This window comes from Limanda limanda, chromosome 20 (assembly GCF_963576545.1).
Source record: "Limanda limanda chromosome 20, fLimLim1.1, whole genome shotgun sequence".
Classification (NCBI taxonomy): domain Eukaryota; kingdom Metazoa; phylum Chordata; class Actinopteri; order Pleuronectiformes; family Pleuronectidae; genus Limanda; species Limanda limanda.
This window is the reverse complement of record NC_083655.1, coordinates 2,027,073-2,170,082: the sequence shown is the minus strand read 5'-3', so window position 1 is coordinate 2,170,082 and position 143,010 is coordinate 2,027,073. Positions and strand designations below refer to the sequence as shown.

At 42.7% G+C, this 143,010-nt stretch overlaps 7 protein-coding genes and 1 long non-coding RNA gene across 9 annotated transcripts; 5 read left to right on the top strand and 3 right to left on the bottom strand.

Annotated features, from left to right (window-relative positions):
- Positions 1-1,748: 1,748 nt before the first annotated feature.
- Positions 1,749-14,897, top strand: LOC133027016 (myosin-IIIa-like). The gene is made up of 6 exons (XM_061094020.1): positions 1,749-1,916; positions 2,586-2,720; positions 8,438-8,542; positions 8,644-8,743; positions 11,842-11,918; positions 14,748-14,897. The coding sequence occupies exons 1-6, from the start codon at positions 1,749-1,751 to the stop codon at positions 14,895-14,897; spliced, it is 735 nt and encodes a 244-aa protein (XP_060950003.1).
- Positions 14,898-19,758: 4,861 nt separating this feature from the next.
- Positions 19,759-42,807, top strand: myo3a (myosin IIIA). Its single transcript, XM_061094257.1, has 29 exons — positions 19,759-19,784; positions 20,241-20,337; positions 20,918-21,034; positions 21,767-21,871; positions 22,025-22,108; positions 22,557-22,759; positions 23,761-23,859; positions 23,963-24,077; positions 25,570-25,696; positions 26,188-26,398; positions 26,771-26,918; positions 27,968-28,121; positions 28,217-28,305; positions 28,390-28,519; positions 29,648-29,727; positions 31,321-31,401; positions 31,490-31,695; positions 31,831-31,942; positions 32,101-32,263; positions 32,349-32,435; positions 32,533-32,656; positions 32,737-32,929; positions 33,092-34,006; positions 35,349-35,493; positions 36,699-36,728; positions 39,014-39,105; positions 39,794-39,834; positions 41,625-41,909; positions 42,693-42,807. The coding sequence occupies exons 1-29, from the start codon at positions 19,759-19,761 to the stop codon at positions 42,805-42,807; spliced, it is 4,374 nt and encodes a 1,457-aa protein (XP_060950240.1).
- A 2,769-nt stretch (positions 42,808-45,576) lies between these two features.
- Positions 45,577-57,181, top strand: gad2 (glutamate decarboxylase 2). The gene is made up of 16 exons (XM_061093890.1): positions 45,577-45,652; positions 45,884-45,946; positions 46,049-46,204; positions 46,866-47,099; positions 48,554-48,644; positions 49,857-49,969; positions 50,455-50,570; positions 50,770-50,849; positions 50,935-50,989; positions 51,095-51,211; positions 52,104-52,168; positions 52,273-52,351; positions 53,334-53,483; positions 54,262-54,369; positions 55,386-55,475; positions 57,008-57,181. Exons 1-16 carry the CDS (start codon positions 45,577-45,579, stop codon positions 57,179-57,181), a joined length of 1,767 nt encoding a protein of 588 aa, XP_060949873.1.
- Positions 57,182-68,286: 11,105 nt separating this feature from the next.
- On the bottom strand, positions 68,287-74,698 carry nell3 (NELL (neural EGFL like) family member 3). The gene is made up of 4 exons (XM_061093900.1): positions 74,553-74,698; positions 72,909-73,468; positions 72,465-72,531; positions 68,287-71,388 (listed from the first exon to the last, which is right to left on the bottom strand). Exons 2-4 carry the CDS (start codon positions 73,371-73,373, stop codon positions 69,857-69,859), a joined length of 2,064 nt encoding a protein of 687 aa, XP_060949883.1. The 5' UTR covers positions 73,374-73,468; positions 74,553-74,698; the 3' UTR covers positions 68,287-69,856.
- Positions 74,699-80,452: 5,754 nt separating this feature from the next.
- On the top strand, positions 80,453-99,477 carry apbb1ip (amyloid beta (A4) precursor protein-binding, family B, member 1 interacting protein). Its single transcript, XM_061093869.1, has 14 exons — positions 80,453-80,856; positions 85,214-85,273; positions 86,217-86,298; positions 87,040-87,314; positions 88,356-88,433; positions 90,101-90,260; positions 93,649-93,770; positions 94,367-94,441; positions 94,548-94,691; positions 95,076-95,186; positions 96,760-96,858; positions 96,955-97,078; positions 97,195-97,256; positions 98,361-99,477. The coding sequence occupies exons 2-14, from the start codon at positions 85,214-85,216 to the stop codon at positions 99,090-99,092; spliced, it is 2,124 nt and encodes a 707-aa protein (XP_060949852.1). The 5' UTR covers positions 80,453-80,856; the 3' UTR covers positions 99,093-99,477.
- A 365-nt stretch (positions 99,478-99,842) lies between these two features.
- LOC133026886 (protein adenylyltransferase SelO-like) lies at positions 99,843-105,294 on the bottom strand. 2 transcript variants are annotated; one of them, XM_061093870.1, is made up of 21 exons: positions 105,150-105,294; positions 104,847-104,908; positions 104,352-104,597; positions 104,145-104,263; positions 103,942-104,070; positions 103,796-103,860; positions 103,650-103,706; positions 103,452-103,550; positions 102,378-102,445; positions 102,199-102,286; positions 102,012-102,081; positions 101,855-101,927; positions 101,694-101,777; positions 101,481-101,610; positions 101,237-101,281; positions 101,051-101,132; positions 100,851-100,943; positions 100,611-100,687; positions 100,471-100,514; positions 100,291-100,370; positions 99,843-100,206 (listed from the first exon to the last, which is right to left on the bottom strand). In XM_061093870.1, the coding sequence occupies exons 3-21, from the start codon at positions 104,581-104,583 to the stop codon at positions 100,084-100,086; spliced, it is 1,758 nt and encodes a 585-aa protein (XP_060949853.1). In that variant the 5' UTR covers positions 104,584-104,597; positions 104,847-104,908; positions 105,150-105,294; the 3' UTR covers positions 99,843-100,083. The 2 variants fall into 2 exon arrangements, with proteins under 2 accessions (XP_060949853.1, XP_060949854.1); XM_061093871.1 differs by lacking the exon at positions 104,847-104,908.
- Positions 105,295-119,285: 13,991 nt separating this feature from the next.
- Positions 119,286-126,430, top strand: LOC133027203 (ICOS ligand-like). The gene is made up of 5 exons (XM_061094236.1): positions 119,286-119,298; positions 119,512-119,640; positions 124,196-124,513; positions 124,901-125,161; positions 125,992-126,430. The coding sequence occupies exons 1-5, from the start codon at positions 119,286-119,288 to the stop codon at positions 126,303-126,305; spliced, it is 1,035 nt and encodes a 344-aa protein (XP_060950219.1). The 3' UTR covers positions 126,306-126,430.
- A 14,489-nt stretch (positions 126,431-140,919) lies between these two features.
- Positions 140,920-141,344, bottom strand: LOC133027124 (uncharacterized). The gene is made up of 2 exons (XR_009683256.1): positions 141,261-141,344; positions 140,920-141,169 (listed from the first exon to the last, which is right to left on the bottom strand). It is a non-coding gene; the product is annotated as an uncharacterized LOC133027124 (long non-coding RNA).
- Positions 141,345-143,010: the final 1,666 nt, after the last annotated feature.

Sequence of the window (143,010 nt, the reverse complement as noted above, 5' to 3'; positions counted from 1 at the left end):
TGGGAAACCCGGTCGCGATCCTCCCTGAGCATAAACAAAGTGACCAGTGATAATAAAAAGAGGAATGTCCCTCTGTAGCTGCTCAGGGCCTCTAACCAGCTTTCCTTTGTGTATGAATTGGCGTCTATATGGGGAAAGGCTCATGCTGCAGCAGTGCCTAATTCCTGCTAATCCCACCGTATGCCCTACCACTTAGCAGTGGGTTCCAATGGCAGCTCTGGTGCAGGGGAATTGCTCGTGAGATTAGCCGGCATTAGCTCCTCCTCTGCGGGTCACTCTCTCGGCCGGGCCGGGCTAACCCTGCCGCTGCCTCCACGCCAACCTTTCGCACAGAAAATGGATTAATCGTTTTTTCAAAAATGTCCCACTCTTGTTTTTAGAGAACAATGTAAGTTTGATTTGATTCATTTTGCTTTGATTGAGGTTTTAAATACAGAACTGTGATGACAATCTATCTACAAGGATTCATCAATGCTGTGTTTGTGTGTTTACTTGAAACAGGAACCATCTATTGGCTCTAACCTCCTTTTGCACATTTCTATGCAAATATATTAATCCTCTCCTTTTTATTCCTGCAGCTGATAATGTGTATTTCTGTATTTCTTTTCTCTTTGGATGTACAGCAGCCTGAAAATTGAGACTCTGCTTTGATTGGCTGTGCAAGTAGGAGACACACACCCCTCTCTGAGGTTAGAGACAGAAACACACATCAATGGGGATTAATACCGATTTTAATAACTCTCAATTTTGCAGTTGACAGTTCTCAGATAGCAATTTTTAGAATTGTATGTAAATGTGATTGAGAATCCGCATTTAGTATCAGTGTTGAAAATAATTTTCTAGTTTTAAATGTCAAACCCTCAACTATGAAATGATGGAAAACCCATCATGATCGACTGCTGTGATCATTACAATAGCCTCAATATAAATGTGTTTTCTATAAATATCATAAATAAGCTGCTTAATTATCCCAAGAAATAAACCTTTTTTCCACCATGATTCAATTCAAGTAAGAAAAACACTTAAATATTTAATGTATATTTTCTGTATCCAGTGTCGAGGTACATTTGATGTTAAATGAAGTTCATTAATCCATCATCAGAGGCACTAATTAATTGATTAATGATTTGAAACTACGTACAAGAGTTAATTGTTTGTAAAGTATCAAATCTGTCAGAACTCTATCACACTTATTGAGCTCAAAGCTGAAATATAATTGACTCTGTCACCGCTGAACGAGATACAGCAAATAAAACTGCAGGTCTCTCAAGAGCAGATGGATAAAAGCAGATGTTTATGTTTATCTCCTGCATTTCTACGCTGACAGAAGCAAAATGGTTTAAGGATTTTAACCACTGACCCTGATTCAACCTTTAATCCAGCTGGTATTTTAATTTGTTCCATATTTTAACACCTCACAGCTGCTGATGTTGTTTTAGCCACAAACTTTGAGCCCCAACTATTCAACTACCACTGAATTATTCTTTGGTTTAGTGTTGATAAGCTTTTACTTAATTTCCAAGACAGTCTAGTGTGTCAGTACTCATTTGTTTACCCTATAACAAGCATGATTTAAGTTCAAATGCACAAAAATGTTTAAAATTAAGGTACCAGTTCAAATAAGAGAGTTGTTGGTTTGAATCCTGTTTTTTTCTGGGGCCTTTCTGTTTTATTCCTGTACAACGTTCTCTCCCCGGCCGACCTCTCGCTCTTTGTGCGTTTCCCTCTGCAGGAGATCTCTCCTGAAGATGTTTCCACAATCAGGGAAATCCATCGTCTTCGACAACTTCCCAGATCCCACTGACACCTGGGAAATCATCGAGACCATCGGGAAGGGGACGTACGGAAAAGTCTACAAGGTTCTCAACAAAAAAGATGGAAGCAAAGCAGCCGTGAAGATACTAGATCCCATCCATGTAAGTTTTATATCTGGATATCCAGTATGAATATATGTTTATGTACTGTATTGCATAGTTCCAGCTTTATGAATTAAAAAATATACCAATAGAAGCCCTACTCGTCCCTTACAAATAAAATCAATCAACCCTAAATGAATAATTGACGAAAATCTCATGTTTTATTGTTGCAACCTGTGATAAAGAACATAGTTCCAAGAGACTCAAATAATAATCCTCTATTATAATGAACCATATCAACTGCAGGATACATTCATTGTCCTGTACATTAAACGCAGCAACACTTCCATGTAGTTTAGTCCTGTTCTAAATACAGTGTGGCTGCAGCAAACTGAGAAAGAGGGACAGATAATTGCAGTAATTAAGACGAGTCTGGATTTGCTCTCATCGCCCACACTGACAAAGAGGGGGGGGTTCTTACTGACCTACTAGCAACAAGAAAACTCTTAATTTATAACACTTATTTGCATTTTGGTAAGAAAACAAATCGGGTAAAATGTTCAATATCGTGTTCAGCTAAGCACAAGGATTCCAAACGTGGAAACAGCTTCCCTGGATTTGCATCTAGCATCTATATTTCCAATCCTTCCTATGAATGAAATGCGATTTCATTTAAAAACCAAGTGTTTGTCTTGTCATTTGAATGGATCTGTGTTTCTTGTTTTGCAGGACATTGATGAGGAGATAGAAGCAGAGTACAACATCCTCAAAGCTTTGTCCGACCACACCAATGTCGTCAAGTTTTTCGGGATGTACTACATGAAGGATAAGAAATGTGGAGACCAGTTGTGGCTCGTGCTGGAGGTGAGAACACTTGTTATAATTCAATAAACACATTTGCTCTGTGTGCTTGTTGAAGCCAATGATGGAAAATAAAGATGGACGACAGAACAGCCGCCCCAAAAGTGACGTTAATCAATATCCAAGATATTATGGCTTCACATTTTTACCGTGGAAGGAAGTGGAGACATGTCGTCCATCTTTATTTAACCTACATCTGTCATTGGTTACAACCCTTTGTACAAAGACTGGGAACTTAAATAGTCTCTTTACCGCGGTGGTGATGTCGTGCAGACACAATCGCAGATTAAAGGTCAGATTGATCTTCACACCTCGTGTCTCGCCAGGTTTATGCAGCGGTGAACAAATCTGGCTCGGGATTATGTTTCACTTTAAGCTGCAATGAGCAGTCTAGGAGTTTATTCACAGGCCATCTGAGGGATTTGGTCACAGCCCAGTTAGCATCTTGGACGTAAATAATCTGAAAGCAAGAGAATATTGTTTAAACCTGGAGGTGCACATGGATTTTTATAACCACTCCATTTGCTATGCTTAAGGTGGAGCTCTGCGTTTGACTGCTGTCTCGAACCTGCTCCCGGAGCCGTGGTGACAGGTGTGGTCGTGTGATACGTAATGTAGAAGTTCAAGGGGACCTTGGTGCAGCTGCGGCTTTCTGTACATCTGAGGGGGAAAAAAGGAAAAGGCCACACGCCTCGAGGTGCCGAGTTCTTCATCTGTAATATTTAATTTCTGCTGTAGCGCTTTTTGAAATGTCAAGTCCCAGAGAAGCATGTAGTGGAGGTCAGTGGAGGTGTTGGTGGGATCCAACCCGATGGAGGCTGGCTGGTAATGTGTGTTCCTGCTCTGATACAGAGAAGCTCAAACCTGGAGCAACTGATAAACATGAAGATATTTGATAAAAATGTGTCCACAAAGTCTTTTGAGTAGTGTAAAAAAACAAAAATGAAATGTGGTGGGGGTTTTTCATGGACTTACGGATGGAACTATTAGTTTCTCAGTTTGTCCACCACTTGAGTCCCGATTGGAATATGATAACATATATTGTTTGGATATTCATGAGGTGTTGTAGACACATGGTCCCCAGAGGATAGATCTCATTGATCTTTCTGATGCTACAACTTCTCCTCAAGGACTTAAGTTAGTCTGGATGTTTTATGGTTCAAAGCAAAATACGATGCTAATGTTAGCATGTAAAAACTCTGCAGCAAAACAGCAACTGTAAGCAGCAAGTTATCATGTAGCTCTCTGCTGTGTCTGTGGAATATGAATTTGCACCGTTGCTTTGGATATTGTGAACATTTCTATTTTCTGCTCGTCCTTTAATCCCACTTCACCATTTAAATATATCCTGTTCTCCAACCTGCAGTGCACTGAGTACGTTTTTGTCTTCGGGTCTCAACAGCACTTCTCTCCACTCGTTCCCTTTTCCACTCTCGGTGCAGCAGAGCTAGAACACAGTGTCCATATTTCTGTAATCCAAGCTCACTGGACTTTGCATCAGCTGCAGCAGTGTTATGTTAACCCACGAGATAGTTTTCAGCTCCGCAGCTTGTGTTTCCTTCACTTTTCATCGCTGCCCTTCCTCCTGACCTTTGCAGAGGACCCTGCAGCGACTTCGCTCGGATATCGAGTGCCGTCTTAGATGCTGAGCAATTAATCTGCTCGCAAGAAAACAGAAACCTTTATGTGGTTCTGATCTCATTTTGCGCCACAGTGACAGACTTTTTTTAGTCATTTTAGCTCTTTTTCGACGTCAGGACTCAAATTCTCAAATTCAAATCTGGACTTTGTGGAGTTTACTCAGCTACTTTGTTCACTCCCTCTTTCCTCCTCTCACAATTTCCCATGCAAAAATATGCAGCCTGCAGTCCAAATCCTGTGGCTAATCCCGAGGCTGGAATCGCCGCCCGACAGTTTAGCGAGTGGCTTTGTGGGGCTGGAGTGTGTGTTTGTGGGGCTGGAGTGTGTGTTTGTGGGGCTGGAGTGTGTGTTTGTGGGGCTGGAGTGTGTGTTTGTGGGGCTGGAGTGTGTGTTTGTGGGGCTGGAGTGTGTGTTTGTGGGGCTGGAGTGTGTGCTTGTGGGGCTGGAGTGTGTGTTTGTGCGGCTCGAAGGTAGATGCACGCTTTAGCAGTGGAGAGACTGGAAAGCTGGAGGACGTGCAAGGAGGCCGTTCACCATGGTTACCGCAATTTTCCATCCCCTAGTTCTGCTGAGAGGAGCCTTTTCCTCTGCCCTCAGTGACTGCAGGAACACAACTCACACAAATTGCATCCTCCACTTTGTTCGCCGCTCATTGGACTCCGCCTGCTTTTGGCTTTGCCTCTGTAGTTCTGCTCCTTCATGATAGCGGATGCTGCCTGAATGAAGCCTTAATATCTCCGCCCAGAGCTTAAATATACTTCAAAGGGAGCGATGATGGGGGGGACTTTTATCCTCTAATTGGAGATGAAAACATTATTTAGATGCAGGTTTCAATTGTGAGCTCCCGTGTTCCAGCCACAGACCCTTGTACTCCTCTCATTTGACATTATGCAAAGATAGAAAGTCAGTATGTCTCAATGCGAAATTCAAATTGCCTTATTTTGTGCTCATATTGCATTTTTACTTTGAATTTAGATTGTTTACTGGTTTTAACTCGCATAGCTTCTACTTCTTATGCAAACATGTGGCACAACAAATACAACTCATAACCCTGAAGTTCTTTGCCTCTGAGAGCAAGTATGGAAGAAACCAAAGTGTGCAAGGCTGCTAAAGAATAATCAATTTGCAAATTTGTACACAGAGATTGACAGATTTCTTTGCATAAATATTTCCATCCAAACCAAGCTTCTTCACTTTCTATCCCTTTGCTTTGTCTTCTCTCTTTGATGGACACAAAAAAGTCAAAAATAAAAAAAACCCGTCCTCGTCTGACCTCTGCAGTCATTAATCCACAATGAGGTTTAAAATGCTATTCCTTGTTCGGACTTTTCAATAAACACACCGACGGAAAGCAGACACCTCGGCTATTATGCTCCTGTAAACGATAAGGCCACAGTCACCATGAGCACTTCTCTCTGGAGACGGGCCAGTATGTCTCACAAACAGTCACACTCACACACACACAGACACACACACACACACACACACACACACACGTTCACTGTTGTGGATGCAACTAATCTGGCAGTAAATAAAAAACTACTTTGCAAGGAAAGATGTACAAAGTCAGCACCTGTGTATTTTAAAGGCCGTCATTGTCGTGTGTGTGTGTGTGTGTGTGTGTGTGTGTTTTGTTTCATCTTTGCATTTGTTTCATCCACTTCTTCTCCTCGTCTTTGATCAACTACTTTCATTTACATGTCTAAACAAGCGCCTGACCTCATTTGTATTGGAGAACATGCCGCTCAGTGTTCCATGTATTCAGCTGGTTCCGTGAAAATGAATAATTCACAATATCCACATGCAAGACGCACTTGTGGATCTTCACATAAATGTTACACTTAAAAGTTATTTCTAGTTATTTTAACTGCTAGATATAAACTATTTTAGTTCTTCTTCCTGTAAAAAGTTCAGAAAATCTGGTTTAATCCATAAAACCTAACCAGGTCTGAAGGTTCATGCATCATCTCCATCCTGCAGAGGTTTGAGTCTTTATCTGAAATAATGAATGTCCATGTCTCTCATCTGTGTCTGGACGTGTGCTCTGCGGCGAAGGTGAGAGCAGCAACGTTTAGCTCAGTTAAATCTAGGCCACGGCACCTCTCATTAATATGGATCTGTCCGTCTGCCCCGTGTAATTTAATGATGACAGGTGATACGGCAGCAGAGACGTGAACTGACGTCAGGCTCGGCTCGCTGTCTGAGGAAACCTCGGTGGGATTCTCTGTCTAACTGCAGTTTGACTGCACGTCTGGTCGCAGAGAGGAGGAGTGATTCAACTCCCCGTGTGGCGGCTGAGATACACGCCATCCATCCTGCAGCAGCGCTCCGGGCTCCTGATGGAGAGGTGGATTGATCGGCAGATAGAAAACAGACACGCGGCTCATGGTGCTGGTGTTTCAAGGTCACAACACTCGCTTCACTCTGAGCATTTAGAGAAGGATGAAGTGAGGAGGCCGTCCAGGCACCGATCCAGGGGCCAAGTGGTCATAGGTCCCCTGGGACAAGGTGTAAAGTGACTTGTTTGTTGTTGGAAACCAAAGAGACGTCAAATGACCAAAGAAATCAAAAACTACGACAGTGAGGATTCGTCCCTTTCTCCAGATCTGATGTCAAATGTATTTGGATCCTTCTTGGCCCAGGTCCCATCCTTCCACCTTAGTCCCGAACATCCACTAACCTCAGTGTCTGGTTCTATCTTTAAGGTCTTAACTGGATCCTTCAGGAAGTTGCTTCTTCCAGCTTCCTGCGTTTAGCTCAGTGTCACAGAAAAAGGGAATACTAGCGTGGTGACAGAATGGCCCCCTGTTTGGTGATTTGAGCTCAAGAGCAAGAATATTCTGTCTGTTTTTATGATGCCAACGTCGCACAACTCACAGCACGTTGAGTCTCGGCTGGATTCCTCGAGGATCCGTCCGTCCTGCACCGAGACAACACTCATCTTCCATCCAGGGCCATTGTGTCGTGTGATTTTTCAAAACCATACAAGCACAGAGTGAGTAAACATCCTGCCTCGGCTAACCACCCTGAGAAGATAAATATCGCGTTATGGCTCCTCGTGCTGCGCTCTGTCATTTTAAACGGGTTGAAAAGTGTAAAACAGTCGTATGAAGTTATTTATTTATGATTCTTTTCTGATATGTGCTGCACATTTTTCCTTAGTAAACTCGCCGCAGGGGAGCGATTCTCATCCTCCACCGCGTGTCTATTGCCTAATTAAGCTTTCATTATACAAGTGTGGGGAATTAGTGTAATTATAGCACATCAGGAGTAATGATGGAAATATTCCTGCCTCGAACAAAATGTTTTTTGATCGCTAAAGATGTTGACATGGAAAAAGATGGATGCATTCGTGTTTACAAACAGCTCAGATGCAGAATCTACGATTCCTGTTCCCTTCCAGCCTTTATTTGGCTGTGACTGGCATCTGAATGGTTTTTCACCCCCTATAGCTGTGGCATCTCCCGAAGAAAGGCCCAAATTACTGGTTATTTGTGTTGCCGTGGTAACCTACTGGGTAATTTTGTGCAATTTTCCAGGAAGGACTGCTATTGATGTCGTTGATGCTGGAGTCCATGTCTAAATACAGTGTGCTGCCAGAAAACACACAGAATGAAATGTTTCTTGCTGTGTGAAGTGGAAATGCAGATTTTTACCTGAAGGTGTTGTGTCTCTGATTTGAAACGTTTGGCTTTAAAACTTGCGTGTAATTTATGGTGCAGACCTGAAAACATAAGAGGATGCAGTTGCTTTGAAGATAGTTTGTGCACCTTAAATATTTACCCTGTCATCACAGATTAAAACCTCCTCACAAACTGTACATTCTCTCCACGGGCACCGTTTCCACCCCCCACTAAGCTGCCGGAGGAAGATAAGCCGCTGAAGATCGACAGAATTACTCTGAGCGTCTCTTTCCTCACTGTGAAATCTCACCATCAATACATCTCCATCCTGTGGAGCTCTGCGGATCTGAGATGTCCCAGATTTCAGCAGATTGTATAAGCTGAGCTATAAGTGCTGAGTCATGCTGAGGTTTTTCGCTCATTGTCCTGCTCTCTTTGTTGTTTTTTTTTTTGCAGCTTTGCAATGGCGGCTCGGTGACGGATCTGGCCAAAGGCATGCTGAGGAGAGGGGACCGGATGGACGAAGCCATTATTGCCTACATCGTGCACGAGGCCCTCATGGTAAATCCCCAGCTGCTTGAATTAATCGCCTCAACAGAGGGAGTGGAAACAGGATCATTTCTGCAGGCAGGTGTTAAGTGTTCCCTCCCTCTGGTCCACAGGGTCTCCAGCACCTGCACGTCAACAAGACCATCCACCGAGACGTCAAGGGAAACAACATCCTGCTGACCACGCACGCAGGCGTCAAACTTGTGGATTTTGGTATGTAACGTGACTCATTCAGAGACAGATGTATAAAGATTTCGCCCCAATTGTGAAGCCAAAGCGTCTAGATTGCCCCCTGGTGGCTGGCTGCAGTATCAGCTGTAAACTCCTCCATGGAACTTGACATCTGTGTTGTTAAAGGCCAAATACGTTCAATGTTAATTAATATTCGCAGCGGTGGAGGCTAATAAAGGGGCGTTGCCGATCGTGACAACATCAATGATTCTCCAGTTCCGGGTTCTGCGTCAAACTCCATCTCACTTTTTGACTTCTTTGAAACTTTTCCACCCACCTCTCGTCTCTTCCCCATTAGCTCGGCCCAACTGGTCGAGGCAGATGGCCGAGGGAGAGAGGGAGAGAGGGAGTGATTTCTCTCCACAGACGCCCGAGTGCTCGTCCGTTGTGGGAACTGTTGGGTTTCTCTCTCTGATTTTACTATGTCTGTTGTGATTTCGCGCTACACAATTTTAATTGAATTGAATCAACAGCTCTTTGTCCAGCAGCAGGTCTTTTCTTTGCCGTAGCTCAGTCACTTTTACAGTTTAAGAGACAAAACAGCAACAGCATCACGACAGGAATCGTTTTGCCAAAGACCAACATGAACCCCCCCGTGGCTTTTGTCGTAGCATCCTCATCCAATCAGTGAAAACCATGTTTGGCTCTATTTAACAGAAGAGGGTCAAACACATTACCTTCAGCCGCTTGCCAAATAAATTGTGCCACTAATTAGTTTCCTTGAGGTCGGGCTACATTTACACAAACCAACAAGGTTATTCTTTTCCATTACACCCCATCTTTTCCATTATGTAGCAAACAGCTTATTGGATATTGTTGCTATTCACTCTGCGTTTGTCCTGATTTGCTTTTGGCTTTTCTTAACCAAATGAAGCTGTCGCAGCGGCACACCATAGTTCCTGGATCGAAGGCAAATTGGTTGTGACTATTTCCAGGGGATGACTCACCCCAGTTTTTCCTCTGGGGCTGAAAAAAAAAAAAGCAGCTGCCTGTTTTCATTACCAATAAAATCCCCACTCAACACGTGCGTAGGTTTGCATTAATTCTGCTAATTGTGGGCTTCTCTTAAAAGCCTTTTACCAACCATGAAGCAGAAAAGTGCACAGCTTTTACAGAGGGAGGAGGAGGAGGAGGAACTAATGGAATCACTTAACATGTGAATGTGAAGTAGCTAATATGGAGAAGGGCCAACCTTTACCTCCAGAGGAGCCTTGTCCTCCTATATTCCACCAGTTATAGAAGAGGTAAAGTGTCGTAGAGCAAAGTTAGAAAACAAATTACATAAACAAAATGCAAAATGGAGATTCTGGCTTCAGTTGTAGGGAGCTGTCATCGCTCCACTCTGTATCTATATGAGAATAACTGAGCAAACTGAGCAGATAAGATGTCGACTCCAGTATTATCGCACGAAAATGACTCTAACATTGAGTTTTTCTTGTCAGCAAGTCTTTATCGTTACTGTCTGTCCACATTTGTACCAGGATGTCATCAAAAAAAAGCAAAGATAGCAGCAATGTAGATATAAATACATGACTAGTACAAGCAATGAAAAATGCGTAAGAGCTTTACAGAATGACGAAGAAGGTCCAGCGCGTCACGCTGACATCAAGGGTTTATCATGCAGAGGGGGGGGGGGGGGGGGGGCGCAGTGACTCATCACCGGCAGAGAAACATAGAAACAGCAAAGAGATGGACCCAAAAGAGAGCAGTGGAAGAATGGGTGGAGGGGTGGGGGTGGGGGGGAGGCTGTTCCCTCACGGGTCCCTCATGAATATTCCAATTGACAGCGTTATCTCTGTGATGATTATGAAGTGTGGCCCACCAGGCTCCACTCGGGGTTAATGCAGCGGAACCAGAGGGACGGAGAGGGCTTTAATAAGCGGCTCTTTATGTTCCTTCATCCCGACATATTGATAAACCTCAAATATGTGAATCATATGTACATTTATTATCCCAGACGTGTGTTTTATATCAGATCAATGTGGGTTTCGTGTTTCTTTGTCGTGCACGTGGCTGCGTCCAAGTAAGACCCCAAGTAAGGGGTTTGTTCTCGCTAATGCCGGTTGATGTGTTACTGTGAAGCCTCTTTGTGTGTGTGTGTGTGTGTGTGTGTGTGTGTGTGTGTGTGTGTGTGTGTGGGTGTGCACATCCCCTCCTGCACATGATGCTAATCCCTTTAGATGTTTGGTCACACAACGGTTTTCCTCTGCATTGCTCATCCTGCTCTCCAGCCCCGACTGTAACCGTCAGAGAAGCATCACGTTATTTACTGTACCGACAAAAACACAAAACAGGAACACAATGAGCTGGTGAGAGAAACAGTTGCTTACGATCTACTGAGACACAATTTAACAAATTGCACAAACTGTACAACCATAACGTGCCAGACAAAGAGCCTCTGCAGCGGCTCGCTGTGCACCAGCCGATCACCTTTTGTCCGGAGGCTCTGCTTCTGCCGTGGTCGGCTGCCTCTACAGAACCCCCCCCAGGTCACATGACCGTGTGGCGTAACACTGATTTGTCTGGACTGGACGGAAGTCACGATTGTGGGTCAGCATATTCCTTGTCAGGGTTTAACTAACACACACACACACTGGAGGACACACTCAATTCCTCTGCAGTCCCATTTATGCTGAATTTATTTAGCTCTGACTCGACTGTCATAACATGACTTCTGTCCCTCTGGTTCTTTATGCAGATAATTCTAATACAAAACAATAAATCACAGGATATCTTGGTCGGAGAGAGAGAGAGAAATGTGGTCTCCAGCCTGTTTATAGTCAAACTGTATTCAAATCTTGTTCTTGAAATGTCTGCATGGTTAAAATCACCTGTGAGTCACACAAGAATTTGTAATTCAAAGCAATCTATCATTTGGATGTCTGTGTTGTGTTTTCTCTCCTGGTCACTATGGCGACAGCTCCATCAGTGCTCATAGGAGACCGTAGAACCCACTGTTTCCCTTTTCACAGATCATCACTTCCACCAGCCAGGCGGATCTTTGAAGAATAACTCGAAATATGTCAATGAATCTATTGAGATTCCAGAGAGAGACTAAAATGTCTCCTCCGTCCCTGCAGGTGTCTCGGCCCAGCTGACCAACGCCCGTCTGAGGAGGAACACCTCGGTTGGAACTCCCTTCTGGATGGCTCCCGAGGTAAAGTCAAGACCGGCCTATAAACTGTTCCCTTTCCACTACAGATCCCTGTGGGGCCACAGTTAATAATCATCTAAGAGATAACACTGTCAAATGCAATTTTGGAGAAAAAAAATGCAATGGGCAGCCTCCGTCATTCATCTGCCATCTAATCACGGCTCGCTGCACTTCCACCCTCTGAAGTCCCATCTCGGTTATTATGGGAGGTTAATGTGACTTTTCACGTGTTGTATAAAGGTGCAGAATGAAGCGAGCTGAGGTTCGAGGGTTATTTCTTTTGATTGTAATTTGGCGAGACTGTTGAAAGTTCAGTCCAGTTCCTGTGAAGGTGTAAAAAAACATTTCACCTCTATTACACCACATCTAAATCCTCTCGATCCAGATATTTATTTGTCTCCGCTACCAAATTGCACACTCATACATATCAGTATATCTACACGTATACAACTGAACCTTTAGTGACACAGACAAATGTGAAGGAGGTTCAACAACAGCTTCTGTAGAAACACATCCACATCATTTCTACTTCATTAAACTCATACCACAACACCTCAGAATAAACCTCAACACGTGGGGACATCCCATAACCGCCCGTCTGCACCTCAGCACTGATCATGATGAACCAGGAGTAAAACCTGAGGAGCCTTGCACTCCTCTTAGGGTTGCAAAATTCCGGGAATATTCAAAGTTGGAAACTTTCCATGGGAATTAACGGGAATTAACGGGAATATATGGGAATTAACGGGAATATACGGGAATTAACGGGAATAAACAGGAATTAACGGGAATAAACTGGAAATGTTGTGGGTAATTTATACTAACTGTATTTACCTTGTCATATACAGACATAAATATAAACATTTTGTTGTGTCATAGGCTGATTTGAGCCCTGAGGAAACTTTGGGCACTTGACTATATGCTTCTGCATCGTTGTGTCATTCTTAACATAGGTCTTTGCACAGTATTTACAAATGTACACAGCCTTTCCTTCTACATTGGATGAGGTGAAATGTCTCCACACATGAGAGAGTGCACGTGGCATTGTTCTGTAGAATAAGATGAGAAAAAAGTTTGTAAAAAAACACTAATGCAATGCCAGAGATATAAATAGTTAGCCAAACAATTGGAATCGTCTGTACAAATATTCTACAATTGATGGATAAATGAATGGAAATAGTCTAGATGAACAGATGAACAATCCTCAATCAGCATGCTAATATATTTCCCCAGTAATATCATGGAAACTTACCTGACTAGTCCTTCACTCTACAGCAGGCCTCAGTAGCCCTGCTGTAGAGTGAAGCATGCTGGGAGTTATCTGTGCATGTGATGGAAGAATGCACAGTGGAGGCTTGAAACTCAACGTTCCATACATCTTTAAAATAGAGTTTTGAATGATGTTTTTATTGCTCAGCGTTTAATTTGCGTAGTGTTTTTTTTTTCAAAATTCCCGAGCTAAACTTCCCATGGAAACTTTCCGGAAACTTTCCGGAAATTTACCGGAAACTTTCCGCCCCTTTGCAACCCTATCCCCTCTACACAACCTCACTTTGGAACCAATGCATCTTTGCTCGTTTCAAATGACGATCACAATCAGAATCAACATTTTTACATGAGGTTTGCATGCTGTGCAAACTGAGTATCAGAACAAACACTGCATGACACGACCTGGATACCAGTATTTTAATCTCATTTGTATAAGATGCTCCTGGGCCGAGCTGTAAGACAGGACGTAGCTTGTTGTGGACAGAGTTCGGTTGCAGGACTTTTTAACGTCAGGGTTGTAAAACCAGGATCTGCAGTATTAGTTAATTAGTTGGATCAAGAAAAGACGTTTTTTCTGACTTTTCAAAGAGATTCTTCAGGACCAGACTTTCTTTGGATTATTAGTTTACTTTCAAAAGGAGATTTGGATATGTAACTTTCAGGTGTGAGGTAAGTTTGCGTCATATATAAGAGCTGTGTATAATGTTTAAACAATGATGATTTGGGCTATAACACTGTCTATACTTGTGTATCTGGTTTAAACAATCACATTTTAAGTCGTCTTGAGGACTGATTTAATTGTTGTGCAGAGATATGACAGAACACAGAAGGACTTTTTGTTTGTCCATGAAATATGTCTGTGTGTATTTCAGGATGTCTTTCTAATTTGATAACGATTTCTCTACATGTCTACACGTTGTACATAACTACATGGCTATTGGGAATTGGTTATACAATTCATATTGATTGAGTCATTTGACAATAACAGTGATTGTGTGTCGCCGTGTGTGTGTGTGTCTGTGTGTGTGTGTGTGTGTGTGTGTGTGTGTGTGTGTGTGTGTGTGTGTGTGTGTGTGTGGTTACGTGTGCACATGCCACCCACTCAGAGATAATTCATGCTGTCGATTGGTACCATTTTGCCCTGAGGACACGGATGATTGATGTGTTTAAGTGTGTGTGTGTGTGTGTGTGTGTGTGTGTGTGTGTGTGCGTGTGTGTGTGAGAGAGTGTGTGTGCACAAAATAACATAATCAATATTAATACATAACAATACACAAATATTGACGCTTTTGCCCCAAACTTCCCAACTTTAGCTCTTGTATCGAACAAATCCTGAACAATTCACTTTGTAATCACAGCTTTGATCTCATGTTCTTAGCTTCCGTTGGCTTTGGGTGAAATGAAATAGACGTTGTGTTAATTCTGTTTGCTCCTAGACAAATGTTAATCCAAGATTTGATGTGATTACTTGTGAAGCCCTTGTGGGCAAACGGGTTGATAGATGTTGTAACACCGAAGATGAGGATGTCTTTGTAATCTTCTGTTGTACGTATGGTGCTCCAGGTGATAGCCTGTGAGCAGCAGCTGGACTCCACCTACGATGCTCGTTGTGATGTTTGGTCGCTGGGCATCACCGCCATCGAGCTGGGAGACGGAGACCCGCCCCTCTCGGAACTCCATCCAATGAGAGCTCTTTTCAAGATACCCAGGTGAGCCTCCATCGCAGCTGTACGTCAATCAATCATCAATCAATTTCTTGTTAAAATACAAAGCTTTAGTGACTTAAAGCTTTCTTCATCAGCAGAGGGGATGTGTGTTCATTACATCCCTCATGTAGAGAGCAATGTAAAAACAGGATAATGCATCGAGCTCCAGAAAAAACATCTCCTGCCCCCAAACCCAGAGATTTGCTTTTCTATATAAACAGAGACAAAGTACAGTCTATTCATTTCAAATAGCTTTTTTCTGCTCATGGAGGCTAATCCCTAAACTACTCCCCTCCTGGCTCTGTTCCCATCCGTCCTGTGTGTGTGTGTGTGTGTGTGTGTGTCGTCTGAGCGTTCTGTGAAGGTGAAACGGTAAATTGTTTATCTTTTCCTGATTCCAGTACGAGAGCCGCACAAGCACTTATACCGACGCTGTCATCTTAACGGCACGGCACTTTGTCCATCACGGCCTCACATGCATCACAAACACAAACACACACCGACAGCTGTGTCATGGCTGTCGTGTGTGTTTGTTCTCGGGGTCGTGCTCCACGGGAGGCGTCACGCCGCCTTCCCAGAATCTATGTGACTGCTGCAGCCGGAGCTGGAGGCCGTCTCTGCTCACGCTCCGGGTTCAGTCGACAGGCGGTCGAGGAAAAAGCATCAGCAGAGAAACGCTGAGAGCATCGAGCGGCCCACAGCTTGTCCGATTTAATTTAGGGTTAGAATAAATAAATAGAAAAAAATCATTAAGGAGAAAAAACACCTCATATTTATGTGTTTTTTATAGGGCTGGGCAAGTTAACTCGTTTCAATCGAGTTAACTCAAGTGATGAGTTAACTCGATTAATTATTTTATCTCGCATTAACTCAGGTTTGATTATTTATTGTTTTATTGTGAAAGTCAGGCTTTTATTTTGTGAAAGTCTGTTGCTGACTGCTGCAGAACAGGAAAAAAGAAAATAATTGACGGATAAACAATCGAGTTAACTCATCACTTGAGTTAACTCGATTAACTGCCCAGCCCTAGTTTTTTACTATTTCAACATCCAGATACAGTCGTTTTAAACCTGAAACAGGATCATATAGAGAAATTCAACCCAGTGTAATATCCTGTTGTTCCTGCAGCACATATGCTCCTCATGGTTCATCGTTTACCACAGTCCTGTTCCTGCCATGGACCCATGAGGATTCTCATATTGAAAAACCGAAACCGTTGTTTTGACCCAGGTCTCTACTTTGTGTTTATTATGTTCTCATGAGATTAAAAACATTCTTGACACGGTGATTTACAATAATCCAACACAGCTCTCTGATCTAGTGCCATAAAAAAATGATCTTTTATTAGCTGGATTAGTGAGTATTAGCATTTTTTGAATAGATGTTTCTGGTGTAATGTCAATCTGAAGCGTAGTGAGGCCGATATGTTGAAACAAGTCAGAGAATCACAATCTCCAGCAGGTTAAAGATTAAAACTGCTCTGATCCTTTATTATGTGCAACAGAGAAGATTTGAAATGGATGACTCATGATTAGACAAAGTGAGTCACAACATTTAAAGAAATATAAGGTTAACTCTCTCAGGTTTGGTGACTCTTTGCCTCAACGCTCTCCTGTTTGTCTTCCAGAATAGAAAAGCGGTGAAACAGCAAACATCTGATCATCCGTCTTTATTTGTTTTGTGATAAAAAGGAGATTTATGGTCTTTTCATTAGAACTATTTACTGCTTTCAGAGCCGACCTGGTTCATTAGCAGGGAGAATTGACTTTCCCGGCCAGAAACCCTAAAAACAAATTAGCTCCGTTGTTCTCAGGCTGTGAGGCCTCGTTACCGGTGACCCCCCCCCCGAACAACACGTCTGTTTGAATCGATGGTGTTTTTACAAACCTTTAAAGTTTTAAGATCTGGTCAAAACTGCTCCTGATCCATTGGTATTGACTTTTCAGCCGTATCGACACCACCCGGCTGCAAACAAAACTAAAATTTCTGTTTGTTATTGCTGCTGGAGAAACATCAGTGGACGTGTGTTTTGGAGACGAATTGTTGCCGTGTTCAGATTTAGATAGATAGATAGATAGATAGATAGATAGATAGATAGATAGATAGATAGATAGATAGATAGATAGATAGATAGATAGATAGATAGATAGATAGATAGATAGATAGATAGATAGATAGATAGATAGATAGATAGATAGATAGATAGATAGATAGATAGATAGATAGATAGATAGATAGATAGATAGATAGATAGATAGATAGATAGATAGATAGATAGATAGATAGATAGATAGATAGATAGATAGATAGATAGATAGATAGATAGATAGATAGATAGATAGATAGATAGATAGATAGATAGATAGATAGATAGATAGATAGATAGATAGATAGATAGATAGATAGATAGATAGATAGATAGATAGATAGATAGATAGATAGATAGATAGATAGATAGATAGATAGATAGATAGATAGATAGATAGATAGATAGATAGATAGATAGATAGATAGATAGATAGATAGATAGATAGATAGATAGATAGATAGATAGATAGATAGATAGATAGATAGATAGATAGATAGATAGATAGATAGAGTACTTTATTCATCCCCGAAGGGAAATTAAGTTGTCATAGCAGCCGGTATATTTGAATACAATAAAATACAATACAATACAATACAATAAAATTAAAAATATTGAGGTAGAAAGAATAAAAAACAGAAGCACAAGATAAAATACAATAAAATAGGTAGATAAGGTGCAGTGGCAAGATGATGATATGATGGTAATGGTATTGTTAGACAGTATATAAGAATAGTACAGTATATATAGTATAAAATATAACATAATATATATCTATATATGATAGTAATTAAATATAAAAGCAGTATATGGTAATAATGGCAGCAACAGTATATATAATAATAATAGTAATAATAGTAATTATAACATGTACACATGTATAAATATGTGTATATAGACTTATGTAAACAAGAATATACAGAGAGTATGATATGATATATAGTAGAAGTATGAATATGAATATAAGTATTTGACTATACAATAGGTAATATAATATACTAAGAGTGTAAGAATATGTAGACAGAGTGTGCAAAAGACAATATTATTGTATAAAATGATATATAATATCAATATGGTTTATATGAACACATATCACATATGATGTGAAGTAAGTGTAAGTGTGTCCTTCCACTCAGCCTTTTGTGTGTCTCTCCCCCCCCCCCGGCCCTCCTCCGCTGAATCCCATCTCATCTTATCATTCAATTTATCTTTTCCATTCCTTCCTTTAAACAGAAATCCTCCGCCTACCCTCCACCAGCCGGAGCTCTGGTCAGACAACTTTAATGACTTCATCTGCAAGTGAGTGCTGGAGCCAGTGGGTTTGTGATGCCTCGGAATAATAAACACAGCTTCTTCCACTGATAATACACAACCACGTGCTTTGAATATGAAAGACGTTCATTGCATTCCTCTCCCGTCTCTTCCTCAGATGTCTGATTAAGGATTTTGAGCTGAGACCAAATGTGCTCGACCTGCTCCAGCACGGGTTCATCAAACAGATTCTGGGCAGAGAGAGAATTCTGCAGAAACAATTGATTGAACTCATTGATCTCAACCAACAAATAGGAAGCATCGAAAAAACAAGGTACAGTTCGTATTTCCTACATGTTTCCTTTTCTGATATCTCACGTTTCTACGATTATCTGTGACGCTGCAGCAGTCGTGCTACTTGTCGAGCAGAACACTCGTGATCCTCGAGTCCTGAAGAGACTCCGCCCACCTCCTCGTCAGTGGCTCTTCTTTCCTAAACTGCGGCTTAACTTTAGCAGGCAGTATAATCCAAATTACCCCCCCTCTGCTCTGCTGGAGACTTTACGAACCCATGCCGCCCTTGACACCAGTTCAAATGTTGGCCCAGCTCATCCAGACAGTCGTGAAATGTTAATCCTATTTCTGTCGTTCAAGCCATCACGGAAAGACAAACAGAAGAGACAGTAATGACAGGTAACACATGCATATATGACCTTCATGCCACGTTAGGAGTAGATGGTGACTCTTGTTGTAGTAGTGATGGCACATCCCAGTTAACTCAGTAGTTAGTTCACTGCTGTTTGCATGCTGCCATTGTTGTAATTGTGTTCTCTCTGCGTCATTTTGTTTGTGTTTTATGTTGTATGGGTTCAACTCTCATGTAGGGGGCGCTCACGAGGTATTCCAGAAGGAATGGGAGTCAAATTTCGATATGAGTAGATGTTATAGACATTCTTCCATCAGATTCAATTTTCACAATCTCCCCACAAGATACTTTTGCAGAATTTTGTTTTCACTCGAGTGTGTAATATATTACTATCAACGCTACCATGGGCAGTGAGCAGGTTTATTTCATGTATCCAGAGGCAAAGAGAGGATGGAGTGACCTTCTTACTGATTTACCATTCATGCTGAAAAGTGTTACATTTACATTTAGATCTTTATATTTAAGTTATTTAGAATTTATTTCAAGAGATGGGTTCAACTCTCATGCTCACGAGGTATTCCAGAAGGAATGGGAGTCAAATTTCGATATGAGTAGATGTTATAGACATTCTTCCATCAGATTCGATTTTCACAATCTCCCCACAAGATAATGTTGCAGCATTTTGTTTTCACTGGAGCCAGTTTTTACTCGAGTGTGTGAATATTACTATCAACGCTACCATGAGCAGTGAGCAGGTTTATTTCATGTATCCAGAGGCAAAGAGAGGATGGAGTGACCTTCTTACTGATTTACCATTCAGACTGTAAAGTGTTACATTTACATTTAGATCTTTATATTTAAGTTATTTAGAATTTATTTCAAGAGATGGGTTCAACTCTCATGCTCACGAGGTATTCCAGAAGGAATGGGAGTCAAATTTCGATATGAATAGATTCAATTTTCTCATGTTCGCAGTGAAACTTGCCACAAGATACTTTTGCAGCATTTTGTTTTCACTGGAGCCAGTTTTTACTCGAGCGTGTGAATATTACTATCAACGCTACCATGAGCAGTGAGCAGGTTTATTTCATGTATCCAGAGGCAAAGAGAGGATGGAGCGCTGAGTGACCTTCTTACTGATTTACCATTCATGCTGAAAAGTGTTATATTTACATTTAGATCTTTATATTTAAGTTATTTAGAATTCATTTGAAGGGATCTGTTCTTTGCCCGAGCAACTAACATTGGCCGGATTGTGAGCTGCACCACTTTGTGCTCTGCATGCACTGAACTTGAAGCAGGATGAATGATCACATTACACACGCTGCTTATGAAGAGGCTTGGTTGTGCGTCCTTGTGAGTTGCAGGCATGAACGCATCCACACTAAGAAAGGAGGCCACATGAAGACGCAGGGTGACCCGGACGAGGTGGAAGACCTGGCCACCTTAGAGGTGCTGGATGAGGTGAGAGAGTATGAAAGCAGAATATAATGTTCATGAGGGAACGAACAAATGCCATGTAGCTTTTCTGGTCACATTATCTTCCTCAGTTTCAAAGTAGAGGTTCAGATATTCTATAATTTTTTTACTCTGGAAACGAAACCGAGACCTTTTTGTAACAATCACATTCACGACACCGAAAGGAACATCCACGGTATCTTGTAGTTATTCGATTGGCCAGTTGGCCGGAGCTGCACAGTGGCACAAATAACGTCGAGAGCAATTTATCAAATGTGACATATTGAACGATACAAACAGTCTCAGTTACCAGCGGATATTTCCACCCATCCGTCAAGATGAGTGTGAGGGAGGCAGCGCTGTCGTGCTGTTGTTGATGCACCTGTCCCGTAAGTATGAAGACGGGAGAATCCATCACCGCGTGACAGGAAGATAAAACTCTGACGTCACAGGCGTCACAGGCCTCGACTCGAGCTAAAGGAGCGTTTGGTTTTAATAATGTTTTTATGCATTTATCTCTTCTAAGTAACTTTACAGGATTGAAGTGATGGAAAATCTGAATAAGTTTGTTGTTTCTTTCTTCCAGAACACGGTCACTGAGCATCTTCAGAGTCGCTATGGAAGAGACCAAATCTACACGTATGTGGGGGACATCCTCATCGCAGTCAACCCTTTCCATAAGATGGAGATATACAACCCTCAGGTCTGTGGATATACAACGTCATGTGTGTGTGTGTGTGTGTGTGTTTTCTTTTACGCTTGTGTACTCGTGCATGTGGTCACTAATGCACCGAATGTAGCCGAGCGTGTTTCATTAGGGCCCGAGCAGCTCCGCAGTCGGCTGCATCCCATTTAGCTTCACCTACACACACACAGACACAGACACACACACACACACACACACACACACACACACACACACACACACACAGTTTCTCTGCCTCTTCCATACCTCACTGATTGTATTTACAATCATTAAGTTTTTCTTTGCCTCTAGTTTGTGGTTGTTTTTCAGTCCTCTCCTCCCAGAGCTAAAATATTGTACAGAGCAAATATTTCTCTTGGTGTTTAGTGCGATATAGCAACACCACTTCCTGATAACAATCTTTTTCTTCTAAACAGTATCTACATTCTGGTATCTGTGACATTCAGGTACCTGTTTAAATCATAGACTGTAAATAGAGGTGGAGGCGTCGTCCCCACTTCCTCCCACCTTCGAGAAATGAAGCCAAAATAATAACAAATAAGAGGATAACTATCTAAAATGAGAGAAACCACCTTTAAGGAAAAATGTATGTTGTGTTTTTCAAATAAATTTTTAGTTTGGTCCATGTCCCAGTATCTAACATGGAGGAGGCAGGGTTTACGGCCTTTACTGCAGCCAGACACCAGGGGGCGCTTGCTTATCTTGCCATCGATCCTCTTCTCTTCCCAGGACACTAAGATGTACATCGGAGCCAAACGCACAGTGAACCCACCGCACATCTTCGCTGTGGCCGATGTCGCCTACCAGTCCATGGTGTCATACAACACAGACCAGGTACAGCACAGACACGTGCTACTTTATCATTTTTCACTTTTACCCCAAAAATGTCTTGGTGCCATTTGTACAAAGAAGATGAACATTGTCTAGAGAGGAGTCAGTGTCATCATCACTAGTCTCACAGGGATGTGTGTGACTTCCTGTGCACAGTGTGTCGTGATCAGTGGAGAGAGCGGAGCAGGGAAAACAGAGAGCGCTCATCTGCTGGTGCAGCAGCTGACTGTTCTCGGGAAGGTGAGTTCTAATTGATCCATAAACACAACATTTATATTATATTTGTATTTATTCTTCACATGGAGCTTTCATAGATATTTTCTTGAGGTACAAATAATGTCAGAGTTTGAAAATCTTAGGTCAAACAACAGAGAAAAGCGTCCCAATAAATATCTGTTTGAAATCTAAAAAGATGTTTATTATTTCAGGAAATCACCATTTAAAATACAATGTCAAGGATTTTGAAACTACTTCCTATGATGAGTTTGAGTGATGCTGCAGCTGGTGCCAGACATGCTTTGCAACTTCCATTTCATTTTGCTTTTTTATAAGTGGAATAATAAAGAAAAACCAATGGCAATGTCACTTTTGATAGGAATAACACTATTAGAAAGGCACAAAGCAGAAAAATATCTGTACCATTCTAACAAAATAGTTATATTGGAAACTGGTTTGATGTTTTCTTCAGGCCAATAACCGGACGCTCCAGGAGAAGATCCTGCTGGTGAACAGCCTGGTGGAGGCTTTTGGAAACGCCTGCACCGTCATCAACGACAACTCCAGCCGCTTCGGCAAATACCTGGAGATGAAGTTCACGTGCGTAGGAACGGTGGTGGGGGCGCAGATCTCCGAGTACCTGCTGGAGAAATCCAGAGTCGTCCACCAGGCCGTGTAAATACCACCTCCTCCTTCCTGTTTGTACTTTTTCTTATGTAAGAAACTTTCCACAAAAGAAACTCAAATTGAATTTGAGTCACGTCTCCTGTCGTTTCCTGAAAGAACATTGCCAAGAAGGTTATTTTGCTCTGCTGGTCTGGGATCAGTGTGTAATGACCTGTCTCCTTCTGGCTCCTCGGCTTCTCCGTATCAAACTGGTGGCATTTACCTTCCAGCTGCACTTCTGTCCATCCATCTTCCCCTGTTATCGTGTGTCTGCGGAACGGAGCGGGTCAAGTGGAGGGACTGGCTTATTCCCTGTTTGATCACAGATTGTGCTCCTGCAGGTGTCCTCAGTGGAAGTTCAGAGACAGACTCAAGTATTTCATTAGAAGACAGACACTCGGGTCAGAGACGGGTTGATTCGGCTCCGTGGACATCCTCACTTTTATTCAGCCGGTTAGATAGTAGATGTTGGGGACAGCAAACAAAGTGGAGCCATGTTTGTTTGTTCAAGATTTAATCCTCCTAAGATTTGTTCATGATTCATTACCTGAGGGATGATGTGTTTTAAGATCTGTGAGGAGGATAGTTAGCAGAATGTGAATCTTAAAAAGATTTATAGGCAAGATTACACAAAAACAACTCAGCAGATTTTCAGGAAACTTGTTGTTAAGATGTGATTCGGATCAGGAGAGAAGAACCCATTAAAGTTGGGGCAGATCTAGATCATGGATTCATTCTTCACTTTGTTTATCATTGGGAAATATGGCATTTTTCAACTTCATGACTATATATGATATTTATAAGTGTGTGCCATGTGGTGCAGATTGATTGAATTTAAGGGAATGAGCTCTTTACCATTCTTAGTTTTGTCAGTTGTTGACCACCATAGAGTCCTACTTGTGTTTCTCTTATATTAGCAAAACAGGAGTCAGGTTTATTTAAGTATAAAGCTCACAAAACCACATTGTTTGTCTTTATAACCTGAATGTTCGAGCTGTGTGTTTCGACAGAGGAGAGAGAAACTTCCACATCTTCTACTACATTTACGCGGGCCTGGCCGACAGGAAGAAGCTCGCCCACTACAAGCTCTCCGACAGCAAAACCCCTAAGTAGGTTGGACGTTTCCTGGCCTCTTCTCCGTGACCCTGTTATTTCCCCTCTCACGCTGCCAGCCCCCCCGGTCCTGATCTCTGCCTCCTCTTTGAACCGCAGGTATCTGTGTAACGAGCACATTAAATTAGGGCCTGACATCGTGAGCAACACCTTCTACAAGGAGCAGTTTGACGCAGTGGAGCAGTGTTTCAAAGTCATCGGATTCACCCTGGAGGTACAGAAGTGCTGCATTGATCAAAGGGAGAGAAGCTGGAATTGGCTTTTCCACGATTATAGTATAACCTTGATTTAACTCCCATAGTGTCTCACACATCTGCAATGCATGAAAATGTGTTTGCAACTGAAAAAAACATGTTTGCATGTAAAAATACATCAAATAAGCTTTAAAACCAGAGTATAGTCAGTGTATAAAGGTGTAGAGTACGGCTTATTATGGGGAATGAAGCCACAGGCACATGGAGGCAGTCAGCTGTTGGCATTGTGAAGACTAATGAGGCCCAAAGAACTGATTGCCTCTGGGATCTGCACGTCAATAGCACTTATCCTGTAATCGCTGCTCGGCTGTGCTGGAGGACGAGCCTGGTTTCTTTGAGGCACTTTTATCTATTTTGAAACTCAAACTGAAACCTTAGAAAAGGTTTTTCTTGCCGGCGCTCGGACTGTCAGACAAACTGAGTCTCACCATTACAGGTGGATTCATTCATTTCTATTACTGATGTTTTTTCACATTACACGCCGCCCCTCCAAAGAAACTACATCCTGTGCACAGGAAGGACATTTAAATGTAATGTTGTTGTTACTGAGAATGAAAGTTGTGCGAAACTTTTAAGGTGAAACATTTATAATACTGAATAGTAATAACAATCAATTACCTATAGGTATTTTTGTGTATAGTTTGGGGATGAAAGCAGTTATTCAGTAGCTTCCAACTAAACTAGAACATATTGTACTTTACACAGCTGAATGTTTTTAATGGTATGGCAGCACTGAGTCGAAATTGTACTTGGAAGGAATTCAAGTACCACTGTCACTGCGGTTACATGTGTCCGATTGAAACCCGATTTCTGGCGTTGTCGGGTTTCAATCGAAGATCCATTTCATGTAACTCCACAAATCTAGATTTCTTGTGTCCGACTGAAGTCGAATAACCACCCCCAGATAAGTATATCGGATTTGGCTGTATATCGGACAACGCGCGCATGTAACTCTGGAAGCTAGACAACAACTGGAGATGACGTCTTTGCGCATGCTTGAGATCCTGCCCCCCCTCACTCCCTCCCTGGCCGTGACCCGGACCATTCTAATCAAATGCGCCGTTCGCATTCGCAGTACTCCTAGAGTAAACATGCACAACATCATGTAGAGGGACGTAGCTTCACCTTGCTCTCCGTTCGTCATCTTTCTCGCATGCTGAGTTGAAGGCTGTTGTTGTTTTTTGTTGGTAGTCACCACTAGCTGTAATGAAAACAGCGCCACCTATCGTAGCGGGGTATGAAATGCTTTCGGACAAGAGTCGGATTTCTCAGTGCCATGTACCCTGAGATAGAGCAGTTAACCCCCCATGGATAGAGAAACCGGGCTTCAGCCGAAATCGGGTTTATGCCATCATGTAAACGTAGAGTGTGTTACATAAAGTCAATAATGCAGATGAAAACATATCAAATGTCTCAGTTCACAAGGTGATTGTGTCTCTGTTGTGTGTGCAGGAGCTGGGCAGTGTGTACAGCACCTTGGCTGCCATCCTGAACTCTGGAGACATCGAGTTCAGCCCGGTCGCCTCGGAGCATCAGACCGACAAGAGCAACATCTCCAACATCTCAGTGCTGGAGAACGGTGAGAGGAGGCGGAGCCTGGCCGATGACGTAAAAAGCAAACATGACTCTGAGCTTCTTCCCCTGCACCCCCCCCAACTCTCCCCCTCCTCCCCCTCCTCTGCTTCTCTCCATTAACTCTGCAGAGAGCTCCAGGTGCAGCTAAATATAGGAAACTATTGTTCTGAAATAAATCATCCATCAGTGCAGGAGTTGCAGAGACGTCATTACCCAGCATACATCTGCACTCGGTAGATTTCACAGGACATGATTTTCCTGCGGCATTATGTTTTCTAAATCTAAACATTTCTTGCGACTGAAGATTTACAAAGCTGCTTAAATGACGTCAATCTATTTCATTTATGTGCACAAACATGAATGTGTTTGGTCGTGAATCCAGGGCATCACCTTCCGAATGAGGACGGATAAAGTTTGCACATCATGCACGTATCACCTGGACGCTTTCCACTCGACTTTCATCCCCATTTCAAACCTTATCTCGTTCCTCCACAGCGGCCTCGCTGCTGCACATCCGCTCAGACGAGCTCCAGGAAGCCTTGACCTCCCACTGTGTGGTTGCCCGGGGAGAGACCATCGTCAGGCCCAACACGGTGGAGAAGGCGGCGGAGGTGAGGGACGCCATGGGCAAGGCTCTCTACGGACGCCTCTTCAGCTGGATCGTCAACCGCATTAACTCGCTGCTGCGGCCCGACAGCCAGCTAGGGTGAGATTACAAGAGAGAGAGAGAGAGTGATGGTGTGTGTGTGTGAACGTAGAATGAGGTCATCTCACCAAGTTTATACTCGTATGTGTGAGAAGCATGAACGAGTATGATTTTAAGTTTTTCTTGGCTCACGTGGAATCTGATATGGATCAACAATTTAATGAGTTCTTCCTTGAACCAAAGCTGCAGCTTCTTTCCTCCGATATTGTTGGTAAACAAAACCTTCTTTGCAGAGGTAAATCAGAGATGTATGAAAAGAGGTGATAACTGGACATTGCTTTATTTATTCTTGAGCAAGGCCACAGAAATGATGCTCCAGATATACTTTATCTGAACTCTGCTGGGATAACACTTCATCCCTCTCACCCACAGAGAAGAGGACAAGGGCCTGAACATCGGCATCTTGGACATCTTCGGTTTCGAGAACTTCAAGAAGAACTCTTTCGAGCAGCTCTGCATCAACATCGCCAACGAGCAGATCCAGTTTTACTTCAACCAGCACATATTCGCCTGGGAACAGGTGAGTCCCTCCGACCCGTCGCTGCAATCAAAGATCAAACATCCTCAGAGCTCGATTCCCTCCTGCAGAGCATCATGGTTTGCATTTCCTCACCTTGGAACTACCTCATTTCCATCTAAATGGAGATAACACGTCATCATTTGTCATCCGCTTGTGTTTTAACCGACGTCAAGGGTAAAATATGCTGCTGTCTTTGTTTACGGGCGAGCCAGGTCCCCTGTTCGCGGCCCTGTGGGTGCGCTGCCTGGGGGGAAAGGAGAGAGAATGGTTTGCTAACGTTAAATGATTTGGTCTCAGCCGTGGAGAGGAGCCATAAATCATCCCAAACGAGGGTCAATTAGGAGTTGAAGACAGTTAGCGTCGGACTTAAACTCACTCTGGGGTATTGTTGGCACCCGGCCTGGAAGTATATTTGTCCTCTACTGCCAACACTATATATATATGTAGCATAAGGGAACTGTAATGTGCCACGAGATTAATAGGCAGTAAAATAAAGCAGTTTTAAAGACTGCACTCCCTCATCTATACGTTTCCATACATGCAGTTATATCCGTAAAGATTTCCTCATGTGGGTCGTTTACTTCACAACGTGCACTTCAATACATACAATACAATAAGCATGGTGATGTGATACCGTTTGTTCTCCTTTTGTCCTTTTTCTTTGTGGGATAGGAAAGTCTCAGGGAGGAAATGTAGCAGCGAGCCCTGAGAGTCAGTCAGCCTGACGTGATCAGGTTAGCTCAACATACAGGAAGGTGGAGGGATTCACTGATTCTGCCCCCTGGACTAGATTCATCTGAATATATAAGCAGCAGTTTATCACTAGAGGCTGTTAAAACACAAGAAGGCAACAAACTATAGAGGTTAGATTAGAAGCTGATTTATGTAGTCAGATGCAAATGCAATTTTTTATTTCAAAGTTTAGTTTTCTTACTATAATGGAATGTGAGAAGAGCACAGCTCGGATGCAAATGGATTTAATGGTATACCAGGTATTTCTGCAAAACATAACGGGTACATTTTCAAAAGTGGCTGTCCTTTCCGTGCAGGATGAATATCTGAATGAGGAGGTGGACGCTCGGATGATCGAGTACGAGGACAACCGGCCTCTCCTGGATCTGTTCCTGCAGAAGCCCATGGGGATGCTGTCGCTCCTGGACGAGGAGAGTCGCTTCCCACAGGCCACCGACCAGACCCTCGTAGGTCAGTGGGAATCGGTTTTCCAACGTAGAGTCTCAATAATGAGGATGGTAAAGTTTTTGAGAGGATAATTAATAAAGTGCATCTTGGAAATGTAGACAAATTTGAAGATAATCTGAAGACCAAAAGCTTCTGGAGACCAAAGAGAGTTGACCTTGGCTTTGGGATCCACCACTATGCTGGAAAGGTATTTAGCATTTGATCATAATACTTTTTTGCATCAGTTTCTTTTTAAAACTGAAACTAATTAACGTGTGTATTTTTCCTCAAGGTCATTTACAACGCCGCCGGCTTCTTGGCCAAGAACAGAGACACGCTCCCAGCCGACATCGTCCTGCTGCTGCGGTCGTCAGAGAACGAGCTGATTCGCAAACTCGTCACCCACCCGCTCACCAAGACAGGTACAGAGGAGGCCGGGGTGTAGTTCTACCTTCAGGACAAAACTGAAGAGAAACAAGACGGAGGTTGTTTACTACAACCGTTCACAGGCAGCACCAGTGGTGTATAAAGTACTTGAAAGCCATACTTGAGTAAAAGTACAGATATCTTACCTGAAAGTGACTTCGGTAAAAGTGAAAGTCACCCGTCAGAAAATGACTTGAGTAAAAGTCTTAAAGTAGCTCATATTAAAAGTACTTAAGTATCAAAAGTATCTGGTGTTGAAATATACTTAAGTATCAAAAGTAAAAGTACAAGTACCAAAATTAAAAATGCAAAGTGCTTTTTATAGTAGGCCTATACAGACATAAAACAACCCAAAATGTTTCTCCTCAAGATTTATCTCAACTGACTGAAAAATTATAACAACAATATGAATATAATGTATGTAATGTATAATTTTACAAATTTTGAACCGTAGATGAGAGAGAGAGAGAGAGAGAGAGAGAGAGAGAGAGAGAGAGAGAGAGAGAGCTGCGTCAACCCTTTGCCGCTCAAGTAACGAGCCAGTTTGAGAATGTAAGAAGTAGAAAGTACACATATTTTTGTTCAAATGTAACAAGTAAAAGTAAAAAGTCGTCAGGAAAATAAATACTCAAGTAAAGTACAGATATGTGAAAAATCTACTTAAGTACAGTAACAAAGTATTTCTACTTCATTACTTCCCACCACTGGGCAGCACTAAATTTGCTCTGCAAGTAAAACAAAAGGCTATTGTTACTCTGCCCTCCGTTCTCTGCAGGACATTTGTAATAAGCAGCTTTCCCGTCCTTTTCTTGGCCGAGCGGCGAGCCAGCTCTGTCAAAATCGACCTGCAAAGCCAATAATCACATTATCGCTCTTTTAAGTAGTAGTGAAGGTTGCGTGACAGTGTGCGGTTGTTTTCAACGACCCGGTCAACTGCAACACAAAGGGAGAAAGTAGTGGACCTTTTTATTTAGGTTCTTAAAGAATCAACTCTTCCTGATGCACATTAGTTCACAGTGAAGAGCTGCTTTGTTTGTGTAGATGATTTCTGGAGGAACGGCCGGGTCTCCCTTGTGGAGGGCACTTTCCCACTGACCCTCATCTTCTCTGTTCTTATTTGACAGGGAACCTCGCCCACACCAAGGGCAAAGTAAACACGATGTGCAACCCGCGGACCCCGACACGCACCATCAACCTCACCAAGGTACTTACAGCTCGGTCTATATTATCACCGCAAGATCTGCTCCTGAGCTCTAATCAGCCTCCTTTCATCTCTCTAGTGTTTTCCATCAAAACCGTAATCTCACCTTACTTTCCTGTCATTTTCTTTTCTTCTGCACTTCTGCCTTAAAAGATGGGAGTGTTAACCCTATACAGTGCTTCTTGTTTCAGTGAGGTAATCAGAAGATGTCCATGTAGTTCGTGCTTCAGTGGTATACACCTTCACTCAGTCTAGATCTCTAGTAGCTGGTGTATCTGGTAGAAGCAGTCACAGCTTTATATCTACACTGTACACAATGAACACCATAGACAATGTGTGTGTCATTTCACATTTCATGATTTCACTGATAAACAAGCTCAAGCGTTTTTATCGCATCGGTTATTCGAGCGACAAATAACTAAAACAAAGCAGGAAAAGAACTATGTGAGGAACAGAAGCCATGTTTGTAGTTTGGTCCATGTCCCATCCACTAACATGAAGGAGGCAAGATTTATGACCCATAGTGCAGCCCACCACCAGGGCTCGATCCAGATGACCTGGTTTCTCTTTTGGGGATCTGTCAGGTCATCCATCTTGGATCCTTGCCACCTGAATGAATAAACATCTTCACATTGGATCTGTATCACGTAGACGATTAAGAAATGATCCAAACTTTACATTTAGCTTTCAAATCATCCCCGATGGCCTAATAAAAACTCCTCCTGGCTAATTAATGGCACAACTTCAGTAACTCCAGTAAATAACTTCACAATGTGGAGGTGCACAATTTGCCGTTTCTTGCCGTTAAGGCCGTGATGTAATTATCTCAGCTAAAAGCACATTGACAGGAGCTACGTTCAAATGAACCGTGTTGGATAAGTTCCTGAATCCATTTCCATTTATCTGCATATGAGACAAAGAGCTCATCAAGATGCGTCGCTCTGAGGATCTGATGAGTTCAAACAACAGCAAGAGGCCGATGATATGTTATATAAAGCTGGTTCTGCTTAGTTTATAGATTTAGAGCCTGTTACCAAATAGATACTTCAAGCAAATAGTTACATGTCTGATTAATTTATAATGTTCATGTTGATTTCTGTGTTGTCTTCTTAGATCAAATACTGTGAATACTTGAAATATTTCTGATATTTAAACGAGTTGCAGACCATAAACTTAATTTGGCACTTTTTTTTTTTTATTGTTTATCCATTTCATGAATCTTTTTTGCAGCCTGCGCGGGAAATAAAGCTCACGCCTGAAAAAATAAGCTTTCTCGCTGCGCCTCTTGATGGCAGAGTGCAAACGGTGATTGGTGATTTTTGAAAGAAAGACTTTTTTTAAAACACCCATTTGCTTTATAGAATTCTAATGGGAATGTGTTTTTCTTCATTATGACTCGACGTCGACAGGTGGGCTGCAGCCACCACCGCTGCTAATGCTTTACATTAACCCTTGCTCAGTGTCTTTATTTTGCCCTCTTACGCTCTAATACCTTGGTAGCTTAAGTGCACCTTGTAAATAAAAGCATTAGTAGAGTAGAGAGTAGAATAATCAGAGCACAGGATGATTTGCTTTGTGACATATTTAATGTTTCAGGCGGGCGAACAAGGAGACGTTCCGTACCACCCGAGAGAAACAACCAACATGAGGACGCAGACCGTGGCCTCCTACTTCAGAGTAAGATGGTGCTCTTTTTAAAATTTGCACATTTCAGAGATGTATTGTCGACTCTGTTCTTCTTTACACTCTTCTCGCCTCTCTGCAGTACTCTCTGATGGACCTGCTATCCAAGATGGTGGCAGGGCATCCTCACTTCGTGCGCTGCATCAAGCCCAACAACGATCGCCAGGCCAACAAGTTCGACCGGGAGAAGGTTCTGGTTCAGCTGCGTTACACCGGGGTCCTGGAGACCGCCAAGATCCGACGGCAGGGCTTCTCCCACCGCATCCTGTTCGCCAACTTCACAAAGAGGTCAGCAGGTCGATTTCAGGGGAGGACACAGCTGATTTAAGGGATTTTAAACAAATACATTTTTTTAAAATACTGAATTACACATTTATAATGTGTAGATAAACTACCCTCTATTGATTGCACCGTTTATTACAGATACTCCATCTTGGCGTTCCATGCTCACGAGGAGCCGGAGGCGACTCCAGAAACCTGCTCAACAATACTGGAGAAGGCGAAGCTGGAGAACTGGGCAATGGGGAAAACCAAAGTAAGAACAGCAGTTATTTTAACTTAATTTCTTTGGTATTTGCTTATGTTTGTGTTTGATCTCTAGGTAAACAAACCAGTACAAACAAAAGTACTTGCACATAAAGTTTGAATTGATTGATAGGATGATCAATAAAGAGGTTGTGTCTCGTCTCTCAGGTTTTCCTGAAGTACTATCACGTGGAACATCTGAATCTGATGGTGCAAGAGGGCATGCAGCGACTGGTTCTGCTCCAGGCTTACATCCGAGGCTGGTTGGGAGCCAAGCGCTACCGGCGGATATTAAAAGAGCGAGAACAGAGCGCTCTGGTGCTGCAGTCAGGTCAGTAATCTGCACCGACTCGTCAGTGTCCTGGAGTATGAATGAGCCACGGAGCAGTCCCGCTAATTCATACTTTAATCTCCAGCTTACAGAGGTCAGAAAGTTCGGAAGAAGGTCACCGATGACAAAAACAAAGCAAAGCTTGAGGCGTTCATTGTTCAGTTTCAGGCTGGTGAGAACAAACTGAGCTCAAGCATTTATCCTTCACAATCCCAGCTTGTTATGAATTATATCAGTTTATGTTTTTCTTGTCTTGTCTTCCACTTCAGTTTGCAGAGGCTATCTCGCAAAAAAGATATACAAGGAGTTGGTAGACGAGAAGAACAAAGCTGCAACCAAGATTCAGGCTCGCTACAGAGGGCATAAAGAAAGGAAAAGCTTCAAGAGAAAACGGTGGGACAAACGCAAAACTCAAAGATGTAAAACTTAAAGATGTCGTGTTTTTGACAAAGATGTAACAATTTTCTTTGTAGGGAAGAGAAAGAGAAAGCGGAGAAGGAACAGGCGTCTGAACCAGAGAAAAGCACCGAAGACTCGAATCCAGAAACTCAAGCAAACAACGAAGAGGAGGAAGCTAAAGCTGCCGTCGTTCTCCAGAGCAACTACAGAGGCTTCAAAGAGAGGAAAAAGTTTAAGGAGAGGAAACAGACGATGGCTGGGCCCGAGGTAGAGTCACCGCCAAACACTGCGGTGGAAGGGGATCAGGAAAGAGATGGGAAAGACGCTACAAGCAAAGAAGGAGAGAGGGAGAAGATAAAAGAGGAGAATGAGGATGATGAGGAGAGTACGTACGAAGCGGAGGAAAACGATGACAGCGATCACACACAGGTGGCAGAAGACGAGGAACATCCAGATATAGCTGACGAGGACGTGATCGAGGACACGCCAGAGGCAGAGCCGGGAAAAGAAGAGAAGGAAGAGGACAAGAGTGGAGAGGAAACTGCAGCAGGGGACGAGGAAGTCAACGTTGAGGAGGAAACCAAGGCGGCGACTGTTCTCCAGAGCAACTTCAGGGGTCACAAAGAGAGGAAGAGGTTGCAAGAAGAAGGTAAAATCCCAGCTAAGAAACAGAAGACAAGCACAACTGGTGAAGAAGCGATCAGCCCTGAAGCTGAGGAGGAGGTGCAGACATCAGAGGACATCTGCAGCGATGGAGCAGAAGAAAACAAGGAAACTCAAGAAGCTTCTTCGGCATCAGGCGACCAGGACGAGACAAAAGCAGCCGTGGTGCTTCAGAGCAACTTCCGAGGCCACAAGGAGCGCAAACGACTCGAGGAGGAAGGAAAGATCCCAAAGAAAAGGAAAAAAGAAGAGATCTCCCCCGAATGTCCAAAAGAAGAAGAGGAGGAAGAGGCGATGCACACAGAGGAACCGGTGCCGGAACCTCAGCTGGACTCATCTGCTGAGAACCTGGAGGATCTGGACGAGGAAAAGGCTGCGACTGTCCTGCAGAGTAACTTCAGAGGCCATCGAGACCGAAAGAAGCTGAAAGCAGAGCAAGACGCACGGAGGAGAGCGACAGAAGGAGAGGAGGAGAAGGAGGAGGAGGTGGTCCTGGACGTTTCTGATGTAGTGATCGAACGTAGAGAGGAGAGCGATGTCGAAAAAGAACGAATGGAGGAAGAACAGGCTGCGGTGAAGATCCAGAGCAACTTCAGAGGATACAAGGACCGAAAGAACCTGAAGACCAACCAGCAAACAGCACAGAGAGAAGCTGAGGAGCTGCAGGACTTCTCCAAACAGGTGCAGTGATTAGGGTTGCAAAGGGGTGGAAAGTTTCCGGTAAATTTCCAGAAACTTTCCGGAAACATTCCATGGGAAGTTTAGCTCGGGAATTTTGGGAATTTTGAAAGAAAAAAAAATACGCAAATTAAACGCTGAGCAATAAAAACATCATTAAAAACTCAATTTTAAAGATGTATGTAACGTTGAGTTTCAACCCTCCACTGTGCATTCTTCCATCACATGCACAGATAACTCCCAGCATGCTTCACTCTACAGCAGGGCTATTGAGGCCTGCTGTAGAGTGCAGGACTAGTCAGGTAAGTTTCCATGATATTACTGGGAAAATATATTAGCATGCTGATTGAGGATTGTTCATCTGTTCATCTAGCCTATTTCCATTCATTTATCCATCCATTGTAAAATATTTTCACAGACGATTCCAATTGTTTGGCTAACTATTTATATCTCTGGCATTGCATTAGCGTTTTTTTACAAACTTTTTTCTCATCTTATTCTACAGAACAATGCCACGTGCACTCTCTCATGTGTGGAGACATTTCACCCCATCCAATGTAGAAGGAAAGGCTGTGTACATTTGCAAATACTGTGCAAAGACCTATGTTAAGAATGACACAACGATGCAGAAGCATATAGTCAAGTGCCCAAAGTTTCCTCAGGGCTAAAATCAGCCTATGACAAAACAAAATGTTTATATTTATGTCTGTATATGACAAGGTAAATACAGTTAGTATAAATTACCCACAACATTTCCAGTTAATTCCCGTTAATTCCCGTTAATTCCCGTTAATTCCCGTATATTCCCGTTAATTCCCATGGAAAGTTTCCCACTTTTAATATTCCCGGAATTTTGCAACCCTAGCAGTGATACCTTCAAAAACAAAGATGGACGATTTGTCTCCACTTCCTCCCGATGTTCAAAAATCAAGCCAAAATATCCCGGATACACGAGTCATGAGGCTTCACCCTGTTTCCAATAGCATCATATAACCAATTAAAATCATGTTAATTTATCACCAGTTACCCGAACACCTACATTATTTAATTTTTTTTACTAAAAATCCAACTAGGATTTGTGAAGCACAAAACAAAGGCAGAAATAGGGTTACCCGTATACATGAGTCATCCATCAGCTGCTCATTGACAAAATATAAGATTGTGATCTCAAATTAATTATCCCCTCATCTCGAGATATTGAGTTTATTATCCCATTATCACGAAATAACAACTAAATTAACTCGTTATCAAGGGAAAACAGGGGATGATAATGTATGATTCCGTACGTTACCATGTCTAACTTCTTATCTTCTCGTGTTATTATTTCCATTCCATCTTTCAACAGATCGCAAAAACGTCTCAGGACTTCCTGGCCCTGCAGGACAAGTTGAACGAGATCATCCAGGCCCATCAATCAAACCCCGCCAACAACGGCATGTTCGTGAGAGGCAAAGCAATCAATGGCTTCCCTCCCCAGGATCACCAATCAAGTAAGATAAGCGAGATTGGCTCGGCAACAAAGATAGATTGTAAAGCAATGAATATAACACAGGATGTGGGCGCGGATTAACCCGAGGTTAATGTGCAGGTTTGGTTCCGCTGTTGAAAAATGGATCATGAGATAATTAAGAAGATTGACTGCCTGTCGGAGGAGGATCGTTCTTCTAGTCTGTGGATCCTCTACGATCACACAGAGTCGTTTCCTTTAAGGCAGGAATCCGTCTATATTCGGTATTATAAGGAAATTCGAAAGGTGAAGTTATTACAATCTTCTCACAATAGAAGTGGATTTTAATCAGAGGATGTTGTCATTCTCTCTCTCCGTCTTAATTAGCTCAGGAAACCCGGGAAAGTCAAGTGCCAAAACTCGAAGGCCAACATCTGATGTGTCATCAAATGTAAAGTTTGATTTGCACGGCTGATAGGTGTAATTGCTTTGTGGAGGACGGGGGAGCAGGAAAGGGGGGGGGGGGCAGGAGAGGGGGAGGGGGAGGACAGACAGTAAATTGAAAGTTCAGCGTCTCAGAGAAAACGAGGACGACGGCTGAAATGTCAACGTTCGAGGAAACAATGAAGAAACTCAATAACACCGATGATTGTGTTCTATTGGATGACATCATGATGAATCTACGATTTCATTTTTAGTGGCTTTGAGTTTTATTACAGAAAGATATTTGTCTAAAGGACATTTTTATATAATTATTACAATAAATACATTTTTGAAGTGCTATTGACGCCTGAATTAAAAACAGATGAAGCAACTTTTGACAAACAGCAGCCCATGTTACAAAAAGGGGAAATTCTTGATTAAATATTCCTTGAATTTCTTTTTCATGTTGCTCGTTATCAGGTGACTTCACTAAGCTAAATTGTTATGTCTTTTTAAAAAATTGTCAATACTTTAAACATATATAATTTTCCATTTTGCCTTTCTTGCTGAGATTAAGATGAATTTATTGATTCAGAGCCAGCCTGTTAGCTTAGCATAAAGAATGGAAACAAAGGGAAACAGCTAGCCTGGCTTAGTGTAAACAAAGTATGTAGTTTAGTGTAATGACCTTTTTATGAATCGACAAGAAAAGCTTTATATAAATTCAATCCATTTTATCATAATTACAAACACATGCATGTATGAAGCACATAGTTCCAGCAGTGAACAGTCCTCTTCTAACTCGACCATGTTTGCCCTTTCCAGTCTTTTCTCGAGCGCAGCACATGGCCCGAGGTAAAGCAGAATAATTTATCTGTGTTATTTCCGAGGGCCGATGCATCTCTGTATAAAATTGTGCTTTTCAGCCCCAGTGGGTCGTTTCTCCATCGACAGTCCGGAGTCGTCCTCGTGATTTTCCACTGACGTAATAAACCTCGTCAGATTCATTTGTGGCCCGGACAGCGACGGCAGAGGAACGCCACTCACAATGTTCTTCATGGACGAAGGTCATCGCATGTTAATCACGTTTTGTGAGCGAGCGCTCTCAAACAATTATGGCGGGAATTAATAAGAGGGTGTGTGAAGGTGGATTTACTCGTTTGAGAAAACGCAGAACGACCTTTGAGTTGCTGGAGAAAACTTTTCACCTCCTCTAGCTCCGGGACATAATGGATTGTTTTTCTACGCGTTTCACCCTTTGCGTGAACAGTGATTAATATCGAGCAACAAGCAAAAGGTCATTGTAATATTCTTCTAATTGCATCATCAAATATGAGAGATATTGTGCGAGTGTGTGAGATCATGACGAATATGAGAGATTGAAATTCATGCAGGGAAAGAAAAAGAAAAGAAGCAAAGCTGATATCTCTCGTTTTACGTAATAGAGGGAACATGGATCATCACAAGGTTACGTCACACTTTGCTCGTGTCAGAGGTTGTTTCACATAATCTCTGTTGGAAAAATTCAAAGCAGCCAAAAGGCCTTAGGGTCAAACTGCAGCCTGTAAGGAGGGCAGCTCAATATGCACAACAAAGTCAAAGGGCAGCGCCGGTTTCGATCTGTGTGGTGACGTGTGACTCTCCAGCCGACTGATCCTGATGGTCACTCAGCTTCCTTCAGTCTGTTCTGCTTGTCTGTGAGCAGTGAAAACCACATCTAGTCTTTCAAAGATCAGCTTCACATCGTCCTGATGGATTAGACGCAGCTTTTTGAAGGTCATCACCACTTTCTTCATCAAATGTCCACTTAAACACCAAGTGGAACATTTTGTTTGTTTTTCCCCTCAAGGCTAAAAGAGCCAAAAATGTTGTGCTGCTCCAACATGTTAGTCAGAGTAAAATCAGCCTTCAGGCTCCTGGTGACCTGACGGATATGAAAAGGTGCCAAACACGTATCACAACATCCTTAATGGAGGCCGACCAGGGACCTTAATTACTCTGTCTACATATTCTTAGACTCATAGTATATTATATTACCTATTGTATAGTCAAATACTTATATTCATATTCATACTTCTACTATATATCATATCATACTCTCTGTATATTCTTGTTTACATAAGTCTATATACACATATTTATACATGTGTACATGTTATAATTACTATTATTATATCACCATTACTATTATTATTATATATACTGTTGCTGCCATTATTACCATATACTGCTTTTATATTGGTATAATTACTATCATATATAAATATATATTATGTTATATTATATACTATATATACTGTACTGTTCTTATATACTGTCTAACAATACCATTACCATCATATCATCAGTACTATTACCATCATCTTGCCACTGCACCTTATCTATTTTATTTTATTTTATCTTGTGCTTCTGTTTTTTATTCTTTCTACCTCAATATTTTTACTTTTATTCTATTGTATTGTATTTTATTGTATTCAAATATACCGGCTGCTATGACAACTTAATTTCCCTTCGGGGATGAATAAAGTAATCTATCTATCTATCTATCTATCTATCTATCTATCTATCTATCTATCTATCTATCTATCTATCTATCTATCTATCTATCTATCTATCTATCTATCTATCTATCTATCTATCTATCTATCTATCTATCTATCTATCTATCTATCTATCTATCTATCTATCTATCTATCTATCTATCTATCTATCTATCTATCTATCTATCTATCTATCTATCTATCTATCTATCTATCTATCTATCTATCTATCTATCTATCTATCTATCTATCTATCTATCTATCTATCTATCTATCTATCTATCTATCTATCTATCTATCTATCTATCTATCTATCTATCTATCTATCTATCTATCTATCTATCTATCTATCTATCTATCTATCTATCTATCTATCTATCTATCTATCTATCTATCTATCTATCTATCTATCTATCTATCTATCTATCTATCTATCTATCTACTGTGGTTCAAATGAAAGAAAAACTAAAACCAACTGAAAGTCTGAATTTAGATTAATCTCCACATATCTTAATTGTAGGCCCTGTGAGGGAACACGTCTCCACACTGGACATTTTACTGTGTCTGATGTTTTTTATAAATGGTCTCTGTTCCCTTCAGCTCAGAAGACGGTGTCGCGGACCCCCCGCAGGACGCAGCAGCCGAAGACCCTGAACACGCCAGAGGACTCCACCTACTACAACCTGATTCACGTGAGTGAGACGCTGAACGGTTTCAGATACTGGTCCCACACGAGGCTGATCACGTGACTCAGTAACTGCTCCACCACCTGTTGGTTTTCAAAATGCTCGATTGATTCTTCCCCTTTTTCTGTCAGACAATGTCATAAAATCTTGCCTTTTGTAAAGTATTCTGAAAAAGTATCTTCAGCAGAGACGTGTGATTCTGAGTCAGTTTCCTTTTTGTTCAGCTTTCTCCTGATGAAAATATTGTGTTTTTCATAATTTCCTTGAACAGCAGCTCAGCACAAAGAGGCTTGTTTATAAAGCTGCAGCACTTTGACCGGTTGACCGAGTTATATTCTGTAGAAATAACACATCTAAATCAATAATTTAATCTTTCAATTTAACACCTGGAAAAGAATAGCAAACCTTTTACAAAAGCTACATCTGTCTTTTTATGAAAACAAATAAATCATCAAAACTGTTTTTAAGTCATGAATTGAGGGATCTATTATAAATTAAACAAGGCAGAAAATATTCAAAGTAATATTTGAAGTCCATTATTATTGACTGAGAGGTGAATAATTGACTAAATAAAACTTTTAAAACAGTGGTGTCTCAAGAGGGGGAGGGGGGGTTGTGACTCATGAACCTCTGTCCTGACACTGAATATAGATTATTGATATTAACAGCCTGTCCTCTGTCTCTCTGCACCCAGCGCTCCGTCCAGGATGACAGACGCAAGCCCAGGAAAGAAGAGTAAGTGTCCGTGTGGAATCCTCATCTTAACGACCCATCACCAGTGCTGTTAAAACACCTGCTGGTCCAGAGCTCCCACTGCTAATAAGACCAATGAAGTTTAACGTTTTGTGTGGTGGTATTCCAGTGTATAGATATAAAGTTTTTAAAAAAGGAGGACATAGAAAGTGTGTGTATGCATGTATACAGTATTTGCCATACAGGCGACAAGGTGAGAATATTCCCCCCCGCGTCGGGCTGATGATGGAGCGATAGGGCTGCCTGAACAAGCACTGTGCTTTATCACAGCGCTCTGAAGAGAGGCACACACACACGTTCATATACACACACACACACACACACACACACAGTCCGACAAAGTGCTGAACATCAAGGGTAATAATTTGTTAGCAGATAAATAAGGCCGGCGATGGACAGGAGCAGTTTACATGCATCATTAAGGACGAGAAGGTCAGCGGGAAAGATGGCATCTCGGGCTGAAGCTGACAGCAGAGGAGGGGTGGCGTGGGCGGTGAGGAGTGAACACCGGAGAGTAGACGGAGGTAATGAGAGTGAAGACGTGCAGAAGGAGGAACGAGGAGGGAGAGAGTGATCGTGCGACATAGACGTCTCCATTTTAGAGCCGATATCAAAAATATCATCGCTTACATGTGGTTTTCTCCACTCGTGGGAACAAGAGAGATTCAGCTCAAGATGCTTTTTGTATTTGACATTTAAAGCAAGGAGAGTAAAAGTAGTTCTGATAAAAAAATTCAACAGGAAGCAAAGTGTGTTATGTTTCCCAGTTTGTTGGAACAATTAGAGGAAAGTAGTTAGCAGGAGCAGTGAACCGAGGATGAACCGGCCCCGGAAACAGATGAAAACTGTTTTCAGCAGCCGAGTCGGGCACGACTCGTCCCCTGGAGCCTGAACCCAGGATAAATAGACAAGAAAATGGAAATGGGCGACTGCAGATTAGAAAATTGAAAGGAAAAAGCCATAAAATCCTGATGATGTTTTCTTACACCTGACATCTATTGCACTTCTGTCCGTCCTGAGAGAGGGATCCCTCACATGTGGCTCTCTCTGAGGTTTCTACATATTTTTACCTGTGAAAAGGGTTTTTAGTAGTTTTTCCTTACTCTTGTTGAGGGTTAAGGACAGAGGATGTCACACAATGTTAAAGCCCCATGAGACGAATTGTTATTTGTGAATGTGGGCTATACAAATAAAACTTGATTGATTGATTGATAAAAGTCCAATTTTATTCACTAAATATTCAGAGAAAATAGACTTAAGCTATGTCTAGAATGACAGTATGTTCATAGTTTACTACTTTAAAAGTCTTTTAGACAACAGGTATGAAATGAAAATGTGTATTTTTGATCGTAGTTTTCATTTTAATAATAAATACTTTTAATTTCTCTCCTGTTTGCGTCACTTGGACTCACCTGTGATCTCACAGTCTTTAAAAAGTAAATTAAGAAGCAAGTAAATGAAATACAAATCTACACAATAACAATGAATATTTAAGTTTTAAAATAAACCTTGTTCTAACTGAGACTGACACAACAACATAATCTAAAAGTAAAGACTTTGTAGAATACTGTAGGTTTCACTCAGGATGGAGGTCGTTGGTTCGATACCCAGCTTCTCTGGATCATCCTGAAATGTCTTTGCACACTGAACCTAATGACTGTTCATCTGTGTTGCTGCTGAATGTGTGAATAAGACTTAAACTGTAGAGTGCTTTGAGTGTTGATAATAGTATCTCCTCTTAAATTGACATCTATCTTCTCTTTGTGCCTCAGTCCAGGGAAGCTTCTGGATGTCGACGACTTCTACTACCGAGGTCTGATCACCAGCAGGTCGGAACCCTCCATCCCCACAGAGGAGACGTCCCAGAGCAGCAGCACGACCGAGAGCAGGCGCTCCTCGGTCAGGAGGCGCTCCTCGGTCAGGAGGCGCTCCTCGGACATGAGACGCTCCTCGGACAGGAGGCCCCCTGCTGAGCAGAGACCAGCCGCTGCCGGGAGACCGACCAGAGAGCGAGCCGTCACTGAACCAGAGCCGCCCAGACCGGCCAAAGACCTCAGGTACAAGCTTCTTCACCTTGTGTAGGAAGGGTTTTTACAGAGAAGTGGTTTATAGCCGGTGGGTCAATAGAGTTTAACCCCTTTGGATTCTCTTCCTGACAACAAATAGGTTCCTGTAAATTAAACAAACCTGTGAATGTGCAGCAAAAAGTGTGGTGCTTCATTTTTGTGAAACTAGGCCTGAATGAAACAAAAAAAACCCCATTATTCATCACAGATTTTTGCCTTTTTTGTGACCACAAGGTCAAACCTGGAACTGACCAAACACACCTGCCCTCTGAAGTCCCAGCACATGACTGTGTGGCACACCGGATATATAAATACAAGCCAGGATACTGAAGGTGTCATGATGTGACAACTGAACTCTAATGGGGAACTAGACTGTCACTCTTTAGAGCGAATAACTGCAGCAATGCCTGAAGGTTCCTTTGGATTCAATTGAGCTGCATCAGAGTGCACATGCTCACAGATAACAGTCCTTAAATATGATTTTTAAACTCTTTGGTGGAAATTGATGAATTCAGTAGATTATCTCTGGCATTTGGACGTAATAAGACCTGGTCAAAGGATAGAAAATGAGAAATCCATGTCCGAATTGAATGTGTTTTCTTGCTCAGGTCTTGTCGTTGCCTCAAACAGCTCAGACACATGATCAATGACGACTGAAGATAATAAACAAGAATATTTTCATCTTCTCTTCTGATTCTTTCTGTTTCCACGCTCTGGTTGTGTTTGTCTCTTCATCCTTGGTTCATTTCCTTCTCTCTCTTGATGTGTCCACAGGCGCTCGGTTCACAGGACGACCTCCACGGAGAGCCGGGTCGAGGACAACCCGTACGACTTCAGACATCTGCTGAGGAAGACCTCGCAGAGACGAAGGCTCATCAAACGCTACTGAACGCAGGACGGAACCTTTTTACCCGATTGTCGCACAAACTGTACAAATGTGAAGCGTCATACAAATATCACAAGTATCTGAGTTTCTCAGTCACCACCAGAGAAACTCAGCATAACAGAGGTTTGAAGGTAAATATACATAATACAATGTTACGCTGTTTAAAACTTGCAGGGAATGAAGCTTTTATTTATGTCATTTGTAAACTGTACTTTTGCTCATTTTTCTTTTATTCATTTTCTTTCTTTGCTTGTCGAATTTGTGTGAGATTGTTTATTTAAACCACAGATGTGATTTTATATAATGTCCATACTGTAGATCATGTAAATATGCAGAAACCTGCTCTTAACACTTTCACCGTTTTTTGATGAATGTATCTTTGGAAAAAAAATCGGCTTCGATGTCGTCGTGTTGTAAGAAATGTAAATTCTTCTGTCGGCTGCAATCATCTGGTTTGTCCATGTAAAAATAAAATATTTTCAAATTCCTTGTGACATTCAATTTATCGTATTCCCCGTGTGAAGTCAGGTTATTTTTTAAAGTAGTAATCTCAGTATTATTACTGTAGTGTCCAAATGTGTTAACATGAGCAGCTGTGTCATGTTTATCAAACCTCGAGTAAAATCCTCTTTTTCATATCGACTTGGACATTTTTCTTTGAGATTCTAACTTTGACCTTTTACGTGACATTTTAAAGGAGAGAACCTCCCTCAGGGGGTGTAAGTGAATCCCCGACAACACACACTGACACAAAAACTACACACACAACCACTGGAAATAACACACAGGCAACCAGAGAACAACTGGGATATGATCCAGTTTTACTATGACCCAGATTAGCTGGAATGAACAGTTTCTGCAGATGATTTCCCTGAGAATTAAAAATAAAAACATCTTCTTATGCACAAAACATTAAGTCTGCAAAACAAATGTTAATCTACAGGGACAATTTGACGCTATTAACCCACTTTAAAGAATCATAGCTGTACTAAGAGATTATCGTGGCGTTGCCAGAGGGGTCACTTTATTGTAATTGTTCTTTTTGGCATTCGATGGTTGTCGGTGATTGCCTCCATGCATCATAACAGATGTGGCTCAGTGTAGTTTGGATGCCTGGAGGCTGCGTTTGCTCTCATTCATGCAGGATATAAAAAACAGTGCAGGAGGTGACAGTGGTGGATTGTTTCTTTCTCTTTCTTTGTTTGCTCCATGCAAAATAAACCAGTGTCCATATCCATAATTTAAATTGTATAACTGGTGCAACAATACAAATCCAGATGTGTATTCTTTCTGCCTGGAGTTGGGCTACAGTGCGTAAAACAAGTCCTGGGTAATCAGATATCAGTGGTGGGCAGTAACGAGGTAGAAATACTTTGTTTCTGTACTTAAGTAGATTTTTCACATATCTGTACTTTACTTGAGTATTTATTTTCCTTACGACTTTTTACTTGTACTCGTTACATTTGAACAAAAATATGTGTACTTTCTACTTCTTACATTCTCAAACTGGCTCGTTACTTGAGCAGCGGAGGTTGGTTCTCTCTCTCTCTCTCTACCTCTCTCTCTCTCTGTCTCTCTCTCTCATCTAGGGTTCAAAATTTTTACATTATATACATTACATTCATATTGTTGTTAAAATGTTTCAGTCAGTTGAAATAAATCTTAAGGAGAAACATTTTGGTTAGTTTTGTGTCTGTATAGGACTACTATAAAAAGCACTTTGCATTTTTTATTTTGGTACTTGTACTTTTACTTTTGATACTTAAGTACATTACAACACCAGATACATTTTTCATTCTTAAGTACTTTTAATATGAGCTACTTTAAGACTTTTACTCAAGTCATTTTCTGACGGGTGACTTCTACTTTTACCGAAGTCACTTTCAGGTAAGATATCTGTACTTTTACTCAAGTATGGCTTTCAAGTACTTTATACACCACTGTCAGATATACTTTTGGAGTGTCTGAGACTTGCAGAGAGGAGGGACCCTGTGTCTTCTCGCCCCCCCACTGCTCCCATCAGCCGGAGGGGGGGGCAGTCCGAGCAGCCGGTGCCTGAGACAGAAGGTGTGCGACCCTCCGGCTGGATGAGTTAGTTGTCATCATGGAGGCTGAGCTCAGGGGACTCGGGGATGGAGCTGCTCTGTGGAGTCACGACGTGCGACGTCACCATGACCTGAGGAGAATCACGATGGGATTTCTATAGTGACGTGAGATTCAGGTTGGGCGCAATTCGACATGCTTCTATAGGCGCTGCGTGTGCACCAGCAGATGGAGAAGAGCGCAGCTTTTTTTTAAATCCACATTTCTGCAGCAGCTCCGGGGTTTTTTTCTGCGCTTTTTTCAATTTTACGCACGATTCCAACCACCGCAGAAATTTCTCTGTCGATTTTTTTTGCACCTTGAACTTACCACATTATTTTTTTTTTCAATTCATATTTTTTATGATTCCATGAAGTGGCTGCGCGGTGCGTGGAGGCGCTGACATTACGCGCCGTTGGAGTCTGAGTGATTTGCGGATTTCTGCAGGAACGCAACGCTTCGTGCTCCGTCGTGCACCTGTGGACCAAACAAATAAAACCTCCAGCTCCAAGATGCTTTTTGTTTTTCACGCATAAGATTTTTTTTTTAATTATTATTTCTAGTGCCTCCTCATCCTCGTTACGCGTGAGTCGGATTCGCGGCGGCACCGTGAGCAGTCGGTGCTGAGAGCAGCTCCTCAGCGAGTGGATGGGCTCGGTCCTCCTCTGCAGATCCTAACCACCGGTCACCATGGCTTCTCACGGTTTCTGGTCTCTCGGAGGAGACAATGCTGGAGCCAACCCCGGGAGTCAGAGCCCCAGTGCAAGTGAGTGGCTCCTTTTTTGTTTTGTCTTCAAACCCAAAAAACCTCTGGATCCAGGCGCATGCTGCAGATTTCATTCCAGGGTTTTTTTTGATCTGTGCCAGTCCTGCAGGCCTGTTGTATCCACACTGGGGGGGTTTGTTCCTAATTGCATGACGCCTTTTGTGCGTTTCATCCATCTTTAAGTTGGACTGAACCTATGCGTATTTAATGTGTCGTCCCCTTATCTTGCAGCCAGGGCTTGGTGCCAGGCGGCGGCCCAGAAATTATCCGGAGGAATTGGATCGAAATTATGTGGTAGGTCGTGCAGTGGAGGTGGATTTGTGCCTCTTATTTCCACCATTACATCCACACGCTGGTTCACAGGGTAATATTAATATTTTTTGTGGTTTGGCAAAGCGCTGCTGAATGTCGGGGAGGTGGAGAAAGCCGCCGAGCCCGGATCCGCGAAGCAGCCCCCGGAGCCGCAGACCACGACCACCGGCGACTGCGGCTGCAACAAATCCTGCAACTGCACCAAAGCTCCCGCGGGCTTCTCCGACCTCTATTCAACAGGTACACAACCACACACACACACACACACACACACACACACACACACACACACACACAAAGCATGCATGGCCCCGCATGGACGAGCTGCATTTATCCAATGTCGCGATAAAACACCAGAAATCTTTTGTTATTGTTATTCTTCTTGAATGAATAAAAAACATCTGGATGAACAGGCATTTTTGCGAATATTCTGTCCCTAAATAAAACAGAATTAAATGTGTTTAAATTGCATTAAAATACGTGTTATAGGCCTGCACGGAAAATTAGATTTAATCAACTGATTGACTGTTTTACGCATGGAATTAAAATGCAGATATCCAGATTTAATATTGTTGAATATGTGCGAGCGGTGGACTAGATTCCAGAGAGGTCACCTTCAGCAGAATCTGATCTGAGCTTCGTTCCAAAGGCAGAACGTGTCCTTAACGTCCTCCATGGCCTGTTTAATATAAAATAAAATGTTTTTTTCTATGGTTGATGGCCTGCGGGAGGATTTCAAAATAAAATTCGACTCGTAGCGCCATTTTAAGGCCTGAACACACACAAGTGCATGACAAATAAAAAACCACCCAGACACATGTGTGATTTGCAGGAGCTGGAATCACAAAATGTCTCCCTTTGCAGATGTTTTATTATTTAATTCGTCTTGTATTCTCTCCAGACCTGTTACCTGCCATGGACGGTGACGCCAAGACGATGACCTTCCTGCAGGAGGTGGTGGATATTTTACTGGCCTACATCGTGGAGTCGTTCGACCGCGAAACGAAAGTGATCGACTTCCATTATCCCAACGAGCTGCTGCAGATGAACAACTGGGAGCTGCAGGGCGAGCCGGCGAATCTGGACGACATCCTGGTCAGCTGCCGGGCCACCCTCAAGTACGCCATCAAGACAGGTAGGACAGCAGCTGGACTACAGGGGACACATCTGGATTATAGTGATCTGCAGAATGCATGATTTATAATACAGGACACACCCTCTTTTTTTTTTCAAAGCTGCATCTTTTTGTCGTTGAGGCGGAACAGGCCTGAAATGTGGCCTGATGTGCAAAACACGTCCAAATTCATATATATAGAAGCTTAACATCTTATTTAATCAAATATATGTATAATATTTAATCATTTTAATCGTAAACAATACAGCAAAAAAACAATTATTATAACACAATAAATCTACTTGTCATGGAAAGATCAATATCAGTTTTTATTGATATTAAATATACGAAAGAGAATAAAACAAAGAAACCAACAGTGAAGGATCAGCTTCATGACCAGGGTGTGGTGGGTGGTAAATAAGGTGTGAGAATAAAAAATCTATACTGGTTTTGTTCCTCCATGAGCCTCAGACCAGTAAGACCAGTGACGCAGTAAATCTGAGACTTATAATAATCATAATAATGATAAGAAGCAGGCCTCAGTCATGGTCTCATGACTGCAGACACACACACACACAGCAGCAGGATGGATTTCACACCACCAGACATACTTTCTTCTTCTTTCTTTATATCACATTTCTTATCTGTTTTAACGTTTTACTCGAACCTGCACAATTTAGCAGATTTAAAAAAACTTTAAACAGTTTACAGCAGATATAAGGAAATTTAAGTCATATCTAAGTGAATAGTATTTATAATAATAATGTTGTTATTGATTGATGCTAATCTATAAAAATACCAATCTTTGATGTTGATCTTTGATATTTATCAGATCTAGAGAATGATCAAAAAACATTTGTGTATCAAAGATCCATGTCTGCTCTATTTTGTGGTTTTATCGCTTCCCCTCAAACCCTCGCAATTAATGAGGTGCTTTTAATATAATTTGAACTAAACAGTTTATAACACATGCAGATATAAGAATAATTATATGTTTATAAGTATGAGGCTATTTATTGTTATGTGTTGCCTCCTATGAAGAAATATGTTTGTTTTATAATATTATTATTAAGTATCTATGTGTGAATAAGCAGCCAATGACAGGAGATGTTGTGCAGTTCTGTTTTATATATATTTACACTTAAATCTGTAAAAAAAAAAAAAAAATACATGTGTTAAGGAAACAGAATTAATTCTAGAAGCTTCTCGGCCTAAAACAAAGGTGGATAAACTCAGATTGTTTCCTACATTCCCCACAATGCACCACGTTTTCCATCATTTCAAGTAGATGATTGTAAACGTCTCTGCTGCTGCTGCACAAACTCAGCATAAACGCACACAGGGGGGGGGGGGAAGCATATTTCAATTGCTGTGTCCTGCCTGCAGATAAGACCCCACACACACACACACACACACACACACACACACAGACACCTCACACCCTCTGCCTCCTCTCTCTCTCTCTCTCCACCCAGCCCACCCCAGGTACTTCAATCAGCTCTCCACAGGATTAGACATGGTGGGCCTGGCAGCTGATTGGCTCACATCCACCGCCAACACCAACATGTGAGTGTGCGCCGCCCGGCTCATCACGATGTTAAATGGTGATAATGACGATGACAATGGATTCCATTTCCTGTGTGTGTGTGTGTGTGTGTGTGTGTGTGTCTGCAGTGGCTGATAGCAGCGTTTTTCTCCCCCCTCCCCTTTTTGTTCACTCAATCATTCCAAATGAAAAGGGTTGAAATGAAAAGGCAGACCCCACCCCCCCTTGCCCTCCCCTCTTTACTCCCCCCCACCTCCCTCCCCTCTTGTCCCTGTGGGGATTCAAGGGGAGAAAATTAGCTCTGAAATTAAATTCAAACTAATCTGGAGCTAATTTCACCGTGCGTGTGTTTTTTGGTGAGATAAAGGCCGGGCGAGCGTCGGCCTCGGCAACCGTGAGACGCTGAAACAGAAACCTCACGTTGACAAGTGGGTTTTTAAAAATGAGAGCAGCTGACACACCGTGGACTCGTAGAGAAATGTGTCAGCAGGAACATACTGGAAATGTACTTTGTGGTAAATGCAGCAGGGATGAAAATGTGCAGCTACTGTACAACATGGAGAATATATGAGTCGGACATGTTGACTTCAGGGTGTAAGGAAAGGAAAAGTAAATCCTATAAACCCTATGACCCAAAGAGTCATTACATGTGTGTGTGCTGCTCAGGTTCCACGTTCTCTGTGCATATTAATGTCAATAATTGCAGTTTGCCAATGTTGTGGTGTTGCACTTTGTTTATTGTGTTATCCGAAACATTAACGAACATATACTTTCACATTCATGTGCGTATTATCGATCAAATCTGGGATTTTTCTAAATTAGGGGCCACAGTTTACATGAAGGTACCAATTATATGTCCAACATCCGTCCTGATTGAGGCCTTGTTTCCTGTTTCGAGCACATTGTGGACTTCAAAACAGCTTAGAAAATACAAATTAACATTTATTAATTTCTTTTTACAAGTACTGCCAGGACAGGGGCCCTCCAGGGGCCGATCAGATATCAGAAGGCGGCCATTTCCTTCCTGCATTCGCCACGTCTGCAAATCGTTTTGCTCTTTTAGAAAAATATTGTGTTTTCATCCTTCCAGACTTTAAAACACTTCCTCCATGTCCTGAAACACACAAACTGCAGAGGGAAAATAACTGAGGAGAATGTTAGTTTTTCTGGGCTGATGAGTCATGGCGTGTTTTGTGTAACCGGCGCCACGTGGCGTCCCTTGTGTGACGCAGGTTCACCTACGAGGTGGCTCCTGTCTTCGTGCTGCTGGAGTACGTCACTCTGAAGAAGATGAGGGAGATCATCGGCTGGACGGACGGACGAGGGGACGGCATCTTCTCTCCTGGTACGTTAGCATGTGTGAGGCGACGCCCCCCCCCCCCAGCACCCCCACTGTTTCATTGCAAATGGAACTGGCTGTGTGTGTGTCTGTGTGTGTGTGTGTGTGTGTGTGTCAGTGCTGCAATGTGTCGATTTGCATTTTGATGATGTGGATGGAACTCATTTCAAAGCCAATTAGCATAGAATAATTCCCCCAACTTCGGCCCCCCCCACCTCGCCAAGGCCCCAGTATTGAATTCCTCCCGTGCGTATTTGTGGTCGTCACATGATGAGGACCAATCACTGCAGAGTTAAATGTCAGGCTGTGATTGGCTGAGGCCCCCGTGGAACGTGCAGCTGTGACGTTGGACGCTGCAAACAAAAGATTTCAGTCTTTGTTGTTGTTTCTTAATTTTAAAGAGAGTCAGGAACCCAGCGTCACTCCCATGAGGCCTTTCTGTGATGTGGGGCCGACGTTGATAAATCACCGAGACCCTCTCTGTCCTCTAGGTGGTGCTATTTCCAACATGTACGCCATGCTGTTGGCCCGCTTCAAGATGTTCCCTGAAGTGAAGGAGAAAGGAATGTCAGCTGTTCCCCGACTGGTGGCGTTCACCTCCGAACACGTAGGAATAAGATCCGCAGATAATCAAAACGTGTCTGATACTGATCACCGATATATTTTAGATGCTTTATGGAATGAGACGTCAAAGAGCTTCTCCAAATCTAGAAAAAGCAGCCGAACCCTTTTTATGATTATGACTGAATCTGTTTAAATCCTCCTGTGATGTGGCGTCACACTGATTTGTCCCTGGTATCTTTCAGAGCCATTTTTCCATCAAGAAAGGAGCAGCGGCTCTCGGCATCGGGACTGAAAGTGTCATCTGCATCAAAGTCGACGAGACGTAAAGTTTTTCCAGCCATAATTTAAATATTCTCAATCAATTAATTTCACAAACAACCCAGTAAACAAGTGTTGTGTTCCCACAGCGGTAAACTGATCCCAGAAGACCTTGAGAGGAAAATACTGGAGGCCAAGCAGAAGGTAACGTGTTCTCCACACACACATTCACACTCCACTGAATCCCCTCAGCCACAGGGACGAGGTGGGGGGGTGCATCGCTTCATGTGTGTGTCTGTGTTCACGCAGGGTTTCGTTCCTTTCTTTGTGAGCGCCACCGCTGGAACCACCGTGTACGGAGCCTTCGACCCGCTCATCCCCATTTCGGACATCTGCAAAAAGCACAACATCTGGATGCATGTGGACGTGAGTAGAATAAGCAGAAATCCACACACACACACACACACGTGAGATCTCAGGACTTCAGTGAAGGAACACACAGAAGACACAGAGCTCACCCGAGAGTCTGACAAATCTATTTGGTCTGTCTGGCCTCTAACTGCCTGCGGTTGACCCAGATAGGAGCCGGCCGTTTCCCATCTAACACTGGAGATTAGAAAAACTGGAGCAGAGGCTGTAAATCATCTCCCTCCCATCATGGCCTCTCTCAGTGAAGCGTCTATTAATGAAGGTGATTTAGCCCTGACGGGGGGGGGGACACATCTATTAGGAGAGGGAGGCGGCCTCGTCCTCCTCCTCTTCCTCTCGCTCAGACGGGGAAAGACCACGTCCTGTTTGTGGCACATGATGATGATGTTGTCTGTAAACATGTGGTGGGTCTTTGTGTGTTTGTGGACGCAGCTCCTACACAAATGTGTGCGTTTTGTGGCCTTTTTAACTGTAAATAGTGAACTTTATGAGGAGATGCTGTTCTCTTTTAACAGTTATGGGACATTAAACATCCACATATTGACATGCAGCTTTTTATGGATTTTTAGATTATGCAAAACTGAAACTTCCTGTGATAAAAAGGAAGACAAACACATTTTTCTTAAACTAGAACAGATACAAGACCCAACATTCCTCTGATATAATAAACTGAATATGTATTTGTATCAGGATCTGCACCAAATGAAACAAGGAAACTGTCAGGAAGTCAGGGGGTCTCCATTACACAGTTTGACCACTAGAGAGCAGTGGCAGGTTTATCTGTGGAGTACAAAACATCTTGTACAGAACATGTTGTGTTCATGTTCATACTTACAGACTCACAACCTTAATGTGTTTTCCCTGTGTCGTGTGTGTGTTTGTGTGTCAGGGTGCATGGGGAGGAAGTCTGCTCATGTCCAGGAAACACAGGTGGAAGCTGGACGGAGTCGACAGGCGAGTTTTTCCTTCTTTCTCTGTGGAAACACAAACATAAGAAGCTGATGAGGGTTTGACATAATGACGCATTATGGTTTGTGTTGTTTTTTTTTTAACTGCAGAGCTAATTCAGTCACATGGAACCCACACAAAATGATGTCGGTCCCTCTGCAGTGTTCGGCCCTGCTGATCCGAGAGGAGGTACGTCCGCTAACACAGCTCACAGGACTAGGGTTGCAAAATTCCAGGAATATTCAAAGTTGGAAACTTTCCATGGGAATTAACGGGAATATACGGGAATTAACGGGAATATACGGGAATTAACGAGAATTATCGGGAATTAACGGGAATTAACGGGAATAAACTGGAAATGTTGTGGGTAATTTATACTAACTGTATTTACCTTGTCATATAGAGACATAAATATAAACATTTTGTTGTGTCATAGGCTGATTTGAGCCCTGAGGAAACTTTGGGCACTTGACTATATGCTTCTGCATCGTTGTGTCATTCTTAACATAGGTCTTTGCTCAGTATTTGCAAATGTACACAGCCTTTCCTTCTACATTGGATGAGGTGAAATGTCTCCACACATGAGAGAGTGCACGTGGCATTGTTCTGTAGAATAAGATGAGAAAAAAGTTTGTAAAAAAACACTAATGCAATGCCAGAGATATAAATAGTTAGCCAAACAATTGGAATAGCCTGTAAACATATTTTACAATTGATGGATAAATGAATGGAAATAGTCTAGATGAACAGATGAACAATCCTCAATCAGCATGCTAATATATTTTCCCAGTAATATCATGGAAACTTACCTGACTAGTCCTGCACTCTACAGCAGGCCTCAGTAGTCCTGCTGTAGAGTGAAGCATGCTGGGAGTTATCTGTGCATGTGATGGAAGAATGCACAGTGGAGGCTTGAAACTCAACGTTCCATACATCTTTAAAATAGAGTTTTGAATGATGTTTTTATTGCTCAGCGTTTAATTTGCGTAGTTTTTTTTTTTTCAAAATTCCCAAAATTCCCGAGCTTAATATTCCCGTGGAAAGTTTCCGGAAACTTTCCGGAAATTTACCGGAAACTTTCCGCCCCTTTGCAACCCTACACAGGACCATTGAGTTTTATTTTGTTGATTCACAACATGTAACCGTGGCCGTGGCTGTGATCCGTCCTCAGGGTTTGATGCAGAACTGCAACCAGATGCACGCCTGCTACCTGTTCCAGCAGGACAAACAGTACGACCTGTCCTACGACACCGGGGACAAGGCGCTGCAGTGTGGACGCCACGTGGACATCTTCAAGCTGTGGCTCATGTGGAGGGCCAAGGTGAGAGGAGCTGCTGTTGAGCTGATAAACATCTTGTCTCAGTTTCTGTAAAACAACAGGAAGCCACAGAGGATTTCAAAAAGCTTAGAGTTTTTGTTTTTGTAAAGACATTTTCAGCAGCTGATATAACTCCCTCCATTTCTTGAGTTCAAACTATTCTGAACCACATTATTTGATTAGCCCGACAATGTCAAATATTCTATCTTCTATCTTAAAATGAATAGAAATTCGTGGAGAAGCTTTTTCTTATTGCGTTCAAGGTCAAATTCACAAATTCAAATTAACCTTTTGACATACATGAAGGTCTTTGTGTCTACGTTAAAACACGTTTCTGGATTTGTGCTTGTTGCCAACTATCTTTTATCTAAATTAATATTCTCATTTTATTTATTTAAAACTAAATCACTTAAAAGACTAAACTGTTTTCTCCTCCAAAACCGATGACCTACTTTTCTGCCCTGGTTAAACAGAGAGAAGCGTAGAACTCAGCCTGCCAGTCAAAATTTGAAAAATGCAATAGAGATTCTCTATCAGTTTATTATTTAAGATGTGAAAAGGTTGAAGCTGAAGTTTTTTAAACCAATCACAATGCAGATAGAACCATATAAGTCCATGTTATTAAATAATATAAACGCAAGGATGTTGTCTTGTAGTAGAAAAATGGAAAAACTCGATAGTGAAAATAAATCCTGGATCCACATCTTGATCTGCAGTAACAATTTTAAGTGAAATCCAGGATTTGAACGGACTGAAGAGATGTGGATCTTCTCCCTCACAGGGCACCATCGGGTTCGAGGCTCAGATTGACAAGTGTCTGGAGCTGTCGGATTATCTGTACAACAAGATCAAGGACCGAGAAGGATACGAGATGATCTTCAACGGGACGGTACGTCAGCAGCTCAGTCCTCACTGCTGCTTCCACCTCTCTCTGTCCAGTTGCATGCTGGGAGACTTGATTGGCACGCAGCGCCGCTCCCGCTTTGTGTCGGCTGAATGCCATTTTTACCTCTGGCTGCCAGTATAATGTGCTGCTATTATGTTTAATGAATAGCATAATGGCCTGTGATTGCTCATCTGCATATGAATGGCACGGAGGCTGAAAGATCGTCCACCAGGCAGAGCTCCACGACACAAACACGTGCGGGTGCGACGGGTTATTAAGCTGAAAAACTCTCCTGCTCGGACACTGGGAGTCGTTTTATGACGAGAGTCTTTATGTCTCAAGTCTGGTTGTTTTTTCTGCTGAGCCACAAAAGGCTTAAAGCATCGTAACCCAGAGGGCTGATGGGAAAACGCCAAGTGCTCCGGGCAGCGGCCCAGGTGCTCACGAGTCTGTGGCTCCCATTAAACCCTGACATCAATCTGCTGCTGAATATACGAGCATCGAACCAGCTCGACCGTAGAAACCAGGACGCTGTGCACGGCTGCTCCTCTGGGGGTGTGAATGATTTCCAGACACGTAGAGAATATCTGAGAAGAGGAGGAGGAGGAGGAGGAGCCTGTGTGAGGCTGGAAACACAGACTGGAAGAAACCTCATCCAATCATTGGTTGGTGCCGTGGGGCCTTGTTACATGTCTCCTAGTCTCTACAGAGCCGTTTATAGAATTTACAGGGGTTCTTAATTGCTGTTAGAGTGAATGAACGTAATCAGCTGTTCTCGGGGGGGCCTCTCTGCTCTGGGCCCGAACCTATCGCCTGCTTTGCCCAGGCAGTTCTCCAGTATGAGTTTTTGTGCTGTACTAATGTTTAAATATTTATTTTAACTGTTTTACCGTGATACTGATCTGCTCTGTTTCCGTGATGATGTGATTGCACGTAACACAAATTGCTTCCCCTGCTGTGCACATGCACGTGTTTGCTCTTGTGTGACTGTGACTCGTGTCGACTGTGCGTCTCCGCAGCCTCAACACACCAACGTCTGCTTCTGGTACCTCCCTCCTGGGATCCGCTACATGGAGGACAAAGAGGAGAGAAAGAAACACTTGCACAAGGTGGGTGAGCGCAGATAAGACGCAGCGTCGACTGAGAAAGAAAAACCCATCTTTCACGTGGCCTACAAACCTTTCTCCCTCACATCCAGCCTGACCGGTACATGTCCTCCTCATTAGGGACGACAAAGACGATCAGTAACACAAAAAACTACTTTTGAAAACGGGTTTAAAAGTGTGACAGAGAGGAGATATCGCACTGCAGACTGGGAGGGAGGGAGGGAGGTTATTCACTTAGCTGAGGTGACGGCCATTCAGAGGGTCCCTCAGCGGCCGGGGTCCACTAATTGACAATTAGGACAAACAGTTGGCCATACAAAAGAGCCCCCCCCCCACTCCTCTCTGCCGGTCACATCTTTCTCATAATCCGCTGCATGGAGAGGTTTGAAAGAGCAGTGTCATCGGGCTTCAGCGGCCGGAGGATCCGACCGGATTCCTCTTCTACTCAGACTCTGACACAAGAGGCCGAGTCGTTTCTGGTCCGAACTGGAAAAGACGGATTAGAGGGAAACCTGCAGCTGCTGACTGGTTATTTTCCAGAGCGGTCGGCTGCAGCGCGACACCTGAAAGACATTAAGCAGAAATGACTGATTCTGTGATGAGGAGGGTCACACGCTGCTATAGGAACCTCTATGTAGGATTAACTTCTCCAGCAGACTGGAATAACACAAGTGAAATTCAAACCAACTCTTAGTCCTTCAGGAACTTCCTATAGCTCCTCAGTTATTACATTTTATTTCCCTCCGGGATCAATAAAGTATCTATAAGTTTATATATATTAAAATTCCTTTTAGATGATGTTGGACCTCCAGGTTATTTGAGTCAAGGCAACTTGTTACTGAATCTTCTGCTAAAGTCACACAGATATTTATAAAAGAAACTGAAAATGATTCCTTAGATGTTAACTTAACGATAAATAATTATTAGGGCTGGGCAAGTTAACTCGTTTCAATCGAGTTAACTCAAGTGATGAGTTAACTCGATTAATTATTTTATCTCGCATTAACTCAGGTTTGATTATTTATTGTTTTATTTAGAAAGTCAGGCTTTTATTTTGTGAAAGTCTGTTGCTGACTGCTGCAGAACAGGAAAAAAGAAAATAATTGGCGGATAAACAATCGAGTTAACTCATCACTTGAGTTAACGCGATTAAAACGAGTTAACTTGCCCAGCCCTAATAATTATCAATCAAAATACAATCAAAAAACAACCAATTGTATAGAGCTTTAATTAAAAATATACAAGTTGTATTGTGGGTTTGTACGAAGGGAAAGTTGTGTTGTTGAAGGCTGCAAAGCAAAGTAAAAGTTTCTATAACTTTATTTAATTTATCACTTCTGTTGCGTTATTAAATTAACTTCAATTCTACTCTCCGACATTTCAAACACTCCAGATTAGTTCTTTCCATCAGCGACCTCATTTAATTTCCACTCGGTAGTTTTGACGTCGTCTCCACAGTTAGAATAAAGATTGTGTTTATTTTTTGTCTGATTGTTTCCTCGTTGGTTCACTCTGGACGTGTGTGGATCTTCCAGGTGGCTCCGGTGATTAAAGCCAGGATGATGGAGTACGGGACGACCATGGTCAGCTACCAGCCACAGGGGGACAAGGTCAACTTTTTCCGCATGGTGATCTCGAACCCGGCCGCCACCTTCGAGGACATCGACTTTCTTATCGAGGAGATCGAGCGCCTGGGCCAAGATCTATAAGACTCGTCTCTCCTCGTCCTCACCTTCTTTTCCCTCTTGACGGATGAATTGTTTGTCGTGAATGTACCGGTAAACTTTTCTTTTTCTCTCTCTCTCTCTCTCTTTCCTCCAAAGTCACATATTTAAGAATATATTTGAGAAAAAACCTACAGATGTATCCATATATTATGTATCGTAGCTTTGCCGTGGACTCACTTGGTCCAAAGCGATGTAAAAGTGCTTCTGTCTGCTTCTCCTGTAGCGTAGATCCCAGAGTAGTGTCAGTTGGTGATGTAACTCTACGTGTAACTTCTTTGTGATTTGAAAGGCTTGTGCAATAGGTCGATGAGGAAGAGTTTATTTTTCAATCATCTCTCATTTGCCCAGTTTGTCGTTTAGGTGCCAAATGTGGTCGTGTTCTATCGTAACTTTAACTTTGAAAACTTTGAAAACTTTGAAAAAAAAAAAAGCACTTCACCTTACCTCAGCTTCTTCAACTGCCTTCACATCTGCACGTCATCCTGCTCGCAGTGATTCTCCTGTAGTGAACCAGCACATGTTCCAAAAATAATCCCAACAAGAGCAGAGGGTTGTTTGGATTCGGAAGGAAAGGAACAGAAAAGGAAATTCAAAGGATGTTGGTCCATCCTGCGTCATCTTTCCAATATATTCAATTTTCTGTCACCAAAATGGTTTCAGATATAATAATGATATAATAATCTAAGGTTAGATTGATCAGCACTTATCAGAGATTCATGTAAAGTTATTATCCTCAAGATTTTCCAGGAGTGGAGCTTGTTATTCTCTGGATCTCCCCTGAAATCATTGTCTATGATGGGAGGAATTGTTTTAGGGCAAATTACATTCACAAAACGAAAACCATAAAACAGAAAAAGTGGAAAGAAAAACTGAAAAAGGCAAAACACATCTCCTTTAAAACATAATTTGCCGTTACCAAAACTAACGGGACTAAATCTTAAGGATGATAACTTTAACTAAACCTGTTACATACGTATATATATTGGAGAGGTTGATCACTAGTTGGGCTTTAGGGTGAAGCACTTAACTGAAAGGTCGAGGATTGAACTGGGGCAATAATCGTTTAAGTTGATGACCTTCACCAGATCCTGCAGCTACTGTCCACCTGACATCACTTGCACTAAGTCACCAGGGGACGAAGAGCATCCCTTAGCATTGCAACTGAGATTTAATCCATTCACAAGCAATATACAGTATATATTCCAGTGTGGGTCCAATCTTATAAAACCCTGCAAACATTCAGAAGAGACGGTGAATTCACGTGTTGACGATAATCAAGTCTCCAGACCAAATGCAGCGTAGCTGGGAAAATAAATAAAATAAATATAACAGAGTTAATTACATGCTTATCGTAGGCGGGTTAGAACCCTGAGGTTCTGTAGCATTTCCATTAGTTAGAAAAGCACAATTTGCTCAACGTGGTCGGTCAGTGTACAATCACTTTTGATCATAGATTGTAAATAGTATTTCAAGATGTCCTGAGTACATATCTTTGTGTATACATATATGTATATAAGACGTATAACCAGAGACTATTTGTGAGGTAAAGTAATTCATATTTTCTCTATCTCCGATATAGATTTACCTGTATTTTCATCCTGTTTGTCCAAAAAGGCTTTTGTGTGTGCGTGTGTGTGCGTGTGTGTGCGCGTGTGTGTGTGTGTGATTATTTGGTGTGTGTGACATGAAACGTGTTTCAGGGAGTGGCTTTAAAGACACCGACAGATTTCACCAGGAAACACCGAACGAGTCGCGGTCGAACGACGAGACTCTGACGTTTGGATTTTACGTGAATATGCAAAGCCACTTAAACTCTGGAGCCCTGTGTTTATTTCTTTATTTTGTGTGTGTGTGTGTGTGTGTGTGTGTGTGTGTGTGCTCACGTGATAATTGACGGTATGTGCCAACGTGTACCTTAGTGTGTTTGTAACTGTGTTGCCTTAGTATACATTTGCCAGTATTGTCTAGTTTTTCCTCCGCAGGGGAGGTCGTGCACTTTACAGTATACACATGACCTAATAACGTGCAATGTCCAATGGTTGTCGATGTTTTAAAGAATTATTATATTCCAGAAAAAATATGTAACTTCAAGCTCTTTGGTCTGAATGTGACGAGAATCAAGGGTCTTTTCCACGAGGGAAACGTTATTTTAAGAAACAATTTGTTCCTATGAAGCTCGTTTAACGTTCGTTAACGAGCCTATAAATATTGATCCTGTTGATTTTTCCTTTTTGAAAACTGAAATTCGGCGTCCACACTGTGACACGGACAACATCGGGTGTGAAACAGCGACAAAGGAATCTCAGCGGTGGTCCTGGAGAACCAGACGCGTTGCACCTCTTGCTGCTGCTGCTCGACTTTGCTTCCTTTGCACGTGCATGCGATGCCTTGCCTATCCAGCTTGTTTGATATACCGTGTCCTCTATATCTCTTTATATATAACATATATATACAAATATACAGTATGTGTAGCACCTGTACTTATAGCTTGAGTGTTTCCGATGTATAGCTTGTAGCCTGTAGATTAGTGCTCTGTCGCTCTGGCCTTTACCTGTGATCTCTCGTGTCTCTGGGCTTCCTATAACGTGTCTCCGTGCCGCCAGCATGCTAACTGCTAACCTCGCTCTGTATACCTCGCCGCGCTTGATACTGACTCTCTCTATCCTCCGTCTCTCTCTTCTGCTTGACAACTGTCGCCGCTTCTGATCGTAGAGTATTATAAATCTATATATATATATATGTGTGTGTGTGTGTGTGTGTGTGTGTGTGTGTGTGTGTGTGTGTGTGTGTGTGTGTAGTCCCTCAGCATGTCTCTCCGAAAGCTCGTCTCCGCTTCCGCACCTGTACGACCTGTTTTTTCTATCTTTCTATCTCTTCCGCTTTCGCCCTCTGGTAGCAGCGAGAATCTTCTCTCCCGCGCTTTTCCTCTCAGCGTTTCCACGGCTCCCCGCTGGCGTTCTGTTTGTCGTGTCCGAGGCGGGGGTGTTGACTCGTGTCACGGTGCCGCAGCGTTTTGTTTTAAGACCCTTGACTCTATGGGATGTATGAGAAAGAGAATTAATAACAGTTTTTTTGGCTTGATTGTCCAAAAACATGTCTTATGCAGGTGTTCTTAGCCTTTAGCACAGAAGCAGAAAACATGAACCCTGGTTTCTTGCTCACAGGGAATATTGTTTGTTTAAGAGAACGATTAAAACCCAGAGTCCTCAGAGCGCAGTTCATTTTCACTGAATATAAATCATATATTCTGCAAACTGCTCTGCTAGCTTCTCTCAAACATTCATGTGTCCTGAACTGATGTTACGCTTGGGAAAATAGAAATAAATATTGTCTAAACAAACATCGTGTTAATGTGTTTTCTTCTTCTTCTTTTTGCTCAGTAACATCTTTATTATGCTTCATAAAGAAGCTCTTCGTACATTTCAGTGTTATGTGAACAGAGAAAAAAGGTTTAAGTTGTTATGCAATGTGGTGCAATTGGTCCTTCAGAAGGAGAAGTGGCTCTTTGAGTCCACTTACGTGGGAAGGACCTGTCAGCAGTGTCACAACAGCACTGTTCATTTTTATATTTTATTTGCTGACCAAAAGAGATTCTCACTTTAGCACCTTTTTAGTTTTAAATGAAAATGTTTTGCTTTATAAAATAACGTCAGAAAGATAAGATGAACTTTATCGATCCCATGCTGCAGAAATTCACTTGTTAGAGCAGCAGACATTTGAAAGTATAAAATAGAATAACATGAATACAATGAGATAAAAGTAGAGTAAATATGTAAATAATATACAACTTTCACTAAAGATTGAGAATTATGGGTCATGAGAAACACAACTTGACTGTTTTTTTGCGTTTTGTATGAGGAGAAATTGAAATTAACATATGTGCATTAGAATCTGTATATTTACAAAATAGGGAAGTAGCATACATATAATAGTATACAATACGATATGTATATAAAAATGATATGTATAGCCTTTATATTTATATATTTGTTGGTGTAGAATAAGATGCTCTCTCAGTACCATAGAAATTAATCCCTTTTCAATGGGAATTTTAAGTATATGCTCATGAACTCCTCTCTAGGTGGCGCTGTTACCTCACAAACAGGGAGATATAAATGATTTTCCATCACTGTCTCAATAAGAAGCTGTTTTACATTTTTCTCTTAATCATGTCTGATTACAAAACATAGGGAACTACACCCCAGCCTGTGAAAACGCTCCCAGCTGGTTTCTCTCACCTCGGACACTGACAGTAGATACAGAGACTGAGAAACACCCCATTAGTTTACTACAGTGACATTAAGGCCCCGATAAGGAGGTGAAAGTGTGATTTACTAACAAACATCTGTGGCCCAGTCGGCCTCAGAGGAAACGGCTGATTTTAACATTATGAATATGTCATGTAATCACGATGACTGTTTCCACTGCAGCAGTTGGACTGTGTTTACACGACGAGCTCCAGAAGCTCCGGCCTTGATCAACCTCCAAAACCTGATCAGAGGAAACCTGGTTCAGCCTCTCGCTGCTGAGGCTCCTGCAGATAACGTGTCAGCATCTGTGGCGCTAGGTGGTAGAGACACAAACGACAACGTGACATCGCAGAATCACCAGAGGACAAAAGAATTAACAAGTTTGAACCACAAAAACAAGGAATAGAAATACACTATAATGATCTCAACGATTGGAAAATAGCTGCAGTGATTTCAATCCCCTGATGTCTATTACGTTGCTTATAAAGACACTTGGTGCACTAACACAAGAGTCTGGACAAAGCCTCAGACTATGTGAGTGATCCTCCTTCACAGGCCCTCGTGGGGGTTTCATGATTCACTGTGCTTCAGCTCATCCTCCATTAATTATCATCAAGGAATTACCTGTGTTCTCTCAACATCACTTTCTAGACTCTTGTGTCACGAGGCCTCTCGGAATTCATTTCAATCCACCTCGCAGGATAAAGAAATAACTCGGAGAATAATAGGAATAATGATTAAATGACCAGGTCTGGAGTTTCTCAGAGAGGTTTCACCCCCTCAGTGATCAGAGCTGTTCCCGTGTGAGCAGTTTATCACGTCAGCGTCTGCAGCAAACCCCCCCACACCCCCACCGGGACCATGTGAAGGACATCTCAGGCCCCGTTCAGGCCCGACGCTCTAAACCTACATGTGATTACACAAAGGGGAACGGAGCTGCTCTGTCCAAACACACAGCGTGAAGTTAGAAGAATTGTAGCAAATACGTCATAAAGTTTAAGACGGAGACTCTCAAACTCGCCGGTGATTTACGTGCAAAACGGCAGATGGTAAAATCAGGGTCGGCCGGAGAGAGGCTCACCAAAGAATTCTGACAGAAAGGCCAAAAGGATTCTCATGGTCATATAAACGACTGAAGTGTGTGTGTGTGTGTGTGTGTGTGTGTGTGTGTGTGGGGGCAGATAAGCCAAGCCAGATGTTGGACTCGGTGGCGTTCACCTCACAGGCCTCCGGGCCGCACTCTGCCTGAACTCCGCCTCTGCCCTCATGCCAACCCAGGAGCTGGTGGGTCACCGGTGAGTGTTTGGTTTCACCGTGACGCTGCTCGGCTCCCACATGAAAGCCGGCTCGCCCTCAGGGGAGAGGTCGCATGCTTGGCTGACAGCAGGAGAAGTCGTTTTCTGTTATTTTGGGGGGGGGGATTTATCAGCTGTGGAGGTTGAGCTTGGATTTGTAGGTCAGAAGACGTTCATGGTGTTTCAGGTTAAAGCAGCACAGATCTATGTGTTTAAACTGACAATGACCAGACGTGACCTGTGGGTGAAGTCCAACAGTTTTCCTTTCTCACTTGCACAGCGGGAGGTTTTCTGCACAGACGCGTTCACAGCAGGAACTCATCCTCCGTGTTCCTCGGGGCAGAGGTGGAGCAGCAGACAGAGACAGGAAGTGACGTCTTCACTCCGCTGCAGAGATCACGTGATCACTCTCTAGACATCTTCGTCATTGTTCAGTGAGCTCATTCCGACGTTATCCACATATTTTACTTGGAGGCTGGCTCTGGATAAAGTCTCAAGACTCCAACTCTTCAGCTCCAGAGTTTATCTGGAGTTCAGTCCACGTCTGAAAGCTTCTATCATCGTCTACGTAACCTCCTGGGTCAACTCTGACTGACATTTTCCATAACTGTAGATATAAAGTATTGACAACATTTCATATGTGCTAAGTTTCAGTTTTACCTCAGAATTCCTTGATTCAGATAATCTGGTTAAACGGAACCTGTGCGTTGGCTTCCCTTCGAAGGAGCCATCTCGTCTACAGTCTTTGCTGTAACTTCATAAACATGCCCAGAGTTATTCAAGCTGGAGCCGCCAATCTTGTTCTTCCTCGCCACACTGAGGTCGATCACTGCAAAAACTTAATCAGACTCAATAAAACGATTTTCAGGAGCGATTTGCTGATGTTAAACGTCCTGAAGAAGTCTCTGATTAGCTGGTTTTTCATTCGGTGATTTTCTTCTCTACGATGTTGCCAAAGTTCCTGTATTGAGGAACTTCCTCCTTAATTATATTTTACTCCATCACGCGTCTGTAAGTACGACGTCACCCAAAGATGTTCATAATCAGTTGTCTTGTTTTCTGTTGATCCCACTCTGTCGTTCTCGTTAGCTCCTCTGACTTCACCCGGCCCGCTACACAAACGTACAACATGTTCTGTCGCACCACACACTCACACACACACACACATCGCTCAGCTCCACTCATCGTGGTATATGCACAGTCATTTGTATGGATGCATTCAGTGAGATAGTTAATCTGTAAGCGCCTGCCGGAGAAAGCAATTAACCTCGCGGACCACCGGGGAGTCGATGTGAGTGAGAGAGCATCGCTCCGCCGTTTAAATATACACCAGAGGGACTCGCTCGCTCACTTTCAGCCAAACGATTATTCATCATCAGCGCTTTCAACGGCCTCTGCATGAAGACAGCTAGACAGCTCTCACTCCCTTTTACATACACACACATACACACACACACACAGGTATTTACTTCCACACCCACACGGACTGATCCCAGGGCTCTGGAGTTTCAGATTGCCCTTGACGCAGAAATGATTAAGGTCAGCTACAGAACAAGAAAATTAAACGCTGCATTCCTGGTGATCAGGGGAATTTACCAGATACTGGAGGGAACTATGCACAACTCCTGCCAAGTCTGGGAAAGCGACACGGAGCATCATGTCCTGCATGAGGATTTTCAACATTAGCTCGGACCAAATATTCCACTGGCAGCGTTTTTTAACTTGTAAACTATGAGATAAACTTTTCTCATCTTCCTGTTCGCTGCCAATACTACAAATTTTAAAAGAGCTTTTGCTGGTAAGCTTATTTTCCGTTTGCTAGACCCCGAGAACTTTTTCACAGGCCGTTCGATATGAATCCCAGTCTGTGTTTGTGTCGACCGACCTGCCAGCTCATTCCCTCATGCACCAGTAACCCCTCTAATGAGGAGAGAAGCACCGGCACAGATGGACAGAGGAGGGGAGGAAGATGAGGGAGGACGATGGAGAGTTTGTGATGGAATGAAGTCAGTTAGAGACGGGAAGCTATAAGGTCCAGACACACCATAGTCTTCTCCACTTCCTCTGGTTGTGCATTAATCAAATCAAAACACCATCATACTGTACTTTTGATGTGATTTGAAGCCAGAATCAAACTCAGCTGTCAATCAATACGTTCCCCATGTTTTTATAGCATTAAGTAACTGTGATTTGATTATAACTAACTTTTTAGTTTTCTCTATGTCCAATCTGCTAACATGGAGGAAGTGTAGCTTATGACGTGTACTGCAGCCTGCCACCAGGGGGCGATCCAAACGATTTGGCTTCACTGTAGAGGAGGTATCATATCGTCCATCGTTTATATTTGTCTAACTTACAAAAGGAACTTTAAACTTGCTCAAACTTCCTGAAATCAAACTGTGAGCAGAACGAACATGTGTTAATGAATCTGCAATGACTTGTAAATCATTAAAGGTCATTAAAGGAAGGCGTCACTCACACAAGCTTCAACGATTACACCGAGTTTGGAAAGTTTAGAAAGCAAAACGTCACCTTTGAGAAGAGGAATAGCCACAGTGCACGTACAAAAAAAGAAAAAATCCCCATTCTGTCAGGTCGGAGCAGACGTCATCTGGAATCTCACCAGCTGGATGACGTAGCCTCATACTTTCGCCTCCAGCACAATTATCTCGTGCTTTCAGACCACAAAAGGAAGGTTTCCTCTCTGCAGCAAAACAAAACACTTGAAGTTATTCATTGGGTTATGGCACAGGACCTCGGTGTTACAGCACGGCAAACACAATATGGCCAAATCTATTAAAAAAACGGGTAAAGTGAGGAAATACACAAAAACCTGAGCCAAAGTTTCACTTAACCGATGCAATAATGAAATGTTGCAGAGAAAAACTTACTAAATATAAGTTTTCCTCCTTCCTCTATGTTTCATGATCTGGTAGTTTACACACAAACCGACCGACCGACACACAGACGGGGGTGAAAACATAACCTCCTTGGTAATAAAGATGTTTCAAACCGTGCGGTGGATTTCATTTCCCTGTTGGGAGTGTTTCATGTGATTTATTCTCATGAGAAAACCAACAATCTGGGTTTTAGAAAAAAAGATCAACATCATAACAAGTTTTCTTCACACCCCATAAATCCAGTGTGGATTCCCACTGTTAAACCCAGCGGCATCGAACCTGAACACATGGTCTAAACATTTCCCTGTAGACAAGAGGCCTCGGCTCTTACAGTAACATCCGCTTCTGATTGAAACAAGCCCGTCTCCGGCTTTGCCCTTTTTTAAATCAACATGTGAGCAGACGGGGGCCAGGTCCGGGTTCAGGGAGGTGCTCACCTCCACCGGGTCGGGCTCAGGGAGCAGATTCAAGGTTAAAACATCATCTGAACATTAAAGATCTAACATCCGACTCACTGGCTGAATCAGCTTTTGGAGACGGTTATGCTTTTGGAGACGTCGGTTGTGTTGGAGGAAACGTCCTCGCGTGCCATCGGCTGTTTGAGTGGTCTCCAAATCCTCAGAAAGCAAATAAACTCACAACAGATGCAGTGCGGTGATGAACGATGTCTCTCTGCTCGGCCACAGGAACTCTGGCGTGCAAGTCGGCGGTCGAGCCGCATGGCACCTTTCTGTTTTTCACATCACGGCATTTCTGCATCGAGTCCCTGAAATTTAAAAAGACGTTCGGTTGCTTGATTAATTTGTGTCGACTGTGGCGTGTGATGTCGGCTTTTATGTGTGTTTATGAAAGATGAACTCACATGTGACCCAGCGTGATAGAATGCAGCGAACGCTCGCTCCCCTTCTGAAGCCGATCACATGAAAGGCTCGACTGTAATGAACCCGAAGGGAATTATGACCCAGCTGCTCTCGCTTCGACGCAGCTCCACAGCGACTGTCAGCTCTTTTGTTTTTGTTTTTCAGGCCCACGACTTCTCTCCTGTTTTATTCTCGTTGCTCTAATAGCGTTGGTTTTTTTTTTGCAGTTGCACAAAGCATCTGTTTTCTTGTGCAGTGAGATAAACAGTATAAAAACCACCTGTACTCGCCCTCCCCAGCTCCAATCCGCAGACGCACAAAGTTAATAGTGGAACATTTGGCAACTAAAGAGCCGCATAGATTCCTGTGGTGGAGACCAAAACCAGATCTAAAGGGCGGGGCTGACATTCCCCAGGTGCTCCGGGACGTGACTACTAATGAAAGATAATGATGCTTCATATTTATTGGCTTCAACTCTACAACTATCTTTTACAATATTTGATTTCGCTTTGGAATATTCACTGTATTTTCCGTGCAGCCAATCTGATGCAACTCCAAACTTACTGTAAAAATTAGCACTCAGTCTTACATCAGTGTGTAATTGATGCTCTACAGAGTTCCAGTTTGTTTGTCTGAGCAGGATTACTCAAAAACTACTGAAGCAATTTCCATAAAATCATATGGATGGATGGTGCAAAGAAAGAATTCATCAAATTTAGCAGTGGATGCAGATATATGGGTGGAACCAGGATTTTTGTTCATTAGATCCTTCATTACTCTTGAGGCGGAGGTTTTCATCCTTCTAGCTTAGTCCCAGGAAAGTACCATGAAGTGAGTTTCTTTTTTTATTCTTGCAGGAAGCAGCTGCTGGAAATGAGGCTGACGACAGTGGAATTTGTCAGAAGTAAACCAAAGCTAAAAGGCGCTGCAGCTTCATCACTACAAGCGAGCCCGTTTGTTTCTGTGTCGCTGGTTTAGAGAATATTGATTCGAGCAGCTTTTAAAGACAAAGTATTCAATCGTCTTTTCTTCCTGCTCCGATTCTCTGTCCCCATTCCTCCGTCTGATGTCTGAACGTCTTCATGTGCTGTGGCTCTCATTTGATCTGAAGCGTCAGACATCTGGAGCACTGCTCCGCCGAGACACCTGTTTCCAATCCGAGCAACCGACAGAAACATTTGATTGTTTCTCACAAGCAGACACTTTTCTTTTTTCTCTCTCTCTCCCTCTCATTGACTGAGTGTATTTTGTAATGTTTGAGCCAGAGAACTTCTCTTCTATAGGTAATAGATGGAAGAACAATTTGAGCATGATTCAGACCGATTGAGAGGAAAATGCAGTGTATTGTTTTCCAGGTATTATGTCGGTATTTGGCATCTTTACTGCTGAATAAGATTGTTTTTAAAATAGGTTCAGTATGTGTGGGATTAAATGGAATGAGGAACGTCTGATTTTTCAACTTTTCCCCCTGATTTAATGGAAAATAATGGACATTCAGTCTGAAATTTAGATTTTACAGTGAACTTATGTAACGTGACAATCACAGGGAATACCAATGAAGCTCAAATGAGAGGATGAATGATGTGGCTTAACAGGAATTCATTATGTGCACATATTGCTCAATAAAAAACAGAAACTCTAATCATTAAATATCAGTTATTGTTGTGGGCGTCCAGTGAAACTTTGAGGTCTTGTGTTTCACGCTATAAGTTGATCGGAATAAAACCAACAAAGGCACTTGAGCTTTTATAAGAGGGAAATTTCTTCTCTGGCAAAAACAAACACAGTATATGTACATTTTATTTGGTGCTGAAGGAGAGAATACATGCTTCGATGTTCCACAAGAAATGTGCAGCGAGCCAGGCAACACAAACAAAGAATTTCATTACACACAATGATGGGAGAATAAAGCACTGCCAACTTCCCGAATCACTTATTTATGCCTAATTGTTTCAGAGGACAGAACACAGACAAAGGCAATTAGGGACGATATGCATGGGCAGCTCTCCACAAACAAAGGATGATGTTTGCACATTCCATAATACTGTTATACTTGTGCAAATCACAGAGGCTATCACTGCAAGTACTTGAACATCAACACTGTCTACTCAGTGCGTTACCATATAAACCAAATATAAGCATTTCATAGTGTAAATACAAAAGTCCTGTTGTAAGAAAGGCAAATAAATATCATCAAAAACATCACAAGTACAAAAACTCTTTCTTATTGAAATTTAACGACATTGCATTCTCTTCAGAGCGCCACATGAATAATTCAACATTGGGGAAATGTGCACATTCTGATGATTGATACCACTCTCTAGCATGTGCGGTAAATAGGAAGCTCAGCCTGGGATTGGCTCAATGGGATGAAGCTGTCAAGAGCAGCGTTTTAGCTTAGCTTAGCACAAATACTGAAAAGAAACGGCCGGCCTGACTCTGTTCCCAAAGTTTTCAAAAAATAGCACCGGTTAGTTTAATCCACACAAAAGAACTCTGTGAAAAAGTGGTTGTGACCCCATCAGAATGGAGTCCGGGAAGTTACTGGTCCCAGCCAAACAACCAGTCTTCACATAAACATCTGCTCAAATGTCAAAACACTTGTCAAAAATGCCATTTCACAGAATTTGTACAGATTAAACAAGTGAAATATGTCAAATATTGCGCATTATTGTTGCAAGAATAGCTGTTTCCCCCCTTCCTGTGTTTATGCTAAGCTAAGCTAATTGACTACTGGGTGTGGTATCGATCCTCTGAGATAGACTTGCTGTTTATTACCCATACGTTTACTCTCGTCAATGAAATGAATAACCATATTTCCCTAAATACCAAACTACTGCTTTTATACGTCTAATGATATAATACAAAAAGGTTTTGTTACATACAGTATGTATGTTAAGTATATGCAGGGATGGAGGGATATACATATCAAAACACTCGTACACACACGCAAAAGTCGGCATGCAAATGTGTCACACACACACACACACACACACATACACACTCTCTATACAAGCACCAGTGCACACAGATGTACACACACACATACATTACACACAGACATTCAATTAAGAATTGGTCACTGCTCAACCAGCCGAAGTACTTCAAGAAAAATCAGTACTTGTTTAAAATCATACACGAAAAATATTTCACAATAAAAATCTATAAAGTGATGAAATACACATTTAAAACAATAATATGACAAAATATGTGGAATACGTTTTTTTTCATCAACCAGCATTTTTCCTGGATTTGGTAACTTGTTGAATCTGCTCTGCGATTCAAAACTGTGCAAAAGTGTCCGTCTGTCTTCTCACAAACTGTTTTAGTGACGTTCAGGCTCCGGGAGGCGTCACAGCGCCACCCAGAGGATCGAGATGTTAGTGCCTCCCTCGTGTGTGATCTGGTTGACACGTCCTCGGATGCAGTCCAGCGTCACGTACACCGCCGTGCCGTTCTGCACCTGGAACGAGGCCCGGAGCCCGATGCTGGCCCAGGTGCTGCCCTCAGGCATGTACCCGGACACCTGCTGAGCCACAGGACCCGCCTGCCCACTCCGACCGGCCACCTTCTGCAACGTGAGTTTTACTATGTTACACGAGTGGATCAGCTTCAGGTTCAGGGCCACGTTCGCTGTCCCTCTCTCGTGGAATATAAAGTTCTTCCGGCTGCTCGGCTCGCCCGACCGGGCCAAGTGGACCTGCGGCGTGTCCGAGCTGATCTGCTGGAACAACAGCGGTTTGTTCCTCACCGCTCCGGTGGGGAGGCCGGTCCTGCACACGGTAGCGGTCAAAGCCGAAGACACGGCCGAAGGAATCCAGATGAGGCTCAGCATGCTGATCCCGGTGCTGTCCCCGAAATAGCGGATGTTGCACTGGGAGGGCGAGGTGATCTCGAAGGTGAGTGTGTCTCGGCTGTCCACGCCCATCGCCCCGGAGAGGGTGATGGACGTGTCCCGGTAGTTGACGCCTGTCTTGAAGGCCTGCGTCGCCTCCACACCCGTCCCGTTACGGTTAGTGAACGCAATCAGGGAGAAACCCTCTCGAATGCAGGTGTGGCCCATGGAGTAGAGCGCCTGCTGGAGGACGAACTTCACCACGCCGCTCTCCGTGAAGCGCACGCCGCGGCTGTCGTGGGTCAGGCTGATCATGTACGGGTCAGACACCGAGGTCATACGGAACGTCGGGCGGTAGCTGGTCTGGTAGTGGACCAACAGGGACATCTGGGCCGTCATGGCGACGGCGCCGGTATCATGAGACAACCAGAGGAGACTCAAAGACGGAGCGGTGACGTCGTACACGTGAAGGTCTTTGCTCTGGTTGCAGTGTTGATTCGGACTCTTCAGCAGCAGCGTGAAGGTGTGATTAGGCTCCACCTCCACTCCGCTGCTGACGCTCACCCCCTGGAAGTACTTCCCATCGGGCTGCTCGATGCGAACGCCGCTGAGATCCCGCCCCTCCTCCTCCTGGCTGTCGTTGAGCCTCATCCCCACCTGGAGGAAGTTCCTGCAGCTGTGTTTTAACGCAAAGTTATGGTCCAGCCACACCAGGCCGTGCTGCAGGAACCTCACCTGCCCGGCTTCGTTGGACAGCAGGTCGCCGCTCTCCTTCTCTCGGATGTTCAGCTGAAGCCCCTGGAAGATGTTGGTGCCGGACCCCCTCGCGGACGGGACCACCACGTTCGCCGCCCAGGACTGAGACAGGCGGCTCTCTGAACTCTGGCTGCACACGGTGTCGCTGACGGCCGAGCACGGGACAGAGACAGACTCTCCGTCACAGTCCGAACACGCCTGGCACTCCTGCAGCTCCGGGTTGAAGAAGTAGTCGTGGCCGCACACGCCCATCTCCACTTCCCTCTCAGAGACCCCCAGACACCTGAAGCCTCCTGAGCCAGGGAGAGAGCGAGAGGATGGAGAAGCCAAAGGTGTAAAGACATGTGATTAGGGTTGCAAAATCCCGGGAATGTTCAAAGTTGGAAGCTTTCCATGGGAATTAACGGGAATTAACGGGAATATACGGGAATTAACGGGAATTAACGGGAAATAATGGGAATAAACTGGAAATGTTGTAGGTAATTTATACTAACTGTATTTACCTTGTCATATACAGACATAAATATTAACATTTTGTTGTGTCATAGGCTGGTTTGAGCCCTGAGGAAACTTTGGGCACTTGACTATATGCTTCTGCATCGTTGTGTCATTCTTAACATAGGTCTTTGCACAGTATTTGCAAATGTACACAGCCTTTCCTTCTACATTGGATGGGGTGAAATGTCTCCACACATGAGAGAGTGCACGTGGCATTGTTCTGTAGAATAAGATGAGAAAAAAGTTTGTAAAAAAACACTAATGCAATGCCAGAGATATAAATAATTAGCCAAACAATTGGAATCGTCTGTAAACATATTTTACAATTGATGGATAAATGAATGGAAATAGTCTAGATGAACAGATGAACAATCCTCAATCAGCATGCTAATATATTTTCCCTAGTAATATCATGGAAACTTACCTGACTAGTCCTTCACTCTACAGCAGGCCTCAATAGCCCTGCTGTAGAGTGAAGCATGCTGGGAGTTATCTGTGCATGTGATGGAAGAATGCACAGTGGAGGGTTGAAAATCAACGTTCCATACATCTTTAAAATAGAGTTTTGAATGATGTTTTTATTGCTCAGCGTTTAATTTGTGTAGTTTGTTTTTTTTTCAAAATCCCTAAAATTCCCGTGCTTAATATTCCCGTGGAAAGTTTCCGGAAAGTTTCCGGAAATTTACCGGAAACTTTCCACCCCTTTGCAACCCTACATGTGATACAGTTTATAATGTCTGTTTTGTGTGGATGAAAAATACTGAGATTCTTTTGGTTATAAAATAAACTGGGGAAAATGGGTTCTAAGGTCAAATCTGTCCAATGATCGTAGAAGAAGTTGTTTATCATCAGCACAATGTTTCAAACTCACCTGGGGTGTTCAGGCACTTCACTCGCTCCCCACAAATGTTTGGTAGCTCAAGGCATTCATCTCTATCCTGTAATTCATAAAGAATCATATTATAATCAGGAAAACATGGGGAATAATTCTGCTTATGCACTGAAGCTGCAAGAAGACATTCTGTGCTCGTGTTTGGAATTAAAGACAAGGATCAAACATTTGTTTATTCTAAAGGTTTGGGGAAGTTCATTGAGATTATTTAGACTTCGGACCAGCTGTGGTTGTGTGGCTCGAAAACCATCGACTGATTTCATCATGTGGAACCACAACTACCAGCTGAAACCCATGCAGACCCATTTTCTGCAGTTGGTTTGACACTGTACAGATACTGGTTGACACTATGGCAACTTGTGGGTGTTTTTAAGATGATAGTGAGTTCCTCAAAATGCCACTCAGTGTTTTGTAGGTCAGTACCTGGCACATGCGGTCTGCGGTGGACGAGCACTGTGAGATGAGGAAGAAGCCAGGCGGACACATGGTGCACTTCTCACACTGAGGCGGGTCCCTCTGAAAATCACAGAACTCGTCGGGGCCGCAGGGCGAAGGGCAGCCCAGCAGAGGTCGAGGGAAGTTCGCCTCCCCGACCGCGTCCATCACCTTCGTGTCGGCGTCCATTTTGTGGACGGCGTAGGACTTCTGCAGGTGGCTGCGGGCCTGGCTCTGCAGACCGGCCAGGTGGCTCTGGAAGTAGCTCTGCAGCTCGCCCTGCAGGCCCTGGAAGGAGACCTGCTTGACGGTGTCCGAGAGGAGGCCGTACTGGTTCTTCACCACGTCCATCTGCTCGTACATGCCCCGCTGCTGCTCCAGGATCTCCCGCTGCTGGGACAGGAGGGCGTCCTGTTGGTCGACCAGCTTCTGCTGCAGGTCGCGGATGATCATCTGCTGGGCGCGCAGGGCCTCCACCAGCTTCTCCTGCCCCTTGGCCAGCTGCAGGTGCAGGATGAGGGCGTCCTCGGAGGGAACTTCATTCTCACCTGCGATAGAAGTAATGCAGAGGGAGAGACGGGAACACACTCGCTGTTAAACTGTGAACTGGAGGAAGTGATTAAGTGAGATTAAGGCTGATGCAGAAGTCTGATTTCCAGCAGTGGTGGAAAGTAACAAAGTATAAATACTTTGTTACTATACTTAAGTAGATTTTTCACATATCTGTACTTTACCTGAGTATTTATTTTCCTGACGACTTTTAACTTTTACTCGCTACATTTGAGCACAAATATCTGTACTTTCTATTTCTTACATTCTCAAACTGGCTCGTTACTTGAGCAGCGGAGGTTGGCGCACCTCTCTCTCTCTCTCTCTCTCACTCTCTCTCTCTCTCTCTTTCATCTAGGGTTCAAAATTTGTAAAATTATACATTATATACATTATATTCATATTGTTGTTATAATTTTTCAGTCAGTTGAGATAAATCTTGAGGAGAAACATTTTGGGTTGTTTTGTGTCTGTATAGACTATAAAAAGCACTTTGCATTTTTAATTTTGGTACTTGTACTTTTACTTTTGATACTTAAGTACATTTCAACACCAGATACTTTTGATACTTAAGTACTTTTAATATGAGCTACTTTAAGACTTTTATTCAAGTCATTTTCTGACGGGTGACTTCTACTTTTACCGAAGTCACTTTCAGGTAAGATATCTGTACTTTTACTCAAGTATGGCTTTCAAGTACTTTATACACAACTGATTTCCAGTGAGGCGCTGGCACGGAGTGTGAACGCCCAGTGACCTCGGGCCAACAGGAGAGAACCAGAGCTTTTCTGGACAATTGACTTTGAGACATTCTTCCAGCTGAGCTGCTCTGCAGATATCATTTAGTGCTAAAGGTCACCAGAGTCTTACTCTGCTCTAAAACCATAATCCACAGCTGACCACAGTTGGAGACAGAGGCTAAAGTCAATGAAGCATTAAGTGCATGAGGAGAATTCAGAGGAAATCCAGTGAAGACAATACTTCTTGGAGCATTGAATCCTTTTTGTCCTCTTTGGACATTTGGAAAAAGAGCCTGAGATGATCTAAACACAGCAGATGATGCAGATGATGGAGATAACAGACCTGGCTTGATGTCACATGTGAGCTGGACTCCCAGGGGCGCGCCGCCAAGTTCCGAGGACGAATATCCAAACTCCGGGAAATCTCCCAGAAACTGCGCGGCTCTGTCGGACAGATGCACGGGGGGTCGCTGGCTGGAGGAGGATGAGGAGGAGGAAGAGTAGGAGGAAGAGGAGGAGAGGCTCTCCTCTGAACCGGACACACAGCCCTCACCCACACAGGACTTGGCCCGGGCTTTGGGCCGGATCCTGGGGGGCAGCCTGCACTCGAGCCCCCTGCAGTCCCGGGTCTCATTTGTGGGTTGAAATAGCTTCACAGCTGCGGTGCATCCCGGGTCCGTGCACCCTGCCGGTCGAGGCAGGACCTCGGGCACCTTCATCCGTGCACCACCTCCTCCTCCTCCTCCTCCTCCTCCTCCTCCGCTGGGGTCTCCGTGCCCCCCGCGGAGAGGCTGCGCTGCGGCTCTCGCAGAGCCCGGGTACGCGTGGTGCTGCCCGGCCACCATCTGCCCGGCTCTCCCCTGTGTGGTGGGGTGGAACTGCCGCGGCTGCCTGGAGGATCTCCCCCCCGGACAGTGGTCTCCGGTGCACGGTCTCGGGTCGCTCCTGTCCCCCCCACCGGAGCAGTGCGACCCCCGGCAGAAGTCCGCTGCAGCCCGGCTGTGCAGCGACACCCAGGAGAGCAGCAGCACCGAGGTCAGTAAAACCATGTTTGCATGAGACGAATCCGTCTTTACCTGCAGGAGCAGAAAATGCACGTTTGAGCTGGTGCATGAACCAAATGGGAAACCTGGAGGAAAAGCAGAAGTTAATCATAGAAAAGAAACTTTGTCCCAGTGGATGAGTCCCGGTACCTTCCGCTGCAGGTTCGGTGAGACTGACTCTGAGTGTCAGTGAGGAACGAGCCCGTCACACATCCCTGCTGCTGCCTCCGGAGCCTCTGAGCTGCTGCTCGGTCGGGATGAGGAATTCCAAAGCTTAATTAGCATCAGGTTTCCCCAGCTCAGAATTAACCCTTCAGCTTCCCTGCCTCTCTCCACAGGACCTCCCCGGTGGAGAGAGAGAAGGGCAGAATACACATCTTCTTCTTATGTATCCTCTGTTTTCATATTAACCCTTTGATACACAAGTAGTTCTGACAAGTGTGGTATGTGAAAAGTTGTCCACAGTAAACATGTTCCTAACTACAAACATTTACAAATCAAAGGTTCCACCAAATTCACACTTGCATACATGGGTCATTTTTGACCCATGTGTGTAAACTTGATGTAGTAATACAAAAACCAATTTAGTTCAAAAATTAAGACAGAGAAAATGAAAATAATGATTTGTGGTAATCAAAAACAAGATATTTTAATTAATACTTTGTTATATTAAATGATTAACTAAATATATTTTAAAAGATATAGCAAAGAAGCACAGCCATGCATGAAATAACATGTGAAATGAATACGGGTCATTTTTGACCCATGTTGTGCATTAGAGGGGTAGTGATACAAAAATGTTTTTTATTAAAAAAGTAAATAAGGAAAAATAAAAATAAGAATGTGTAATGATCAAAAACAAGTTAATTGAGGAATTCCTGGAATTCTGAATGATGAAATACATTTATTGCAAAGATATTTACAATTAAAACTCCATCGGGTCACTTTTGACCCATGTTGTGTATCAAAGGGTTAAAAGGGAAAAAACAATAAAATGTGTTCATGCAATGCCAAGAAGAATGTTGTTCCCCAGTGTTGGCATCGTCCTATAGAAGAGTTTTGGAGTCAGGCTGAGAATAATTGAGGAGGAAGAGCTTATATTTGAAAAGTCGATAAAACCGATTTTTTGTATTTGTAAATAAAGTTGTGATGCCAAGAATAAAGTTTTTTCTAAATTGGAAATGTCAAAGAATAAATTCTGACTGTCAAGAAAAATGTCAAACAAAGTTAGGGAGGATAATTTGTTTGGTGTTTTGTAAAAACAAAAATGAAATGTTGAGAAAAACTATTGAATTATTTTTTTCTAAAAAGTCAAAATGCCATAGAATTCATCCAATACAATGTAAATGAGCCAGAGATATATTTTTAAAGCCAAGAATGAAGTAGAAATGCTGAGAATAACTTTGAAATGTCAACTTTTTCAGTCAAAATGTTGAAGACTAGTGTCAAAGAATTATGTTTGAAATAAACCAGTTTCACTTATTCATACTCAGGGTGTTTTGTAGAGGTCATGTGTGCTAGTGGTAGCAGTTTGATAGATTCTTAAGAATTCAAGTTTGAGCTCTAATGCTCTTCCATACCTTCCTGACTGTCACTGTTCATGTCCCCCACTGTTGACTCTCCTTCCTCCCAATAAGAAAGTGATTGTTGAGACAGCTGCTGGTCCTCACCTCTGTATTCTCCGTGTTATACAGGTCCTGTCAACACCGAGCGGCCCCGGTTAGAGACAAAGCCAACAAAGGTCAAAGGTCAAACTCCTGCTGAAGGGACCTGAGGCAGGAGTCAGGAATGTGAAACCAGCAGCTGCTTTCTCCTCATAACTCTGGTCCCAGGACTTCGACCTCGGGTCCTGCAGTGGGAGGAGATCTGAGGCTGATGTGTGAAGCTGGTTTGGCAGATTATTGTGTAAATGTCTGTTTGATAATGTGGAGGTCAGGTAGGAAGTCGATCACTGCCAAGCACAGAAGGATCTAACATTTAAATGACGACATAAAGATGTAAAATTCTGAGTCAAACTTTAGACTCGTATTATTTGCTCGTAATTTTTAACTCAATTTGTAAAATGTTTGATTTGTCAAATAATCTTTTGCTAATTTGTACTTACTTGTATAATTTTGACCTTTTCTCTCCCACTTACTTTGATTATTTCCTAACTTTTACTACCTTGTTGTTTTGCATCTCAGAGTTTAGACATTTCTCTTTTCATCATTTCCACTCGGACTCATTATTTCTGACGCGGTCTCTCACAAAGTTGACATTTTACCATCTCTCATTATTTCCACTTACCACAAGTTTTTCCCTTTTGGCAGAAATATTTGTTTCCACATTGAGGCAAGTTTCACTCGTATTAATCAGAGCAGAGCTTTCTTGTTTGCTGGAAGCTGTTTGTGTAGCTGCAGCCAGAGAGAGTCTCTGTCGGGATTCAGTTGCATACGAACAAAAACATCCAGTTTATTGGACGTTTTTTTCTTCTGGTTGCAAACCTGCGGCGTGGATTATTATTATTTCACCGCTTAGTAAAGAAAGCAGCCGGTAGCACGAGCTGCTCCACCCCCCCCCCCCCCCACAGAGTTCAGTGGGGTTTGACATGTACATTACAGCCAGAGCTGTCAAGTACCGAAGTACAAATACTTTGTTACCTTACTTAAAGGGACTCTTACCTTTGTTGCATTTGAGAATTACAGCACATTCAAATCATCCCGCCTTCCTCCAATGCCCCACCCCCTCGTTCCCATCCGCGGTGTTTTTTTGAAGAAACTTTATTTACAAGCAGACTTTCAACCTACTGCCTCCGCGCACGCACGTGAGTTTTTGTTTACCAAAGCAATGGATTCGGATTCAGAAGCACCGGTAAGTTATATACATTGATGACGCGGGCCCGAATGCGCCACAAGAAGCAGACGGGCTTCCTGTCTGTTTCCATGCAGCAAACAGACAGGTCTGTCGGCCAATAAGGTCCTTCGGTCCGAAGAATTTTATTGGTTGAAGTTTTCACTAAATATTATGAGAGTGAAATAATTGTTTGTTTTTACTCCTGGTGGGTCTGTCTTGCATTTTAGAGTGTCATTACCTTATTAATACCAATTTAACCTTATCCACAAAAAGTGTACAAATGCAACAAAGGTAAGAGTCCCTTTAAGTAGAAATTTTGGGTATCTATACTTTACTGGAGTATTTATTTTTCAGACGACTTTTTACTTCTACTTCTTACATTTTCACGCAATTATCTGTACTTTCTACTCCTTACATTTTAAAAATAGCCTCGTTACTCCTATTTAATTTTGGCCTGTTTTCATTTCGGTTTGTCATCGTTCAAAAACACAACACAATGTGGCGCGAGCAGCGGATGAGGCGTGCGCCACCGTCCTCGCAGCATCCCACATTTTTCAACATAACATTTTAATATAACATTATAGTCATAATGGCTTTTAGAAAAATGTTTTTTTTGGAGGAGGTGGTGTAGTGCACTATAGGCCCCTGAGACGCGGCTTAAGAGTTTGTCTTTAATGGAAAAAAACCCTTACAATACTTTTACTTTTATACTTTAAGTAGTTTTGAAACCTGTACTTTTACACTTTTACTTAAGTAAAAAGCTTGAGTTGATACTTCAACTTCTACAGAAGTCCTTTTAAACCCTAGTATCTATACTTCTACTTGAGTAATGGATGTGAATACTTTTGACACCTCTGATTACAGCAGAGAACAAACAGAGGGCACTGCAACTCTCCCAGTGAGCGTCACCCTTCACATCATCATCATCATCATCATCATCATCATCATCATCATCATCATCATCATCATCATCATCATCATCATCATCATCATCATCATCATCATCATCATCATCATCATCATCATCATCATCATCATCATCATCATCATCCTCATCATCATCGGGACAGCTTGTCCTCTGCAGTCTTACCTTTCACTGCTCTATGGTTTTGCAAGCTGCCCACTGGTTTCATCATTATCACCCCAGTTTCTTCTGTGAGCCCGAGCCCAGGAGAGGTGTTTAGAGTTTGTGTGGGCGTGACCGGACTCAATAATGATTTAAAAATCCGCCCTCTGATATTTCTCTCACCTTAACATCTGGGGGTTTGGGAATTTCTGTTTGGAATTCCAACAGGCGGCTCTTTGTTCAGAAGGTCTTCGCCTTGCAACCAGCTCCTGCTCTGTTGTTTCAAGGTTGCTATAAATATAACCGCCCGTTTCTTGACTCTGTGCCCCCCCCTCTGGACCACCCTCAGCAGCGGTGGAGCGTGCAGGCCACAGAGACACCCCCCCCCCTCCCGATCCTTTTGGTGACCATGTGTTTGTCAACCCCTGAGAGAGAGAGAGAGAGAGAGAGGGAGGAAATGAGGGCGGTCGGGACACAAGCCCACACCCGGAGTGTTGGTTTAATACATCACGAGTCATGAAAGGCTCTCCAACGCATTCAAGGTTATTTGGTTCCCCCCCCCCCTCCCCCGTGGTTCCTCGACCTCGCCGGACGATGACAGGATCCCACCACAGAGAGGCAGAGAGGGTGGTCTGCCTTTCCCTTCGGAGCTGGGGGGGGGGGGTCTCGAGGGACCACAGGAGACAGAAGTGTTAATAACAGTGAAATAATGCAGACAGACACTATATGTTTTCTCTGGAAAATGAGGGAATCAGCATCGTAATGCGTCATGATGCAGATTTTTCCCTCAGTTTTTTCTAATATTTTGACACATTTTCCGGTTTGAGCTGCCCCCCCCCCCCACCCTAAATTACTAAAAGATGTGAGATCTTGATTCTTGGCCTCCCAGGTTGACTCAAGGAGAAATGCAAATAAATAGAGCTATCTGTGTCTGTGCGGTCAGATAAGAGCCGGAGGCTATTCATACATTGACAGCTTGACTTTCCTTGGTCCGCCCCCCCCCCCCCCCCCCCATGAAGATTAATGACCTTGTTGCACCACACCAGTGTCTCACCATATTCCTTCCTGATTTCAAGCGAAACAGAGGATTGCAAATTAAAAGCTATTTTCTGAATGGCCTGGGAGATGTGTGCTTTCTGCTTGATTCCCGCTCTGGTTTCTGTCGGTGCTGTGACGTGTCCCATGACCACTCCTGTCTAAAGATCTGCAGTCAATCAGTTTCTACCAGGTGAATCATTAACCCAGCTCCGTCACATTTCCTGTGCTGAATCAGCGTTTCCTAGAAATCCCACCAAAGCCTTTTCTTTCCCTCCACACACTCCATCATCTGCTCCAGTGGTTGTCAATCACCGCAGAAGTCTTGATTGAAACTCGTAGCTGGATGGAGGATTTTCTAAGTGTGTTTGAAGCAGTTGCCGTGCAGATAAGCAGCATTGTGAAAAGGGGGGGGGCCAGTGCTGCCCTGACAAGACTGTTGTGAAAGTTCAGAGACTCTGTGCAAGAATGCAGTGACAGGTCTCGACCTGAACTTCCGCATTGAGCAGGAAGAAATCCACAGTCAGAGAGCCAGATGCAATCCCCACCAACACACCCTGCATGCAGCTGCTTTCTACTGCTGTAGCGCTTCATCCGAGGAGAACATTCGGCCCATGAAGCTGTCATCTTGAAACTAAACGGTGGAACAAGGATTAAAAGAATCTGAAAAGGTGAGTCCCCGCTCCGTTAAACCGTACCTTCAGTGAACGGTGAACACCCTGGGCTGCTTTTCTCACTTTGAATCCTCTGTAGGATGTGGTTTTAAGTTGACGTCAAACGCAGAGAATTTGTTTTGCCTGATTCAGTCAGAGCAGACATGACAGTTAATGTTTGGCATCCTGTCAGATTTAGTGATTCTAAAGTTGTCAACCGGGAGCAAAAAACAGCAGAAAACTGTCTTTTATGATATTTTTGTTCCGGTGATATGAATCTAAATTAGGTTGTTGTGCCACGAATAAAAAAGAGATTAGGCGTATTCCAAGATGACAAGCAGGGTGTTAGTTCATCTGTGTTCCTGTCTACAGTACAACAGGGTGGACCCAGCTCTCATGTCAGACTGCTGCATGACTCAATGACCACGAGAAACCGATAGGCTTGGCCTCTGGTTTGTAAAGCTCACAGTGCTGTCAGCTTGTCAGTGATGATTGGAACATTTTGTACATTTGGCTTCTGAGAGGAGATTTAATCAGAGAGGAACAGACTGAATCACTCGAAGGGGGTATCACCGAACATGTCCTCTTCAAAGATGGGGTTAAAACCACTTAGTTGACTGGATTTGTTCCTGTTTAGGATCGTCGTCAAGCAAAGAAAACCCCCGAGATATGTTAAAACACACATTGTCAAATGACTCATTTACTGCAGGTGTTGTGCTTTTAACATCCGAGTTTGATCTCAAGACGAACCCTCTTCGGCAAACACAGATACGATCTTGTGTATTGTTCAATGCCAGTTATGATTTGAGGTTTTTTAATCCCCATTAGCATTTTGAGTTCCTGATTTCTCTCCTTCTCGGTAGCGTTCGACCGGTTCTGTAAACACATCTGCATAAGCCTCGAGTACAGATATTCAATCTGAGTTTCTATACATTATGGCAAACGCTCTTGTGCTTTGTGTTCTTGTCTGGTTTCCATTTTCTTGATTTACACATGTGCAGGCTCATGAAAAAAGCTCGGGACATGTATTTGAGATTATTAAGGAGGGAGGAGGGAAACTGTTTTCTTGGAGGAAAGCATTTGCAGATACTGTATATCCAGTCTTTAATTTCAGCGAATACCAGAAGTATATAGCCTGCAGTGGTGTGTTTTCACAGTGCATTGTGTGAGTCTGGAGCGCTGCCAGGGCTCATGCCTGGGTGTTTCCAATAATATTTACAAATGCTGACAAATCACATATTTTCAGGACAGTTTCTGCAGAGAAAATGGTGCGAAAAGGGCATCGAGACTCTTGTGACTGTGAATCAAAGGTTCAGAGACATTAAACCAGTTGTAAAGTTATTGCACCTGTGTTTAAAAAAGTCTCACAAAGTTTGGTCTCTTATTAGAAACAATTCTGCTTTAAAAAGGAAAGCCGGGCTCCCTTCAGAGAACTGTGTGCATGAACTTAATCATTTCAAATTGCACAAGTCATGCCAGTGTTTCACTTCCAGCGAAGAGTTCTCCAAAATTCCTGATAAGAATCTTTTGAATGATTTTGCAACAGATCCCTATCAAACCCGCCATCTTGAGCCAGAGATAATGAGGTGTTTTACTCATGTATTTACGAACATGGTTGGACATTTGGAGAAGTTCACTTGTTCTCTTTCTCGCGGTGAGTTCCATGACGAGATGAGATGAGACCGTTTTTAGATCTGACCAAATGAAACACTCATCACCTCCGACTTCTCTTTGAGGGTTGAAGGAGGTATTTGGAATCTAAAAGCAGCCGTCGGGTATAAATTGACTGATAAAGGCTTTTTCTTTCCTTCGCTGAAAGTAGAATATGTGTTACCAGCTTAACTTTTACCCTAAAAAATGACAATTATGTAAATATAACTTGTTAACTTTTGGAGTCGGTTCTTTTTCAGCTTTCTGTGTGAACATACCTTTGTGGACATGTGGACCAGAACCACACTCTGGTTGTTAGTGTGGTCGGTTGTTATGAGGTTGTCAACAAACTTTCAATAAAAAGGCTTTGAGACATAAATGACTCAGGGTAAATTATAAAAATTTCAGTTCATGTATTTTATATGTGTAAATTCAAATTTGCATGAGGCTCTGAACCACAATTCAACACATACTAACACCAGTGAAACAGTGAAACAGTGAAACAGTCCCCACCGTTTGCAGGTGGCTCATGTCATCATTTCCTACAAGATTTCAACATTGCAATCGGCAGGAAGTTGACCCTTCACCACTTCCTCCTCTAGGGCGAACCAGTTGTGTGAAACGGTGGAGGCGTAGAGCTAAAGGCGTTAGAGACCCACACATGAACATGTCACATGGAAATTAAGGCTTCGACACCAAGAAGCTCCTACGCATGACAGAGTTGTGAAACAGAGATATCTGTTATCCAAAATCTGCCTGAATCGATCTACAGAGTCAGAAAGTGGGAGTTTCTCAACCCAACATGCAGACGCCATCTGTTCGCTGGAACAATATTGATCCATTTCACATTCAAATGGGAAACATCGTGTCACAACAGCGTATGAGCTGAGGCCTGGAACGGCTTCAGTCACACTCGTCTCCTCTCCACACTGCGACTAAAAGGCTTTGGCCTCGGGAGTCTTTTGATTAAATTCTTCTCAAACGTTTCTCTCTCTGGATCTCACAGTTTGCTACACACGATTCCACACTGTGATGAGCGCAGGCAGCCAGTTGCTCTTTGATAAAGACAATCTTTTCATATCTAAGGGAGCATAGCAGCAAGAAAAAGAAGAAATGTGAAGAGTTATCCAAACATGTCTGAACGAGCAATACCAAAAAGTATATTTCCAACACAACTCTGTTCAATGTCATAAAGCATATCAACACATGTTTAATCAGTGCGCTACAACCCAACCTGACACTTTTACAGAATATGAATTACGTCATTTGTATTGTACTGCATTGACTTACCTTGTTGTTGAGAGGTACTATACAAAAAAAACTATTTGCTAAGTTTTCATCCAGTTATTTCGTTCAGCAATTAAGTCCACATGTTCTCTCAGCTCCAGGTGAGCCAGGCTAACTCACAGCTTGCTAATAAACTGACCTAAAAGTTGTTTATCTGAGATTTTGTTTAGAGTCAGCATCCTAACATTCGGCAAACTTTTAGCCAAAAGGCGGCCAGTGAAGTTCATTAACAGCCACAGAAGAACAAGAAGGATATTTAATGTTCATCAAGCAGTTGTGTTACAGCCACTGATCAGAAAGGTTCAGTTGTCATCAGGTTGATTCCGTACTTTCTGTTCAGAGAAGTGTGTTTACTCAGCATCACAGTCCTACAGGAGGAGGATGAATGAGGAGCTTTAACAGTTGTACCCGAACTTTCCCGTGACTGAGTGAACTCCCGCTCACACCTTAACCTGAAGTCCTGCTCCTGACTTCTACTGCTTATGTTCCACTGTAAGAAAACAGGGACTCTGTTTTCACTGCATATTCTCGCCCATCATAACATTTGCTCTGACAAATGAGGCTTCAAATTATACATGAGAGACAGAAAAGGCACTTAATCTAAGATGGAGACTGTGAGCGAATCTGCAGGAGTTGTTTTCAGGGAAAACACGGCTCCTGTAGTTGTCCCTCAGGGTGTTGTGCCACCAAACTGAAATAATGAACCTTGAGGATGCTGATATTACCCTAAAATATCTGGTTTAAACCTTCAGTGTGTTTCAGGGACCGTTCTTATGATCTTGATTTGAAGAGATGTTTAAGTGTTGTTGCATTAAATGTTTGAAATGAATTCGTTTGTCATCATAAGACTGAATGTGTGGCTCAAAATAACCTGTGACTTTCAGAAGAGGGAAGGTTAGAAAGTATCAGAATTCAATAAGTAAGATGGTTTGATGAATAAAAATACAACACAAAATAAGAAATGTATGGTCTGAAAGGCAGAGATCTAAAAATAACACGGTACATATGTATTCCTGACGGTGTGAAAAAAAATGAAATAATATTCCAAACTCCAGTTCAGCAAACAAGATGTGACAAGTTCCAGCCAAACAGAAAAAAAAAAAGACACGCCTGCAAGTTATGCATTCAAAGTTTGCTCTGCTGGATCTTGGCGGGAGAGGTTTCAGGAAAGCGGCGCCTCGGGGCACAGACGAGAACCGAACACATTTCAAAGTAAAAGCAGCAGTTCTGTGTTTCTACCACAAGCCGTCAGCAGCATCTCTAACATTCCTTATTCACCTCTTCATTCCATACATTCCTCGACCATCATCTGTCACGACAACCACGTCCAATCGATTCAGCCCATTGATCCACATTGTGCTCTAATAGCTTCACAGAACAGAGTTTGGAGTCTGATCCTTTTCTGTGTCTGACTCTCTTCTGTTGTTGCTTTCACCAGATGGACGACATCGACGCCATGTTCAGTGACCTGCTGGGGGAGATGGACCTCCTCACTCAGGTAAACGCAACTTCTCATCACAACTAACACTCAGTAATTTGTGTTTCTCATGACTTACCGTAATGTCAGTCGTTATTCAAATTAAATAATAGAACTCGTTAACTGAAAGTATATATTATAGAACTGGGGGTTTACTTTTGGACAGAAAATGCATTAACTTTTTCTTAGTATCACTTCCTTAGTATCACTTCCTGTCTGAAATATGTTATTCAAATAATTCTGTTCAATTTGAAGAAAGGATTTCTTCTTTTCTTCCGTAAAGTGCAACAAAGATTTCCCCCTTTTATTGCTAAGTGCATCAGAGGCTCTTTGTTTGAACAACTAAAACACCATTTGTGCTTGAAGGGATTACACACAGAGGCCACATCCTAAATGCTGCACACTTTCTCCGGACTTCCCAGAGTTAATTCCACTACCTTAAATAGACTTTTCTCCCTCAAAGACATATGACAACACCACTAAAACCCACCATCGATCACCGAGACACTCTAGACTGGCAAGCACAACAGACACAGCGGGGGGGGGGGGGGACTCTTTGTGGTCATCTAACAACCATAAATTACATTTCCTTTTAGAGGGGGGGGTCAAATGGCAAACGTATGAGCCAGGTCGAGATTGCACAGTTTCTTCTCAGTGAAAAAACCCTGCTGATCACTTTGATGTTGTTTTCCAACCAGTCCTTTTAAAACCACTTCCCCGGGGGGGGGATGAGGGGCAGTTAATAAAACACACAGAAGCCCTGTTAGGTGTCGTACCTGAAAACAGATGGAACATGAAAACCTGTAAAAGTTGTATTTCTTTGCATAATATTCGGGGAGTGTTTATGTTTCCTCAGAATGTGTTGTGCATTAACTCCCTGAGCCTCTCGGGGTCCCGTGCATATTGTACAGATATTATATTCCTACTCCTATAAAAACATGGTCTTGTTCATTGTTTCCCTCAGAGCCTGGAACAGGAGACAAGACCTCCAGAACCTCTCCCGCCCCCTCACCAGGAAGACAACTTCTCTTTCGGCTACACCGACGGTGACTTAACACTTTGTCTGACATGAGTGAAGCAACACCACAAAGAGCAGGGGGTTGAACACCATGTTTGCTATAACACACACTCACTGGGCAAAGATATATCGCATGTTTAATATTAGCAAGCAAATTATCTGTTAAAGCAAGTTGAAAATGAAGGTCACTGTGTCGGCCTCTGGCTCAGGGGCTGTAAAATAAGCCGTAATAATTTTGAAGGCTAGTCACGAAATTTGTCATTGAAGTTTCCTTCCCCTGTATTTTATTTTTTTGGAAGGCACGTCCTAAAACATCAGTTTTATAGGTTTTTGCAGTTCTTGATAACAAATGCCTGTATAAGGACCTATATCACGTCAGCAAGCAACTGGAGCCAAAAGCTAATGTCAGCAATTAGCATGCCAACATCTTCACAATGCTAATATCCTTTTGTCTATGCCGATTTCATGTCCTTTGAGAGGGAAGGTAATGATGTTTGTGTTCACGTCATCAGACATGAAGATGGCAGCAAACACAAAAAGCATTAATAAGGAAAACCCAAGTTATTGCATTACTTCATAAAAACTAAGAAAAAGGAAGTTGTAAATGAAAAAGAAAGTTCTCAGTGTTTGCAAGAAAAACCCAAAGTTATTTCAGAATAGGAACTAATGTTGCACATGACTGTTTCTGTGACAGTAAAAGCATTTTTATCTTGTCTAAAATACCCACTTGAGTTATTTCCTAATACGCTGATTCTGCTTCTGACCCCAGAGTCCCTCCATGAGCTGGAGGACACTGATCTGGATGCTCTGATGGCTGATTTGGTCGCTGACCTAAATGCGACCGAAATGAAACTGGCGGCAGATATAGAAGGTCTGAAGGTTCCATCGCCGCCCCCCCCGGATCTGCCACCGCCACTCCACGGCCTGCACCCCCCCCACGAGTCACCAGCTTCACCAGCATCTCCAGCCAGCAGCACAAGCAGCAACACCCCGGCCACCTCCCCTTTCCCACCTCCGCCCCCCCAGGGTTCGAAGCCTACAAGGGTGGGTGTGACAGTGTGTTCACAGTAACAGTAACATCTCTGCAAATAGATGTTAACCTCAACACAGCCTGTAGCTGGTCCAACATTCGAGAAGTGAGAGTTTTATGAAGGTTTTTCATAATAATAGAAAGTATTTTAATAAAACTTTAACAGTTTGAAGGAAAAAGGCCTGGAGGACAGACAGCAGAGTAAAAAGAACATTGCTGTATGGGGGTTGGGAGAAGCAAAAGTCACAGTCTCTGTTTTATTATGTCTTGGTTTACCGATGACAAAGTGCTTTCCAAGCCATTCGTGACAAGACAGTATTAAAAAAACGACACCAGTTCCCACCGTATATATTTCTGGTCCTTTTCATCTCGGTGCAGTGCTATTGCTCTTATAGCAGTTGGGCGGTGAGCTCATGACGAAGTTGTTCCCGGGCCGAGGCATCTGTTACAGTGAGCATCGGAGGTGAAACAGTCTGGAACAGATCAAACACGTGCAGCCGTGAGGCCGGAAAGGGAAACAGGATCAATACCTCAGGTTGGGATAGGGGGGGGGGTAAGATGTGGCCGTGTTCGGGCGGGTGGAACCAGACGGGAGCTTATTGCTTTAGCAGAGATTTGTTACCTCATCCTCCTGAGGTAGAAGCAGCAGCTGTGCCGAGGCAGTCGATGCGTCATTGTGTGGTCGAGGCGCAGAGCTTCATTAAACCTGCCGCTGTGGGCAGGAATTTAATCACACCTGACTCTGAAAACTGTTTCCTATCCCTGCTAATCCAGTTATTGTAAAGTTACAAATTAAATTCTTGAATGAAGATAATGAGAATGGGAAGCATCTCCCGAGCAGCACTGGAAACGGAGACACTGGATTCTGCTCCTCGTTTATCTGACGCACGTTTTATGAATTCAAAGCCTCAAACTACTGAGAGTCAGATGAGAGGATTGAAACCTCTGTGCAATAGATGTAAAGGTATAAGCAAGCAGAAGAAATGGCAATAGACCATCTGTTCTTCACTGTTACTCATCTGTCTCATTAACATGTTATTGTTTGTCTCATTCAGGAGGAAATCGAGGCGCAGATGAAAGCTGACAAAATCAAACTCGCCCTGGAGAAGCTCAAGGAGGCTAAAGTGAAAAAGGTGAGACGACCAAACTCTGGAGTTTACCTCTGATCTCGCATCCGCTGCCATAAACTATACTTGTGACATTTTGAGTTACGGCTACAAGGACTTTACTGTAAAAGACGTGATGTTCAAACACAGCTCGGCTCTTTGTGCCTTTGAAACAGCCATCGATCAGTAAGGGAGGTCTTCGCTCTGAGGAGCCAATGGGCTGAGCAGCACGGTTTCCTCTGTGGGGGATATGTGGTCAGTCTCACATTTGTAAAGCAGCTCACAAAAGTTGCAGACATGTTTTGAATGCAAAGCTTCAACCTCAGGGTCAGTAGTTTAACCCAAAACCCAACAAGCCTCAGACTGCAGGCCATCACGGGTGTTAGGATGGCTAATGTGATGCTTTAAACTTCCTCTCGTGGTGCAGGTGGAACAGTGGTTTCCTTGGTGAGATATTAATGATCTAAAACCTAAAGGGAAACAGCAGAGAAAACGGCAACTTTCACAGGAACATCTGTCCCAGCTGTTGGACACAGAAGAGAGCAAGGTGCACTCTCTGTGGTTTGGGCAGAATGTGATTCTCGGGTTTCAGAGAAACCACCGGTCGCCTCGCATGAGGAAGTTCAGTAAGAGGAAGAAGAATTTGCCGTCCAGTGGCATCTCATTCAACCAAGCGCCCAAGCCATATCGTGTTCGAGGCCAGGTCCAGACGGAGGAACACGTGGGCTAACGCTCTAAACCCTCCAGCGATAACATCTCTGAAACCCACATTTTTTTTGGCACATCGTGACCGACTGGCTGACCTCGGTTCTGTGAAACTGCTAAGCCTTCCAAAGCTGGATTTGTCTCCAGATGAGAGGAAGTGTGAAGCCATATGAGCCCGGGAGGAAAGCGCTGGTCGGCTCCAGAGCGAAATTCATTTCAGCTTGGGAGGACGAGAAATGCCACCGAGACAGAAGTGGCAGAACTAACATTAACAGGCAGAAGCAGCCATTTAGTGTTTGTATCCTGTAATTTAAATGGAAAATAAAGAAGTTGCATGAGTGTGAACTGGATGCGTCACTGCAGAGAGACCTGCTGCTGCTGCTGCCATCGCTCACACAGACACACAAAACCTCATGTTGTACCTGGAACTCTTATTTCTTACCGGTTACACTTTCTTATTTAATTATCACCGACCCGGCAGGACAGCTCTGACACTCACGTAATAATCAACAGCACATGTTCAACCCCATCCATTACATTCACAGTTGTCCCCCTGTAAACAAGGGCGGGTAGGAACCCAAAGAAAGGGCAATTTAAGATAAGTAAGAAAATACATGATTAATATTGATTGATTGATTTCAGAATCAGAATCAGAATCAGAATCAGAATCAGAATCAGAATCAGAAGGTATTTATTGCCAAGTAGGTTTACACCTACCTGGAATTTACTCTGGTTATTGGTGCATACAATGAACATAGAAACATAAAAGCACAATAAATACAACACACATAAGAAAAACAATAAAAAACAACATATAAAATAAAAAGATATAAAAGATAAAAGATATAAAAAGTAAAGTAAAAAGTGCAAAATGCAAACGATTTGACCTGTTTCAATATGAACATTTGTCGTATTGTTTTGTGAGTTGGAGAAAATACAGCTGAGTAATGCAACATATACAAACTTGTGTTCAATTGTTTTCTGGACAGTTGGTGGTGAAGGTGCTGATGAACGACGGCAGCGCCAAGACCCTGATGGTGGACGAGCGTCAGAACGTCAGGGAGGTTCTGGACAACCTGTTTGAGAAGACCCACTGCGACTGTAACGTGGACTGGAGCTTGTGTGAGACAAACCCAGAACTGCAGCTCGGTGAGTTCCTTCAGTGGAGAAATATAGTGATTGTGTGCTGGGGGACCACTGGGTTTTTAAACCTGGGAGGCAACAACAGCACGAGGCGGCTTTACGACCAATGATAAATCCACGTGCTGCACCAGAGTCATTCTGTGGATAAATATCGTCAGGTGAAGATAGAAAGAGGAACCGAGCGTGATGCAATCCCACCACTAGTTTGGAATGAATCTGCTCAGAGCTACAGACGTTATTTTTACTGGCAAAGAGAGATGTCTTACAAACTGGGGCCACTGCTTTGATGGGAAGTGATTTCTGGGTAATGTAGTGCAGGAGCGCCTCGGCAATAAGCTGGAACTGAGCAGCGAGTATATCAACAAAACAAGAAAAACACGGCAGCGGTAGATTACAGCTTTAACAACGTAAGCCCTCAGTGTGTTTTTATCTGAACTGTCAGCTAAACACACACACAGACACACACACACACACACACACACACACACACACACACACACACACACACACAATGAATGTACAGGCTGGGGTTTTTCCCCCTGGTCCAGATGATGGACTGTGTTTTTATTGGCATGACGGCCACACTGCAGCGAGCTCACAATGAAACACTGATCTTACCCCCATTCATCTCTCTCTCTCCCTCCCTCCTCTTCTCTTTCCTGCAGTCTCTCTCTCCCCCCCCCCCTCGCTCACACAACACACATGCGTACAGTGCAGACAGGTGGGTTTCATTTGTTGCGTCGGACACTGTCAGTCATCCTCCCTGTCATGTGGAAATCGGAGCCTCATGATCTCAATCCTCCGTCTGAGCGCCCGGTGCTATATTTACTTCAGCTGCCGGACTCAGATCCTGCAGCCGTTCATTACCATCTGTTTTCTCTGTTTTCTAACAACTTCATCAGATTGTTACTGAGATGAATTCACTTCTTTCCTCTTAAAGAAACAGTCTTATATGTCACGGACAAGGATTCATTGTGCTCCAAGGTGGAAGGGTTTTAATGAAACACTGGTGGTAAAATCATTAACCTCTGCGAGCAACAGAACATAAGCCAATGTTGTTTTGCTTAGAAATTATATTCAAGTAATTTTATATGCGGCTAGTAAAACTGTGACGCACGAAATTAGAGGATAAGCCAAAAAATACTGTGGTCTTTCTCTTATTTAAACAAAATCTGTCGCAAGGAATGTGTTGATTCATTTAGCAAAACTTCACTGATCTGTCTGGGGAGTGAAAATCTCCCAAAACTCAAAAGAAAGCAGAAATAATTTTAAAGTTATGTGCAGGTATGTGATATAAAATTCAATTTTTCAGTAGCAGATCAATACATTTTTTACATATTTTGTGGCATTTAGAGACAATAACAAATGTATAGAATATCTGTTTGATTAAATATTTTGTCACAGAAAACATTTACAATTTGAAATTGTTGCATCAAAAAGGAAATGGATCGCGTCTGATCTGCTGTATTGAATTCACAAACATTTCCATGAACGCCACCCCCACTAATAAGTCTTTGTTATTATGCAAACATTCGAAAGAGGCCTGGAAGTATTTAAATCACACAAACAAAAACCTTTTGTTTACAGTGTCCAGGTTTATTCCACATTGTGACATCGTTACAAATTGGGAACTGGGATCTTCCAACGAGCGTGTGAATGCTCAATAAAATACAGTACGAGTCCAACCAATGCTGTAGATAGACCTCAATGCTGCCTGTGCAAAAACAAATGAGGAAATGCGAGTTTCCCTTGAGTCAACACTGTTTATTTTTAACCGAATTATATCTGTCTGAGACACGGATATAACTTTAAATCTTCTGTGTGCATATCTTGACTCATGAGCATCATGGTCCGGGTCTTGTCATCTCTGACTAACTGGACGGCTTCACAATGGAAACTGTTCCATTCATCGTCTGGATGTGAGTGAACTCGCTGCGACTGGTCTGGTCACTAAAACATCTCGAGTTTAATCGTTTTAATCAATAAAAAAGGCCTCTGGGAGCGTAGTAAACACCCACAGACCTCCACAGCATCGCCATCTTCAAACAAGTCTCGACTCGGCCACGTGCTCGCCATCCGCTCCGCCACCGCGACACACGATGTGGTTAATGCTCTTCAAAGGGAGTTTTACCCCTAATAACTCACTCCAGCAGAAAAGTCACACCACCCATTTAAGGATTGTAATAGTCAAACTATAAACTGGGACACTGGCAGCGATCTATTTAATGCCTACCTCTGCCTCGGCTGCAAACCTGTAATTGGGGAGCGTGGCTAAACTACAGTGAAATGGCCAGTGCACGATTAAGATCTATGGAACCGGGTGTGTGGGTGGGCAGAGGAGGAGGAGGAGGAGGAGGAGGAGGAGGAGGAGGAGGAGGAGGAGGAGGAGGAGGAGGAGGAGGAGGAGGAGGAGGAGGAGGAGGAGGAGGAGGAGGAGGAGGAGGAGGAGGAGGAGGAGGAGGAGGAGGAGGAGGACATGGAGGAAAGTGCTTTTAATGTGTTGTCGAGCTTTAGTGCCATTTAAAGTTCTTCAAGCGAATGGGGAGGGTTGTGCTTTATCGATCCCTTAATTCGGCCCATTTGAAATGGACAGTTACGCAGCTGTGACTTGGAACCAGGCTCAGCTGAGCTAAAGATTTTGTGGCAGAGTGAACTACAGTCCACACGCTGAGGCGTTTGCTTTGCCGTGTTTTACAGTGCAAAGCTAAAACGCACAGAGAATTTAAAGTGAGATTAAAGACTCGTCGATTCTGGTTTCAACAATGTTGATTCATTCCGAGGCAAACTGGAGGTATTTGTGTATTTCCACTGTAAGGTCCTCGCCATGACTATGACACCGTTGGTCGTTTGTTTTTACAGTGTCTGAAATAACTTTTGGTTGTCATCACTCAAACAAGTGATCATTCATGGTCATGCGAATAAAGACTTGTTCTTTCTCAGGAGAAAAAGCAGAACCAGAGCATGGCTGCAGTTCCCTAACCGCGACCAAGCGGTTTTATTTTCCTGTCGGGCTCAACCTGCTCCCAAAGACGAAATCCTTCGGTCTTGGACATTTTTGGCATCGACCAAAGACCTTTTTTGTCTTGTAGTGATGATGTGACTTGTTGACAGTGTTGGGAAACTGAATATCTCTTTGCAGATAGCAATGTAACACAAAACTTAGACTACATTAATAACAATGACGTAAACACTTGAAGATACATACAAATATTAATATACCCACGACTTCTCCCAACAGGGAAACACTGCAAACATTTCTACTGGGTCATTTCTTTCTGTCAACTCATACTATGCAATATTATCCATGTACGATTTATACAATATGGCTTCAGGGCAATGACATGAATACTGTTATTATGACTTTACTGACGTTCAGTTTGATTTCTGTTTGCAGAACGGACGTTTGAAGACCATGAGATCCTGGTGGAGCCGCTCTTAGGCTGGACGAGGGACACCGAGAACAAAGTCCTCTTCAAGGAGCGTGGGGAAAAACACGAGGTTTTCAAAAACCCACAGGTTCGTCCCCTTATTGTCCATTATCAACACTTTGAGGTCATGACATATTGTAGCTTGCGTACCGAGTGATCGGAGGTGACGCGCGTGTCATATCTCTAAAGTCCAGCTCTGGCTAGTTCATAATTCTTGGCCTTGATTCGTGTGGATCTCTCTCCACGTTGATTCAGCTCAGCGCCGTCTGCTGAATTGTTGTCCATTACGAGATGTGTTTGCTCCACGCGGGATGACCTCTTCCATCCATGTCCTCGCTGTAATATATCAGACAGAACAGCTTCTGGGAAAAGACGGAGAGATCCCGTCATGTTTGTTGATGTAACGGATCCATTTATAATCCCAGGGTATTTAATGGACTCTGTCTGTTGGCGCAGACAAATAACCGGTTTGGAATCCTGGTGAGACATTCTCATTTTATAAAACACTCCGTCATGTCCTCCACGTCCTCCAGCAGGAGACAGATCTGTTTTATACAGAATGTCCCTATCAATTTAAAGCTTCATCTTTGGACAGGCGCTACCAGAATGTTCCCCTTGAGAAGATGGAAAGATTTAGGCCAAAACTGATATGAAATCTAACTAGAATATGTTTTATTCCTGCAGAACTTTTATCTTTGGAAAAAGGACAAGAAAGCTCTCAAGGAAATAAAAGACAAAGACAAGGAGATATTAATCGAGGTAAAGAAACATGCACACAAACTCACAAGTGAAGTATGTTTCCCCAGGGGGCGCTCATCTTCTCATCTTCTCCTCCTCCTCTTTCATCCCTTCTTCACGTCCGCAGGAGAACTTCTGCGGGTCGTCCATCATCGTGCCCGACCTGGAGGGGGTGCTGCACCTCAGAGAAGACGGGAAGAAGTCCTGGAAGCAGCGGCTCTTCCAGCTGAGGGCCTCTGGGATTTATTATGTCCCCAAAGGGAAGACCAAGGTCAGGGGTCAAAAGAGCAAACACCACATGCACAGAGTCTCTGATCTGGGACACACTCGTTCCTGCTGGAGATAAAATCCGGCTCATATGGATGTTTGTTTTCAGTTTCCAATGAGATTCTAATGAAATGGAAGAGGAGTTTCTTCTTTCCTCTCTGGGACTACGAAGATGTAGTGTGTTGTAGTTTATCAAACCCTGCTTCATGCATGAATATCACTACATCTTGTTGCTCACTGTATATCTCACATGTCTACTTCCATACACACCTTCACACAGTGGTTCACTACAGCGTCTGTGGTGCAGATTCAATTCGGTCGACACACAAACCCCAAAGATGCCGCAGATCACAGTTGTAACTTCATCCTCTGTTTGTTTCTTTTTCAGTCGTCCCGTGACCTCGTTTGCTTTCAACAGTTCGACAACGTGAACGTCTACTACGGCAAAGACTTTAAGAACAAATACAAAGCTCCCACCGACTTCTGCTTTGTTCTGAAGGTAAGCTTCAAAGATCCTTCATCAATCATTCAAACTACACTCACCCGTTTCCCTGTGGAGTTAGTTTACAGAGAAGCGGGGACTTCCCTAAACGCTAATATCAAACACATTAAGAGTAACGTGTTTTATTACTGGCTCACTGGTCCATTCTACCAGGGCTGTTTGACACTGTTGATGCTTGCCTTACTGGAAATGTGAAAAGCAATAAATAGTTTAGTTTGGAGAAGTGAAAGGAGCTTCAGCCAGTTCAGTGAAGAAAAGATGAACTAGATGAGATTTTATGCAAAAGAAATGACTGTAAAAGCACTTTGCCTTTAATTAAAAGTACTTCAAAACGGAGAATATTAAGTACGACGGGACGCACAGTGCCCGTTTAAGAGTGAGAAGTGCTGACGTGGAAATAAAGGAAAGAATTAGATGGGTTGGTGGGTCAGTTTTAAAGGGATGTGAAAGTCTGCGTTCTTTCCTTTCCCTCTATCTCATCTGGGAAACACCCGAATCAGCAGATAACCGTTAGACTAGATGGTGAAGGATCAAAGCGAAAAGAGCTTAGAGAGGCAAAGAAAGTGAATTACCCAGCGGTGAGAGACACAGCCCTCAAGGTGCGATCTGTCCAAGGGCAAAGGGGAAACCGGACTGTCAGGATGGACGTGTTGGAGGACGGGATTTCACACCTCGTCCTCACAGTTCAGGCCTCGTACAGAACAAACTGCAGATTGCAACAATATGATATGATGATAACTGCTGTTAAATGAGAGCGTTTACAAGCGGCCAAAACCCGCTGCAGCTCGAGGGACGTTTAGCTTCATCATTTAACAGTTCTTCTGAGATGAGTTGTTGGAGGTGATCCTGGAAACCATCATTATCTCCAACTGATATCATGATGACGATATGTGGAAATTCCACTTTCTCTTCAGGGGAAAGCAATCAACTCTCGGACCCTTTTTTTTTTAAAGTCCACAATGTACAAGAAATACTTCTGTAATCACTTTTCTTGGATAAAACCATCAAAGATGACGTGAGCAGAAAACTCAAAACTCACTGGTCCTTATGCAAACAAGATTAAAGTGCACTTGAAGATAAGACTGTCTGAAATGTAGTTGTCTGCTTCTACGTCTCTGTTTGTCTTCACTAATACCGACTGGATTATAGCAAATAACAGGAAATTAAAATATTAAATCTTTTTAGCAGTCTGATTCTAGAGTCCCTCTGCCCCCTTGTGGCACCTTAACTAGTAATAAATACACTTAATGTATCCTATACTTAACCCTGCTGTGGCTGCAAGAAGTCATTATTTTGAGGATTAATAGTTTCATCCATAAAGTGTCAGTAATTAGAGAAAATCCACCGCCTTACAGACTGTTACATATCCCCACAGGCCAAGGTGACATCTGTAAATTGCTTTTCTTGTCCTGATAACAGTGAAAAAAACAAATATATTCAGTTTACTATCATCAGACTGACAAACGGCAGCAAACAGTTGCAGTCAGACACATAAATATCAAAATGCTGCTGTTTTTAAAATGGTAAAACTAAAACAAACGTGGTTCTTTCCCGTGCTTTGTGTGTGAAGCATCCTCAGATCCAGAAGGACTCTCAGTACATCAAGTACATGTGCTGTGACGACGCCTGGAGCATGCACCTGTGGGTGACCGGGATACGGATCGCAAAGGTAAATATGAACAACCCTGCTTTTTAATATCAAAGAAACAAACTCCAGCAGAAGACACGAGGTCACGATCTGTGCTGCGTTCCCTCACACCTCCAGTACGGCAAGTCTCTGTATGAAAACTACAAAACAGCCGAGAAGAAGGCGGTGGTCAACTCAGCGTGGCTGAACCGCAGCACGCCGTCCAGCTCCAACCCCTCCACGCCCTCGCCCACCATCAAAGGTAGGAGCAGCTCTCTCTGCTGGGTTGCAGTGACATGACACAACCCAGATGTGTCGGTAGAACAAACGTTTTCCCTTTGTACAGTGTGTTCACTCGTGTGATTTCTCTCCTTCCAGCCAAGTCACAGAGTCACGCAAACGGTCACGCTCCCAAACCACAACCAGGACCTGCACCTGAGGTGAGCAGCTCCGTTAACCTACTCAAGGCTCCAGTATGCTTCTACGTATCCGTTTCTCGGAGAGGGTCGCACGGAGAGAGGAGAGTCTTTTTGATTTTTACCTCTCCGACAACTGTACGTTGAAGACAATTCAGTGCCAAACCCATAGGTGGCGCAACGGAAGACGAGCTCAGAGAAGCCTACCCCATTTCTCGGGAAGAAGAAGTCCACGCTTGTTTGTTTACCTCTGTTAGCTTGCGTCCCACACACTGAACCATGGCAACTAACAGAACTAAATAAAGTGACACCCAGCGGGTCAAGATGCTGATGTAATCGTTTCTTAGCGCAGCGGTTCCCCGGTCTTGTTTCCGAACTGTGTTGCTGATTCCACAGCTTGAATCTGCTTGAGGCTACATGTAGCTAGAAGCTACACGGAGCTAGCTCCCCCCAGCTTCCACACACAGTCAGCAGGGACTCCCGACACTAACTACTACTATCCAGTGTTTGCTTCTAACCTGACGGTATTATAGAAACAGTGTCATGATAGAAGTGGAATTAAATTCGTGATGGCGGGTTTTTGCTCTGTTACCACCGCAGTTAGCATGGTGGCTAGCCCGCCTAGCCTTCCCTGTGTCTTTTTTGACACAGGGAAGGAAGCAGGAAGTTTGAGGTCCGGAAATGTGAAATACGGAAATGACGTCATACGGAAATTATGTCGTTCGCGGACCAATCACAGCCAAGGTCTGTCCGTTGGGTCTCCGAAATAAACAAGGACAGTTAGAAAAATCAGAGGTGCACGAAAGGGCGTTCCACGACGGAGAGGGCGGTCTTATCTGTCCGTTTTAGAAAAGACGTAGAGGCCTAAATTGGCCTTTAGAGGATTTCCATGCAAATGGGTGGAAGGATGTGGCAAGAAAGAAAAGTTTAAACATTGGCATTTTTGTTTGGCTTATTTTATTGTTTCAGTAGTTTTTCATATTATAATGTGATATGATATTTTCTGCTTTGCAAATGTATTTGCTGATTTTCTGTCACCATGTCAATTTAGCCTTGAAATCGTTTAAATCGTACATTTGTCCGTCTCCTGAACACGAAGCGTTACTGGTCTATTTTCTGTCTCCTCAGAACTTTGGAAGCATCCCTCCTCCACCTCCTCCTCCTCCACCTCCTCCCTCATCAGGTGGGTTTCTCCCTCCGCCACCTCCGGACTCATCCTTCCCTCCTCCACCACCTCCTTTAGCTGCCAAGAGTTCCCCAAGACCCGGCCTCCCCCCGAGGAACATGCCAACCAACTTCCCTCCACCTCCACCTGCAGTGGACCTCCCTCCTCCACCCCCGCCTCCGCCTGCCGATGACTCCTCTGAGGCCCCACCAGACTTCCTCCCACCTCCTCCTCTGCCAGGGAAAGCCCTCCCATCCCCTCCTTCATCCTTTCGTTCAATGCCACCTCCTCCTCTGCCAGGGAAAACCCTCCCATCCCCTCCTCCATCCTTTCGTTCAATGCCACCTCCTCCACCTCTGTCAGCGAAAGCCCTCCAACCACCGCCTCCTTGTCTCAGGGGCTTGGACCAGTCTCTGCCTCCTCCACCAGCCGACCCAGGCTTTTTACCACCTCCTCCACCTCAGCAGGTGTTCACAGGGGCTGGGGCTCCTCCTCCTCCTCCTCCACCTCCTCCTCCTCCTCCACCCTCTGCTCCTACCCCAACCCCTAGAGCCCCTGGATCGGTGAGGAAGATGCCTCCTCCTCCGCCAAAGAGGACTACACCTTCGCTGCAGGGAGGAGGAGGAGGAGGAGGAGACGGGAACTTAATGTCAGAACTGATGTTAGCCATGCAGAAGAAACGCGGCAATCAATAGTCTGAGCAGCTCATTTGTGGAGAATAAGAACGAACTCTGACAAACGAAGAGTAATTTTCAAACTTAATCCACAGCCGCACTTCTGTCCGACTGGAGATCAACACACACATTGATCCGTTTATCCAGAGCATTGAGCTGATTCATCTGTAGCAAGGCCTTGTAATTGTTTTAAAACTGTGTCACTTAGAAACCAGTGACTGATGTAAGAAAACATGTTTTGCTGTCGTCATAGTTCAAAGAGACATTTTCTTTTTTATAGAATTGTATATATTGTCATGTTTGCCTGAATCCAGTGTGTTGTTGTTTTTCAAATGACTGTCATCTAAATAAAACCTCCTGAATAAATATCTTTTGATTCCTGGCGGCATAAGAACAAGACAAAATAGAACATTTTGTCTAGTCGGATAATGATGCGAGTAGAGTGAATTATAGAAGACAAATGTTGAAAGTCTACATAATCCAGATATGGCTGCGGGTAATGATTTACTTTCATTTTCAGAAATGTGGTGATTATTTCCAGGAGTTATCGTTTCCTCCATAAAATGTCAGTAAATAGAGATAATGTGCCACCTGCCAGACTGTCACAAATTCCCAAACTGACATCTTTAAATTGCCTTTCTTGTCGTGATGACTAAAGTACAGGACATAGTTTCCATGTTGTACCTCTGATGTGTGCAGACTGTCAGTGAACTCGGTGGAACTAAACTGTAGATGAGCCTAGATCCATAAAAAACGCAACAGAACAGCCTCTCAAAGCAGCATCTTTGTCTTTATTTCAGTGTCAAATGGACCAAAAGGATGGAAACAATATCATCAGCTAAATAATCTGATCTTTGTTAGTCACTGTGCCCACGCACAGGGTTTTTTCTTAGCAGAAAATAACAACAAACACCCATGACCTTGACGTTTTGGAGGAAATATGTTCCACTAACGCACGATGACAGCAGGTAAAGTTGAGACGTCTTCATTTGAGTATTTTTGCTGTATCCACTCATGAGGAGCAGCTGACCTTTAACCTCTGAGCCCACGAAGGAGGTCTTGCTGCATAGCCCACCTCCTCTGCAGTCTCTTGTGTAACAAAGGGAAAGGACAGGATGTGGTGCAGCAGCTCCACCTAGTGGGAAGTAAATGTCACAGCCACTTAGAAAAAAAAACAACTGTAGTGACATTTTAAAAGACAAATTATTTATCTTTTTACCTCAGAGAAATCATTCATCTCAGCTTTTCTTATGGCCGACTCCGCCATCCAGTTCCTCAGCACGTATCTGGGATTTACATCTGTTCAAGAGATTGTACAGAACCAGATGAAACTCTTCTAACATGTCAGAAACAGGACATTATCTTCCATCAACATTAATATGAAGATTTAGTGGCTTACTTTTCATTCTGTTTTGACGATTAACATCACCATCATTTTGTTGTCTAAGGAAATAAGGAGAGGGGAAAAAAACAAAGAATTCAGTAAAACCTTTATTTCCAAACTAACACACATTCTGACTTTGACCTCTTTGTTCTCACCTGCTGATGCGGAGTAGGTACATGTTGAGCCAATCAGAGAAGTGCTGATGCCTTGATAAATCATCAAGAGCCCACATCTAATACAAACACACAAATCATTAAAACATGACTACAAATGGAAACATTGGCTTTTTGTGTGATCTCCAAAAGCAGAAATTATAATCAAATCCTAACATTTCAACGTCTGTTATTTGTCACAGACTTTAAAACTAAATCTAAAAGTAGAATTTAAAACTTTACCTGGGTGAAGTTCCTGTTTTGCAGCTGCAGGTGGGACACTTCACTGAGTTGCCTGAAGGTCATGGTGAAGTCTGACTCTGTGTCCTCCATCATCTGGGAAGACAAACACAAATTATACTGGGAGATGAGGGAAGAAAACATTTTTTGCACAGAGCCAGTTAACAAGCAACGAAGATAAATTTACTTTGAAGAAGACTTGCCTGAAGCAGGAAGGGAATAAGGTAACTGTCTCCTTCCTCTTCACTAAGAAGCCCCAGTTTGGCTTTAAATATCTGGTGAATCCTGAGACACATGAATAAATAAGTTTAAACAAATAACATTAATAAAACTGCCATGGGTTGGATGAGGATGAACATGTGGAACCGACAGATTCACATGGAGCTCACCTCATCTGGTAAATATTCACAAATCCTTTTAAGATGATCTTAGCTCTGAAAACAGAAAGAGAAGAAGGTTAGCAATTATATTTTATGAGAGTAACTTGTTCTTTGAAGGAGCAAAACAATGCAGATATGAAAACCTTTATTTTTACTGAAAAGATGTACATATTTGTGTTCTGCAGTTTCTAGGCCACTAGAGGTCGATATAAGTCACATAAAACAATAAACTGCAGATTACAGGTTTTCTTACTCTTCCTGCTGTTGATGTGTAAGCACCGGACTCAGAGCACTGAGGAGCTTCTCCAGGTTGAACAGTCCGACATCAGCCTGAGCTCCTATTCTGTACCTGCCCTCATCATCCGACGTGTTGGGGATGAAATCTGCAACGTTACAGGTCTTTTTAAGTTTTGAGAAACTGGGGCAGTGAGATATTTGATTAAAAACTGAGTTATATCTAACACACTGGGGTTATAGGACTCCATGAAGCCAAAGGGTCCATAGTTGATGGTGATGGACAGGAGACTGAAGTTGTCTGTGTTGCACACACCTGTGAGAAAGGCACATGATGTATATGAGTAAAGGTAAAAACAAACATGGTGGTAAAATGTTCAGCTGGACTCTTACCATGTGCAAACCCAACAGACATCCACTGGCCAATCAGATGTGCTGTTTCATTTACAACCGTGGAATAAAACACCTACAAACACACAGATTTCCACAGTAAGTCATTCTACGTGGACATGGGTGCATTGAGAGAAATACATTTATTAATGTGACTCACCAAATATTTATCAGGGTCATTTGAACTGATAGAAGGAAAATGTTCATCAATCACAAAGTTCAGCAGCTTCCTGAAATCAACAGGACAATAAAACACTGTTATTGATCAGAAAACTCTGTGGAATAGAAAGTGACGTGATGACAAGATAACACTTATAGTTATTTTATGATTATGTGACCAGTATCACCTCAGAAGATCCGTCTCTCCACTTTGAGACAAAATTTCCAACGATCCAATCCGAAACCAGGACTTTGCCAAACGGAGAACAACAGCCCCTGGAGTCAAAAACAAAATGTTGAACTTATAATTCAATGTAATGAGAAATTAAAGGAAGCTAATAATACGTTTTGTGTATCTTGTCTGTACCTCTCTCTGTCTTCACGTTGCCATTGTAGAACTTATCCCTGAACACCGGCTCCTCACTCACAATTAGACTGAAATAAAGCAAGAAATCATCCGAACAGGAACAAAAATCCACTTTGTGAACCGGTTTCATGGATTCTGATTTTTTTCAAAGCATGTCTGCTTTTTCACAGGTATAAATAGGGTTGCAAAGGGGCGGAAAGTTTCCGGTAAATTTCCGGAATTTTGAAAAAAAAAACAACTATGCAAATTAGACGCTGAGCAATAAAAACATCATTCAAAACTCTATTTTAAAGATGTATGGAACATTGAGTTTCAACCCTCCACTGTTCATTCTTCCATCACATGCACAGATAACTCCCAGCATGCTTCACTCTACAGCAGGGCTACTGAGGCCTGCTGTAGTGTGCAGGACTAGTCAGGTAAGTTTCCATGATATTACTGGGAAAATATATTAGCATGCTGATTGAGGATTGTTCATCTGTTCATCTAGCCTATTTCCATTCATTTATCCATCAATTGTAAAATATTTGTACAGACTATTCCAATTGTTTGGCTAACTATTTATATCTCTGGCATTGCATAAGTGTTTTTTTACAAACTTTTTTCTCATCTTATTCTACAGAACAATGCCACGTGCACTCTCTCATGTGTGGAGGCATTTCACCCCATCCAATGTAGAAGGAAAGGCTGTGTACATTTACAAATACTGTGCAAAGACCTATGTTAAGAATGACACAACGATGCAGAAGCATATAGTCAAGTGGCCAAAGTTTCCTCAGGGCTCAAATCAGACTATGACAAAACAAAATGTTTATATTCATGTCTGTATATGACAAGGTAAATACAGTTAGTATAAATTACCCACAACATTTCCAGTTTATTCCTGTTAATTCCCGTTTATTCCCGTTTATTCCCGTTTATTCCCGTATATTCCCGTATATTCCCGTTAATTCCCGTTAATTCCCATGGAAAGTTTCCAACTTTGAATATTCCCGGAATTTTGCAACCCTAGGTATAAAACATAATGAGGCACTGCCTGTGTCTTGTCTTCTCATTCCTCAGTGTTGATCTCACCTGGCAGCTCTGCTGGTGGGAACACCCAGGAAATGCATCGCCTCGCTGCACAGGAACTCCCTGACGGACGAGCGGATCACAGCTCGACCATCTCCGGACCTGGAGAAACATTCAGGAAAGAAATGTCTTATGATAGTTGCACCATTTTTAATTTCTATGTCTGAATTAATATATAATCAAAGGGGGAAAAAAACTTACCTTGAATATGGAGTTTTTCCAGAGCCTTTGAGCTGCAGTTCCCATATTTCTCCCTTCCTATTAAATGGAAAATTTCACATGGTAAATGTTTAAAACGTGTATAAGCTTTAACTGGGAATGCTCCTATAGTTACAAAACCTTCTCACCTGTTGGAATACTGACCAAGGAAATGTGCTCGACCGTCACCCAGCTGACCTGCCCAGTAACCAAACTGGTGGAGAGGAAGAAAAGGGAAAACAGATCATGTACAGCTGCTGACAGACTTCATTCTCAGGGGGAAGCTCATGTTTACCTGGTGACCCCCGTATCTGTGTGCGAGCGGATCAGATCCTGGCAGCAGTCGGCCCCCGCTGGCATAAAGCTGGAAATCATCAGACTGTGTTACAGCCACATCCAGATCTAAGATCCCCTCCATGACTTCCTGTTGAGACAGCGACAGATATAAATTAATTTGCCTTATTTTAGGGTGAAATTTGTGACGCGGCTGATCACCACCTTAGAAACGGCTGCCAGGCTCAGAGGCCCTTTCAGTGGAGTCGGGATGGATTTGGAAAATATGCAGTTCTTCACCGTGTGAACAAAGTTTCCGCTGACCTCATCGATTGGGAACGCTTCTGCAGAGATTCAAATCAAAAACATTATTCCTGTTCGGTGCTTTTTTTGTTGTCCTGACCTACAAAAACAAACCAGAATCAGTTTTACCGAGTAGCTTCTTACAGGACACTCTGAACCGGTCCAGGTCCTGAATGAGCTCTGAACCAGTCCCGTTCCACCTGGATTTGACAGCGTGTCGGGATGATCGACTGGTTGATGCTGGCTCGCCATCGCTGGGACAGTCGGGTCCAGTGCTGGGACAGAACTCCAGGAGATGGACACGAGTGAAAACTGATGCTGCAGCCAGAGCAAAGACTAAGAGTCTGTAGATAGTCCACATGGCCACAGACAGAGCTGATGCACATAACACAGGGAAAGACACGAGTTTTATATATATAAGGTTTTATTAATGAATCAATAGAAATGTTATTACTGATGCGTTGGTGTATGAACAGTATTTTCATGCTGTAGCTAATTGTTCGACATTTATCTGAAGCTGGATAGTTTAATAAACACAAACATCACATTTGTTTGTTTACATTTGATCTTTGTGTCACTAAAGTTGTCAAATACATGTTGTGGAGTAAAAAGTGAAGTACTTGCCAGATTTTAGTGGAGTTTTAGTTGTAGTACTAAATGTCGGTACTCAGGAAAAGTACAAACACCTACAATAGTACTCAAGTACTTTAGTAAACAAACTTATCCAATGTGAACAGATTAACAGGTTAAATATGCTTAGTTTTCATTACCATAACTTCACTTAAGATACAAACTCAACTAAAACACAAAGCTGTTAAAGTCTTTTCTGAGTAAATAAAGTAGTTTTGTATAATTCCAGTCGATTCATTCGTGAAAATGTCCCAATAAATAAAAGTTAGCTAGTAGTTATCTTAAATGTTAGCTAACCAGCTCTTAGCCTGCTCCCAAACACGACCAGCTGAACGTGTTCTGGGGGAAACAACCATTTCTTTAATTTACTGCCGGGTTTCTGATTTCAGATAAATCATCTTTAAGGAAATAAATCATGTGTTTCTGCCATTTTAACCTCTCTGTTGCTCCTTGTGTTGCTAACGAGGCTAACGCTACTTCCGTGTTCCCCTCGCGTCATCAACCGGCGCCCGCTCACAGCTTCCGGTTCCGGTCGTCGGTGTCATCCGAGGTGGACGCGTGCGCTGCGGCAGCGGGCATAGATATCACATATAAACACTAGATGTCTCGGCCGCGTTGCCGGCCGACAGAGTCGAACGTCACCACATGGCGGCCATCTTGCTGAGGGCGGCTCGCTCACCCATAACATTGTGTTGTAGTGGTGCGTACTTTTTAAATGACCATAACTTGCTCAATTTTCAACCGATTTTTAAACTGTTTGGTTTGTTATAAACGTCAGAGATGTAGCTATGACACTACATACTTATGAATAATTATTTTATTTTTCTAAACAATTTAATAATTAATTCAGTGGTTATTTAAAAAGTACGCACCACTACAACACAATGTTATGGGTGAGCGAGCCGCCCTCAGCAAGATGGCCGCGATGTGGTGACGTTCGACTCCATTGGCTGAGGCATCTAGTCTATGGCAGCGGGTGTCATGGCCATAGATTTATATATAAAGGCTAGATGTTTCGTCCGCGTTGCCGGCCAACGGAGCCAGACGTCACCACATGGCGGCCATCTTGCTACGGGGCAGCTCGCTCACCCATAACATTGTGTTGGTAGTGGTAAATAACCATAACTTGCTCAATTTTCAACCGATTTTGAAAGGGTCTGGTTTGTTATAAACGTCAGAGATGTAGATATGACACTGCATACTAATGAATAATTATGTTATTTTCTAAAAAAAATTTAATAATTTATGCAGTGTCATATCTACATCTCTGCCGTTTATAACAAACCAGACCGTTTCAAATTCGGTTGAAAATTGAGCAAGTTATGGTTATTAGTATTTATTTGGGGATGGATGGCAAGGGAAGTTTACAAAACTGGAATTCAGTTCCAGACAGTGGATGCCCTTCGTGAAGCCATCTTCACCACTTGGCGCAACATTCGCACTAGCCTTTTGGAAACACTTGCATCAAGCATGCCAAAACGAATTTTTGAAGTGATCAACAATAATGGTGGAGCTACTCATTACTGAGTCAGTTTTTGACACTTTAATTTCTGTTTTAGGAGGTTTTTGGTTTTATTTTTAGCTATGGTCTTAAACTTTTGATCAGCTGATGAACAGCCTACTTCAGTTAAATTGTTGTTTTCAATAAATTGCCTGCTCACAACTTTTGGGCTCTTGTTCCCATTTCTTCTTTTTGCATTTTGAAACTCTACTTAGAACCTTCCTAAGATTCAACAGTGCAAAATGCAAATTCATGCAATTTTTTAACTGGTCTTAAGATTTTGATCAGGAGTGTATACACACACGCATGTATATACCATGCACACATCCGTACTAACTGTAGTTTTCCAAATTAAAAGGCTAATATTCTCCCTCTTTTTTTACCCATATTGAAGTTCCAGCGGGCTGTGGCTGAAGAGCTCGCCAAGAACTAGTGGAAGAAATTAAGTGTGTGCGTCGTTGTGCTGCTCCGCACTCCTGTCCAGAAGGTGGCGCTGTTGCAGCTTTAAGTTACTTTGCCAATCACCCCAAAAAAAATTGTGGGGATTGAACCGGCAACCTTCTTGTTGGAGACGAGAAACAGATTGTCAGGTGAGTTTCCTCTGTGGAGACTTCAGCTTATAAACCACAGGTCACATGTTCAGATGTTCCGTGTTTGCTCTTTAACATGTAACCCAGGTTAAAAGAAACATGATTTAGTACATAAATAAGTGAATAAATAGTATTAAAAGTTACCTGAGTTAAGTTTATATTAGTTATAAAATCCATGATTTAATCTGATTAAAATGTTTAACAAAGATTAAAATGAATCAAAAGAAATACAATAGTTCTGCATATTATTAGTTTTGAAAGTTATATAAAGTGCACTGTTGCTTTAAGAGAGCACAGTTGCAAGAGCCAATCAGAACCAAGGTAATTCTCCTGCTCAGGTGAACAGCAGGTGGAAGAGAGAGAGAGAAGAAAAGAGTCTCTGGTTGCAAACAGTGGAGCTAAAGTAACTGAAAAGACTGGATTTGTGTTGTGGTAAACTTTTATTTTATTTCTGAAGTGTTTTGAGTTGTGTTCTGTCCACGTCGGTGGACAGATCTACAGACTGTTTCTACCTCAAGTGGAATATACGAACTGCAAAACGTGGTCGTAAGAAAGATCCGTCTGAACTGTTAACAAGTCAGTTACTACACACTGATATGGATTAACACCATTACATTCACAGTTTGTTTAGAATGTGTTCTTTTGACATTTGAACGTTATGCTTGATATTGGTTGTATTGCATTGCATGCATATTATTTTCCCTGTGTATGTTGGTTAAGTGCTAATGCTATCCAGCAACTCATTGGTTTAGCTTAGGTGTGCCATAGGAAAATAAAACTAGATGTTTAAATAGGCCTGATTCAAGATAAATTGAGAACTTAATAGAACTTGTTAGAATTATGTTGTAGTGATATAACAGATAACTCAAATAGAATCTAAACAATAATATTAAGTTACAGTTTAAAAAACAATTTAAACAGAAGTCAAAATAGGATTGATAAAACCAAAAATAGGAAATGGTAAATCTTTTCTTTTGCTAAAAGAAAAGGATTGAACTTGAATTTGATTCATTTGAAGATTTGTATGTAACATGTTTGTTATGTGTTGGTTCCTATTTGTTATTCTATCTAAAACTATTCACTTTTCTATTCTTATATAAAAGAAGCCGGCATTTCAACTAATTCTCTGGTCTGTGGTGTGTTCATATTTCCATTGTTTAACTATTTTACTGCTCCTACGAACCTAGGAACTGGTCCTGTTAACCTACTTAACTGCAAATAGTAGTAAGTGTTACATTCAGTAACATTAGATACTTTCAGTAATATTTCAAGCTATATCAATTTTCCCCAAGCCTAGTACTGTAGCATAGCCATCAGGTGACCCTGGATATGTGACGTGAGTTTGTTGAGAATATACAGTAATAGAGTAAAGTTATTGAGTATATTTGTAATATCTCTGTTCGGTGTTGCACTTTGTTAAGTTCAACCCAGTGAGCTGGTCCATGAATCAGTCAGATTCCTGATCCCAGCTTCGTGCAGATTCTTCCTCAGCATGTGGTGGAAACTTGAGGAGCAGTGAAGGACTTTTCCACTTCAGAAGGCCTGAAACATTACAGACTGACCTCCTGTTTTCTCTCTGTTGCCTTCACTGTCCAGTAAAACCTCCCAGAGGCCAAATTCCCTCTGGATCCTGGAGCCCAGAACAAGAATGTGACTGTAAATTACTGATATTGAACAAAGGTGACTGAGAGAAACCTCCAAACACTGACGTGAAATCTACAGAGACTCAGTCGACCGTTCTCTTCATGAACTGAACCTCTGTATTTAATGTGACGTTATTAAAACAGACTAATCACTGAGCTCTGAGTGTGTTGTTCTTTCTACACATATTAACAATACGAGGTTAACGTCCCTCAGAGATTAGATTTTATTGTAAATTCATAGTCATGTTACACATTAATCTGCTGAAACTACTGACAACTATTTGCAAACAAATCATCATGCAAAGTGTAAAACAGCCTGAAGCCTCCGGAGGTGAAAATTACATTTTCAGAAAAGTTGTGTTTAGATATTTACACATTCAAAGCATCATGGGAACTGTAGGAGTAAAGGTAAGAAAACGATTAGAAGGCAAGAAATCAATAAAATGAACTTTTCTTATGTGGTCCGTGTTCGACAAAATAACAGATGAGGAATCTGTTTATTTTGAGAATGTTGAGTTCTGAACATTTTAAATTACTTTTTCCAGAGATTTTAAAAGTAAATAATGACGAGACAGGAATAAGCCGTCTCCTTGCTTCTACACAGAGCGACGACATTTCTCCAACCGCTGGTCACTGTAGCTTGAATGAAACAATAAGGAAACAGTGAGACAGTTCATGGACTGTTTTAAGATGCTGAGTCATAATAAAGTAACAATGTGTTGTCATGACGATGAAGGAACACGTCCTCGACTGTAAAAACCTTTCAGACACACCTTAATGTTTGGTTTCGGTGTTTTCATTGGAGTTGCTTATAATATAAAAATATTGAATATAACCAGATTAATAGAATTAGAGAGGCAGCTCAGTTACCTAATAAACCAGAACTGGTAGATTCATCTTATTGTTTTATTCTTGAAGTCAGAAAAGGTTCAGTGTGTAGAATGTAGTGATATCTAGTGTTGAATTATCATGATGCAGCTGAACGCCACCCCCACCCCCCCTCACCCTTTACCACATTCAAGGGTAAAGACATAAACAATTCATACAATTTAAATCATTACACACTCGTGAAAACATGATTACTTTATATTCAATTTCTCCCAATAAAGTCTTTCACCTGAATCTTACACACTGAGCCTTCAATGTTTGATAGAGTTGCACTGGAACAACCTGTGACTCAGTTTGAACTTTACACTGAACTTTATCACTCAGTAGATGATTGTAGTTATTTTGATCCTCAGCACCGACTCAGTCTCATGTCCTCAAACCTGCTTATCTGCACATTTCAACTGTCTCTTCTTCCATTGATCCACATTCAGTTCTCACAGGATGAAAGAAAGATGTCTGCGTTCAAGTCTCTGGTTGTGTTGATCCTCAACATCTGGACTCTCACCACAGCAGGTACGTGAAGTCTGATCTTACTCAGAAATCACAGCTTCTGTTTGAACGTAGTACTTTGTACAGGCATGTTGGTTTCCATCAGACGAAGCAGGAAACATGAGAAATGATTGTGAAGGTTTATAACAACACAGAGTAACATGTTCTCACTGAGCTGGAGGTGAAACAGTTCACACCAGATGTTGAGTTCTTTTATTCTTCATTGAAACTTGTGCATCGACAGAACTGAACTTTTAAGTGTGTGTGTGTGTGTGTGTGTGTGTCAATCTCAGCCCTGTGACACTCAAACACTGAAGATGCTGTAACATTATATTTTTAAGAGAAACAAAAATCATCACATTAAGATTAGGTTTCCAAATTCATTATAAATGTAAAAAATGATTCTGTGATGAAGTTGAGAGGAAAAAAGGAAAACTTTTATTGTGAGTCGCTTTGGATAAAAGCGTCAGCTAAATTAAATGTTATGTAATGTGTTGGAATCTTGCCGAACCAGATTGACTACGTTCCACAAACGTTCCAGAGGAAACACGTGATGAAGCTTTAGTTTTTAATTGTCACTGAATAAAACAACACATGCTTTATAAAACCCATTCAGATGATGTTAACTTTTTATTTTATATTTCTATATAGTCTATATCTATATTTGTTATTCCATTTGATAATGACATCATTATGATTTTTTACCATGTGTCGAATGATTGGTTAATGTCAATAAGCTCTAAAATGTAACTCTAATGTTATTAGTTGTGTTGTGCATATGATACATTAAGTGTGACACACTTATGTCACATTAATGAAAAAAAAAAGTCGAAGGTCCCAACAGTTGCAAAAAGGAGTCCCTTACTTAACAATACACACACAAAAATGGGATTCTACAAAAATGTATCTTTCTTTACATCTAAATTTCCAGATCCTAAATTCTTCTCATCACAAAGACTGTTCAGATTTAGCTGAATCTCAAATTCAATTTTCTAAATGAACATTTCTGTGATCAACACACAACTTTTCCAACTTGGTGTGAATCTGAGCCTCTTTTAGTTCATATTTTTGGTTTGACAGTAAATGTACGTTACACATTCAAATGCCTCGTGTGGCAGGAGGTTGTTTCTGTGAAAGCAGCTCAGATAAAACTACTGTGTGTTAACTTTCAACAGCCAAACAGACAGACAGTTCCATCAGGATATTTACATTCACAATCCGTCTGGGAGCAAATGCTCTAATTGCTCTTTAAAAAAGCTTCTATTCACCACAGTTGATCCTGAACTGGTTGTTTTTTTACCCGGTGTCTCACAGATGTTGAGGTCTCCTGCGTTTTAGCAGAGAGCTGCATCTTACCCTGCAGTTTCCAGCCTGGTAGAGACCCAGTCATCCACTGGAAGGTGAAACCAGGAGACACTTATGTCCACTCCTACTACAGAGCCAGCAACCAGCTTGATCACCAGAGCGAGCGCTTCAGAGGCCGGACATCGCTGTTCACAGATCAGATCTCCAGAGGAAACGCCTCCATCAGGCTGATGGGGCTGCAGCTTCAGGACCAGGGCCGATACAAGTGCTACACCAGCATCATCAATGGAGGCAACAAGGAATCATTCATCAACCTGAGAGCTGAAGGTAAAGAAACTCACAGTGAAAACACAACACATATACTAGAAATGATATTTGTCTCTTGTTGCTGTTCCCTTGTTTAACATGTGTACTGTTGGGTTGAGTTGAAGCTGATACTGAAGCATTGGACGTCTCGCTGCTTGCCGGCACCATTACCTCTTTGAAACATGGTTAGTCTCTAAAGTGCAATGCATCCTGGGACAGGTTGGACGGGGACGGATCCACTCGTTGGAGCTCGGTCTTCAAATGCAGACCCTGAGTTGAGACACAGCTGATGTCAGCAGCTGCACATATTGGCTCATATGTGACATGTTAAATAATAAGCACAATATGTCAAATTAATGAAGAGCTCCACAGAGCACGAGGCAAAGATGATCAATGAGTTATAAAAGAGAAATGTTGTCTTGCAGCTCCGGTGCGTCACGTGGACATTGAGCAGGTGGAGGACAGCTTCACCTGCCGCTCAGAGGGGATCTACCCCGAGCCGCAGCTCACCTGGTCCACCAGGCCTCCGTCCACCGTGACCCATCAGAACCAAACCTCAGTGAAGGAGACGCAGCAGCAGCTCTATGAGATCAGCAGCACAGTGACACTGTCAGACAGAGACACTGTTCTGATCTGCAGCATCAGCACTCGCAGTGGCTGGAGGAGCTCGGTGTGGTATCAACCCAGTACGTTGAATCTGCTCTATGGAACTGAACCTTTGCTTGTTTCACCTGCTGCTGCATATTCATATCTGCTCCTACAGATAACTCACATCTGATGATAGAAGATGTTCAGAAAGTCTCATCAGAGCCTGAAACCACATTCTGACAACGATGATATTATTTGATCCCTTTTCTTTTCAGCTCACGTCCATGTGTCACCGAGTGAAACAACAACAACAATCCACTGCACTGCTCCAAACACCAAACCCCCGACACACCGGGTGTGGAAGTTCAACCACAGTCAGATCATTGTGGACCAGACCGGGGTGGACGGCCCCCCCAGGGTCTCAGAGCAGTGGAGGCAGCAGGTGGAGGATGTGTCAGCGTCAGGCAGCCTCAGGCTGCACCACTTATCTTCAGATCACCAGGGAACGTTCACCTGTGAACTCAGTAGTGAAGAGGAGACGCACTTCATCAACCGCTACGTGACGATAGAGGAAGGTAAGATCCCATGAGACGAGAAGTGATGATGAAATCCTCAGAGCGACTGTCAGACCTGAGGCTGGTGCAGTGAGTCCTGGTTCCTCCTGGTGGAGCAGATCCCCCAGGGCTCCGTCCTCCAGCTCATCAGGAGCATCATGTCCACATGTTGTCAGGAGAACAGGAACCAGGACACACACACACACACACACACACACACACACACACACACACACACACACACACACACACACACACACACACACACACACACACACACACACACCTGCACTTTGTTGATGCTACAGTTCTACTCTCTGAATTACAGCTTCTTCAGGTTCAGTTGCAGCAATTGTGGTCGGAGTCCTTGTGTGCTTATTAGGAGCTGGAGCAGGATTCTACTTCTATAAAAGACTAAAGGTAAATATTAATATTTACAATAATTCTGCTGTTAATGTATTATGTGTTGTTTCTTCTAATGATTATTTCTTTTGAACTCAGAGAAAAAAGAACAAACCCAAAACGGACCATCCACCATCAGACGCTACAGAGACGAAACCTTTACAGTAAGTTTACTGTATATTCTGAACTGAGAATTACAATATTCTGCTCTAAAGAATAACCCTGTTGTCATGGAGATGCAGTAAACTACTTTATTCTTGTCACGTTGCTCTAACAGCTTCATCTCAGCTGCATCAGCAGACACATCCTAAAGCATCAGTTTCTGAGAGTTCGTACGAAAACTATATCGATATTAGAATGAAAGAAAATCTGATACCGATAACTCAGCCGATAAATTTACGAAAAATATTTGACAATGATTCTTAAGATGTTGTTATCAAACCCTTACGGCAAAGAAATGTAACTGAGACTTGATATTTTACAGTTTAACCATGAACTGTATTATTAATAACACAAATACAAAGAACTTTAATTAAAAAATGTGTATTTGTGTCAAATGTAACATCTATTAGTAACATTCATTCTGTAAAATGAAAGTTTCTATATCAGCAAACAAGAGGCAGATGTGTCTGTGAACGTCTCAGATAATTTCATCTGTCATTTCCTGGAGGAGATGTTTGTCTCAGGTTCGTGGAGCAAAAGCAAAAGCATAAAGAAATGCAAGATATAAAAAAAGAAGTTCAATGGATTCAATAAGATTAAGAGAGAAAGAAAATGTCCTGATGTTTGATAGTTTCACATCTTCTGCAGGTTGTGTGTATGACTGATGAAGAATAATAATACAGGAGATTAAGATTTCAGCAGCTCTGAATTTTCTTAATTTTGTTTACAGGTCAGACAATGAAGAAAATGATAAGAACACGAAACTTGAAAATGAAGAAATGCTGCCTGTTACAGACAAAGACAAACAAATACCTCAGGATGAAGAAGAGGAGCCGAACAAGTAGAATTTGAAGACGTCAATTGGAAAGACGAGGAGGTTCCAGAGCTTTAGGTGATGAGGCCGACGTTGGTTTCCATGGGAACGAGTCCGACCCGGACAACATCCTGCTGCCTTCTTCTTCTATGAAAGAGCAAACGGCTTCAGTCACTGAACCATCAAACCCATTTGAATCCAGCTGCTGGTTTGAGGTGGAGACATAGTGTTGCTTTAAGTCTGTTTGAACTCTGGACAACATCCGGCAGAGACTTGAAAACCAGCAGCACCTGAATGAAACAGCTGAGAGCAAACTCATCTGACACGTTCAGTGGACTCACAAAACCTGAACCAGCTTAAAGCTGAATTATAATCATTTAAAGCTTTGGAAAGAATGAACAGATTTGTATTTTATATCTGGTACTGTTTTGTATTTATTAAAATGTATTTATATAAGTCTGTGTGGTATCTTTCTGTATTTGACACATTAAGGATTTGACTCCTCAGGGGATGAAAAGCTTAAATACAGAACAGAGGAGGACTGCTCATGACTTTGGTGAACTTGTATCTTGTCCTCTAGCGCCACCTGAAGTTCCAAGCTTCCATTTATCCACTGAAATCTAAATGAATCTCCAGATGTCTTCTCCTCTGGCTTCACCGTGTGGTCACTGGTTGTTCCAACACTTCCTGAGATCTTGTGTTGTTCCTCTATGACAGTGGTTTAAAAAAAAAAGACCGCCGACCTGTCACAGGTTAGTGAAAGCTCTCTCAGTGGCGAAATGCAAGGGGCTTGACTGACATAAAAACAAATCAAATACTGTTTCGTTCCTGATCCACCAATCAAAAGAGGAGTGTTATCATTTGAACGCGAGTTGCACGTACGCTTCCGAGTACAAAAGTAACCACAGGCCTGGTCAGCGCTCGACCTCACTGAGACGACACCCTGCAGAGTTTGTTTCCTCTCTCATTCAGATATTAATTTCTTTATAAATAGTCTCTTAAAAGTCACTCCTTCCTTAGTAAACCCTTCCTCCACGTGCAGTAGGCCTATTCGTAGCCTGATCTAAGGAGTAATTTGCTCCACAGTCTTTTCAGAAAGCTCGTAGCCCCACGAGCTAGCCCTCTAGCTGACTAACTTCTTCCAACTGCAGCTAGCCCCTTTCTCCTTAACACCTACCTTTACATCTTCAATCATCCACCGTGCTGTAACAAATAAAACACCAGCACTTGAATACTGTTCTGTGCTGTCCCTGTCTACATTGTGTACTGTTCGTTTTGTTAGGAACCATTGCCTAGCACAGCCTTATTCATTATTCGTGTGCAAGTCGCTCACAGCCACACATACAAACACACTCACAAGACCACAACGTTGCAATTAGAACTTTATTAACTTCACACACACACAATATGCTATCTATCTCTCTATCTCTCTATCTATCTATCTATCTATGGTGGTGTAGTTGAGGCCGGCGGTGGCAGGCGGCGGGGGGATGGGGGGGCCCCAACTACCCCTAACCAGCTTTGGGGGGGCCCAGCTTGCAAAAGTTTGAGAACCCCTGCTCTATGATCATAAACTTCACCCTCAGTGGAAACACTTGTTTCCTTCAGGAGACAGAATCACTCTTTTCTTTTATCCTCCTTCACTGGATCACTTCCTCCTTGACTTCCAGCCCTCGTCCTCTCACACTGATCATTGGTTCATCTCATCACAGAGAACACGTGACTCTCACTGATCGATGCAATCAGCTGCTTTTACTCACGGTTCCTCTCGTGTCACCGATGTTTCTTCTTTTCTCAGACACTTTTCTTTAAGTCACATTTTCTTTGGACACAATGAACTCACATGGATGTTCACAGTGTTAGTGTCTCCTCCTCTGTCGCTCCATCCCTCCATCATCTCTCTCAGCTGTCATCACTTCCTCATCACACACATGCTGATGACATCATCACGTTTCCTCCCTCATTGTTATTTACTCTTTATTTTAATGTAATTAGTGAAATTAAATCATCACCAGAAATGATATCATGATCAGAGAGAAGAAGAAACACTGAATATACAGGATGTTGCAAACAAAAATATACTCAACACACACACACACACACACACACACACACACACACACACACACACACACACACACACACACACACACACACACATACACACAAATAGTTCACACACACACACACTCTCTTAACATGCTGTAGGATTGTCTGACCTTCCTTGAAAGGAATGAAGTTTACTTTAAAGACTATGATTCTCTAATCTCTTTATTTCAGGAGTCTCACCAGGTCAAATATCCATCACAACATATATGCGGATATATTTATATATATATATTTCCCTGTATGTATATTCACCAGCACACACAGAGTGCAGAGATTCTGCAGGTTAACTTGTGTGTGCTGAGGCAGAAACACATTCATTGTTGCCTGACTGAAATACTTTTCCTTCCAGGGACAAACTCTCCCACCCATGACCTGACTATTAACTTTGACAACTCCGTGCTGACCCCCACTCAGACTGCTAGGAACCTGGGTGTGACACTCGACTGCCAACTCTCCCTTTCTGCCAACATTACTGCAACAACGCGGTCCTGTAGATTCATGCTTTACAACATCCGGAGAATACGCCCCCTTCTCACTCAGAAGGCGGTGCAGGTTCTGGTCCAGGCCCTGGTCATCTCACGCCTCGACTACTGTAACTCCCTCCTGGCAGGTCTACCTGCTACTGCCATCCGACCTTTGCAGCTCATCCAGAATGCAGCAGCTCGACTGGTTTTTAACCAACCTAAATTCACTCGCACTTCCCCGCTCCTCCGCTCCCTACACTGGCTACCAGTGGCTGCCCGCATCCGGTTCAAAACACTAGTACTCGCATACCATGCTGTAAACAGATCAGGTCCAGTTTACATCCAGGACATGGTCAAACACTACACACCAGCACGTTCTCTCCGCTCTGCTTCAGCTAAACGACTCGTTCCTCCTTCACTGCGAGCTAAACACTCATCAAAATCACGACTGTTTGCTGTCCTAGCTCCTAAATGGTGGAATGAGCTCCCACTCGACATCCGGACATCTGAAAGTTTACACATCTTTCGCCGAAAACTAAAAACACACCTCTTCCGACTGTACCTTGAATAAAAAAAAAAAAAAAAAAAAAAAAAAAAACTAACCACTTTTGAAAACTAACACTTTGGTAGCACTAAAATGGCACTTACTTATAGCACTCTGTATTTTTGCTTTATTTCGAAGAAATTTTACTGTCTTGATTCTTGTTGTTCTTGGTTTGTACCCTCAGGGTTGAATGCACTTATTGTAAGTCGCTTTGGATAAAAGCGTCAGCTAAATGAAATGTAATAATGTAATGTAATGTTGTTGTCACTGTGCAAGAGGAAACTTCTTTCTGATGCTGAGCGGTGATTTGCGTTGCCATGGCTCCAGGTCCACTCGGCAGGACTGGTTATGTGACTCTTCCTCATTCTTCTCGTCCCCTGTTCACTACGGCTGCAGAACTCACATTTAGGAATTTACTCATCAGGGGATGAAAGGTTTAAATATAGAACAGAGGATGACTGCTCATGACTTGAACTTCTATCTTGTCCTCTAGCGCCACCTGCAGTTCCAAGCTTCCATTTATCCACTGAAATCTAAATGAATCTCCAGATGTCTTCTCCTCTGGCTCCACCGTGTGGTCATTGGTTGTTGCAACACTTCCTGAGATCTTCTGTTGTTCTTCTTTGGCCGGGGTGTGCAACCTTTACTATCAAAAGAACCATTTCTCCTCTTCCCCCAAATAAAACTTTTGTCTGGAGCCGCAACATATATTTTATAACACAGCTCATGAAGTTATAAGTTTATGATGCTTCTACTGCTTCAGAGTAGAAGCTGCAGCTGGTTTGTACCGAGCTGCAGTTTCTGTGTCCTCCTCCACTCTGCTCTCACTCTAACTAATAAACCCTCATCACTAGTTATCAGGACCTGATCAGTACATGAAGTCACTTAGTGTTTGATTGATTTGCTCCAGAGTTCATGAGGCTGCATTTAAACATCATGAAAAAGGACTCGTCAACATGTTGTGCTCAGTACAATACGAGACGTGACGCTCACAGTCAGGACTACTGCCACCTAAATCATCCAATAAAAAATAATCTTAATTAAAACTCTGAACTTGAACTAGTTCATTTTAAGTGTTAACTGGCTTAACACTGCAAACAGCTACTGGACACAAGTAGTAGGACCGTGACCAATCCTGCATGAGACTGAGGTTAGGCCCTTCTCATCACATTGGGACACAGAAATAAATAAATGTGGTAAAATATTTATTAAGACATTTATTTATACATATCTGTATTTATTTATTTCTGTATTTATTCATTTTTTTCTGTATGCATTTATTTTATTTTTTATTTTTTTATTTATTTATTTATCAATCAATCAATCACATTTTATTTGTATAGCCCATATTCACAAATCACAATTCGTCTCATAGGACTTTTACATGGTGTGACATCCTCTGTCCTTAAACCTCAACAAGAGTCAGGAAAAACTACTAAAAACCCTTTTAACAGGTAAAAATATGTAGAAACCTCAGAGAGACACATGTGAGGATCCGTCTCCCAGGACGGACACAAGTGCAACAGATGTGTAGAGGAGAACATCATCAGGATAAAGGTTTTAGCAGCAATGATGAAGGTAAGCATTTTGAAGGATAACTTCAATACTATATGTCAAGCAGTCCTGCTGCATCACAGTCTCTGGTCAGCAGCAAGATCATGATCCAGCATCAGGATGAGATCCACTATCGTCCACAGTCATTGTCCACTGCCGCCAGTTAGGATCCATCATCAGCTGTAGTTAAGTTATGTTTCGTCCTCCATACACCGGCCTTGGTGTGTTGGTGAATAAATGCAGCAGCTGCTCCAGGAAAGCTGAAGTGTGTTTGTTAGGTTCAAATCAACCTGATATCTGAAACATGTCCTGGATGTGTTGACCTCGAGGTCAAGCTCCTCTTTATTTACACCGTGTTCACTCACTTCTCACGTCCACTGTGATCGTGTCTGGATCAGTCGCTGGAGAAGCTTCTGACTCGTTTACTGTTTGTTTGTCTTCATGACTTTAGCTTCAGTTATTAGGAGTTCACCAGGTTTCAGGCCTGTTCTTCAGGAACAGACATGGAGGAGGCGCAGAGATGCGGTGGTTCGGTGAGTAAACTCTTGTTTTCTTAACGCTCGACAGGTTTTACCTCAACATGTGTGTGTGTGGGGGGGGGGGAGGAACACTTTACAGAGTCACTTTCATTTTGCATTACACACTGTTCACAATGGGACTTAGAGTGTGTGAGTCTACAGTCTGAACTCTGCAGAGATCGGAGCTGCAGAGTCTGAACCTCAGCTGCTCTGACTCGGTGTCATGAGTCCAACCAGCTGTTAACTGGTCTCTTCTTCCATTGATCCACATTCAGTTCTCACAGAATGAAAGAAAGATGTCTGCGTTCAAGTCTCTGGTTGTGTTGATCTTCAACTTCTGGACTCTCACCACAGCAGGTACGTGAAGTCTGATCTTACTCAGAAATCACAGCTTCTGTTTGAACGTAGTACTTTGTACAGGCATGTTGGTTTCCATCAGACGAAGCAGGAAACATGAGAAATGATTGTGAAGGTTTATAACAACAAAGAGAAACATGTTCTCACTGAGCTGGAGGTGAAACAGGTCACACCAGATGTTGGGTTCTATTATTCTTCACTGAAACTTCATCGTCAACAAAACTGAACCGAGTTGTGGTTTTTAAAGGTTTTTAAGTGTGTGTGTGTGTGTGTGTGTGTGTGTGTGTGTGTGTGTGTGTGTGTGTGTGTGTGTGTGTGTGTGTGTGTGTGTGTGTGTGTGTGTGTGTGTGTGTGTGTGTGTGTGTGTGTGTTGAATAATTCTCAGATCTGTGACAATCAAACACTAACGATGATGTAAGATTATATTTTCCAATGTATAAAAAGAAACAAAAATCATCACCAATAAGATTTAGTTACCAAATTAATTTTAATGGTAAACAATTAATCTGTGCTGAAGTCGAGAGGAAACAGCTTCTCTTGTTCCAAGTGTTGGAATCTTGCAGAACCAGATTGACTACGTTCCACAAATGTTCCAGAGGAAACACGTGATGATGCTTTAGTTTTTAATTTGTCACTGAATCAAACAACACATGCTTTACATAACACAATCAGATGATGTTAACTTTGTATTCTATATTTCTATATAATCTATATCTTTATTTGTATTCCACTTGATACTGATGTGTGTGTGTGTGTGTGTGTGTGTGTGTGTGTGTGTGTGTGTGTGCTCTGTAGTTTGATAATGCTGTCATCAAACATGGACGAGGAAATGAAAATCCAGCCGCACCGCGCCCATGTTAACAAACCAGTTCTGTTGAGCCGTGGTTCAGTTCTCTCCGAGTTTCTCTGCGTTCAGCTCGTGGTTCACTGCAGAATATACAGAGAAGATTAACTTTCAACAAAGTTTAAAGATTTATTTTTTAAATGAATGTCATAAACATAAATGATTGCATTGCTGCCTTTGCACACATCAAAATAAAAGCACATCAGCATTTCTGTGTAGACCATAGACTGTACAGTGGATATAAACAGTCTACACACTCCTGTTTAAATGGCAGGTTTTTCTGATTAGAACAAGATAAATCATGTGTTATTTTGTACACACACACACGCACACACAAACACACACACACACACACACACACACACACACACACACACAACCTGGATTAAAAAAAAAAATTAAAAAATTCTTCCAGATCCTAAATTCTTCTCATAACAAAGAATGTTCAGATTTTGCTGAATCTCAAAATCAATTTTCTTAATGAACATTTCTGTGATCAACACACAACTTTTCCAACTTTATGTGAATCTGAACCTCTTTAAGTTCATATTTTTGGTTTGACAGTAAATGTACGTTACACATTCGAATGCCTCGTGTGGCAGGAGGTTGTTTCTGTGAAAGCAGCACGGATCAAACTACTGTATGTTAACTGTCAACAGCCAAACAGACAGACAGTTCCATCAGGATATTTACATTCACAATCCGTCTGGGAGCAAATGCTCTAATTGCTCTTTAAAAAAGAAAAAGAAAAAGAGGAAATAAGGGGAACAATCGTTCATTTTGTGATACAAGCATGAAATTTGGCATAAACATTCTTCTGGGTCATCTCTTTAACTTTAGAATGGGGGCCATCCAAAAATCCAATATGGCGGTCATTTTTCAAGATGGCCGCCAAATCATCAAGTCATAACTATATTTCTTGCATATTTGGGGAAATATTTCACAAATTGTGATAGATAGATGCATATTTTTTGGTTATTTTGACTTTTTAATTTTGTCTTTTTGTTATTTTGTCTTTTATTTTTCATTTATGTTGTTTTTTTATTGATTTTTACAAAAGATTACTTGGCTAGAAGAAGTCTGAAAATGCAATTGTTTCAGTGTCAAGTCAAAAGAACTTCATTGGGCCTCAAACGTCTCAGTGACATTTACAGCCGCACAAGGCTGTACAAGACAGAGTCAGACGAAAACATTTGCACCTGCCATTAGTACAGCTGTTTTTGCATGAGCATTTTGCCAATTCCTGGCAACTTGCAGCAATTGGTGGAAGTGTTTCGCCAGTTCACCAACTACCTTTGTCCTTGCAGTTTACATCCCCATTCTGCAGGACTTGGTAAAACTGGTTGAGTGACAGTTGCTTGGCCCCAGACAGCTCCTGCTTGGTAGGCTGCACGTTTAATGTGTTCCTTGAGGGCTGCACTTATTGGTGGTATGGCCTTTGCTTGCGGCCGAACAGATGCAGTCGTGCATCATTCAATCAATCAATCAATCAAATTTTATTTGTATAGCCCATATTCACAAATCACAATTCGTCTCATAGGGCTTTAACATGGTGTGACATCCTCTGTCCTTAACCCTCAGCAAGAGTAAGGAAAAACTACTAAAAACCCTTTTAACAGGTAAAAATATGTAGAAACCTCAGAGAGACACATGTGAGGATCCCTCTCTCAGGACGGACAGAAGTGCAATAGATGTCAAGTGTAGGAAAACATCATCGGGATTAAAGTTTTTAGCAGCATCGATGAGGGTAAACATTTTGAAGGATAACTGCAATACTATATGTGAAGCTGTCCTGCTGCATCATAGTCTCTGGTCAGCAGCCAGCAAGATCACGATCAAGCATCAAGATGGGATCCACTAGTCCACAGTCATTGTCCACTGCCGCCAGTTAGGATCCATCATCAGCCGCCGCCTCGGTCCTGGTCCACCACCATCCGATGCCAACGTGACAAAGGATCCGCCATTCCCTCTACGATCAGCCGGCACGATACAGAATCCACCAAACTGGATCCATCACCGAGACTCTGACGCGCGATCCACAATCACCATGGGATGATTGTGGATCGCCTGTCGGAGGTGGACAATGACTGTGGACTATAGTGGATCTGATCTTGATGCTGGATCGTGATCTTGCTGGATGCTGACCAGAGACTATGATTGCAGCAGGACTGCTTGACATATTGTATTGAAGTTATCCTTCAAAAATGTTTACCCTCATCGATGCTGCTAAAAAAAACTTTAAATCCCGATGATGTTTTCCTACACTTGACATCTATTGCACTTCTGTCCGTCCTGAGAGACGGATCCTCACATGTGTCTCTCTGAGGTTTCTACATATTTTTACCTGTTAAAAGGGTTTTTAGTAGTTTTTCCTTACTCTTGTTGAGGGTTAAGGACAGAGGATATCACACAATGTTAAAGCCCTATGAGACAAATTGTTATTTGTGAATGTGGGCTATACAAATAAAATTTGATTGATTGATTGATTGACAATCATAATCCATGGTGCGGCCACAGCTGTGGCCCTGCATCTGCGGGCGATAAGGCACAGAAACTCCGGGGACGGGGTCAAGTTAGTAACATGTACTGATGAGATAAGAATTACTTTGATGTGATAGGGATGGAGAAGAGGAAGGAGAAGCTGGAAAGAGAAGCTCCGTGTGTCATGTGTCATGAATTTCCTTTGCATCTTAGCGTCATCAGGGGTTTTTGCCATGTAATCAATGATACAATGATACAGGCCGAACCCGAGGGTGCACTGAGGCTCAAGGTAAATCTGACTGGCTACTGGTTTGTATGGTAGTACGATGAATGCATGTGGCCCACTCAGTAGATCAGACATCAATACCTCTATGCCTTTTTAAACTAAACGCTTCCTATTTTAGATCATAGGACGAGTTACTTTCTGCCGCACTAATTAGCTCTAACTATAAGCTTTGTCAAAAAGATGTGGCTTAACTTGATCGGTCATACATTATGCTGGTCGGATATTGGTATATGCTTCAGGAAGCTCAGGAACACCTTTTGCATTTTTTTGTTCTTAAAGTAGCTTAAAGGTTGGTTTGTATATGGAATGAGAACAGAGGGTAGTGCTACTCCTTGTATAGTACCAGACAGCCAATCAAATTGTTTGTTCATTCTAGTCTTTTTCGATGTCTGAAAAAGCGACTAGCGAACAAATCTAGCGACTATTGGGGTTTGGGTTTGAAATGCAACAGTGCAAAAAAGAAGCAAAAAAAGCAACTAGCCACAAATCTAGCTACTATTTGTACTGTTCTCCTATACTGTATATCCCCCAAATACCTCTATCCCTTTAATTAACCCTAAACTTCACATAGTTTCCCCCGTGACCTATAACACAGTTAGCCTATGACATGTTTTAGAAATGTTTCAGATGGTTATAACTGGTAACTCCTGTTATAAAATGTTCAAAACATACTATGGGAGTCCGATATTATTGACATCTACAAAGTATAGGCAAAGATTATGCTGAAATGTAAAATCAGTCCAACCATGGTTGCCATCTTGAAATAAATGGCGGCCATTTTTGATTTTCGAGTGGCCCCGATTCCTAAATCGAAGAGTGACCTTCAAAGATGATTTGTACCAAATTTCACGCTTGTATCACCATTTGAATGATTTCCCCAAAATATTGCTGTTATTTCCTCCACTAATCCTGAACTGGTTGTTTTTTTACCCGGTGTCTCACAGATGAGGTCTCCTGTGTTTTAGCGGAGAGCTGCATCTTACCCTGCAGTTTCCAGCCTGGTAAAGACCCAGAAATTTACTGGGTGAAGGTGGAACCTGGAAACCCTCGTGTTCACACCTACTACAAAGACAGAGACAAGTTTGATATCCAGAGCGAGCGCTTCAGATGCCGGACATCGCTGTTCACAGATCAGATCTCCAGAGGAAACGCATCCATCAGGCTGACGGGGCTGCAGCTTCAGGACCAGGGCCGATACGAGTGCTATGCCAACATCAAAAATGGAGTCAAGGAGGAGTCATTTATCAACCTGAGGGCAGATGGTAAAGAAACAGTGAAAACACAACACAAATACTAGAAATGATATTTGTCTCTTGTTGCTGTTCCCTTGTTTAACATGTGTACTGTTGGGTTGAGTTGAAGCTGATACTGAAGCATTGGACGTCTCGCTGCTTGCCGGCACCATTACCTCTTTGAAACATGGTTAGTCTCTAAAGTGCAATGCATCCTGGGACAGGTTGGACGGGGACGGATCCACTCGTTGGAGCTCGTCTTCAAATGCAGACCCTGAGTTGAGACACAGCTGATGTCAGCAGCAGCACATATTGGCTCATATGTGACATGTTAAATAATAAGCACAACATGTCAGATTAATGAAGAGCTCCATGTGCACGAGGCAAAGATGATCAATGAGAAATGTTGTCTTGCAGCTCCGGTGCGTCACGTGGACATTGAGCAGGTGGAGGACAGCTTCACCTGCCGCTCAGAGGGGATCTACCCCGAGCCGCAGCTCACCTGGTCCACCAGGCCTCCGTCCATCTTGATCCTTCAGAACCAAACCTCAGTGAAGAAGACGGAGCAGCAGCTCTATGAGATCAGCAGCACAGTGACACTGTCAGACAGAGACACTGTTCTGATCTGCAGCATCAGCACTCGCAGTGGCTGGAGGAGCTCGGTGTGGTATCAACCCAGTACGTTGGATCTGCTCTATGGAACTGAACCTTTGCTTGTTTCACCTACTGCTGCATATTCATATCTGCTCCTACAGATAACTTATATCTTATATCAATGCTGATTTTCAATCTTTACTTTGTTTGTTTCTTTGTCTGCTGAACAGATTTCCACTAAACTAGTTGTGAGGATGGAACGTGGGCCACAGGTCCCTCAGTAGAGCTCAGACCTCCACTAGGCCCAACAGTCTCCTTATGAAACCACATTGACATTCACCAGGACCAAGATCTGCACCAAATTTCACAGACTCATAAATATCAGTTCTCTAAATTTGTCAGATTGTTTTTTCATCTTCATCAGTTATTCGCAGGGAAATCAATGAAAATGTTGAAAAACGTCCTCTCTCACAATATTAATGTGAAAAAACAACAAATCCTGGATCCACACAAACATGTGATGAGTTCTTCTCTGAGCCTGACTCACAACACACCTTCCTGCCAAGGTTCATGGAAATCTGTCCAGTAGTTGTTGTGTAATGTTGCTTGAAGCCCAACAAACAAATGGAACATTGAACAGATCCATTAGTTTTCTTTCTTTAACATTGGACCTTTCTGGACATTTCCCCTGAGAGGACTGATGTGTGTGAGATGTGGAGCAGTTTGAAGTGACTGTTGGTCCTTGGAGGAGATATCAGCTCCACTGAGTGACCTTCTAGTTCAGGTCATCACTCCAAGGCCACACCCTCCTCCACATGAATCATTCTGATGATAGAAGATGTTCAGAAAGTCTCATCAGAGCCTGAAACCACATTCTGACAACGATGACATTATTTGATCTCTTTTCTTTTCAGCTCCCGTCCATGTGTCACCGAGTGAAACAACAACAACAATCCACTGCACTGCTCCAAACACCAAACCCCCGACACACCGGGTGTGGAAGTTCAACCACAGTCAGATCATTGTGGACCAGACCGGGGTGGACGGCCCCCCCAGGGTCTCAGAGCAGTGGAGGCAGCAGGTGGAGGATGTGTCAGCGTCAGGCAGCCTCACGCTGCACCACTTATCTTCAGATCACCAGGGAACGTTCACCTGTGAACTCAGTAGTGAAGAGGAGACGCACTTCATCAACCGCTACGTGACGATAGAGGAAGGTAAGATCCCATGAGACGAGAAGTGATGATGAAATCCTCAGAGCGACTGTCAGACCTGAGGCTGGTGCAGTGAGTCCTGGTTCCTCCTGGTGGAGCAGATCCCCCAGGGCTCCGTCCTCCAGCTCATCAGGAGCATCATGACCACATGTTGTCAGGAGAACAGGAACCAGGAGGACGGACACACACACACACACACACACACACACACACACACACACACACACACACACACACACACACACACACACGCGCGCACACACACACACATACACACACACACACACACACACACACACACACACACACACACACACTACACTTTACACTGAAGACACATCACTGCACTTTGTTGATGCTACAGTTCTACTCTCTGAATTACAGCTTCTTCAGGTTCAGTTGCAGGAATTTTGGTCGGAGTCCTCGTTGTGTGTGCAGCATTAGGAGCTGGAGCAGGATTATACTACTTTAAAATACTAAAGGTAAATATTAATACTTACAATAATTCTGCTATTCATTTATTTTGTGTTTTTTCTTCTAATGATTATTTATTTTGAACTCAGAGAAAAAAGAACAAACCCAAAACGGATCATCCACAACCAGACGCTACAGAGATGAAACCTTTAAAGTAAGTTTACTGTATATTATGAACTGATAATTACAATATTCTGATCTAAAGAATAACCCTGTTGTCATGGAGATGCTGTAAACTACTTTATTCTTGTCACGTTGCTCTAACAGCTTCATCTCAGCTGCATCAGCAGACACATCCTAAAGCATCAGTTTCTGAGAGTTCGTTCAAAAACCATATTGATATTAGAGTGAAAGAAAATAATAGCCAATAAATTTATGAAAAAGATTTGACAATGATTCATAAGATGTCTTTATCAAACCCGTACCGCAATGAAATGTAACTGAGACTTGATATTTTACAGTTTCACCATGAACTGTATTATTAATAACACAAATACAAAGAACTTTTATTAAAATGTCTGCAACTGGCTGAATAATCAAGTGATTGATTGAAATTTGCATCCAAACTACTTGAGGCCTCCTGAGGTCAATTGTCTCACTCCTACACACACAGAGTTCAGTCCTTGCAGCATCCACTCATCTAAAGAAACAACCGTGAATCCCAGTGAGCATAATAACTTCTCCCAGGTTTCTCTGTGAGGATCTTTAACGGACTCCAGTGTGTTTGTGGCTCAGCTCATTAGAATCTGCTCTGTTGAAGGTTCATGACAACATCCTTCTGTCTGTGGCCTCTGGGTCTGGTGCTGTTTGAGTTCTGCTGGACTTTTCCACAGCGTTCCACACAGTCCTGACATGTTTGTAAAACACCTGGAGGTCGAAGATGCTCTTCATCGTCCAGTGTTGAGACGTTTCGCTTCCTAAACGAGAGACGGAACCTTCTTTCATCCTCTGCTCCCATCGATTGTTGTGACCATCAAGGTTCAATTCATGGACCACTTTTATTTTCACTGTTCCTGCGACTTCTCTGCTCGATCCATCAAAAGTACAATCGTCTTTCTAACTTTAATGCAGACGACATAGTTTTATCCTCTAGTTCAGGGGTCTTTAACGTTTTTCAGGCCAAGGACCCCCAAACAGATGGAGAGATGGAGCAGGGACCCCCTACTATATATATTGTATAAAATTGTGTTTTATATTAAATTGGGCCTAGTGCCATGTATAAACATAACTACCCTGATATTGTGCATTCAATACTAAGCTATTCAAATAATACACAGGAACATATATTCATGTTTTTAATTTTAACATGTGCAAGGTACAGGGTCGCCATGCCACTGCCATTTATAAACATACAGTGGGTACGGAAAGTATTCAGACCCCTTTACATTTTTCACTCTGTTTCATTGCAGCCATTTGCTAAAATCAAAAAAGTTCATTTTATTTCTCATCAATGTACACTCAGCACCCCATCTTGACAGAAAAAAACGGGTCATGAGCCATGAGTCTTCTTGGGAATGATGCAACAAGTTTTTCACACCTGGATTTGGGGATCCTCTGCCATTCTTCCTTGCAGATCCTCTCCAGGTCCGTCAGGTTGGATGGTGAACGTTGGTGGACAGCCATTTTCAGGTCTCTCCAGAGATGCTCAATTGGGTTTAGGTCAGGGCTCTGGCTGGGCCAGTCAAGAATGGTCACAGAGTTGTTCCGAAGCCACTTATTTTAGCTGTCTGCTTAGGGTCATTGCCTTGTTGGAAGGTGAACCTTCGGCCCAGTCTGAGGGCCAGAGCACTCTGGAAGAGGTTTTCTTCCAGGATATCTCTGTACTTGGCCTCATTCATCTTTCCTTCAATTGCAACCAGTCTTCCTGTCCCTGCAGCTGAAACCCCCCCCATAGCATGATGCTGCCACCACCATGTTTCACTGTTGGGATTGTATTGGGCAGGTGATGAGCAGTGCCTGGTTTTCTCCACACATACCGCTTAGAATTAACGCCAACAAGTTCAAACTTGGTCTCATCAGACCAGAGAATCTTATTTCTCATAGTCTGGGAGTCCTTCATGTGTTTTTTGGCAAACTCTCTGCGGGCTTTCATATGTCTTGCACTGAGGAGAGGCTTACGTCGGGCCACTCTGCCATAAAGCCCCGACTGGTGGAGGGCTGCAGTGATAGTTGACTTTGTGGAACTTTCTCCCATCTCCCTACTGCATCTCTGGAGCTCAGCCACAGTGATCTTTGGGTTCTTCTTTACCTCTCTCACCAAGGCTCTTCTCCCACGATTGCTCAGTTTGGCTGGACAGCCATGCCTAGGAAGAATTCTGGTCGTCCCAAACTTCTTCCATTTAAGGATTATGTAAGGACTGTACTCTTAGGAACCTTGAGTGCTGCAGAAATTATTTTGTAACCTTGGCCAGATTTGTGCCTTGCCACAATTCTGTCTGTCTCTTTGGGCAGTTCCTTCGACCTCATGATCCTCATTTGCTCTGACATGCACTGTGAGCTGTAAGGTCTTATATAGACAGGTGTGTGCCTTTCCTAATCAAGTCCAATCAGTTTAATTAAACACAGCTGGACTCCAATGAAGGAGTAGAACCATCTCAAGGAGGATCAGAAGAAATGGACAGCATGTGAGTTAAATATGAGTGTCACAGCAAAGGGTCCCAATACTTATGACCATGTGATATTTCAGTTTTTCTTTTTTAATAAATTAGCAAAAATTTCTACTTTTCTGGTTTTTTTCCAGTCAAGATGGGGTGCTGAGTGTACATTATTGAGAAATAAAATGAACTTTTTTGATTTTTGCAAATTGCTGCAATGACACAAAGAGTGAAATATTTAAAGGGGTCTGAATACTTTCCGTTCCCACTGTACATCTTGCATACAACACTGAGCTATTCAAGTAATTCACAGATTCATGTTTTTATTTTTAACATACATGTAGAAGAGACAGTGAATCCTCAAGCTTTCTGTGGATGCCACACATACTCCAACATTAGTGAGATGTCGGACCCTGATGGGTAGCAAACAACTTACCTAATCTTGGATGGATGGAGGTTGTTAGGCAGAGGGTCAAATCAGCCTCACAATATGTTGGATGCATGTTAATGTGTATTGAAAGACATTTAAATTCGTGAAAAAAAAAAAAAAAATTATTAATTTTTAAAAAAATTGTCTAATCAACCAAAGATTTTGCGACCCCCCTGCAGTACCGCTGCGGACCCCCCTAGGGGTCGCGGACCCCCTGTTGAAGACCTCTGCTCTAGTTCCATCTGACGGCTGCAGCTTGCCCCAATACTTTTATTAACTGTCTTTATGATATCAAACCCTGGAGCTTTGTACAAGTCAATGAAAACATGTTACTTATATTTGACCCTCAAAGCACTTGAGACCCTTTACTCTGTGACACCCAGCAGCCAGAAGCCCCTTGTTCTCAGGCTCTGTCCGTCCAGACCTTTCTTGTGAACGGGATATCTCAAGAACGCCCTGAGGGACTTTCTTCAAACTTGCTACAAATGTTCTCTTAGACTCACAGGGTGACTGATTAGATTTGGGAGGTCAAAGGTCACGGTGGCCTCACAAAACATGTTTTGGCCTCTTGAACAGGATGTCCCAAGTCTGTCGTAGGGAAGTTCCTTCACATTTTGTCACTTGGTCTTAAAGATGAACTCTTTAGATTTCAAAGGTCAAAGGTCTCTGACCTCATGAGTCTGGAAACAATTGGCAGTATTTCTAGTTTGAACCTGTTTGTCTTGTGCTTCTCATGCCTCCATTAATAATCAGTTTAAATGTGCTTTATAAAAATATGAGATGCCAACTTGTTACTCTGGAGTCTGTCTGACTTCAGATGCTTAACTGCAGTCATCTTGAAGCTGTCAATCAATCCTGACAAAATGACAACCTGTGACATGTGAGTTATTATGAAATGTCTTCACAGGGAGAGGAAGAGGAGTCATGTTTCTGAGGAGGAGCAGTCGTCCTGCTGTGCTTTGTGTCAGGACGTCCTGAAGGATCCAGTCTCCACCAGCTGTGGACACTGGTTCTGCAGACAGTGCATCACCTCATACTGGGACCAGTCTGGTTCTTCAGGAGACTCCTCCTGTCCCCAGTGTGGACAAAGATCCAGAACAGGAGCTGGAGCTCAGACAGCCGGTCAGAGCAGCACTGTACATGTGTCTGCTGATGTCTTCACTTCTGACAACAGCACATGTGGTTTTATTTTGTTCCTTCATACAGCATCAACATTTAACATCGTTATAAAAGCACAAAGTTAAAAAGCTTTTATTTTCTGTAGCTTTTATGTATCTGATGAAAACAATCAGCAGATTCTCAGATTCTCTGTCTCTGACATTGTTTCTTGTCTTTCAGCAGATCGTGGTCTGCAGGAGGTTTTACATGAACATAAGCTCAGTCTGAGGAGGAGATGTGAACATGTGACTGAAGGAAGTGATGAAACAGGAAGTAGAACTCTCCTCAACAGGATCTACACTGAGCTCTACATCACAGAGGGACAGAGTGAAGAGGTTAATACTCATCATGAGGTGAGGCAGCTTGAGACGGCTTCCAAGATGAAGATCCTCCACTACACTCCCATCAGGTGCCACGACATCTTTAAAGCCTCCACTGACCAGCAGAGCAGCATCAGAGTCGTCCTGACCAACGGCGTCGCTGGAGTTGGAAAAACCTTCTCGGTGCAGAAGTTCACTCTGGACTGGGCAGAGGGTTTAGAGAACCAGGATGTGGGTCTGCTGACTGTGCTTTCCTTCAGGGAGCTGAACCTGGTGAAGGACCAGCAGCACAGTCTCCTCACGCTGCTCCGTGTTTTCCATCCAGCGTTACAGAAGCTCACGGCAGAGACGCTCGCTGTCTGTAAACCTTTGTTCATCTTTGACGGCCTGGATGAAAGCAGACCTTCTCTGGACTTCAACCACAGGGAGCTTGTGTCTGAGGTCACACAGAGGTCATCAGTCAACGTGCTGCTGACAAACCTCATCCGGGGGAATCTGCTTCCCTCTGCTCTCGTCTGGATAACCTCCAGACCTGCGGCGGTCAATCAGATCCCTCCTGCATGTGTTGACAGATTCACAGAAGTACGAGGCTTCACTGAGGCCCAGAAGGTGGAGTACTTCAGGAGGAGATTCAGTGAAGAGCTGTGCAGCAGAATCATCTCACACATCAAGACGTCCAGGAGCCTCCACATCATGTGTCAAATCCCAGTCTTCTGCTGGATCAGTGCTACAGTTCTGGAGCACATGTTGACCACAGACCAGAGAGGAGAGCTGCCCAAGACCCTGACTGACCTGTACTCACACTTCCTGCTGGTTCAGACAAAGAGGAAGAACAACAAGTACGGTGAGGGACATGAGACGACTCCACAGCAGCTGACGGAGGCTGACAGGGACGTTCTCCTGAAGCTGGGGAGGCTGGCACTTAAACATCTGGAGAAAGGAAACATCATGTTCTACCAAGAAGACCTGGAGCGGTGTGGTCTTAATGTCACAGAGGCCTCGGTGTACTCAGGAGTTTGTACTGAGATCTTCAGAAGAGAGTGTGTGATCTTCCAGAAATCAGTCTACTGCTTTGTTCATCTGAGCGTTCAGGAGTTCCTGGCTGCAGTCTACATGTTCCACTGTTTCACACTCCACACAGAAGAACTCAACAACTTCTTGGGAACAGATGGGGACACAGACAGTAACTTCACCATCTGTGACCTCCTGAAGAAAACCATGAAGAAATCCCTCACCAGTAGAAATGGTCATCTGGACCTGTTTGTTCGCTTCCTTCACGGCCTCAGTCTGGAGTCCAACCAGAGAGTCTTAGGAGGCCTGCTGGGTCGGACAGAGAACAATCCAAAGATCAGAAAGAGAGCCATCAACAACCTGAAGACGATGAAGAGTGATGACCTTTCTCCTGACAGAAGCATCAACATCTTCCACTGTCTGACTGAGATGAACGACCACTCAGTTCATCAGCAGATGAAACAGTTCCTGACGTCAGAGAACAGATCAGAGGAGAAACTCTCTGAGATCCACTGCTCAGCTCTGGCCTACATGCTGCAGATGTCAGAGGAGGTTCTGGATGAGTTGGACCTGAAGAAGTTCAACACATCAGACCAGGGTCGATGGAGACTGATCCCAGCTGTGAGGAACTGCAGGAAGGCTGTGTGAGTGTGTGTGTGTGTGTGTGTGTGTGTGTGTGTGTGTGTGTGTGTGTGTGTGTGTGTGTGTGTGTGTGTGTGTGTGTGTGTGTCCTGACATGTTGCATTCACAATAATATGAGGTCACTGTAACCTTTTACCTTTGACCACTGAAATCTAACCAGTTTCTCTTTGAGTCCAACTGTTCAAAATGTGAAGAAATCCCGTAAAGACAGAGTTGAGACTTCAAGAGGCCATGAACATGTTGTGTGACCTTGACCTTTGACATTTGACCTCCTGCATCTAATGAGTTGCTCTGTCAGTCTGAATCAACGCTTGAACCAAATCTGAAAGTATTCTCTTGAGGAGTTTTTAACATGTTCATGAGGCAAAGAGGGGATTTACCAGTGTGAGGGTCACATGATCACCTTTTGTATGAATGTTGTGTTTTCTGATGTTATTCTAACAGATATTTTATTTAATTACAGACTCAGTGGTTGTGAACTCTCAGAGACTCACTGTGAAGTCGTGGCCTCAGCTCTGAAGTCAGACCCCTCACATCTGAGAGAACTGGATCTGAGTGACAACAAGCTGCTTCACTCAGCAGTGCAGCTGCTGTGTTCTGGACTGGAGAGTCCAAATTGTCGACTGGAGACTCTGAGGTCCTTAAATCCTTCTTCACTTTTCAGACTTTCTTTCTTATTGGGTCATTATTTATTTAAATGGTCTCAGTTCTGCTCTGCTCACTGTCCCTCAGTCATCTGTCCCTCACCCAGCCTGTCAGTCACGTCCACCTCATCAACTCCATTCACCTGCACTCACCTAATCCTGATCACTGAGAAAGTGTCAGTAAATAACATGTGGACTGAGGCCGAGCACTCGTCCTCCTCAGGTTTTCAAAATAAGACTCATTCTTATTGAAACACATTGGTCAGTTGATAAGTATAGAAACAAACAGGAAGTGACATCAGGAGCCGTCCCTACGTTAAACAGTGTTTAATTACACAAACCTGCTCAGCGACCAACACAGAGAGAAGAAGCTGATGAATGAAACAATGGTCCAACATGTCTGATCTGATATTTATCTTCAGGTCACAGACTGGACTGAGGTCAGCAGCATGTTGAGAGTCTGTGTTGACATGATGACGATCCACAACAACAGGAGGACACATTCTAATATTCATATTTCTTTATCCAGGTTGGAGAACTGCAGTCTGTCAGAGATCAGCTGTTCTTCTCTGGCTTCAGCTCTGAGGTCAAACCCCTCTCATCTGAGAGAACTGGATCTGAATAACAACGACCTGAAGGACTCAGGAGTGAAGGAGCTGTGTGGTTTTCTACAGAGTCCAACCTGTCGACTGGAGACTCTGAGGTCAGTTCACTGACTGACTTTTGTAGATCTCATATCTATAAAACAGCATTTATACACAATTGATCTTACTTAATTATAATTTAACATAATTCCTCCTCATACATAACATGAATCCATTCAAATCTGTGACATTTTAAATCTTAAGCTACTTGTTAAAACACTGATTCAGTTCTGGATTTCCTAAACTGATCTGCAGGACAGAGACCGGGTCCAAATAATCTATTTGTACTGAATCAGGACTTGTTTTTAGTCCAACATGTCTGATTTCATATTTATCTTCCATGTTATGAGTCTGTGCTGACATGAATATGTGTCTGTTATTTCCACACATGAACACAGTTTAATTTACAGTTAAGTTTTATTCTTTATCCAGGTTGTGGAACTGCAGACTGTCAGAGATCGGCTGTTCTTCTCTGGTTTCAGCTCTGAGGTCAAACCACTCTCATCTGAGATTACTGGATCTGGGTGACAACGACCTGCAGGACTCAGGAGTGAAGGAGCTGTGTGGTTTTCTACAGAGTCCAACCTGTCACCTCGAGATTCTGGGGTCAGGCATCATGTTTTAATGTTAAAGGTTCAGTGTTTAGAATGTAGTGACATCTAGTGGTGAAGTGTCATGTTGCAGCTACCCCCCCCCCCCCATCTAAACATGAAAGAGAACCTGCAGCAGCTTCCCTGATGTAAATATGAAGGATTTATAAATCCATCAATCAAATTATATTCATATAGCCCATGTTCACAAATCAATTTGTCTCATAGGGCTTTAACAATGTGTGATATCCTCTGTTCTTAATCCTCAACAAGAGTAAGGACAAACTACTAAACAAATCTAGGTAAAGATGGTAGAAACCTCGGACAATCTCTCTAGAAAGAGAAATCACAGACTGGACTGAGGTCAGCAGCATGTTGAGAGTCTGTGTTGACATGATGACGATCCACAACAACAGGAGGACACATTCTAATATTCATATTTCTTTATCCAGGTTGTGGGACTGCAGACTGCCAGAGATCGGCTGTTCTTCTCTGGTTTCAGCTCTGAGGTCAAACCCCTCTCATCTGAGAGAACTGGAGCTGAGTGGAAACGACCTGCTGGTCTCAGGAGTGAAGGAGCTGTGTGGTTTTCTACAGAGTCCAACCTGTCACCTGGAGATTCTGGGGTCAGGCATTATGTTTTAATGTTAAAGGTTCAGTGTTTAGAATCTAGTGACATCTAGTGGTGAAGTGTCATGTTGCAGCTACCCCCCCCCATCTAAACATGAAAGAGAACCTGCGGCAGCTTCCCTGATGTAAATATGAAGGATTTATAAATCCATCAATCAAATTATATTTATATAGCCCATGTTCACAAATCAATTTGTCTCATAGGGCTTTAACAATGTGTGATATCCTCTGTTCTTAATCCTCAACAAGAGTAAGGACAAACTACTAAAAAAATCTAGGTAAAGATGGTAGAAACCTCAGAGAGACACATGTGAGGATCCATCTCCCGGGACGGACAGAAGTGCAATAGATGCCAAGTGTAACAGAGAACATCAGAAAGATCAGAGTATTTACACCTTTGAGTAGAATAAACAGTTTGTATCATAATGGAAGGTAAATTAATTGATGGATTATTGTCAGTAATGGTTGAGTATCTGAGGAGAAATACTATCTATCAAGCAGTCTTTTTGCTGTAATAGTCCACGGTCAGCAACCAGCAAGATCATGATCCACCATCAAGATCGGATGCCACTATAGTCCTCAGTCATTGTCCGCTGCAGCCAGTTAGGATCCACCGTCAGCTGCCATCTCGATCGTGGTCCACCACCGTTATCAGATCCCTGCACGATACAGGATCCACCATTAAGATCACGATCTCTGATACACGATCCACCATCATAATCCACAATGTGGCCTGGATCTGCGGACCATAAGGCAAAGGGACTCCGGGGAAGAAGTCGAGTCCGTAATGTATTGATGAGATATTAATTTATTTGATGTGATAACGATTGGGAAGAGGATGAAGAAGCTGGAAAGAGAAGTTCCGTGTGTCATGTGTCCCCCGACCTTCTAGACCTACAGCAGCAGAACTAAGAGCAGGTCTGAGAAAAGCCTGGACCGGCTCTAACTATAAGCTTTATCAAAAAGGAAGGTTTTAAGCCCACTCTTAAACGTGCAGATGGTGTCTGCTTCCCTAACTGAAAGTGAGAGATGATTCCACAGGAGTGGGGCTTGATGGCTGAAAGCTCTGGCTCCTACTCTACTTTTAGAGACTTTAGGGACGACAAGTAGGCCTGAGTTCTGGGATCGGAGCCCTCTAGTGGGTTGATAAGGTACTAACAGCTCTTTAAGGTAAAATGGCGCCATATTATTAAGGGCCTTGAAGGTGAGGAGGAGAATTTTAAATTCTATTCTTGATTTAACAGGAAGCCAGTGTAGCGATGCTAATACTGGAGAAATGTGCTCTCTTTTCTTAGTTCTCGTCAGGACACGTGCTGCGGCATTTTGGACCAGCTGCAGAGTCTTTAACGACTTGCTGCTGGAGCCTGATAATAATGAATTACAATAGTCCAGTCTCGATGTAACAAAGGCGTGGACTAGTTTTTCTGCATCTTTTTGAGAAAGGACATGTCTGATTTTTTTTATATTAAGCAAGTGGTAGAAGGCGGTCCTAGAAATTAGTTTTAAGTGAGAATTAAAGGACAAATCAGGATCGAAGATCACTCCCAAGTTCCTGACTGTGTCATTGGAAGCAAGGGCAATGTCATCTAGCGCAGCTATATCATTAGATAATGTTTCTCTAAGGTGTTTAGGGCCGAGTATTATAATCTCTGTTTTATCTGAGTTTAATAAGAGAAAACTGCGGGTCATCCAGGTTTTTATGTCCTTGAGACATGCTCGAAGTTTAGTTAATTGATTACTTTGCTAAGGTTTTATTGAAAAGTATAACTGGGTGTCATCCGCATAACAGTGAAAATTTACAGAGTGTGTCCTGATAATGTTTCCTAGTTGAAGCATATATAATGAGAATAAAATTGGATCGAGCACAGAGCCCTGTGGAACACCATGGTTAACTTTGGTGCGCACAGATGATTCATCATGAATATGCACGAAATGGAATCGATCTAAAAAATAAGATATTAAAACCAGTTTAGGGCGGTTCCTTAAATACTAATTAACTGTTCTAGTCTCTGTAATAAAATGTGATGGTCAATTGTGTGGAATGCTGCACTGAGATCTAACAGAACGAGGACAGACACAAGTCCCTGGTCTGAAGCTATTAGAAGGTCACTAGTGACTTTTGCCATGGCTGTCTCTGTGCTGTGATTGGCTCTTAACCCAGACAGAGAAACTCACACAGCCATGGCTTCAACCTTCTCAGGATTTTAAACAGGAAAATGAGGTTGGATATCGGTCTGTGGTTTAAAACCTCTGGGTCCAGGGTGGAGTTTTTGAGAAGGGGTTTGATTACAGCTTGTTTAAAGGACTGTGGTACATCCTGATGATAAAGACAGATTGATTGTGTTAAGTAACGAACTATCTATTAGGGGCAGAATTTCTTTAAGTCATTTTATAGGAATAGGATCTAAGATACAGGTTGTTGGTTTAGAACCTGAGATTATTTTGGTAAACTGATCACGGGTGATAAGAGAGAAGCTGTCTAAATAATGGGAAGAATTCTCAGCCGTTTCTGAGATCTCTATTGTTGGGAGGGTATTAGTGCCAATTGAGGGCAGGAGATGGTTGATTTTATTTCTAATAGTTAGAATTTTTTCATTAAAAAAGGTCATAGAGATATTGCTCTTCAGGTATGGAGGAATACTGGGTTTGGTAGAGGTGTGGCTCTGTCAGCCTGGCTACAGTGCTGAAGAGAAACCTTCGATTAGTTTTGAATAATAGGCAGCTCTTGCTTTGTGGAGCCTTCTTATAAACTTTAACACAACTATTTCAGGCTAGGAGATTTTCAACAATGTTGCTGGAGCGCCACTTCCTCTCTAGTTTTCTTGATATTTGTTTTAACTCATGTGTCTTGGAATTCTACCACGGAGCTAATTTACTATGTTTTACATGTATCTTTTTTAGAGGCGCTATTGAGTCTAATGTTAATCGTAAAAAACAAGGTCAAGTGTGTGGTTACAACAATGAGTAGGTTGGTGTACACACTGACTGAAACCAATTGAGTCTAGTATGGAAATAAATGCTACCCTAAGGCTATCTTTAATATTGTCAACATGAATATTAAAGTCACCAACAATAATAATTGTATCGGTCTTTAGGACTAGGTTTGATAAAAACTCAGGGAATTCCGTTAAAAATTCAGTATAAGCCCCAGGAGCACGATAAACTACAGCAAATATGATTGGCTGTTGGTGTTTCCTGGATTGGTGTAGAAGACTAAGAACAAGACATTCAAATGAGTTGTAGCTGAGTTTAGGTTTAGGATTAATTGATAGACTGGAGTTAAAAATAGCAGCAACTCCACCTCCTCGCCCGAATTCTCATTGGAACGTGTGTATTTACATGACTGGGGGGAGTAGATTCATTTAGACTGACATATTCATCAGGATGCAGCCACGTCTCAGTGAGGGACAATAAATCAACGTTGTGATCTGAGACTAGTTCATTTACTAACATAGCCTTCGATGATAATTTTCTTATTTTAAAAAGACCACATTTAAAAGTCTTTGTTTGTTTTGTTGTTGCAGAGGTTATGTTAATTTGTATTGTTTTTTTGTGTAGAATTCTCGCTCTGTTATCATTTTAATTAAATAATGTAATGGGACAGGGGACAGACACAGTCTCTATGGGGATGTGGTTGTGTGACTGATCCAGAGGGAGCGCAGAGAAGTGTGTAGCACTGCAGCTCTGCTTCCTGGTCCCACCTCTGGGTCGTCATTTTATACACTGAGTAATATTCCTGGATAATCCGAACAAGACCAGGTTTCCTCCAAAAACTGCTCGCCCTTTCACACATCAACTGTGGAACATGTTCTCACAAGTGGGTCGGACATTTTCTGGAGCTGAAGCAGCAGCAGGAGATTTTCCGGGTCCGACTTGTTCACAGCAACAGGAACATGTGGGAACATTCAGACAAGGGGCGGAGCCAAAACACATATCTGCATGATAACCATGGTTACGTTAAGTTATGTTAAGTTACAGGTTCACTGCAAAGGAGTTAGTGACGTCTCCAGGTGTCGTACATGTGAACGTAGTCCACTTGTCCACGTGTACGACTCCTGAACATGTCCAGCAAGATATTTAGAGACAGCTAGTGGTGAAGTTACATATTACAAACAACTGAACCCCGAGGACACGAGGACTTTCAAGCTGTTTTCAGTCATGAACAATGTAAAATAGTGTTTGGACATTTTCTGGACTTTGACTTTCGCATATGAAGAACGGGTGGAGCAGCAGGAGGCGGAGCCTGTAGAGCAGCAGGAGGCCGGACATGACGTATGAATCCTGCTGTGGAAAGATCAGTGTTGTTGTTTACAGCTCATCCACACCGGCGTTGGCCCTGATCACCAGAAGCTCTGGAATCTCCTTGTGTTTCCAAGTGGACGTCTTCGTCTTCTACGTGTACGGCTCCTCTTCTTCATCCTGAGATCTTTGTGTTCTTCCAGTTTCACGTCCGTCACGTGTTAGAAACCTCATCAACACGTCTACTCGCTCTCTGTGAATCCTCTGGACATTCACCTGCTCTATTCCCACATGGACTCACTCAGAAACTTTATTAGGAGGCTGCAGAAGAAGTTCCATAAAAAAGCCAGAAACAACTTGACTCAGACTTCAGGTCTGAAAACAGACAGTGATGTTTAGTCAAAGTTCTTTATTTTCACACATTAACTCAGTTTAATATACAGTTAAGTTTTATTCTTTATCCAGGTTGAAGGACTGCAGACTGACAGAGATCAGCTGTTCTTCTCTGGCTTCAGCTCTGACGTCAAACCCCTGTCATCTGAGAGAACTGGTTCTGACTGAAAACTCCCTGCAGGACTCAGGAGTGAAGGAGCTGTGTGGTTTTCTACATAGTCCAACCTGTCGACTGGAGACTCTGTGGTCAGTTCACTGAATGACTTTTGTAGATCTCTTATCTATAATACAGCATTCACTAGACGAAAAGCAGTATTATTGTCACAGTGAACCTCTACGGACAGGCCTAATCCCCTGCTGTAACCAACTGTTTCCATGATGTTACCTCGGCGTTCGCCAGTGAAGACAAGGTGGGTCTATCGGCGTTTGCGGACCTTAAGGGGGATTTGGAGAACAAAGGAGAGAGCCGCGGGGGGCTCGCTGAGCCTCGCGGACCGATCGCGACGTGTGATCTAATTAGCATATGAATCGGAGTCCAGCCGCTGGCTAGAACCTCTCTCTACTCACCATTGGAGGAAACCACAGACCCTTGAAACTAATGTCACTCGTGATTGGTTGGTAGAAGTGTTGCTATTGGTCACCTTATGGGTCATTGCAGTGCACACGTGGGGTCACAGCATTCCACACGTGGGGTAAGCCCCTCCCACACAATATTTATAATAAAAATGTATATATTAATATTTATTATTATTTATAAGTAAGCCTTTACCAAAAGCACTGCAGTTAATTAAAACTAAACATTCATGTGATGCTTGATGTTATAGGTGAACATATTGTACAGGGAACAAATGTGAACAAGGTATATGTGGAGTGAAAGCTTTATTTACATACAGCAAAAATATTGTACAAAAACTCAGATGAGGCTTGAAATGTTTCTCTGCAGCCTCTGGGTCATGACTTCTTTGTGGGACTCTTCTCCAGTGTGTAGACGTCTGTGGTGTGTAGCTGTGAGATCAGTGTAGCTTCCAGTCTTATATGAAGTGTGGGACACAGGTCGGTGCACTCCTGGCTGTGGAAGGATGGATCCATGTCATCTGTCCCGCTTCAATCAGCTGTAAACACATTCAGTAAAATTAGCACAGTTCAATTACAACATACACCTTTACATGTAACTGGAAAATTATTTAATGAATATAACCTTACCCTCTTTCTTCTCCGACAACTCCTCAATGCTGATGTAAGGTCTGGTCGGATCATACTGGCTCAGTGTGTCTTTGTACGTCATGGACAGGCACCTGGAAAACAACACATGTAACATGACTTTATTATTAATAAACGGAAATAGCCGCGCTGCATCACCGTTGGAAGATCCACAGCAAAAAAACACCAAAACAATTCATAAACAGTTACTTACATTCAATGGCTTAATTTTCTGCACTTTAAATCCGGACTTTCAGCGTCTCAGCCTAACGCCTCTTTGTTTATGTGTGTGTGTGTGTGTGTGTGTGTGTGTGTGTGTGGGGGGGGGGGGCTGAGGCTGTGAAAACATACAGAAAAAAAGTCACGTTGATGAAAAAACTTAACGAGAACAAACTGTTACATCTAAGTAATTCATACATATTTACACATGCACTAGATCTGCTCCAGCACTCGATGCTGTACTCGTATTTTAGCAACTTTCTCGCTATCCCAAAGAGTGGCGGACATGCTTTCAGATGTACCAGTTAGCTTAGTGGTTAGCATGGCGGCTCTAGCTCACCGTAACTCAGGGACTGTGCGCCCGTCTTCTCCGCCTCGACTCGTCCACACCGGGCCCGCGGCTCTGCCTCCACACGCACTCATCTTCTCCTCCAGGGAACAGCGTCGTGTCGACTTCAGCAAGTTATTTACCCCGAAGACAGAGTCACTCGTACGGGACAAGCTAAACACGACCCGCTTCCTGTCTGCGGGACACTCGACGCTGCTGCACGGCGTTTACGAGGCTCTGATTGGACGAGTCCATCAGCTGATGACGCGAGCGGGTGACGTGAGCAGCGGTTACTTCATGGGATAAGTATTTGACTGAGGCCAGGTTTATTTTTTGTGGTGTTTAGTACATTTACACACATGATTCACGCTGTTCTGTGTTCGTAACCTTATAGTTGAATGCACTTATCGTAAGTCGCTTTGGATAAAAGTGTTGACTGTTTTAATGGAATACTGAGAAAGTTTAATAACAACAATTAGACAATTGAAGTTCAAATTATGAAGGAATTTAAGCTCTATATTGTGTCTCCTTTATATTTAAAATAATAATCAAACTGAGTGGAGATGTATGTTGTATCCAAACAGCCGGCTGCTGTGTTTTGTCACTGTGCAGTCCATGGGGGATTAAATATTACACTGAAAAAATAAATCATTAAATCAATGAATGTTTCATAGCAATTTTGAAAGTAGTGGTGAAAAGGTACCATTTATAATTCATGGAACAGCTTAGTTTGCCATTGACATGTGAATTTGATGCCAGTATTTTGGGAGGACAGATATTTTTATGGAAAGCCAGTAGAAGTTTGGAGCTTACAGGACACAGATGATCATACCCAGCATCATTTATTTGCTGGTAGAGGTGTGGTTTACACTTCCTCTGTGCATTTAACCAGCACAATTGAAAAAGTGACTGTAATCATGCCACTCTGTACAGTTGTTGAGATTTAGGATTGGATGACAATTAAAATTTGAAATAAAGTGCATTGTTTCATTTCTTTTGACTGCATTGACCTTTGTTCGTGGTATACAATATAATTCATTATAGCATACTTATTTACTTAAGAACAATTTAAAATTTCAGGTTTAATATTTATTTTAAGCCTGGTTTACTCAGCCAGATAGTTTGTTGGTGCCTCTTACACATTGGTGTTATCTGCTCTCAGGGAAACTGATTTGCATTTGTGAAGCTCAGAGCATTGTCATTTGC

What these genes read in the sequence shown, in the direction of transcription:
- LOC133027016 (XM_061094020.1), top strand. Translation starts at nt 1,749, where the DNA reads ATGTTTCCACAATCAGGGAAATCCATCGTCTTCGACAACTTCCCAGAT. An exon ending in TCGTGCACGAGGCCCTCATG is followed by an intron (nt 8,543 to 8,643) that starts GTAAATCCCCAG and finishes TCTGGTCCACAG; the next exon opens with GGTCTCCAGCACCTGCACGT. An exon ending in CCTTCTGGATGGCTCCCGAG is followed by an intron (nt 11,919 to 14,747) that starts GTAAAGTCAAGA and finishes ATGGTGCTCCAG; the next exon opens with GTGATAGCCTGTGAGCAGCA.
- myo3a (XM_061094257.1), top strand. Translation starts at nt 19,759, where the DNA reads ATGGGTTCAACTCTCATGCTCACGAG. An exon ending in GCACCATCAACCTCACCAAG is followed by an intron (nt 29,728 to 31,320) that starts GTACTTACAGCT and finishes TTAATGTTTCAG; the next exon opens with GCGGGCGAACAAGGAGACGT. An exon ending in AGACCGGCCAAAGACCTCAG is followed by an intron (nt 41,910 to 42,692) that starts GTACAAGCTTCT and finishes ATGTGTCCACAG; the next exon opens with GCGCTCGGTTCACAGGACGA.
- gad2 (XM_061093890.1), top strand. Translation starts at nt 45,577, where the DNA reads ATGGCTTCTCACGGTTTCTGGTCTCTCGGAGGAGACAATGCTGGAGCC. An exon ending in TCCACCGCCAACACCAACAT is followed by an intron (nt 48,645 to 49,856) that starts GTGAGTGTGCGC and finishes TGTGTGACGCAG; the next exon opens with GTTCACCTACGAGGTGGCTC. An exon ending in AGATGATCTTCAACGGGACG is followed by an intron (nt 54,370 to 55,385) that starts GTACGTCAGCAG and finishes GCGTCTCCGCAG; the next exon opens with CCTCAACACACCAACGTCTG.
- nell3 (XM_061093900.1), bottom strand. Translation starts at nt 73,373, where the DNA reads ATGATCATCCGCGACCTGCAGCAGAAGCTGGTCGACCAACAGGACGCC. An exon ending in CCGCAGACCGCATGTGCCAG is followed by an intron (nt 72,532 to 72,908) that starts GTACTGACCTAC and finishes TATGAATTACAG; the next exon opens with GATAGAGATGAATGCCTTGA. An exon ending in GAAGTGCCTGAACACCCCAG is followed by an intron (nt 71,389 to 72,464) that starts GTGAGTTTGAAA and finishes TCCCTGGCTCAG; the next exon opens with GAGGCTTCAGGTGTCTGGGG.
- apbb1ip (XM_061093869.1), top strand. Translation starts at nt 85,214, where the DNA reads ATGGACGACATCGACGCCATGTTCAGTGACCTGCTGGGGGAGATGGAC. An exon ending in AGGTTTTCAAAAACCCACAG is followed by an intron (nt 93,771 to 94,366) that starts GTTCGTCCCCTT and finishes TTATTCCTGCAG; the next exon opens with AACTTTTATCTTTGGAAAAA. An exon ending in GCCCTCGCCCACCATCAAAG is followed by an intron (nt 97,079 to 97,194) that starts GTAGGAGCAGCT and finishes CTCTCCTTCCAG; the next exon opens with CCAAGTCACAGAGTCACGCA.
- LOC133026886 (XM_061093870.1), bottom strand. Translation starts at nt 104,583, where the DNA reads ATGTGGACTATCTACAGACTCTTAGTCTTTGCTCTGGCTGCAGCATCA. An exon ending in ACAGATACGGGGGTCACCAG is followed by an intron (nt 103,861 to 103,941) that starts GTAAACATGAGC and finishes CCTCTCCACCAG; the next exon opens with TTTGGTTACTGGGCAGGTCA. An exon ending in CAACGTGAAGACAGAGAGAG is followed by an intron (nt 102,287 to 102,377) that starts GTACAGACAAGA and finishes TTTTGACTCCAG; the next exon opens with GGGCTGTTGTTCTCCGTTTG.
- LOC133027203 (XM_061094236.1), top strand. An exon ending in CTGGACTCTCACCACAGCAG is followed by an intron (nt 119,641 to 124,195) that starts GTACGTGAAGTC and finishes GGTGTCTCACAG; the next exon opens with ATGAGGTCTCCTGTGTTTTA. An exon ending in TATCAACCTGAGGGCAGATG is followed by an intron (nt 124,514 to 124,900) that starts GTAAAGAAACAG and finishes GTTGTCTTGCAG; the next exon opens with CTCCGGTGCGTCACGTGGAC.